Here is a 120,649-nt window from a genome sequence, read left to right on the forward strand (position 1 = left end):
TTAAGTGAAGCCTTAGATAAAGTGTTAAGAAAGACAACTGTTGGTAAGCTGCCATCAGAGCTCGTTGCATTCAGAAATTCATGAAAGCACAAAGAAATTTCTAATTCAGTAGGTGTGAGAGGAGAAAAGGGGAAGGAAAAGTAGTCTTCAGAGATGTAAGAAAAACATCCTATGATAGAGACAGCTGAAAAATAATGAAAAACGTGCTTTTGGGGTCAGGCTTTCTGTGTCTGCAACTCTGTTCCACCATGGCCAGTTCTGAACTCGAGCAAGTTAACTTCTATAAGCCTCAGGTTCTTCCTCTGTAAAATAGGTTTTATGGTAGTCTGTCTTATAAGATTGCTGTGAAGATTAAATCAGTTAATGCATGTAGAGCACCTAGCTCAATCCCTTGCTTATAGAGAGAGCCCAATAAATGTTAGCTTTATTATTAATTATTATTCTAAACAACAGAAAGCTTGCACAGGGCTTCCACATTGCCAAAAATTCTTTGCTTCAGCAGTTAAATTCCAATTTATTGGAGTTATTATATGATACATAATTTCAGGATAAGACCCCAAGCAAAATGTTTCTGTATGCAAGTAAATTGGATTGTCATTCCAGCCTTTGGTCATGAAATTTGGGGATCTAATTTTACACTCAGGGAAAAAGCTTGGAAGACCCATGGAGTAGTTATTACACCATGAACACTGAGGAAGAGCCACCTAAGTAAAAATGGGGTGGTCAAAATGGCAGAAAATGAATCCTACAAATTCAGTGAATCAGTAGGAAGAAGCAAGACCCCTAAATTCTAGCCCAACTCTGACAATAGGTGAGAAAGACCACTTACTTGGGATTTCATCAGATGATCATTAAAATCAACTCCAAACAAAAAGTCCCATGGTTACAATTTCAAAATGATTGTGTCCATTCATTTATTTTCAATTGAATGCAACACTGTACCAGAAAAGAACATTTTCAAGATTATCACTTAGAGTGAGAGTACATATAATCATATTAGCACAGAATTTTTAACTTCCTTTTTAAGTTATCTATTTGATTTTTTGAATAGGTAATACATCAACGTGACTCAAACGAGAAAGCGTACAAAAGGGTATACTGTAAAAAGCCTTCATTCATCCCAGTTCCGAATCTCTTGGTGATTCCCAAAACAGGTACACACCAGTAGCCATGATTTCACTTTCTTACTACCCTTCTGGACACTGTTTATAAATTTATATGTGCAAGGTAACAAAACAGATCTCTTTTTCCTCCTCTTCTACACACTGATACTATACAACACACTTTCTGCCCCCTGCTTTTTTCAAATGTTGCATCTTGGAGAGCTTTCCACATCAATAACAAAGATTTTCCTCATTCTCGTCCTTATAAGGATATAACATTTCATTGTGTGTGTGTAACATCATTTGTATAATTAGTCCCACTGATGACTAGACGGGTTTCCAGTCCTTCTTTATTACATGCAATACTGCAGTGAAAAATCGTGTGCGTACTCCCATTGGCAAGTGTATCTACTGCGTAAAATTCATGAGACAGTATTGTGGAATCAAAGGTATGTGTATTTGTAGTGTTGATACCTAATGCCAAACTGCTTTTCATACCATACTAATTTACACTTTCTTCAGCAGGGAAGGATTGACAACCCATTGTGTTTTTAACTTTTTAAAATTTTTGCTATTCTGATAGGCGAAAAATCATTTATAGAGTAAACCGTATATTCCCCATGGGTTTGAAATGCCCCTTCATTCATAAACAAAATTTACGTAAATGTATTTTAGTTTTTTATAGTTAGCCCTTCCCCCATTATTCATTCCTGACAGAAATCCTCTGGCTATTTTTACTTACATACTTTTCCACGTAAACATTAGAAAAAAAATTCCTACATAGGAAAACAAAACAATTGGTATTATCATTGGGACAATATTAAATGCACAGGTTAATTTAAGGAGGATTGACACCGGTATGAGGTTGTACCTTCCAGACCCAAAATGTGGCGTGTCTTTTTATATATTTCAGTCTTATGTTGTCTTCCTCAGAATTTATAAGTTTTTCTCACATTTGGCTTGCATATTACTTGTTAAATTTACCCATAGGTAATTTATCTTTTTAGACGCTATTTTAAATGGTATCTTTTCTATCATACTTTCATACTGGTTTCGAATATCTATAAAAAGGCTATTGATTCTCCTAATATAGTTATGTTACATATGTTATAATCTTATACATAACATTTAATGATATCTTTTCATCTTTACTGGAATTCTTCCAGTGTTTCTCCACTAGGCATAATGATGGCCTGTGTGGTATGGATGTGGTGTGTGTGTGGGGGGTGTGTGTGTGTGTGTGTGTGTATGTGGTGGAGTGTGTGTGTGGTGGTATGTGGTGTGTGTATGTGGGGTGTGTGTGTGTGATGTGTGGTGGTGTGTGTGGGTATAGGAGGAGTGGGTTGTGTGTGTGTGTGTGTGTTGTGTGGTGTGTGTATGTGGGGTGTGTTGTGTGGTGTATGTGGTGTGTGTGTGTGTGTTGGGGTGTGTGTGGTGGGGTGTGTGTGGTGTGTGTGTGTATGTGGAGTGTGTGTGTGTTGTGTGGTGTGTGGTGGTGTGTGTGGTGTGTGGTGGTGTGTGTGGTGTGTGGTGGTATGGGAGGAGTGGGTTGTGTGTGTGGTGTGTGTGTGTGGTGGTGTGTCTGTGGTGGTGCATGGTGTGTATGTGGGATGTATGTGTGGTGGTGTGTGGGTGTGGGGGGTGTGTGTGTGTGTTTGGGTGAGGATGTGGTGTGTACGGGTGTTGGGGGGTAGGTTGTGTATGTGGTGGTATGTGCATGTGGGGTGTGTGTGTGTGTGTTTGGGTGAGGGTGTGGTGTGTACGGGTGTGGGGGGGTGGGTTGTGTATGTGGTGGTATGTGCATGTGGGGTGTGTGTGTGTTTGGGTGAGGGTGTGGTGTGTACGGGTGTGGGAGGGTGGGTTATGGGAGTGTGTATGTGGTGGTGTGTGTGGTATGTGTGTGATGTGTGTATATGGCGTGTGTGTGCATGTGTGGTGTGTGTGGGGTGTGTGTGTGTGGTGTGTGTATGTGGTGTGTGGTATGTGTGTGTGGTGGGGTGTGTGTGTTGTGTGTGTGTATGTGGTGGAATATGTGTGTGTGTATGTGCGGTGTGTGTGGTGTGTGGTGTGTGGTGGTGTGTGTGGTGTGTGTGGGTATGGGAGGAGTGGTGTGTGTCTGTGGTGGTGTGTGGGTGTGGGGGGTGGGTTGTAAGTGTGTGTGGTGGTATGTGTGTGGTGGTGTGTGTGGTGGTGTGTCTGTGGTGGTGCATGGTGTGTATGTGGGATGTGTGTGTGGTGGTGTGTGGGTGTGGGGGGGGTGGGTTGTGTGTGTGGTGGTATGTGTATGTGGGGGGTGTGTGTGTATGTGGTGTGTATGGGTGTGGGAGGGTGGGTTATAGGAGTGTGTATGTGGTAGTGTGTGTGGTATGTGTGTGATGTGTGTATATGGCATGTGTGTGCGTGTGTGGTGTGTGTATGTGGGGTGTGTGTGTGTTGTGTGCTGATGTGTGTATGGTGTGTGTGTGGGAGTGTGGGTTTGGTGGTGTGTGTATGGGGTGTGTATGGTGTGTGTGTGTGTGTGTGTGTGTGAAGCTCCTATTTCTATGTTACTAAAGGATCTTTTTCATTTAAAAAACGCATGTTGAATATTATCGAAAATATTTTCTGTGTGTATTTGGACAAATGACCTTCCTAGTTTCAGCTACTGGTTTGCTAAATTATGTTAAACTTCTTGATTTTAAATTATGCTTATGTTTCTAAAAGAAACTCCACTTGATCATGGTGAATTATTCTTTTATGTGTTACTGGAGCCTATTTGCCAATATTTTATATAGGATTTTTGCATTGATAGCCATGTAATATTGTTTATGGGCACTCTCTTTCTGCTCTGTCAGGTTTTGAAGTCAGTATTATCCTGGCCTCATAAAAAATCATTTAGGAGCTTTCCCTTACTCTGCCGTAACACAACCTGGGTAACACTGGAGTTATCTGTCCTGTGAGGGTTTGGGAGAACTTTATGAAACCAGGGCCAGGGGCTTTCCAAGGTTTCATTTTCACAAACTTGTATTTTGTTTATAGAATTGGGCCTGTTTTTATTTTAGTTTAGTTTTGTTTTTTAAGCCTCGGGTACAGAAGGTTGGGTTTGTCATACATGCCCCTTAATTCATGACACAGTATTACTATTCATTTCACAAGGCTCCATGTTTTTACTTTTAAAAACACATATTTTTTTACCTTCTTTTCCCTTCCATTCTCTTTCCCTCTTATATAGGCAACCATTCTAATATGTGTAATGTATATTTAAAAAAAAATCTCTGCAACCTGCAAAGTGCATTCATTCTTTTATTTACACAAATGACACTGTTATAAACATCATTCTGTTACCTTTTCCCTCATGCACTATGGTTTAAGATTCATCCAAGTCACTTTGTGAATATCTAATCCATAGCTTCTCATTGGTGCAGTCAACTCGAAGGAGTGGATCCACTTGATTTGACATCACTATTCTTCCTGTGATGGGCGACCTTGCCACAAGTGGTTATGCAATTAATACCACTGCACATGGTTCCTTAGGAACCCATGTGAGACTTCATCCGGTGGAACTGCTAGATCATAGCCTAGGTGTCTATTTAATCTGACCCCTGTCCACGACTCCTAAGGAACATATGTGAGAATTCATTTGGTGGAATTGCTAGATTATAGCCTATGTGTCTATTTAATCTGACCAAGTAGTGCCAGATTGTACTCCAGAATAGCTGACCAATCTACACTCCCAACAGCAGCATGTAAGGATTTTTATTCCCCAAAATCCACTGATTATTTAGTTTTCTAATTATTGTCAGTCCAGCAGGAGCACACTGATATGCCACTGTTATTTCAATTTTGAATTTTCTTCAGCTACTGGTTAGTTTTGGGGGCATCCTCACAGGTATTATATCTTTTCATATCCTTTGCCCACTTTTCTAATGAACTTGCTGTGTTTTTCTTTATTTTCAAGGATTTCTTGATTAATCCAGGTATTAATCTTTAGCTTTAGATTTTGCAAAGATATCTCATTCTGTCATTATTCTATCCACTTTAGTCATAATGATCTTTGCTGAACAGGAATCCTTAATTTTGTTTTAATCAAATTTCACAGATTTTTTAAATTTATGATCATGCTTTTGAAGTTTTATTTTAAAAATCTTTCCCTGCTCTAGGTAACAAAGGTATTTTTCTATATTTTTTTCTATTAACTTAAGAGTTTTTTCTTAGATTTAATTTTCTAATTAAATCTATTTAGAATCCACCTTTATTTGAGATATCAGGGAAGGATCCAGTTGTATTTTTATCCAAGTTTTCTTACTACCACCTTAATTGGATATGTAGTTATAATATTAGGTTAACTTTACATGTCAACTTGGCTGGGCCATTGAGTCCAAATATATGATCAAACATTATTCTGGATACTTCTGTGGTGGTGTTTTGGATGAGATTAACATTGAAATTGGTGGCCTTGATTAAAACAGGTTGCCCTCCATAATGTAGGTAGGCCTTATCCAATCAGTTGATGGTCTGCATAGAACAAAAGGATCACCTCCCATAAGCAAGAGAGAATTCTTGCTTATGGACTTGAACTGCAATATTGGTGGCTCTTCTGTGAGTCCTCAGCCTGCAGTCCCATCCTGCAGATTTTAGGTTTACCAACCTCCATAATCTCATGAGCCAATTCCTTAAAATAAATCTCTTTCTATATAAACACACATCCTGTTGGTTCTGTTTCTCTAGAGAACTCTGACTAATACAGGAACTTCATCTTTAAATATAATTTATTAAGGACCATACATTCAAGGCTTTGGCCTTGAGCTCTTTATTCGTGTCATTGTTCTATTGGTATGACTGGTATTAATATTTCTTTTTTATTACTGTCTGTGTGGTATGTAATAATACTTTATAGGACAAGCCTTACTTCTAGTCCCCTTTTTTAAACTGACTTAATAATTTATAAGTTATATAATTTTATTCCTCCATGTACATTTTAGGATAAGTTTATTAAGCTTCTTTTTAAAAATATAAATGTATGGCTATGGCGAGGCATAATAGCACATGCCTGTAATCCAAGCACTTTGGGAGGTCGAGGCAGGCAGATTACTTGAGATCAGGAGTTCAAGACCAGCCTGGCCAACATGGTAAAACCTCATCTCGACTAAAAATACAAAACTTAGCTGGGTATGGTTGTGCATGCTTGTAGTCCCAGCTACTTGGGAGGCTAAGGCAGGAGAATCACCTGAATCCAGGAGGTGGAGGTTGCAGTGAGCCGAGATCGCACCACTGCACTCTAGCCTGGGCAACAGAGTGAGACTCTATCTCAGAAAAATAAAATAATAAAATAAAATAAAATAAAATAAAATAAAATAAAATAAAAATGTACTTTTGATTAGGTTTGCACTGAAATTATAGGGAAATTTGTCACAACCAAGAGCATAGGTATTTCTCCATTTTTCTTAATATCTTTCATGTCTTTTATTAATATTTTCTCCATAAAGATCTTGTGATTCTTGGTTAAGCTAGCTCCTAGAAATTTTATACTTTTGTTCTCATTGTGAATGGGGTGTTTTTTTAATTACATTTTCTAGTTGGATATTGTTGTGAAATGCTATTGATTTTTAGAGAATGATTTTGTATCCAGCAGTCTTATTAAACTCTCTTATTCGTTCTAAAATTTTTTCCAGTTTTTAATTTTTTCAGATTTGTGATCATACCATCAACAAATAATAACAATTTAACTCTTCTTTTCCACTGTATACACCTTTGGTTTTGTTTTGTGTTTTGCTCCTTAAGGCATTGGTGAGAACTACAATTTAAAAAAATTCTTTCTAATCCTGTAGGACTACTACTCTTTTCAGAATGTTTTAGTCTGTTTTCACACTGCTATAAAGAATACCTGAGACTGGGTAATTTATAAACAAAAGAGGTTTAATTGATTCACAGTTCCACATGGCAAGGAAGACACAAGAAACTTACAATCATGGCAGAAGGTGAAAGGGAAGCAGGCTCTTTCTTCACAAGGCGGCAGGAGAGAGAGTGCACAGGGGAATCTGCCACTTTTAAACCACCAAGATTTTGTGAGAGCTTCCTCACTATTGTGAGAACAGCATGGAGGAAACTGTCCCCATGATCTAATCACCTCCCACCAAGTCTCTCCCGCAACATGTGGGGATTACAATTCTCCATGGGATTTTGGTGGGGACACAGAGCCAAACCATACCACATAGTAAATGGCTATTAACACATACAGGAAGTTTTATTTGCATCTCTTGAGATAAACACCTGACTTTTCTTCTTTAGTCTATTAAAGTAACAAATTACATTTATAAACGTTACAGTGGCAAACCCTCCTTGTTTTCCTAGGATAAAAATCAGGAAAGGAGATAATTTCCACGCCCAGCTAATTTTTGTATTATTAGTAGAGACGAGGTTTTACCATGTTGGCCAGGCTGGTCTTGAACTCCTGACCTCAAGGAATCTTAGGAGATTGCACCACTGCATTCCAGCCTGGGCGACAGAGAGAAAGTATGTGTCTCCTGCCCCCCCACCCCCCAAAAAAAATAAAAAGAAAGCAGGGTATAAGTCCGACTGATTTGCATAGGTAGGGACATTGAATCACTAAAACTTGGATTTAAGTGGTAGTGTGGTCCATGGGAGCCCCCAGGCTGGACAGGCTTAGGAACATTTAGACTACATCTGAAATTAAAATGTGACTCAATGGGAAAATGCATTTTTGTATATTAATAATAAGGTCGCTTGAACAGAAACGTGAGATTGTGGATGTGTATATGAAGCTCTTACTCTAACACATACAGATGTGCGCTTTTGTTTTTAAATAAGAATCCAAGTTAGGACTGTACACAATAAGAAAATACTTCCTACTACAACTACTACGTTTGAATAGAATTTAAATTCACTTTGTCTTTCTCTCTACTATACCATCCTCTACTATAATGACAGACACATACAACATGAGAGCCTTCTGGCCTTTTCTATTAACATGCATTGGGATTTCACATTCCCCCTCCAACAGTCCAGATCCCCTCACCATAGTTCAGAAAAATAAAATCACCTTGTCACGAACCCTCGTCCAGAGGCCACTTCTTCCTCCTTTGAATTCTCATAATGTTTTATCTGTACCTCTCATGAGGCTTATCTCTTTCTGTCTTATATTATAGTTGTTTACGTGTGGTACATGTCACGGTCAAGAGGGAAAAAACTCTACTGGCTTTAGAGTCAGACCTATCTGAGGACAGATCCCAGTTCCATCCCTCACTAAGTGGGTGGCCTTAGGAAAATATCAACTCTTGGGAGCCTCTATTTTTTGTTTTGGCAAAATATAAAATTATCCTCTCTCTCATAATTGTTTTGAGGACAGTGCTTAGTAAACAACAAAAAGAAAAAACTCAATCATTTTTATTGCTATCATTACCAGTGATGTTATTTTTGTTATTTCTTATGCCCCCTGCTAATGTGTTTATTTATCCATTCATTCAACAGGTATTTATTGAGGACAAACTATGTGTCAGGCACTGGTTGATGACATGGAAAAAAAAAAAAAGACAGAGTTTTAGGGGTAAAGGCAGCAAATAAACAGGCAAACACATAAATGCAGGGATAATTTCAGATAAAGATGTCCTGTGAAGAAACGAAAACAAGATATGCAACAGAGAGTGAGAGAGGCCAGGGGAGATAAGGGAAGGCCCCTGGGAAGGGAACTTCTGGGCTGAGACAAGGATAAAAGGGAAGCAACCACCTATGAGAAATTCTACAGCCAGCGCATCCCAGAGGTGGGGGCAGGACGGCAAATGGGAAGCCTCTGAGCGCGGAATGAACTGACAGCAGAGTAAGCAAAGGAAAACATGGTGTGTGGGACACAGAGATATAGGCAGGGCCCAGTTGGCCCTGATAAAGAGCATGGATTTCATCCTCAGTGTGGCTGGAAAGCTCCTTGAAGCATGGTTCACTGGGTCGTTCTCAGAATCATATCTGCCTCCTGGAGAGATGCTACCCAGCAGCCAGCCCACAGATTTTTGCAAGAGGTAGAGGTGGAGACAGGGAAGGAAGACTGAAAAGAAGAGAGAGAAGGCAGGAGAGCTGGAGGGAGCAAGGAAGGAGGGAGGCAGGGAATATCACCACAGACAGACATCCACGCAGATGAGTCTGATGGTTCTCCCCACTGTCAGGGACTCAAGTCCAGACTGAGGCTGACCTTGGTGTGTGGGGACATTTTCCATCCTCCTGTGAACATTTGGTGTCACACTGGTCTCATTCCTCGGGTGGTCCCAGATGGTGGTGGGGGGCTGGGGAACTGGGAGGTGTTGCAGGGGGACAACTCCTCACTGCCTCTGGCACTCATCGCTGGCAGTTCTGTCTCTCAGGTCGCAGATAACAACTGTCAGATGGTCTCACTGTGAAGCTAAATAAGCTTCCCCAAAACACGGAGGCAGGCCAAGCCCCAGAAAGCTGCAGTCTGGACAAAACACACAGCCTGGAAAGAATTAAAAGTTCATGTGCAATGAACAAAGCACCTCGGGGAAATGTAAGGGGTTAAATATAAGCGCACAATGTTCCCAACGCCCTTGAACACACAAGAAGGAAAATCGTCACACATCCTTGGTAAAGGGAAAGAGAAGCAAGGAGAGAAACGAGTTGATGTTGCCATATGACAACTAAAAATACTGCTGTGGAAGGTTGGCCCCGCCTAAAAATGGAGGGAGAGAGAAATAAAAGACAGTAGGGGAAGGTAAGAAACAAGACAGGAGGAAGAGGCAGAGGGCAAGGCCTGCCCAGTGCAGCCCTGCTCAAGGCTCCAGGCTCCTTCCTCATGCTCAGGGCGCTCCCTTCATCTGGGTAACAGAGCCTGGATTGGCAGGGTTTCTCAGGACACCCTCCCTGCCGATCTCCCTTCTTTAAAGACACTGTGGTGAGGGGAACCCAACCCACCAATGAAAGAGAAACAACAGGCTCTTCTTAAATATTTTTTTTCTTACATTTTGATCTGAAATATAAAAAGAACTGAACTCAAACCTGGCCAACCCCAGTGGCAAAATGGTGTATGAGGTATTTTCTAATGGACCAGCATCTCCAAAAGAACACTCCTGGTTCAGAACAACACAGTAGCACTTAAATGAGCAAGAAGTGTGAGAGTGACAGAATCTGGAATCATATATGAACGTGCCTTAAAAGTTAGCAAGCCTGGATTAATGGGAGTTTCTAGATGCAGCTCCTGTCTGGAGGAAGCAATGCAGGAGTTAGAATTAAAGATAGAACTAGCTGGTTTGTTCCTTATTCCTAACTTCCCGTTTCCTTATCAGGATCAGTTTGGTGCTCAGACAACTGTATGAGTGCGGTTCTGAGAAGCAGTGCCATGATCACAAAAATCCCATCTTGGCTTCATCCTGAACTTTCCTTGAACACCTTTTTTTTTTTTCTTTTTTATGAGAAAGATAGGATAAGGACTACAAGCAAGGAATTTCTCCTCCTGTCTAAGGCCTTTTAAACTTCACAGTTACAAAAAGGTAGAGCAAACTGGAATGAAGGAAGAGATTTTGTCCAAAAGTTGTAAAGTTGTTTAGAATTAAAATTATTATGTAATGCCTACAACGTACTGAGGGCCAGCTGTGGATGAAGCATTTTCAAAATGCTTTGCCTATGGCGGGGTACCTTTCATAACTTCCCAGACCTCTGCAGGGTATCATCATCCCCACGCTGCAGATGGTAAAACTATGGCATGGAGAGGTTAAGCCATTTTCCCATGGCCTCTTCGTGAGTTAGTGGAATTTCCAGGTTGGCCTAGGGCTGCCTCATTTCAATGCCAAAGCCCATTTTGAGAATATAAACTCATCTCTCCATAACTGATAAAAAAAATTAAATGGCAGATTTCAATGGCATGGTCATCATTGGTGAAAATCTTTAACGGTTGATTATGGTTTCATTGGCGGCTCAACATTTTTATGGAACAAGCACACAGTGCGCAGGCTTCTTACCTGACATGCTGTAGTGTAGGTTCTCAGAGAAGATATTTTGAGCTCATAATCTCCAACGAGTAATGTACTTTTTTTCCCCCCGAGAAAGAATCTCACTCTGTCGCCCAGGCTGGAGTGCAGTGGCGCGATCTCAGCTCACTGCAACCTCCACCCCCTGGGTTCAAGCGATTCTCCTGCCTCAGCCTCCTAAGCAGCTGGGATTACAGTCACCTCCCACCATGCCCGGCTAATTTTGTATTTTTTTAATAGAGATGGAGTGTCAGCATTTTGCTCAGGCTGGTCTCGAAGTCCTGACCTCAAGTGATACACCCGCCTTGGCCTCCCAAAGTGCTGGGATTACAGGCATGAGCCACCACACCCGGCCTGTACTTTTAAAATTTTTGGCTGAGGGTTTCTTTGTGTCATGAAGATCAACTCCATCGCTGGGGTACGGAAGAGTAAAAATAGATTTCCCATTAGTAGCAACAAGGAGTTGTTTGTCAGCCAGAAGGAAATTCTTTAGTTCTTTTCCTGTTTCAGTTCTTTTTCTGCCAACATAATTAAGCAAGGTTCATGTTGGGGTAGGTCAGAACCAGCTTCATGTACTGGTGGAATAGGGGGTTGTCTATAGCAGATGACTTCAGAGATGTGAGAAAAAGGGTGTTGAACTCAGACAGGACTTGAGAGCACCAGTCAAGCAGGGACCCCCCGTCTCCAAAAACAAAGGAGATTAAAAGTATATCCATGGTGAATTTATCCAGAATTAAAATTACTCCAAAAATTTAGAAAGCAGCTTTTCTCATTTAGCAAACATGCAAGTTCTATATCATTTTAAAGTGTTATTTATTTATTTATTTACTTATTTTTGAAACAAGAGTCTCACTCTGTCACCCATGCTGGAGCAATCATAGCCCACTGCAGTTTTGACCTCCCAGGTTCAAGTGATCCTCCCACCTCAGCCTCCCAAGTAGCTGAGACCACAAGCACACACCACCACATACGGCTAACTTTTTTTTTTTACTTTTTGTAGAAGTGGAGTCTCACTATGTGACCCAAGCTGGTCTCGAACTCCTGGGCTCAAGCGATCCTCCCACTTTGGCCTCCCAAAGTATTGGGATTACAGATGTGAGCCACTGAACTGGGCTCAAAGTACAGTTTTTTTTGTTGTTGTTGTTTGTTTGTTTTAATGACATGGAAGGGAAAGGGACCACTTCATCATAATAGTTTGCAAGGCTCACTGTCTATAACATGCTAAATGTGTCTCAACTCTCCCCCTAAAATATGTCCCCACACTGATACCTAAAATGCCACCATTAGCAATCAGTCCCCTTTTGCTAAAGTGTTCTCTTTCTTCCCTCAGGGTAGGTTTTCTTTTTGAGGCAAATACCTGGGAGCTAATCCATTAATTTCATACACCTCTGGGAAAAAATAATAAGCTTATCAGATATGTATTTTCCATTCCAGAAAGAGTCTGGGTCCCATGAAGACATTTGGTAAGGGGGAGTACCCACTCTCAGCCAAGGTGTAGCAATGAGGGAAGAAAGAATAGGGAGAAATTTCACTGACCTAATATTCTTGTTCTAGGGCAGTCCCTAATTCTATAAAACTTGCTAGGGAATCACAAAAATCATGATTCTTTTAAACTCAAACACAGAATTTCATTACAACTACAAACTACAAAACCCAACCACAGCCTTTTTTCTCTAATAAACCTGTCTGAGGAGCTAATACCAACAACCTAAAGAAACGGCTAAACTAACACGTCTCCTGCTTGAACCTGTGGCCTCTCTCTGCCTGTCCCTGTAATGTGCTGTTGACTGTAGAGTTGGAAGGGATGCTGGCTCACAGCCTGCTGTCCTAAGGAGGATAACTTCTTTCTTCACTTGGTGTCTCAGTTGACCCCCTCAGGAGGCGTAGCTGAAAGTTTAGCATCAAATGTCAAAATCATGAAGTGTTATGCTTTTAAAAACCATTTCTCTGCAATCACAGAATCCTTGGTGAATTCACTGGAAGTCACAATCCCTTTTCCCCAGGAATCAAAAATGGACACAGCTACACTCACAAAAAAAAAATTGCATTCAATTTGAGAGCGTTGAGAAAATTCTGAACCCCAGGTTAAGATCAGACGTCCCTCCTATTTTATAAACAAAGAGCTGGAGAGCCAGAGAAGAGAAGTGCTTTGCTTGAAGTCACAGTTAGTTAGTGGCAAGACAAAACTAAGATCTAAAGTTTTCACACGGTCATTAAAAGAAATGCTCGCCGTCAGATTTCCATCTGTCAAACATTTCGGCAAACAGAAATGGGAGGGTTAGTCTATTCAGGAAGAAGTTTGTTTAGCTCAGCCAAACTTACTTTATTTTTCAACAGATGAAGTAAACCAGACTCAGAACTCTACATCTTTTTTTTTCACATATGGGGGATGGGACTCTCCTAACTGGAATAGTTGGTGTGTGGCGGGGAGGAGAGGAGGATGTATAATTAAATGAAACCTTTGAATTTAAACCAGAAACACCCTGCTGATGAAAAAAAAAACAAACACAAAAGTGGCTGTTTTAGACAAATCATTAACATTTCCTCCTTGAACTGTGTATGTGTATGAATGGGGTGTGTTTGTGGGTGTGTGTGTATGGGTGGAATGTGTATGTGTGTGTGGCTGGCTGTATGTGTGTGTGGGTGGGGTGAGGGTGTGTGTGTGTGTGTGTTTGTGTGTGTGTGTGTGTATTTGGCTTCTGTTTTTTGTGAAAAGCAAATGAGAAGCAGCGTGTACCCCATTAGGGTAGGGAAAAACTTTTAATTAAGAGTTGAGTGTTAAGAGGTTAATACGGGACAGCCAAGGAGCACTTCCATCCTGACTCAACCAGAAGCCTTTAGAAGCGCTGGAGAAGGAAGTTGGATTGAAGAGCGGGACCTGGGGAGGGGCACAAGTTGTTCCTGGAGCATCAAAACTGAAAATCAAGAGATTCTCCATGGTATTTTTTGACAACCAAGTGATGTAAATGTATACCAGGATTTTAAAGGACGTGGTTTCTTTTTCAGTTTCCATGTGTTTGGATTATTAATGAAACTAAGTTGGAATCCTACTTTCCAACTGGGTGACCTTGGACAAGTCCCCTTCTAGACCTTAGGGTGTGATGAATGGATATTGGGATTTTATGATGAAAATGCCAAGGAAATACCTTCCTATTTTATCTATGACTCAGTTTAGAACAATGGTCCTTTTTTTCAAATCCGATAATCCCCAAATTTTTTATCCTCCTCTGATAGGTTACCGTGCACTGTCTTCCTGGACAGAATTCATGTTCCTGGGACTCATCGCTATTCTCAGCACTGCAGCTGATCATAAGCTAGAAAAAGAGAATGGAAAATACCTGCCTGTTTATGGTCCCTCGTATGGGGTGAGGTCCTGCTACTCTGGGTGCCACAATTTGCTCTGAACTTCCTGTGGACCCTTGAGGAAACCCAATGTCTATTTGAAAAGGACCACTCTAACTGATTTCTACTTTTTTTTTATCTGGAAAAATTGAGACATCAACAAAAAAAATCATCCTAGCTCTACTCTAATTCAGCTCAACTGTATTTACTTGCCCAGCTGTAAAATAGTGTTCTGGTGTTTGTAGATAAACACTTTTAAGAAGTCCTATTAGCACCTCAATAATCAATTGCATAAGGAGTCAGAGGGGATCATAAACTCTGTCCGACAGCACCTGGAATTGCAGCAACAAAGCTCCAACATCTTCCAGGATAGCTTTTTTAGCAGGTCCAGGAGAGTTTCAGAAGCCCAGGGCAAAGGGGTTTGCCTCAGATCCCAATTCTTTCTTGAAAACATCTATGGCAGGGGCCAGCAAACATTTTCTGTGAAGGGCCAAATAGTATTTTACTTTTCAGGCCATTCAGTCTTTGTTGCAACTACTCAATTCTGCTGTCGTAGTGCCACAGGCAATATGTAAATGAATGAGTGCAGTTATGTTTCAATAAAACTTTATTTACAAAAACAGGCAGCAGCCTCCATTTGGCCTCTGGTTCATAGCAGGGAATTGATCTTTGATTTATAGACTATGGAGTAGCAAGTTTAAATGTGGGGATTCACTAAGATTCTCATCCAACCCCTTTTGTATTTTTAAATAATATTTTATTATTTTCTTTCTCCAGATAAAAAGATATTATCATAAACATTCACAGAAAAATAGAAAAGAAAAATTATCCACAATGCCATCACACATACCACTTCTTAATATTTTGGAACAGAGTCTTCCATTTACATATATATATATATATGCATATATATATATGCTTATTTTATAGAATTAGGAAAATTCTGTATGATGATGTATATAAAAATTTACCTAATATCCTTATTTTCATGCTACTTCCTACATAAGTTTAGACAAATTTTGCTAATTTTTACTTTACAGGTTGTTTGGTTTTCAGGAGCAATGAGGAACTCCAGCTGTATCATTTCTTCTCTCACATTTACAATTATGGGACTTTAGTCCTTGAGATTTGGGGCAACTAACATAGAAATGGAAGCAGATAGGATATTGCCTAATGAACTCCAATAACGTGTTCCTCCAAGGTCAGGTGTAGAACGACCTCAGAGAGAAGGGGTGTGTGTGTGCGTGTGTGTGTGTGTGTGTGTTATTGGGGAACCATTTATTAATATAGTTTCCTGTAGCCCTTGTTAAAATCTGTATTGTTTTAAGCCCTTTAGAAACTCTGATATAGGTGGTCTGCAGCTAAAGCTCTGAAAAACACTGAGTGTATATCAGAGAAGAGCTTCAGTCATTCATTCACTTCAGGTGAGGACTCATTCTTCAATTCAGATGATACCCAAGCATCCGCCTCCCATTTTTCCCATTGCCAATCTTGGCCATTTTTCTAATCATTGATATCCCTAACAGATAATAGTAGAAGTTCTCATTTAAAAGGGTTTACAGGAGGTAATACATAAATCCTAATGCCTAAAACAACAGCTATTAGGATTTCATATGGGTTTCACATTTAAACTACTGTCCTGTGTGTTCCTAAAATAAAGCCAGATATTTCAATCCTGTTGCTGAAAGAGGTGCACTTATTGGGAAAACCAATAGGGAACCAGAAAATGACTTTTGACAAAAATGATCTAAGCTAGACACCAAGACAAAGAATGGAAATAAATAGAATAAGGCCCTGTTACCTCGTAGGGTGAAAGTTATCAGTTGGACAGAGCTTTACTTTCAGGTTTATGTGAGATGATGTTTGCTCAGCGAATTTGTTACATAAGGCAGCTGGAGTAACAATGTTTTTAATTAATGGAAAATTATTTTTTAAGTACTTGGAAACCAGAAATTTGCAGCGGTGTCAATGAGAATATAAACCATCAAGAAGTCCTCAGGCTAAGCACAGTGGCTCACGCCTGTAATCCCAGCACTTTGGGAGGCTGGGGTCCTGCCCTCGAGTGGACTACTTAAGATCAGGAGTTCGAAACCAGCCTGGCCAACATGGTGAAACCCTGTCTCTATTAAAAATACAAAAATTAGCTGGCATGTTGGCATGCGCCTATAATCCCAGCTACTTGGGAGACTGAGGCAGGAGAATCTCTTGAACCCAGGAGGCAGAGGTTGCAGCAAGCCAAGATCCCATCACTGTACTTTAGCCTAGGCGACAGAGTGAGACTCCGTCTAAAAAAAAAAAAAAAAAGAAGTCCTCAGTATGGAAAGCAGCTCCTCCCCTCAGCAGCCTGTGACCACAGACTTATTCCTTATCTACCTCTGTGTTGCTGGGAAAATAAAATAATTGATATAAATCCTAGTGGCTAGCCTACAATGAATGTAGAATAAATGTTGCTATTGTTTATAATAGAATCAGTGAGGTAATTACAGATTCTCCTTGACCATTAATTCTCGAAGGCCTTTCATTGACATTTTACTTGCTATTTTGTTTCTGTATATGTGTAAAGGTAATAAGACAATTATGCTATAAATTGCACTATTAATTCATTCCAACTAAACTTCCCTCAAATTAATACTAATTATTGATGTTTACATATAATTTCAAAGGGATTAGAGTGATGTTTGCTTTGCAATACCACTGGGGGGGAAAAATCAGTGTTTAAGTATAAATGGAGGAAGATAATATAAAGTGAAGATCAAATAATGACTTTAAGCATTTACTAAATTATGTTGTGTGCTGCTTCTTAACAATAAAAATATCGCTTACACTGGTAAAAAGAAAAGATCCCTCTAGCCTGGTGCACCAAATAAGGGTGGAAAACTCAATCTTTATACTCTCAGTGGAGCATCATGCTCATAAAAATTTTTGTAATAATATTAAATGTTTTTAATTAATATTTTTTTGAGATGGGATCTTGCTCTGTGGCCCAGGTTGGAGTGTGGTGGTGTAATCATAGTTTGCTGCAGCTTCAACCTCAGAGGCTCAAGCAACCCTCCCACCTCAGCCTCCCAAATGTCTGGAACTACAGGTGCACACCACCACATCTGGCTAAATTTTTAAATTTTTTTTACAGATGGGGTCTCACATTTTTCTGCAGGCTGGTCCTGAACTCCTAGCCTCAAGAGATCCTCCTGTCTCAGCCTCCCAAAGCACTGAGATTATAGGTGTGAACCACCATGTCCAGCCTTAAATACTAAAGTGTCCAATAATGTGAGTTTGCCCTAAAACATAGGACACATCAATCATCTTCTATTTTAAGTTGTTTAAGCAAGATAGCTCACAGAAGCAGGGGAGGGCTTGACTGCTTCAATATTGGCAACATGATTTATTATTTTCAAAAATTATAGGTGTTATTATCCTTTCTAGTGGTGAAATGACCCACAAAGCTCCAGTTGTACAGAAATCAGTAGTTCCCAAACTTTCCAAGCAGAAGAGGCACCTGCTTAAAAACACACATTCCTAGACCACTCCAGGGAATCAGGATTTCTAATAGCAGCTCTAGTAATCAGACAAGTTTGGATAAGTCTTTCCAGCACTGGTTCTTAGCACTGACCACTTGCTAGAATCTGCTGGGAAGCATGAAAAACAGCAGCAGTAACAACAATGATAACAGATGTCCAGGCCCCACCTCCAACCAATTTAATCAATATGCATCTCCTGAGTTGGCCTGGCCATGGATGTGTTTTCTAAAGCCACTCAGATCATACTAATATGCGCCAGGCCTGAGAAACACCAACTGCTTTGCCTCGGTACTCAGTGTCATCAGAACTAGCAGGACTGGCCCCTTCTGGGAGCTGGTTAGAAGTGCAGGATCTCAGGCCTGGCCCCAGGTCCTGAGATGACGATCTGCATTTTTTTTTTTTTCCGAGATGGAGTCTCATTCTTTCACCCAGGCTGGAGTGCAGTGGTGTGATCTTGGCTCACTGCAACCTCCACCTCCCAGGTTCAAGCAATTCTCTGCCTCAGCCTCCCGAGTAGCTGGGATTACAGGTGCCTGCCACCAGGCCCGGCTAATTTTTTTTGTATTTTTAGTAGAGAGAGGGTTTCACCATCTTGGCTAGGCTGGTCTTGAACTCCTGACCTCATGATCCACCCGCCTCAGCCTCCCAAAGTTCTGGGATTACAGGCGTGAGCCACTGCACCCGGCCGAACAAACTCTTTAGGAGATCTGTGTGCACACTAAAGATTCAAGTATGCATATCAAGGGAACAGAAACCTTTCCAGCAAGAGGATGGATTTTTGCTCCCCTCTCCCCCCTGCCTTTACCAGCACCACCATCAAAAGCAGCTTAAAACCTTGACTGAGGTCTTTTTCTTTATACACTTGGCCATTGAAAGCCAACTGAAGGGTGATAGGATAAGGCCGACCTATCTGTTCCAAAATCATTTAGGAAAGCATGTTAAACAGCATACACTGCTCTTACCCAATCAAATGTCCCCACAAAATTTAATTGGCAGTTTGTTTCATGTCCAGCAATCAAAGACATTAAGGACCACTAACGTTTACATCCATGAATTCAATTAGACAGTTTTAATTGATGATGAAGACACTACAATTCTAAGTACCAGAGAGAATCAGGAAAAAAAAAACTGAAAATAAGCATAACACTATAAAGAAAACTTGGAAAAGTGAAACACTTCTAAATAAAAAATATATACCTGGCCTGGCACCCATTACATATATACATAATACATGTTATAAACATATATACAGTAAATGTTTTGGTAGCAATACAGACCATGCATTGGTCTTTGTGTACACAGATGAAGTAGCACCGGGGCAGCACCACCATCTTAAGATGATAAACCAAACTGCACATACATTAAATGAAAATACATATATGTTTAATTTGGCTCACCCTGTAGCCAAGAGGTGTAAGGAAAGTACTTTGCAAGAAAAACTTGTTTTGGGAACTACATTCTTAAGCCAATGGCGAAGTTCTAAAAAGAAAAAGAAAAAAAACCCTACAAATGTCTATGCAAATATGGACAAGTTTTCCTGTTTACTGAATTTGTCCTATCCTATGGCATACTGGTTAACAGCATAAGCAGAGAGAGATTTAAATGCCAGGTGGATGGCAGAAGTCTAAAACACCAGATCTTTTGGTGTATACGTCACAAATGGCAAGTCATTGACAAACTAGAAAAGAAAGCTAACTCTCCACCTAAGTCATGTGTTTTCTAATCATATTAGCTAATTATAAGCTCTTTATTCATAATAAATTCCTCGAGTGGGTTAAGCACCTCCAATATCATTCCACCTCCTCCCTGCACCTAATGTGATGCTGTTTGCAAGTAGTGGGAGACACACAACAAGCTACACATTCTCTACCCATACTTAGGGGACAGACTTACAGAACTATGGAAGGACCACAAAGATCTTCTGTGGCACTGCCTCAGAAATGACCCACGGCACCAGTGTTTATCCTCGGTGTACTACTGACTATGAGGCTGTTTCTGTTCTCCATAACTGAGCTCACAGTCTGGAGGTCTTTTAGTCTTGGCAAGGTCATATTTCCTCACATTCCTAGAAGAGTATGCTTCTTCCTCTCAAGTTTCTCACAAGCCTATACATCTATATATATATACACACACACACACCTATATATATATCTATATATATGTGTATATATATCTATATATGTGTATATATATCTATATATATGTGTACATATTAATCTATATATACACACACACCCCACACACACGTCACATATATATATATACACACACACACAAAGACACATACACGTCACATATATATATACACACACACATATATATATATATACACACACAAACACACATATATAGCATTACCTCCAACTAACATTCATCATTCATGGCATCCTAGGAACATTAACTCCCCTGTCAAGTCATTGCAAAGAAGAAATTTCATATTGGCTTCCACCCATTCTTCTTCCCATTCCTACCAAAAGGGTCATGTCTCTCCCCAGTCAAGGTCTTAATTCACAGTGTCTGGATTCATGGCCTCCTTATGTGATGGACTGACCTACAGAGTTCTCTGCAAAAGCAGCATGAGACCAAATATGGGGTCATTGTCACCAGCAGTTGGAAGACTGCACATGGATACTATTTTTCATGGCTCTCATTGTCAGTGGATGGTGAAACCCTTTTCCCCCTTTTTTTTAACCACCTGCAGTAAATAAAATTAAAGTTTCTGACTTTGTGGTATATTGCATTCAAGATGCAAGATTGAATAAAACAGGGCTTCAGTATTGTAAAATACTGTTTCTTACTATACAGAAAAATTGTTTCTTAATACTTCAAATGTCTCAAATTTAAATGATAGCTAGAAGACAAAAGCCAGAGAAAGAAAGGTTAAAAATCTCTACTTCTGGCTAGATGATTTTTAGTAGATCCATTTTTGCAGTCACTGGATTAGTCAAGAGAGTCCTTGACCTTTGAAAGTCAGCAAGAAATACCCACAAATGTAACATCAGTGCTGATTTGTCATTATTGACTCAGGTGGTTGATCATTAATGGATTCTCTTCACTTCTAGCTGGTTCTAGGGCCATTCTTTTGCCCAGAATGAAGATATCATCAAAGTCATGAAAGATATTTGTTCTTTTCACAAAAGAGGATTTTAAAACTCTGCCTAAGTCTCTAAGGAAGAACGCTGTGAGAGGTTGGTGTCATGAAGAAAAACCCACTAACTTCTAGGTTAACCAGAGGCCACTAAAAGCCTTAAAAATGAAAGCCCTTGGCTGGCCTACAAATCCTTTGAAATGGATAAAAGCCAACTCTCCTCAATGGGAACTGAACACAAGGACTTAGCAGCTGATGTTGCTCAGAGGAAACCCTTCATGTCGCCACAGCATGAATTTTTGGTTTGAGTACCAGCAACTTCCAGTTTTAAATCGGTAGTTTGATGCCACCATCAAAACCAGCTCAGGCACCACTAGAAGCAGCTTAAATAAGAATTTCTACCTTTATGCTATTTGACTCAAAAAGTCAGAGAAATAGAAACCAAGAGATAGATTTTTCCAGTCTGTTCATTTCTGCTCTCATCCAAAACATGTTGATAATTCCACATGCAGAGGTATCTCGGTAACACATATTCAAAGTGTAGGTTCCTTGAGAAATAATAACCAGCTTTACAGGAAAATGGTTGGGAGTGACTTTGTTCATTGATTTCTCTTTAACTATTTCAGTCCTCAAAGGAAAAGAGCAGGGCAGCTTGCTCTCTTCTTCCACTAGCAAGAGTATGAATCAGAATACTTGAAAATATGAAAAGTCAGTTTGACTAAGAAAGTCTTTTTTACAAAAGAGTAAAAAACAACTTTCATATCAGGTTTTCAAAATGGGTAGTGCTCTCTACTAATAGGAAATGATGTAATTCTACAAGTTCCTTGAAAACAATGGATTCTTATGACTCTAGACCCTATTTATCTTAGAAATTGATGAGCATGCAAATGATTAAAATCTGCAACAACGAACATTGCACAACAGTCTGTGAGGTACATGCCATCTGGCTGAATGTACAGTAACACGGGCCTCAGCACTGTGAGGGGTTCCATTTATCTCCGCTCCCTTTTGAGTAGAGCTGGGGTCCCCAAACAGTTCATCAGGAGGCAGCAGCCACTACAATGCCCTCCAACCCCGGCCCCTACCTTGTAGTCCCCACTCCCACCCAGGGAGCTTAGGCGTTTAGAGAAATAAAATGTTCCTCCTTCCAATAGTAGGGATGCAAATTCCTGATAGAGAGGTAGAGGCTCCCACAGACTCAGAGGGAGCCTGATATTTGCATTAATTCATTTAACCTTTAGGAAGTTCCCTGGTAAAAAGATTTAAAAATCTGTCAGCAATATCTTTAAATGCATTCATTGCCATTTCTTTTTCATGTGGAAAAGATTCCGAGACATGTGTATACTTTCCAAACAAGAAATGAGTTAACATTTTCACTGCTGGCTAGGTGTTTCAGTAGCAGGTCATTAAGCTTTTCTGTGCTCTCTGTACCCTGTGTTTTGTTAACTAATCACTAATAGGCTAACACCCACCAAGGCAAATGGGCCAATTACATTCAGTTAAATAATGTAACACTGGAAGTTCTCAAAAAATATGAGATAAGATAAGGGTCTTAGGGAAGGTGACACATAGCCCTGGTCATAATGAAAAACGCATACTGGAATTTTAATTTCTGGTTAGCAAGAGCTCACTTGTCTTATCATCTTTCTCAAGACAATGCAGGAAATGAAATACATCATAATGTGTGCACAGAAAAAAATGGTGGGAATAGAGCAGGAAACTTACAGAAGTGGTGGGGGGAGGGGACAGAAGAAAAGATCAACAGTATCTAGTTTATTATGAATAGAAAGACATTTCCAGAATTTACAAACACCCACATTGTTCATTCCAAGGAGAGTTTTTGATTTGAAGGAATCACCCATCTCCTTCTGTTTACAATATATGCAATGGAAGACTTTGATTTCCTCTTCTTTGCTTCCATTCAATTACCAATTTTAAGCTGACACTTGAAAACACCCAGTCAAATATATCCTTCTTCAGTTTAATTAACATGGCCTATTGTCTTACAGGAAAAAATACAAAATTAAGATTAATTCTTATAAGGAACTCAGCTCAACATCAGGTTTATATTACAAGAGATAGTATCAGCAAATATAACTATACAATTGAGAACCATCTATGGCACTATGATTCTTATATTATGTTTTCTGAATTACAATCTTAAAACAAGGATCATACCCTATTCTACTCTTTTAAGCCTTGTTTTAAGCATTCGCTCCACTCTTTACAACAGAACATTGTATACCTCCGTCCCACATCCAAAAAAAAGATGTGCTGTAAGAAAAGTTACATTTTCATTTAAAAAATTACACATATAAATCAAAACCTATGTTAAATATTTAATACTCTCTCTACCCAACCTGACCAGTTTTGTATGAAATAATTTACAATGATGCTTTGTCATACACAGTTTCAGCAGCAGATGAAATGTATCTTGTAAATGCATTGAGAGTAAACCCATTCTCTCATGACATGGTGGTGGGCACATCAGCTCACTGTGGCCAGCTAAGTCCTTAAGGTTGAAGATGAAGTTTATGCAGACTCATTATTCTGGTGTCACAGTGCTTTTTTTTTTTTTTTTTTTGTCGCTTGGCACAATATAGAACGTGCAGTTCAGTCAATGAAATCCTGAGGATTGGATAAAGTAAACAAACTGAAATGGATGCATCGTACCATCTACTGATAAGGAAGATATGAGGTCCTAGTTGTGAATCATGAAATATTTAGAGTCTGGGTACCCATGAGTTAGAGGAGGATTTGCTGAGGTCATTTAGGTCTTCATTCTGAAAAGAAAAATGAAAGAATTCATCACCACAGGCATCTCAACTGCACAATCACTATTTTAGAACCTTTCTTTTACAAGGGGCAGTGTCACATAAACTGAAGTTACAGGCACAAATAGTACTGTCCACCTAAATACGATCAACAAACTGTATTTAGCTTTTTATTTATTTCAAAATGCAAGAGTCTAAAGAAATCACTAACCAAAAGTCGTCAACGTGGAATCTGTAAACAAATCAACATGATCTGGATGTTTCAGAGGTTTAACAAAGGAAAAATACAAAATTCTTTGGTGTTGTGATTGAAGCAAAAACATACATCATTAGTTGCTATGTAAAATGACCATCCAATATGAGCGGGTTGTAGTCAGTCTGTGTTCCATCTCCTTCTGGTTGAAAGTCAGCTGCAGATTTTAGAATTGAAGTTGCAGAGCTTCACATGACAAAATCGGAAATCAATTTTTAATGTGCACAAACATTGTTGGACATGAGAATTTTAGATGCAAAGGGAGACCCAAGCAAAACAGACCTACTTAGTCATTAAATAAGAAAACAAAAGGATTCAGATTTACGTCTAATAGAAATAAGTTATTTCAGCAGAAGCACAGCATTTCTTTTTTGCAAGTCAAGAAGGTAAATTTTAAAAGGGCACTATCCATGATTCCCCTTCAGAGTGAAGACTCTTTTTCAACCTCATAAAGCATCTTTTACTCAAGTATTACACTACATAGTCTTCCACAGGTCCTTGTTTTTCATGCATTCAAAACTTACCTATAATTATCAGTATCTATAGAGTGCACCAAAGGGTATTTAGCAGAGAGTAGATCAGAAATACTTGTTGAATGAGTACATGGTTGCACTAAATACTAGGAAGTGTAGAGAGTTGGATTCTGTTGGAAACCTTGCCTTCTAGCAATTCTAGAAAGGAAGGCAAGTTCTGTTCATAAATACATGGCATGTGAAGTAGACATCAGTACATGCCATGATACATGCATGTGGGCAATAGCTCTAGACGCATGGAGGATGGAAAGAATCCTCCCAGCTAGGGGTGTAAGGGAAGTGCCTCACTGACACACCTGGCTTGGTTTTGGAAGAAAAAGAATAATTTGGGGATGTGGAAACTGGGGTTGTGTCTATGTTGCTTTGGTGTTGCAGTCCCAGAACATAACACAAGGCTTGCCACATAGTGGTACTTAATAAATAGGAGTTAAATAAATAGAAAAGGACACTTCCCATCGAGAACATATGACAAGGTCCTACGGGGTGAGATGGCAGCCGTAAGCAGGCTCAAGTAGAGGATGTGGCTTCACTGGACCCCAAGATATCTACGGAGGGATAGAAGGAATTAAGCCTATGAATGTAGGTTGAGGTAGATGGTGAAGAACCTTGAATGACAAGCTAAGAGGTCTTTATCTAATTATTGAGACAACAAGGACATGCTACATTGACATAAGGTCAAGATGTAGCAGTAATAATCTACATCACCTACAAGGATAGTGACAGCTTCCAAAATACACGCAACATAAGTGTGGACCAATATATTAGGGTAGTGCAAAAGCAATTGCGGTTTTTGCCATAAAAGAAATTGCAAAAACCACAATTACTTTTGGACCAACCTCACGTCTTTTTCCCTCTGTCTCCTCTTGAAGAGAATGATCATGGTGGCTGGGATCAGTCATCATTCATTACGCAATGGTTTTCTGATAAGTCAAAGTTTACCAAATGATGACTCTAGTTTTAGGAGATTTCTATTTATTTTTAAATATTAACTCTGCCTCTAAAAGACAGATAAACAAACTGGTTTTTTAACTGACTAATGAAGACTTGGCATGATGATCCCAATATAAAAACAAACAAAAAAGGAAGCATCCCAAGTTTGCCCCTTTAATTGCCAGAGAAACAGGATTTACTCTGTGTGTCTACAACTGTGGTGTCTACAAATGAAAGGAAAGCCCATCCCTTCACAAGCCATTGGTATGCTAGGAAACTCCCCACAATAAGCTCCAGATCTCTTATTTACTGTCAAGCTTCTCCTGAATGCATATAGGAATGTTCCCACCAGAATTTCTAGATTGGCGCTTAACAGAGCTTCACAGCTCTGGGCCCCTAATTAGGCAGGAAGGCCACACTTTATTAAAGGACTTGTGACAAACAAACAAACTGCCGAACATAAAATGGGGGAAAAGCAAAGGGCATATGGTATGTTTTTCATTTCATATCTGGCTCTTCTCCAGAAGGGGTGGGTGAACAGCTTAGTACAGGAACACACCGTACCCTCTTTTATCATCACACGTACCAACCTGCACGGATGCATAAGGACAGAGACCCAGGGCCCTGTGAGGAGAGGGAAAAAAATGTGGCTTCACTGGGTGCTGAAATCTATTGCTTTGGGCCACTTGGAAATGATCCCTGTCATTATCCACAAGTATGTTCAAAGAGCAGGGAATACAAGGACGTCTCAAGTCCATTGATACCTTCCTTCCAAAGTCTTACTTAGCACACTACTTTTCAAAGCCCCTTATCTGAAGTCCTGATCAACACTTGTCTCAAAAGGGAAAGTCTGAAGTTCACACCTGTTTGTCTTTGTACAGGGTATGTGTATCTGTGTAGGCACATAAAGTTTAGCTACCAAACAATGACATGGACATCCTTCAGTGAGAACTGTCCTTCACAACAGCCACCTTGGGGGCTGCATACTTATTCCAGTCATGCAGCCATTGTTTGCAGCATTTTTGGAATGCCTGCTCAGCCTTGGGCATATTCTTTTGAATAGTCTCTATAGCAGCCAGTCTTAGCCCTCTGAGGACACGTTTGATCTTTGGAGACAGCCAAAAAGCTTTGAGAGCCAAATATGGTGAATAATGGGACTGATTAAGCTGGGTAGTAGTTCCCAGCGAGGTATTATCTAAAGCCAAAGAGCTCCGAAACCGAAGTTCCAAAATCAGACTTGTGCACAACACTTGCTCTGATGAGTTTGTTGGAAAGGAAGTCTCCTCACTTTAGAGACAGACCTCAACATATGCTTAATGAGCCTAAAGTTCATCTGTCTGTGTCTCCCTAGCTCCGCGTACTCACAATCAAGCAAGGCTGAACTTGAATAAAGCAATTCACTCAAAAAAGGCAAACATTTGCGTAACTTAATATATTTTTTAAAAAAGAAAAAAAGCAATGCCCATACTAGGGTCTTGCAGTCAGTCATTCAATGCAATAAGCATAAATACAATGATAAAGACTGGAATAAGCAGGGGAAAAGCCCGCATAGGCATACATATGTTTAGTACACTTTATATATACACCACTTCAATTGACTGAAGGGAGATAATTGACAGACCAGAGGTAGCAAATATTGCTACAAAGTTTTACAAATGCAAAAATTCATTTGTAACAGGCAGAAACTGGAAACAAAAAAACAAAACATTTCCTTAAGAGAAGACACTGTGCAAATATCAAGTGGTGATGTTCCTACAGTACATTCTCTCTGGTTACATCATTGGGGAATAACTTCTGAAGGCAGAAATACAATGCACCTGTCACGAGATTTAGTAGCAGGAAATTACATTTTGACAAAATTTCATCACCACATCAGTATCTACTATGCCCTTCTGTGTGTATATTCTCGTAAGATAAAACCCACCTAATCCTGTTGCCAGTAATGAAAAATGTAATTTTTAAAGCATTATCAAATAAGTCAACACTTGAGCAATGCTACTTGAGACCTATGGATTATTGCATTATTGCATCAAGTAGGAATTTATATCTTCTGGGTTCTACCCACTTAAACTATGCCTACAATAGCTGAAAAACAAATAAAGACTTTGCGTCCTTTCACATTGTCTCAGCTTACTGATCGTTTTTACTGGGAAAGCAGCTGGAAACAGCACAAGAGTATAAGTATGATGGAAAGATCTGTACACTTTCAGCAATGCATTCTTGGTCAGAACAATTGACAAATGTTTTTATCCTGTATTTATATGTTTTGAAACTTCTTGCCAATATGTTAAATCAAGGGCAATATAGTAATAAAAATCTAGTTGGAGCATTGCTAGTCGTTTCTACTTTTACTAGGGAAATAAGAGTAAAATATTTTAAGTTGCTTGGCCACTGTCATATACTAAATTCTTAGAAAGTAACTCTTCCTTATCCAACTATGCTTTAAAAAAATGACTGTAGTGATGACTTTTTTTCAATAGAGGTCATTGTTTGAAATCTTATATTGTAGATGGAACTAGAAAATTAATATAAATTAATTTCCTCCACTTAAAGAAATGAATCAAAATAGCATATTTCTCTTTCAGTTAACATAAACAGTATCTTTTTTTTAAAAAAAAAAGTATCTTGAATATAATACAGAAAATGTATAAAATACAGGAAGATGTAAAGAAGGAATAAACATGACTTATATTCCCCGCCAGCAGAAAAACCAGTACTCAGCTGTGGTTGTAATTTCACAATCTACTTAAAGGATTTGAACTTTTAAAATGCTGCATTTAATGTCCCCCCAAAAAGTCTAAGTAGGAGAGGAAAATACTGTTTTAATCATACTTAGATCTTTCCCATTCTTAAAAATCCATGATGAGAAAAATTTTTGAAATGTTACCCAACTTTTTAAAGACTCTGGTATTCCATCCCTTTCCCATCATCCCAATGCATTGTATAATATGGGGAGAGTGGGAATTTGAAAGTAGGAAAATCTTCTGGCTCCCTGGCTTTAGTTTCCAAAAGCCTCAGTATTTAAAGGAATGGCACAGGCAAAATATTTGGAAGAGCCAGGAGAACAGAAGGATTTCTCTCAGGTTAGAAAAGATTCCCTTCATGAGAGCAGAGGGGTCAGTGGGTAGGTCTGTACCTTGCAAGATTCTGACAATGATGCCTGTAACCTCTCTCTATTCTGTCTTCCCACATCTGTGGATTTCTTATTTCACACAATTACATTAAACTGCATACCCTGTCCTCCTACCACAATTCTTCAGTTATCTCACTGCTGATACACTTAATTTACAGTACCACTAACTGGAAGCAAATCATGTCTTCTAGAATGCTTATTAATAAAGCACCTTACAACACACACATTCAACATACCTGAATCTGGTAAATGAGCCCAGTAAACACACACACACACACAAACACACACACACACATAACACACACACACATATTATCATCAGTCTCAAATACCTTTATAGTTCTGGTAATAGATGGGTGTTCTTCATTAAAATTCATACCTCAATAAAATCCCACTATAAAATCTCAGATGAATAAAAACGACCACTGACCTATGGATAGACTGTGAAGCACTTATTAAAAGAAGTTCCCAGATTAAAGCCTTGGTTCTAGCATTTGAGTTAGTAGCACAGAAGGAGGAAGCTGCATTCTCCTGCTGCAGCGCTATTAGCTATGGTCATATTGCTGATACAAAAAGAAGAGCTAAATCCAGAGAGCCTCTAAAGTCTGGGACATGGTATAATCTCCCCGTTCTTTACAAGGGACAGCTGGGAAGTATGGGGGCAAGCTGAAGCTTGGAAAAGGAGAAAACTAACCAGTGAATTCTCAATTCTCAACTCTAAAGCCTTCAGATCATAATCACACACATCAAGTGAAGATTGAGCTAAAGTTAGAGGTAAGACCAACATGTTTGCTTCTTGGATGTTGAAAGGAGAAAGCCACTTTAGCTAAAGAAAGGAAACCAACTTCTTTTAAAACAAGCCAGGATTGAGCTGGAAAGACTTGGTTTTGTGGTCTTAAATGGCAAAGGGTAAGCCAACCAGCCAAGCCAGTGCTTTAATGGAGCTGCTTAAATAGCACTTTTGCCTGGTGCAAGTCACATGGGAGAGGGCTGGTGAAAATAACAAGGTTGCTGGCCAGACCTTCCAGTGCGCAGTGTTGCCAAGGAAGAAAATTCAGGGAGAGTTGCCAACATGTGAGAGGCCATCTCGCTCCAGTTCCCCTTTTGTCCCAGTGAAAGAGCTTGTGGCAGGGCTGGTGACTTCAGGAGACCACCAATGAAGAAAGGCACACGCATTATGAAAAAAAAAAAAAAAAGAAGAAGAAGACCGAAAGGCGACCATCAAGCCTGTCAGCTCTGGCTGAGGCTACTGGGCTGAATTCTGTCAGTCTCGTGAATTTCTCCTTACCCAGCTACCAAAGGCAGAAGGAGCTTCTGGAAACTTTTCAGGATGGTTAGGAATCTGTGGAGAAGACAGACTAAAACAACATTTAGTACTCAGTAATTAAAAGTATTCTGTCAATGATATATTAAAGAAATCTGAATAAATATTAATACATCTTTTAAGCCAAAGAATATCCACTTCTGTTATTTCCCATTCTTTTTATTAACAGGAAGCATGCTGATAAAGAAAATGAGGTCAAGACTATAACAGCTCTTCCCCTCAAATGTAAATCAAAATGTTTCCAATCTCCCTTTTACCAATACTATAGTTTGTCCTATGTACATGACAGATTCAAGGTAAAAGGACTTAGGAAAAAAAAAACAAAAAAAAAGTCCCTCTTCATTTCAAGTCAGACCACATGTACTCTCAGGCAGGAAGATTTAATTTTTTTTTTTTTTTTTTGGAGAGAGTCTTACTCTGTCACCCAGGCAGGAGTGCAATGGTGCCATTTCGGCTCACTGCAACCTGCCCCTCCTGGGTTCAAGCAATTCTCCTGCCTCAGCCTCCCAAGTAGCTGGGATTACAGGTGTACACCACCACACCCGGCTAATTTTTGTATCTTTAATAAAGACGGGGTTTCACCATGTTGGCCAGGCTGGTCTCGAACTCCCAACCTCAGGTGATCCACCTGCCTTGGCCTCTCAAAGTGCTGGGATTACAGGTGTAGGCCATCGCACCCAGCCAGGAAGCTTTAATTTTAACAGAGCTCAACCAACATAAACCTGTTACAAAAAGACATGAAGGTAATATGACAGAATATTCCCTACCAAGTGAGAATGTCATACAAATGTCTTTCTTCTGCTTTCACAGGCACTATTTCTGCAGTGTCCTTTCCCTCACAGAAATTACATTTCAGTTCTGAGATTTCTATTGTAATTTCACATCACTTTTGGGTTTGGGGTTTTGTTTGTAATGGTCAGATTACAGGATACAGGTTTTATAGGTCTGGCTTTGATACAAACCAGTAGACTTGCATTACAATCACAATTTCATTTAGTGTATGGATGGTGAAAATTGTGTGCAATATTGTTTCTATAATTAGACAAAAGGGAATCAGGCAGACCCTATTTTCACTGCCTTTGCCTTTTGTTAAAAACTAATAGATTTCTCATTCTTTGCCCCCTCCCTGGAGTCAAATTGCTTCAAGAAAGCAAGCGTCTGATTTTACATTTGAGTAACTGTCTGACTACCCAATTGTTTCTCAAGCATCATCAGTTTTTCCATAATAGCCCAGGAATCAGGCACTGAACAAGCATTTGCATAGACAGCCCTGGTCTGCAGCGGACTGAGGTAAGAATCATTAACACCACTGACATCACTTTTGGCAGCTGGAGAAGTGGGAAAACCGGTGTTTAATCTATTTCCTACTCACCGCAAGTTTTAGCTGGAGTCCCCGATAATATGGGTTGTGGTTGACTTTATGGAAGAACTTGGTCACGTAAGAAAAATTTACTGAATTGAACAAGCATCTTCCAAAACAACCAGGAGGTACCTCAGCTGTGGGGCCATGATCTTCCCATAGGTTTTTCTGATCCTTAAACAGGCCTAACGGGGACAATGCCACTCCCAATAGTTCCTAATAGGGGCAAGCTCAAGCTCAGTAGAAGATTCTCCCTACAACATACATCTAAGGCAGAGGTCCTCAACGCCCAGGCTGTGGACCAGTAGAGATCTATGGCCTGTTAGGAACTGGGCTCCACAGCAAGAGGTGAATGGTGGATCAGCATAACCACCTGAACTCTGCTTCCTGTCAGATCAGCAGCGGCATGAGATTCTCACAGGAGTATGAGCCCTATCATGAACCGTGTATGCAAGGGATCTAGGTTGCACATGCTCCTTATGAGAAAATAATGCCTGATGAAACCATTCATCCCCCCACCCCCAGCCATGGAAAAATTGTCTTCCATGAAACCTGTCCCTGGTGCCAAAAAGGTTGGAGACCCCTGATCTAAGGAACCTCTCCAGGAAGCCATCATCTTACAGAAGCAAAAAAGGTTTATTTAGCCTTTGTTTTCCTTTTTGCGTTGAGGAGAATATCAGGGGGAAAATGTTAAGAAGAATTTGATCTGCGATTCTTTGAAGCGAACTGTTATTTAAAAAAAAACAAAGTGGTCTAACTATGGAAGAAACACTCCCTCTCTGAAACCAGTTGAAACTGATTATAATACAGTATATGGCAGCATATTTCAAATGTATTTGACCCACAATTCTCATTTGCTTTACCTGAAGAACATTTGTTATGGAAATGCAAGTCATAAAGATTTCTGGGCTACGATAGTAATTCTTCAACAAAAGTCAATGTAAAAGGAGCAAGGAAAAGTATACTATTCATCTTAGATTTCAGAAGGCCATACATAGACAGGAACCATATTAATTAGCTCATGATAAAGAGAAAGCTATTAACTATTGCTTACAGTAAAGCAATAATGCAATAAATGTGTGTTTCCCTTGACTTGCCTCTTTCTGAGTGACAAGTGAGTAACCTGTATGCAATTTTGAATTAAAAAATGTACTTTAGGGAATTCAACCCCAAAAAAGGTTATTTTCAGAATGAAGATGGAGCTATTACATGGCTGTCACGCTTTTTAAAGACTGATAATTTTGTTTAAGTCAAAACTCATTTCTGAATTAAAATTTGAAAGGAAACTAAGACAAGTTCCATTATCCCATCTCTCAATGTTCTTTTCTCTGTGATTTCAGGCAAGTTGCTCACCCTCCAAAATCCCACATGTTTTCATCTGTAACACAGGAGAGCATTGCCCATTTCACAGGGTTATCGTTGAGATTAAATGAGATAATACATGACATTATCTTATCATTGTGCCTGACACATAATAAGCCCTCAATCATTAGCTCTTAGTGTAACTACTGCTATGAAGAACTAGAAACCCTTGGATCCCACATCTTTTCCTGATACCTGAAAACACATCAGCCAAAGACACTGTGGTGGAACTAGCAAGCAAGGATGAATCCACCAACCAAATGCCAGGCAAGGACTGAATCAGAAGCCAAAATGAGGATGCATCTTGCAAAGAGAGGACAAAGTTATTTCAGAAAGGAGAAAGGGGAAAATGCCAGAACAAAAAGAAAAAGTAAAAGCAGCAGTAGTAGTAAGGCTAAAGATATGATACGTAATACAATGTTATACAAGGACCTGTCTACCTACACAGGAAAGAGTACAAATTCAATATTGAGACAGTAGCATTCATGTACAAAGGGGAAGATCTCAAATGAATGCTATCTACAGAAACATCAGAAAGGCCACTTTTATTGCTTGAAAAAAATCAGAAGCTTGAAGCCCTCCCCTCTTTCTAAGTCTGCTAATGAAAGACTTCTAATACTACTGAAAGTATTCACAAAGAAATCACATGAATATGCTTAAATGGGTGTTCAGTGAGATTCTTATGCATTATTTCTAGGTTCTAAAGAATGTTTATGATTGTTGGAGGTGGAGGCAGGGAATTGGGTGGCTTTTGTTTCCAAATTCTTTTCCCCAATCTCATCTGAAGGAACTGAACAGGAGTGTGATCTAGCCAGTCAATGCTGCTTGAGTAACTTGATGAAAAACTGAAATTGCTGCCAGATGCACATCTAATCGTTGGCAGCTGGAAGAGGAGGGAGGGAAATCTCAGAAAGATAATCTAAAATAATTGATAATGCATCCACTGCTTGCAGCTCTAAGGTCACTGAGGCAGACAATGGTGCAAATTTCTAACTGACTGCCTTGTGTAAAGAGGCAAAATTTTTCCAGTTGACAACGAGGGGTCGACCTTTCACCTACTGACCCCAAAGCTCCTGTTCTTTTGCTTTCATCTTTCAAGTCTTACTTCCACTTTGTTCCTGCCCCTCTCTATTTTCTCCATTATCTGACATTTCAGCCTCTTTCTTTATAATGTGGAAAAGCCACTTGCTTAAAAGTTCCCTAACGGCATTCTTTTTTGAGACAGAGTCTTGCTCTGTCACCCAGGCTGGAGTGCAGTGGCTTGATCTCAGCTTACTGCAACTTCTGCCTCCCAGGTTGGAGTGATTCTCTTGCCTCAGCCTCCCAAGTAGCTGGGACTATAGGCACGCACCACCACTCCTGGCTAATTTTTGTACTTTTAGTAGAGACGGGGTTTCACCATGTTAGGTAGGTTGGTCTCGAACTCCTGACCTCAGGTGATCCACCTGCCTCTGCCTCCCAAAGTGCTGGGATTGCAGGTGTGGGCCACCATGCCCAGCCCCTAACAGCATTCTTAAACGAAACTGCATATCACGTTATTGCAGGGTTGAGCTGCCTGGCTGGCTGAGCTAAAAGCACCTCGTGGACAGTTGTGCCCCATTCTTAATAAACAGGTAGTGACAACTTTTAGCTAAGGAACCGTCATTAAGAAATATTTATAGTGACTGTTACGGACTGAAACATGTCTTTCCTTGCAATTTATATGTTGAGATCCTAACCCTCAACATGATGGTGTTAGGAGGTGGGGCCTTTGGCAGGTAATTAAGTCATGAGGGTGGAGCCCTTATGGGTGGGATAAGTGCCCTTATGATGAAACATGAGAGCTTGCTTTCTGCTCTCTACCACAAGAGGCTATGAAGAGGAGATAGCCATCGCAAACTAGGAAGAGGACACACCAAACCACGGTCTGTGGTGCCTCGTTCTTGGACTCCCCCGCCTCCAGAACTGTGAGAAATAAATGTATGTTGTTTAAGCCACCATCAACTCAATTTTGTAATAACAGCCCAAACTAAGACGAGACTCTGAGGGGACTGCAATCCCAAGGGAGATAAATGGGGTCACCTGCAGACCCATGGAAGGGCCAGACAGAAACCATCCATCTGGCCTTTGGCAGAAACATGCTCCTAAGGCGCAACCGACTTCTCTTTGCAGATACCCTCAAGTCTCCAAGCATTTCACTAAATCCCTAGGGTAATGGTTCTCAATTTGTGTGGGTGAAAAAACTTTGCCCCACAGGGGACATCTGGCAATGTCTGCAGATATTTCTGGTTGTCACAAACGGGATAGGGGTTGGGGAGGAGAGATGCTACTGGCTTCTAATGGGTAAGGGCCTGGAATACTACTAGACACCTTACAACACAGTGGACAGCCTACTGCAACAAATTAACAGTTTAATAAAATGGAGAAAATACCTGGTTTCACGATCATTTGCAAAGATCAGGGAGATAATGAGATAAGGCTGCAGTGAACAAGGAGACACATTACTTACACGACCCATTCATCATGCCCATTGCTCTGAAATCTCTGAGAGTCAAAGAAAGAAAGAAAGAAAGAAAGAAAGAAAGAAAGAAAGAAAGAAAGAAAGAAAGAAAGAAAGAATCAATCCTCAAGGGCTGGGCATGGTGGCTCACACCTGTAATACCAGCACTTTGAGAGGCCACGGAGGGCAGATCACATGAGATCTCAGGAGTTCAAGACCAGCTTGGCCAAATGATGAAACCCCATATCTACTAAAAATACAAAAATGTGTCAGGCATGGTGGTGCACATCTGTATGTAATCCCAGCTACTCGGGAGGCTGAGGCAGAAGAATCACTTGAACCCAGGAAGTGGAGGTTGCAGCAAGCTGAGATCTAGCCACTGAACTCCAGCCTAGGAAACAGAGCGAGACTCTGTCTCAAAAAAAAAAAAAAAAAAAAAAAAAAAAAAAAAAAACACCAAACCAAGACCTTAAATATTAGATTCCTTCTCTTCCAGAATTAGTAGACTTTAAAAAATAAATTCACTTTAAAAAATAAATCCACTAACTTTATTCTCTAAGAGGCTGTTCCTAAATCAGAACACTGTTTCATAGAGGTTTTCTCCACTTTATAAGATAAATATCCACACCTCGGAAGATAATTTATGATCAAAAAACAAACAAACAAACAAAACAAAACCCAGTAGTGAAATGCAAGACTGAAATACAAATTGTAGTTGCTGTTTCTTTGTTTAAAATGTCTTCCCAGGAAGACGCTTTTAGGTCTGCTTTCCTAAAATTTAATATTGACAAAAAACAGCAAAGCGGGGATGCTCAGGGCAAATACATCATCATCCGTGAGTACACAGGGTTCCAGATTCTAAAAATTAGACAATGAACAGAACAAGTTGATTTCCAGGTGGTTAAATACCAGGGTTTTCAGATTGAACCCTAAGGCAGTGGTAAGAAGAACAGATCCTCCTTAAATATAGCAACAGGAGCTGCTGCAGGTCCCAGAGTACACCAAGAAAACAACAGCTTCTATTATTTCTAGACCATAGCCTGAGATGCTGACAAAATGCTTACAAAATAAAAGGGAGCCACACAGTTTCACCTTACTATCAAACATCAACAGGCTATAATTAACACTTCATTCACAGCATTATGGTGAAATCTGCTTATTCTCCTCAAAAACTGCCTGAAGCTTTTTTTCCCCATAAAATTATTATATGTCACAAGTGGGCCATGGCCTACCTGTTCATTTGGTTTCTCCACCCTTTCCTTCTGTAACAATGTAAGTAAGAGTTGTGGCCAGGCAAACGTCCTTGGAAAGCCTTACACTTTACAGATAGTTTTCTTCCTTCCTGAATTCTCTTCACTCCCAACCATCAGCAATACTCACCAGGGCCCCTAAACACAGCCACTGACTTGCCCCACATCATTTCTTCTGGGATTCTCTTTGTGGGAATTTCCAGTAGAAACAAAGACCTTCCCAGGGACTCTTGAGCAGAGATGGGAGGATTGCTAAGTCCTTGCTAATTTCCCACCTCTCTAATGCATAGTTAGAAAAAGTCAATAGGAAGTTGACTTGAGAACCATTTGCCATAAGTCAATAAGCTGGGACCCTTCCCCATGGTGGCCTCCTCTGTCTGCCTTTGACCATTTAGTGGTTTTCTTGCACATGACCAAGTCACCATATAAAAAGCTCATGAATTAACATGGACAGAGCAATAAAAAAGTCCCAGGCCTGGTATTATGAGGGTTTCCTTGATTGTGTGGTATTGTTGACTTAGAATCATTAAATGAGTGGCCAGGCGTCGTGGCTCACGCCCGTAATCTCAGCACTTTGGGAGGCCGAGGCGGTTGGATCACCTGAGGTCAGGAATTCGAGACCAGCCTGACCAACATGGTGAAATCTTGTCTCTACTAAAAATACAAAATTAGCTGGGTGCAGTGGCACTTGCCTGTAATCCAAGCTACTTGGGAGGCTGAGGCAGGAGAATCACTTGAACCCAGGAGGCAGAGGTTGCAGTGAGCCAAGGTCGTGCCATTGCACTCCAGCCCCCATGGGTAACAAGAGCGAAACTCAGTCTAAAAAAAAAAAAAAAAAAAAAGAATCATTAAGTGAGTTGTCTGAGTTCATGCAACTGGTTAGTTGCATCTTTATCATGGTCTATGACACCTTCAACTTTGAAATATCAAAAGTACTGATATTAAGACATGCTCGCTCCCATTTTCTGCTGAGCATTAATTTATCCTCAGAATCTTTCTTAAGAACAAGAAGGATTCCTTGTGCAGGTAGCTCATTCCCAGAACCGTAGATGCTTACAGAGAAAGATCCCGAAGCAACAAGAAGGATTCCTTGTGCAGGTAGCTCATTCCCAGAACCGTAGATGCTTACAGAGAAAGATCCCGAAGCAGCACATTTTCTAATATCGGGGGAGCACAGAGGCATAATGACTCAAAGGTACCAACATTTAGAAAAGACTAAAAAATAAAAATGAAAGGATGGTCTGTGTGTGCTAATAACTTCCACTGTGGCCAGCAGACAGTAGCAAACTGGTCCCCAATTCCTATAGGAAGGCAAACAGGCCCTGAATCAACAGCACACACTTCAGCTCTACTTATTAGGAAGTCAGCCACAGATTCGCTTTTCCAGTCAATGAAGTTTTATGGCAGTCAACAGGCCTTAATTATTACATGGCAATTTCATTCACCAGGCCTAACTCTGGTCTCTAACCCCAAGGTGCAGCTTTACCACTGGTGTGCAAGCATAGGCTACTAACGATTTTAGGAAATGATAGGAAATGATGAAGTGGCCAGAGATACTTCCCAAGAGCTAATTTCCAAACCACTGCTGGGCAGTGCAATTCACATATCGTGTAATTCACACAGAGTTGTTTTCCTAACCAGTTGAGACAGAGCAAGAATACATTTTACCAAGGCAGATGGGATACAACGAGAATGTAATATGTAACCTTTAAAACAGTATCCAGTATATAATCCTGCCTGTAAGGCACTCACTGCTGGACCCATGCGACCACTGGACAGCAGGAAGACCCCAGCTCCACTTACTGGCGTGGGACCTCAGGCACTTGATCAGCCTCACTGAGCTGCGGTTTCATGGTAAAACAGTGATAAAATTACCTAACTCGCTGTGTTGTTGTGAGGATTAAATGAAATGGTGACTGTAAAGCATGTGGTACAGATCCTAACAACTAAGAAGTTACAGGACCATCAATTCATTCTATCCAGTAGCAAGAAGCCACCAGAAACCAAAATGGCCCCGAGGGGGTGGCAAAAAGAGGAGCTGAAAAGGGATGGAAGGGACTTGACACTGAAGCTCTGCCTCTTTGCAGTTTTATCTAAGTGTTTGCAGAGAAAAGAACCTCAAAAACTCATGCCATTAAAACCCAGACAATTACGTTAATCATGTGATATGACAGGCCTTCAATAAGGAATATTGCCAAATTACCACTGTTTTATCACTGGGTATAAAGGTACTTCCTATTTTGCTTTAAACTTATAATTTTAATCATTGACTCATTATTTAAAATGGATTGCCCTTAACTAAAAGGGCAATTCAAAAGCACCCTAAACTTTTGTAACCTGCATTATTACACTTCATTAGCTGAAAGGTAAAATTATGTCTAGGCAGAGTAGAATCATACCATATTCTAAATGTGCCATGAAATGTAATTTTCTGAGACTGTGAATAAACTTACATTTGATTACAATCCTTTACTAAACTGTTTAAGAGGTTTCTTATCTCTAAATTTCTACCTGATCCATTATAGTGTTTTATATATAACTGGAACTCAATTAATAAATGTCAATTAAAAATGTGTATACCAAGAAAGGATCTATAAGAAAATCATAGGTACTCATAAATATAGTCTAAGGTCCACATGACTTGATTAAGGATAAGTAATTTCAGCCAAATCAAAGATAATGGACTCTGAAGTCTTTGTAACGAGATCCTCATAGTTGGCAGTGTTCTAAAGGGGTTTGCTAACCTTTTGAAAGTGTTATTTTCTTTTGATAATATATTTTTAAAAACTCAGCACTGATTGATTGATTAATTAATTGATTAAGACAGGGTCTTGCTCTGTCGCCCAGGCTGGAATGCAGTGGTGTGATCACGGCTCACTGCAGCCTAAACCTGCCCGGCTCAAGCAATCCTCCCACCTCAGCCTCCTGAGTAGCTGGGACTACAAGCACATGCCACCATGCCTGCCTAATTATTTTTATTTTTTGTAGACATGGGGTCTCAGCATGTTGGCTAGGCAGGTCTCAAACTCCTGGGCTCAAGTGATCCTCTTCCCAAAGTGCCAAGATTACAGGCACAAGCCACCACCCTTGGCTTCAGCCTACCTTTTAATGCCACAAATTAAATATCTCTACTAAGAAAATAAAGCAATTTTAATATTGATGATAATTGTCCTCAGATTACACTAGTATCCTCCTCCCTCCCAGTATATTTTAGTAAACCATTCCTGGAGTGAGGGTGGGTATGTAAACTAACCCAACCCACAAACACATACATAGTAATTTAGAATCTCCAAAAACAATATAGCCATCATTTGTTACATGTCAGGCACTACGTGAACAGCGTTAATATGCATTATTTCACTTCATTCCCACCACGGTCCTGAGACTGCATTATCATTCCTATTTTAAACACAAGAAAACTGAGGTTTAGAAAAGATGAGTAAATAAATTCATCAAGATCTCAAACTAGTAAAAGGGCAATTAGGATTCAAAATCCATGCTATTAACCAAAAAAAACAGACAATGCTATAAAAAGCATGGGTGGAAGTACTGTCAAACCTTTCATCTAAATAGAGTTCACTGGGATATACAAAGTTATTTTTATAAAAGGAAACAGGGTAAGCTCTGTGTTTACAAAGGTAATGAGAAATTACATACTGAAATGCCATTCTGTTAAATCTAAACTAAATCAGCTAAAACAACATTTCACTTAATAGGCACTTGGATATCAGAAATACCTTCACTTCTAGAAAACAGCTTGCAAAAGACATTGTCATTATAAAAGCACGTTTTTATCTCTTATTATATGTCCTCCTATAAAAACACTAAATATGAAATCTCATTTCCAGAAAAGTCTAGACAGTGGTAGACACAACAAACTGGGTGTGACTAATAGATTTTGACAAACACAAACAGCCAAAAGGTAAAGCATGAGGCCTGACATTTATTGATCCCATAAAATAGAAACCCTTTTAGCTCTCCTGCCACAGTGCATGACCTGGTAGGCATGGGGATATTTTTATTCAACTACTTTTCTTCGGTCCTTCCGTCCTTTTTTAGAAAGCCAAAATAAAAACCAGAAAACGCATACTTATAAAGTCATAAGCCATATGCTATAATAGGTAAATAAAAGTCCTTTGACATTAGAAGCCACGAAAGAACAGAAGATTAAAAAGTAAATCATAAACAGCTGCATCTCGCCTCCCAGTGTTTACATTCTTAGACATCCACTTTTTAAAAATATTCCCTCTGTAGATCAAAACATGCTGTACTTTGAGAAGGGGAAAACAATGACGTTAATGTTAAAATATTGTACAGTTTACATATAAACAGAGCTAAGTTTATGCACATCATTCTAGTTGGCAGCAACTCATCTGAATGGCTCAAACTGAGAGCTATAATTAAGTGTGTTAATTATCTGTCTACACAAAAATCTAAAATATATATGTTCCTTATTATAGAGCATAGAATACAACTGGTTTAACAAATCAAAATAATCCAAAAAGCTTTTTCAAGTTAAACTTGGGGGCTCTGAAGCTGGATGAAACTAGGTTCAATTATTGGGGGAAGTCTGTTTCTTCATCCCGTCCTTCCCCTCCCCACAATTTTGTATTCCTTTCCCTCAGTACCTTTTCCCTTTCAACTAGTGCCACCCACAAATACTGCTCAGCTCATTACTGACACTCAGGCTTTAAAAACTGGGTGGCCCCATACCAAGAACCATTTTTAAAATTACTGCCTTCAAGCATTAAAATGCTAATCCAACAGAAAGCTAAGCTTAAGAGCATGGAGCTTCTCCTCCCAAAAACATACATGTATGTGGGAGAGAAGCACGGATGAGCCACATGTTTAAAATTCTAGTTTGTAACATATTCAAGAGATAAGCAGTTGGCAGAAAGTTTTCAAAACACAATGCCCATTCACAGACTTTATGCACTCACTTTCAATCAGCCTTATAAAGGGAAATACTTCATTCTAAGAAGGATCTAAGTTTTAACATAATACAGGCCAACTTCCATCAGAAGCAGCAAATTAATATCAATGGTAAGAAGGCTAATAAGTTCAGGCAGACACAAGATTTGGGTGCCCTGAATTATCATTAAGAAAGCATTTATCTTATACCTACATGTCTAAGGTACAAGCCAAGGTGAGTCACCAACTCATCTGACTGAGAAAGTTCTGTTGCTAAAATCTGGTATCGCTGACCTCACTGAATCAAAACATATATGCTCCTTTGAAGGTGGTGAAACATCCCTAGTCAGTGAATCACCGTCTCTCAACAATCTCCAGGGATTATAGGTAAACATGAGCCCTGCCACTACAAGTCAAAGTCTTGATATCCAAAGAATTGGCTCTGGTGTTAATGCATGCCCAAGGTTTAATGAGGATGAAGAAAAGAAAAAAAAAAACCAAACATATTTTCCCTTTAGAAGACAAGTAGGACACACAGTTTTTTAAATCAGATGACTTATTGATCAATTATAATATGTTTATTGATGCAGAACAATAGCAACGTGACCTAAGGCTCAGGGATTCAATCCACAACTGGGATAGGTTATAAGGAAGAACAGAGTTGTCTCCTTTAAAATACAATGGCTCCAGCCGGGCGCGGTGGCTCACGCCTATAATCCCAGAACTCTGGGAGGCCCAGGTGGGTGGATCACGAGGTCAAGATATACAGACCATCCTGGCCAACATGATGAAACCCTGTCTCTACTAAAAATACAAAAATTACCTGGGCGTGATGGCGTGCACCTGTGGTCCCAGCTACTCAGAAGGCTGAGACAGGAGAATGACGTGAACCCAGGAGGTGGAGGTTGCAGTGAGCTGAAATCGTGCCACTGCACTCCAGCCTGGTGACAGAGCGAGACTTCGTCTCATAAATAAATAAATAAATAAATAAATAAATAAATAAATAAAATACAATGGCTGCTTTCCCTAACAGGCCGTATGTAGCCAAAGAGAGGCCTAACTGCTTATGTACTTGCTTCCAATGACAATGTGCATGTGTAAGATGCACAGATATACTTGACTGTTTATAAACTACAGCAATTAATAATTTATGACAATGACTGCAAGTCATACAACATCTGAGGGTACCTACAATACCCTCAGATATAATATTATTTTGAGCAAGAAGCTTTCACTACTAGCTTTCACTAGTAGCTTTCACTACTAGAGGATGGTATGGTTTGAACTCTCCTGGAGCCCTGGTCCTGGCCATTCAGTAGGCCAGCAGCTCCTAAACATGTTCTACAGAACATCAGCTCCATGAGAAACAGAGTCTTGTGAGGCCGAGGCACGGTGGCTCACACCTGTGATCTTGGCACTTTGGGAGGCTGGGTGGGCAGATAGCCTGAGGTGAGGGGTTCGAGACCAGCCTGGCCAACATGGCAAAAACCAGTCTCTACTAAAAAATACAAAAATTAGCCAGGCATGGTGGGGTGTGCCTGTAGTCCCAGTTACTCAGGAGGCTGAGGGAAGAAAATCGCTTGAACCCAAAAGTGGAGGTTGCAGTGAGCCAAGGAAAGAAATAGAGTCTTGTGTCTAAAGACATTTAGGAAATATCTCCCTCCTGACATCTCTCATCTCATATTGGAGCTTTGACATCTTGTTTAACCATGCGTTTCCCATACTTATAATCAGAAAATATGTAGTTTTCATTTCCTATCTGTGCTAACTACTCTAACATCTTGTAAAATACATTTTGAGAAATACAGCATTAAAATTTTCCCTCAAAAAGCCTTTTCCCTTGAACTTTGCTATTCACAAAGCATTCTGATAAAATATTCAACAAAAGATACATAGGCATAAGCAAAAGAAATATGTTTTAGAATAGAAAAGTTGATTTAAAAATTAACAAAACGTTTTATTTAAGAATATCACATTTGTGTTTTTAGCCATAAATGTCTAATATGGTTTGTAGTCAATAAGAAAGATACTAACATATCAATAATTTACAATTTGCCAAAACATTCATGTGTCAAAAGAATTCTTCGCTTCTCTGATTTTGAAGGAAAAGAAAATGAGAGAGGCAGAGACAAAAAAATGGATTAAAAAGTGGAGAGAGAGCTTCTTCCCCTAATTATTCACAGATTCCATTTGAATTCAGAAAACGATTCTTCACATTTCAGGACTCATGTACGAAGGTTTTTTTATTTTTACTTCATGGAATTGGTGGATGAATGTTATATAAATTATTACTGCACAAATAATTTTAAATAATACTTGAAGAATGAGACAAAAATAATATTTTACATTTCTAGAACACCAGCTATATCATTAGTCTACTACCATGACCACTACCATGACCGAACACATGATGAGTACGTCTAAAATCATAAAAACACCATAAATGAAAACCAAATACCTTTGTTTTCTAAAACGTTAAGCAGAATGTCATATTACCTTTTAGCCTAAATACTTTCCCAATATACAGTTGAATATCAGGAAAATGTAAAATTTGAATGCCTAAATATAAATATTTAGACTTGGGTAGAAATTTTCCTCTTATTAGAGGGTTAAACTTTGATATAATATAGAAATAATTATAATGAATCAGACAATTACTTTGATCCCCTTCTTGGTTTCCAAGAGGCTGTGATGATACACAATATTTTCTAAGATATCTCTATGTGCCTAAAGTATGTACTGCTAGAAATGTGGAAACAAAACATAAAAGGCATCATGTTTACAGGGAGTTTAAAAAAAAAAGGTGTCAGTGAAGGGATGAGTTTAAATGATTGGATGCAAATGGAAACAACCTGCAAATTAGCCAGACAGGACAGACCCAATCTACCCTTCCTAAAATATCCAAAGAAGTGAAATTTGTGATGCTGTACAGATAGATATGGGGATTGTCTTTCAAGACCTTCTTGTAAATTCCTTTAGCAAAGATGCTCATTGCACATTACAAACTATTTTGCCCAGTAACTGTGGAATAAGTGGTTGTATTATTATACATTCACTTCTATTTGTGTCCAGAGTATGACTCATAGAGGCCCAATGGGGGATAATGAAAAAATCGGCTCTAATATCCAAAACTGCCTGTGTCCGGGGCTGGTGCAAGGGATTATACAAGGCTCAAAACACAAATAAAAGTCACAACTAGCAAGTAATATTCATTAGGCACCCATGTGGCTTTGAAAGACAATTCCAAATGCTTACTTACATAAATGTGAGATATGGTTGCTACATTTTTACAATGCCATGCTGGAAAATGGAAAAATTCTTTCTACAAAGGAAAACGTTTAGTCTAGAGAAAACGTTTACAGAGGTTTGCAGCAAATAAACTTCTAAATATAGTACCAGCACTTAATAAAGGGACAAATAAGCTCTGCGTTCTTGAGCCTGAAGTTTTCAAGGATTTTGACACAGCCCCAATGAACCATGGCAGAACCATGGCAGCTGGCAAATGCCCTGAACCATTAGCCACCAAACAGCTGCTGAAGCAAGTCACATTCCACAATACTGTAGCACTTCCTATCATATAGTAAAAGTTGGTATATGCCCAAATTTATTTTCTCACTAAAGCTGAATGAAGATCATGTGAGCAGAGGCACGCTTTTATGATTAAAGCAGATATACATTTTCAGATGTATTTTTTAAATGAATGGAAAACAACAGAAACTTTTTCAAAATTCATGCGAAGACAAATAAACACCCTTTTCTGATATAACTTAAAACTACATAGTTTCTTCATAGCAGAGAAAATACAAGAGAATCAGAAGTCACAATAAAATGCAAATATGCCATGAAAAACAAAGCCAGGAAAATCCACTGAAACGTTTTGTCTCCTAGCACTCTGTTGGAAGTTGCACATAGGCTTAGCTGAGAAAGAAGAGTTATGCGCTGGGTGCTGTGGCTCACACTTGTAATCCCAACATTTTGGGAGTCCGAGGCAGGCATATCGCTTGAGCTCAGGCGTTTGAGACCAGCCTGGCCAACGTGGCAAAACCCCACCTCTATTTTTAAAAGTACAAAACAGCCAGGTGTGGTGGTGCATGCCTGTAGTCCCAGCTACTTGAGGGGCTGGGGCTGGAGGATCACTTAAGCCCAGGAGGTTGGGGCTGCAGTGAACCGTGATTGTGCTACTGCACTCCAGGCTGGGTATCAAAGTGAGACCCTGTCTCAGGAAAAAAAAAAAAAGAGAGAGAAATACATATAGAATAAGTCCACCATCCAAATGAGTCATTTATGTGCACAAATTAAATTCTTTCATTTTTTTGTCTTATTGCAAGATTAAAAATTAATTTTAAAACGACAATTCAATAAGTGGCTTTACTAAAATGTTCCTTGAAATATTATTTTAACAAAAGCCAGCATTAAGAATCGCCTTCTTACTCCTCGGACAGAGTTGAAAATACCCAATTACTTTATAAAATGTCAATACAAGAGGATCTCACAGATAGCAAGTCTAATAGTATCCGGTCCACACTTCCCTACAAATACATGCAGTCATACTTTTTTTTTACCCTCTTAATCTGCTGTGGCTCCATTAGTAAGCCCCTAAAAATGCAACCTGGCATTTACACTCTTGTCCATCTGGAATGTCTCTGCATCAGAGGAAAACCCTCAACCCCACCCCCCTCCATAAAAGATGAACAAGTGCACAGCTGGGAGAAATCTGGGCACGTATGAGGGCAACAACTTGCATGCATGCATACACAAGGCTAAATGTTTAATCCCTCGAGCACCCTCTTCTACCCATTCTCAGATGATGCCAGGAAGGATATGATTTGCTTTTTTAAAAAATTGAAGTATGTACTTTTATTAGACACCAAACAGTTCCTTATTGAAAAGATATTGCAAGAACAAAGCTTGAAAACTTGCCATCAAAGCTGTCTGAAGTCCAAAGTGCTGTCTTTTCCTGTCACCAGAAGACTTGGAACCAAATAGGCAGAATGCTAAGGTCAATTTTGTGAAAGTATCATTGTGAAACCTAACCCTAGACCTCTGTCCTCCTCAGAGCAGCAGATTCACATATGTGCATTTCAGCAGAGATGCAGGAATTGCTGAGGTTTTCTATGCTGCTTCCAGGAAAATCAACACTTGTAGGGTTCACTGCCAGCTCATGATGTGAAGCTAAACTTAGAAATCAAGCTGGGTTCTATATCAAGCTACACCACCTAAGTAGCTGTGGGCACGAATATGACTATACAGACAACTCCAATTCTTAACTATTGGTTTTTAACGAGCAGAGTAGACCAATAAAATTCAGCTCTCTAAAACAACAACATAATTGCTTTGGAATGCATTTTGGTAATAAATTTGGCTGCTGTAACTGAGGTTTTGAGAGGACAACTACAGGGGGCACTATTTACACCATTCTGGGTGTGAAAACAGTTCCATGGAATTGTGCTGTACACAGCCCATTTGACTGCCGGTTTTATTGTCATTCTATACCAACTTCCAAGATCTCTATCCCAGGTGAAAAAAAGTATCCATTGTATCTCTGATACTTTCCTATTTTGCTATATTCCTCTATTTATTTCTGGCCCCCTTCTCCTCTCTGGTCAACTGTCACTTACAGTGACAGTTTTGTTTCTTATCAAACTTTAAATTGAATAAAAGCTATTTGAGCTTCCAAAGAGCTTTTCTCTTCCCACAAAGAATCCTAAGTTGTAGATGATTCAGATATTAAAATTTCAACAGAACTAGAATTTTATAGGTACCTCAATAAACCTGAAATTCCCCAAATCCGAAACTCTGGAAGAGTTCCCTAACATAATTAAGCCACAAATTTTAAATCTTGAAACTTAAGTGACTGTTTCATGAATGCAGTTTGGAAATCATGACAGAGCCGTAAGTACAGACATGGATAACAGAGGTTGCTAGGTGGCATTATGTTCCATCGTAAACTACAGAAAAATTAAAGTGTTTCATTATTTTTAGCCAAGACCTCTGGTTATTGGATTGCATGGGCGCACTGCATTCCAGTTATCCAAAAAGCAAGTCAGAGAGAACTAAAATGGCAGCAGAGAGGCTGAGCTGTTGTCCTACAACAACATAGCCCTTGCTCATTACAGAAGCACTAGGCACCCTAAGGTTCATTTTGTTCCAACAACTGGCAATCATTATTTTCCAGAAAAACTGAGATGTGAGTTTGGTTTGATTTATTAATTTAGTTATTCAAAATTTTTCCCTTAGCGACTATAAATATGCTCTATCACCATACAAGGGTGGCATCCTCACTTGGAATCTCTGGCCAGAATTCTTTGGGAAGTTGCACTGACAATTAATAGATAGCTCATACCTCCTGAGATATTACTATCTAAAATGCCATCAGAACATAAAACTGAAAAAAAAAAAAAAAAAGAGCAAATCTTTATCTAAACATAAGCTTTACCTACCACAGGTAACACTAGTGAAGCATCTGTATAATTTACTCATTGCACTAAAAGTTTTAGCCAGTGAAGCACTGGCAAACTTTCTAATAGGGTCAGATTGCAAATATCTTGGGCTTTGTGGACCATGTATAGTCTCTATCGCAACAACTCAACTCTGCCATTGTAGCTCAAAAGCACCCAGACAATACACAAAGAAATGGGTGTTCCAATAAGCTTTACAGAAACAGGTGGCAGCTGGATTTGGCCCTAGTTTGCTGGCTGCTGGTCTACTGTAAAGTCAGTAGAACTATAGGTTGGTGCAAATGTAATTGCAGTTTTTGCCATTACTTTTAAAATGCCAAAACCTGTAATTACATTTGCACCAGCCGAAAACATATTTCACTGTAAATCAGGAATAAAAATCCAAAAGGGGTCGATCATAAGCACAAAATCAGCTCAAAGTGACAAGCCTACAAACATAAAACACCTTTCCAATGGAAGCAATCGGGTAAAAATATTAGCTAACAAGTGGTCTGCCAGAGCGTTAACAGGCGTGCATTTGTTATTCTTACAAAATAGTATAATACTCTTGTGATCATCCAGAAGAGAAAACTCATTTGGGAACATTTATATCATCATCTTCCTTTAAATGTTTTTACAACAAGGAATGTACAGTAACTTTCTGAATAGAAAGATAAAGGGGGAAAAATGAGGAGACAGTACCTCCAAAGGCAAGAAAGGGAAGACTGTTGGTTTCAGGAAAAAAGAAACTGAAGAGAATGTGTTGCTGAAGGCCTTGTACTGCTGGAGGCTCGTCTTAGTTTTAATTCACCATTCCCTAAACACTTCCCATACCATCCTATTTTTGGTTTCTTTTTATTCAAATTACTACATTTTTGGGGTTTTTCTTTTTATACCATGTTGCGGTTTCTACAGTCTTGAATTACACAAGATTCTCAGAGTCCTGCATTAAGGTTCACTTGGAAGACTACTGTCCACGTTTATGACAAAAATACTACAACAAAATCCACAAAAACTGCCATTCATGCCACATCTCAGATCCTGGTGGTTACCCCCTTTGAATGCCAACGTGAAAATGAAACGAGCAATCCAGGGAGCTTCAATTTCAAGGATATTTTTTAAAAGATGCCATCTGCTTTCCAAAAGCAACACAGACACAGAAATAGTTCCCTCCTTGACTAGCTACACTCCAAAATATTAGATCATGGTGAGTGCATCCCATCGCCAATGGCCCAGGTATCCATGTTTTCTGGCCTTTCTCTCTTGGTTTCTGTGATACTAGTCAAGTTTTATTTCATCTGTAATTATTCACTATCCTCCCAGTAATTCCAAATCAACTTTAATTGCCATTAAAAAGAGACCCTACATAAGTCTTCCATTCAAACAAACAAACAAAAACTGACTTTTGAATCAAATTTATCTTTAGCAATACCCAAGCTACTCTTAATTCTTCATTGTGGAAACCTACAGTGAATCTCAGGGTACTAATCTATCCTATGATAATCTTTGGGCCAATCACTTAGCAATCAGAGCTTCCAAACTCATTTGTATGACTGTTGCATAGTAAATGAACTTCAAATCCAAATAAAATGAAAATCCCTATACACAACTCTGTAGTTCATGCCAAATGATGAAAAATGGATCATGGATAAATTTCGGCAGAACACACTCCAAGAATCATTTCCATTCAGTCTGAAAGTAAGTTTTATGATTTCTCCCCATGCTAGATTTCCTAAATATTTCCTTTTGCTTTTTCTGCACTGCTAAGAGATATGTTCCTTTAGAAAAATCGAAGGATCACTAATGGAATGTGGCAAGAATCAGAGCTAAAAATATAGCTTTTTGGCCAGGAACAGTGGCTCATATCTGTAATTCCAGTACTTTGGGAGGTCGAGGTGGGAGAATTGCTTGAGGCCAGAAGTTTGAGACCAGCCTGGACAACATGGCAAGACCCCTTCTCCAAAAAAAATATAAAAAGTTAGCTGAACATGATGGTGCTCATCGTAGTCCCAGCTGCATGGGAGGATAAGGCAAGAGGATCGCTCAAGTCGAGGAGTACGAGGCTGCAGGGAGCCATGATCACTTTACCACATTCCAGCCTGGGCAACAGAACAAGACCCTGTTTCAAAAAAAGAAAATCTATTTACCTATAGAGAGACTTTTAAAATTGTCACGAAAAGTATCTCAAAGCCTGAAACATACATCATCAGTCTCAATGAAGACCAGAAAAAGGAGAGAGAATTAAAGAGGGTGACATTAGCAGTCCTAGAAAAGGGAGTTAAAACAGATCACAGTGAGGGTGCGCCACAGCATAACCTCTGTGAATCCTCACGCAATTCACCTCTTGGGTTGCTGTCGTCAAGGTTTGATTGCTCATCTATATTCGAGCAGATCAGAAGTGGACCAGCTGCCTAGCTTGTTGTTCTACAAGATGTACCATAAGACACTAATCAACTACTCCTTAAAGACAACAGTGCACATGTATATTTAAGCGGTGATTATAGAAATGCTGTCGATAGTGTACTTAGAAGTCTATCGCACAAACTTTGTTTCCTGTTAATTTTCCTCAAAGCCAAGAAAATCTACTTATACTTCTATTTCACTCCTTTTGAATTATATCCTTAGCTCTCCCAAGCTTACACTATAGCTTCACCAATTCATATTCTTTTTATAAATATTATTCATTCATTCATTCATTCATTTGAGATGGGGTCTTGCTATGTTGCTCAGGTTGACTCAAACTCCTGGGCTCAACCAATCCTCTGGTCTTAGCCTTACGAGTAGTTGGGGCTATAAGCATGTGCCACTATGCCCAGATCACCAATTCGTATTCTTTTCTTAGAAAAAATCTGCTTAGACTTACCTCCCTCGGGAAATACACAGTTGAGCTGAAATGGAAATTAGAGACAAGATAAGGCCTTTAAATTTTTATTGACTAACAAGTAGCAAAAACTCTTACTGAATCATTATTTGTTGTCATATAAACTTCTTTGAAGGGTACTCTGTGCATCCTACTCCAGGACTGGTCCACATAAGGGCCAGGAAGACTTTTTATCGGGGCCCTGTGGGGAACTGCCAACTTATTTGGGTTTCCTACAAAGTCCACTAATACTGCTCTCTGTGAGTTCTCTAAAACAACCCCATGAGCACTAATGGCCTTTCCTAGGCTCACAGGAATAAAGTATCCATGGAGCTTTTCCACCTGCCTACTCAACAGCTGGCCTCATAGCTTTGGAGCAATGAGAAAACTCCAGTTCCTACTTTGCAAAAATTGGGGAGGAATAGGAAAGGCCTTCCCACATTTCTCCTCTGCCACTTCCATAAAAGAACTATGCAGGATGTCTTCATCGGCTGAACGTAACAGGAACCAAAGAGAAGCCACTTTAAAAGGTAAGTCTGTCGAAAACATGGACCTAATTTTTACTGTAAATGGATTTAACTGAAATTTTACACTAGGGAATAAAACTGAAATATATGAAAAAACTATCTTACCTTATGTTTAACAAAGCATGTTTTAATTGAATCTACTAGAAAATTCTTATAATGAACAAAGTTTGAGCAAGTGTTCATGTTTTTGGATTACTTTTCCTTCATGTTTCAACTTCGACTTCTTGTTGGTCTTCATGGAACAATCATAAAAAAAACCATTTCTGTAGAAATATTCAAAGATTTTATCAATTTTCCCAAGGTCCTCTCTTAATCCTATATATATATATATATATATATATATATATTTTTTTTTTTTTTTTTTTTTTTGAGACACGGTCTCACTCTGTTGCCCAAGCTGGAGTGCAATGGCATGATCTCGGCTCACTGCAATCTCTGCCTCCAAGGTTCAAGCAATTCTTGTGCCTCAGCCTCCTGAGTAGCTGGGATTACAGGCGTGTACCACCAACCCCAGCTAATTTTTGTATTTTTAGTAGAGATGGGGTTTTGCCATGTTGTCCAGGCTGATCTTGAACTCCTGGCCTCAAGTGATCCACTTGCCTTGGCCTCCCAAAGTGCTGGGATTACAGGCGTGAGCCACCACGCCCAGACAATCCTCTACTATTTTTATCATGCATTTTAGAAGTACTAAAGTAGTCATTATCTTTGATTTGTTTCTTCAACAGTTGACTCATCTAATTCTGCTAGATCTTTACTGGTCATTGACTACTTTTGAAACCCAGCAATCCACCAGCATTACTTTCATTGACTTTATGAAATGCTGCATCTTTCACAAAAGGTGTATTTCCACACTGAATAAAATTGGATGAAGGATCACTAGTATTAAGTATAAAGAGGTAATAAGCAAGGGGAGAGTTTAGAAGTGCTTAGTTCATTAGTGAATATTTTTGTATCTTCTACTTCCCTACTAAAACCTTATAATTGCAGGAACTCAAATAATGAAGATCACTCTCTTGCCACCATTCCATATAGTAGGATTTGGTTTCATCAACCTACTAGCATGCCTTCAGGAAACCATAGAGCCAGCTGTCGAGAGCAGCTCAAAACAAGAATGATCACAGAATTAACACCTAAAAGCAAATGGTATAATAAAAAACATCATTAAAAGTTTACTCAGCCAACATAATTTTCCAGGAAGTTAGTAAAATCAAGTTTAAAAAAAAAAAGGCAATGAAGGTCAAAGCTAACTCACAGTTACCTGATTAGTGCCAAATGCTTCTACTACAGGTTTTGAATGTCACCAAAAAAAGGCCTGATATGTAGGTGTTTGAGCAGAATAGTATCTAGCCTACAGGAAGATTAAAGGATTAAAATGAACTAATACTCTGCTTCCTAAAACATACAGACTTCTACATGGTGCCAGTCAAATGGCAGCCAAGTGTTATCAGCAAGGCTAAATTTGGATCACATAACCTAAAAACCACTTAAGATAAAAAGAGTACTGAAATAAGTGCAAGTCATAATAAGGGCCAATGAGAGAACGGGTCACGTCAGGTGACATGGTTTCAAAAATAAAAAAAGGCCAACTCAAGATACAAAAGAACTGGGATAAATTCTTGATAACTGGAATGTTTGGTGGAGGCTTAAAATGAGCACCTTACACCCCACCCCCAACAAAAGGGCCCTTAGCCATTCTTTATACAATTGAGATCCTGCTTTAAAGAAACCAGAGCACACATGTCTTGCAAGGAATGTATTAATGATCATAACCTGGGTGGCCAAGCATCCAGACAGGCCTGGAACTAGGACTCAACTCTGGTGGCAATACGCAAAGGGCCTGGTTTGACCAATGGGTATCTCAGAAGCTAGTGCAGCCTGCCGCTGTGGCAAGACTAAAAAAGAAACCTTTTGGAGCCACCCCTAAAAATAAGCCTGGGTGATGCTGGTAATTAATGTATGAAAATCTAGAGTAGAGGTGGCTTTAGTTCATATCTAAGAGGTCTCAGCTGATTGGCACTATCAAACTCAAAGGCATGAGGAGTAACAGGTCACAAAGAAGAAGTCCATGTCCCTCTAGAATAAAACTTAGTAACATGGTGAGTGGTCCAGGCACACACGCTGACATTCCCGGGCTTTCATCATACTTTGAATGAAATTCAAGCAACTTCCTACGGCCTATGAAGCCCTGTGAGACCCTAGGTTACTACCCCAATCACACCTTCTACCCCATCCCTGCTGCTCCAGATGCACCGGAACATAGGATCGTTTCCAGCATAGGATTCTGCATCTGCTGCTTCTACTGGGACACTCTTCACCAGCACACAGCCTCACCCCATAAGTCTCTCCCTCACCTCACTCAGATGTTTGCTCAGTCACTGCCTCCTTTCTGGCTACCCTTATCAAAAATGGCCCACCCTACCCATTCTTCTCTATCCCTTTACACTATTTCATTGGTTATCATTTGTTTCTTCCCTTGGAATAATATAAACTCCACGAACACAGAAACCTACTATCTGTCTGATTCACCACATAGTCTCCGTTTTCCAAAAATGTGTCTGGGCACACAGCAAATCTCAACAAGGAATGAGATTTGGAATAAATGAATGGACATATACTCATTGCATTGATACAAATATATTTTATAAAGTAATGAAATATTAAACAAAATAGTAAGCAAATAATCATCAATAAGACTAAAATAAACCAAACCAAAGCCAAAGGGCTAATCAAAAATTTGAATGTTTGTGTGCTAAATATTGTACCAACAGCGGCTTAGTAAACCACCCTGAACTCTCCTCTGTACCTGTTGACCTTAAAATTCATGTGAAACTAGGTTCTGGCTGTTACTAAACCAATCTAAATGCCATCAGACGTTCTCCAAAATCTTGTAGTGGCGCAATCTCGGCTCACTGCAACCTCCACCTCCTGGGCTCAAGCAATTCTCCTGCCTCAGCCTCTGGAGTAGCTGGGACTACAGGCACCTGCCACCATGCCAGGCTAATTTTTGTATTTTTAGTAGAAATAGGGTTTCACCATGTTGGTCAGGATGGTCTCGAACTCCTGACCTCGTGATCCACCCGCCTCAGCCTCCCAAAGTGCTGGGATTACAGGCATGAGCCACTACGCCCGGTGGATCCTTCTTTAAAGTAACCAGAGCTCACTGAGGCAAGACAGATGGTGCCTTCGGTGACCCATTCTCTAACAACAATGTTTTAACACTTGTTTGCAAAATAGGAACTCATGTTCAATATGTTTTATGTAACTATATTTAATATATTATAATATTGTTTATGCAACTGAAGAGACCATCAGAACCTAGAAACTAGTAATAGGATTCTCCTAACTCAATACTCCCACTATCACCAAATCACTCTGTGACCATAAGTATATTCTTAAAGCATGGAATACATGCCAAAGATGAAAGTCCACTAAGCAGAGTCAAAAAAGAGTTATGAACAGATGATGAAAATGAAGACAACTAAGGCCATCAGCCTTGCCCTGCCAAAGATGGTCACTGGCAGTGCAGTACACATGGATACTGAACTCAGGACAGTCCAGGTTCAAATAATCAGTGACCAGCAAGGAAATGGAAGCTGCTGCAAGACTGCCCGGAGTGTCTTCAGGAAGCAATTAGGTCTATGGAAGACTAGACCAAGGCAATGCAGGCCTGCAGCACCCCACGGAAACACAGAGCCATTTTGAGGCTGTCCTTCCAGCCAACCAGACATAGATGGAAGATCTAGACATGCAGATGTTGTTTTATGCTTCCTATGCGTTTCATGGGCGGCTTAGAAACTTAACTTTCACTTGAAAAGCAACAACTTATCAACCCATCATTATAACCTCAAAGTCATTTAACAAAACTATTGTTTTAGTAGGAATGAGGCAGATAATAGGGAAGGACTACTCTTGTCATTATCTCTAGAAAACTCTCTATTCATGACTCCAGAAAAACAGATGCATATAAAAATTAGTCATAAGCCAATGGAATGGAGTCTTCCAACTTTTCTGAATGTATCGGTCCATTCACTGATCACAAGTATACATTCATCTTAGTGAGACATATCAACCATTGATTGCCTTACTGCCATATAAGTTATGGCCGTTCAAGTCTTACAAAATGCAGCCTCCCAGTTTCACTCTTCTCCCGTCTGGTAAGCAGTGGAGGCACTAAGAAATCTACTCCTCTCCCAGAAGGCAAATAGGAGGTTGAAAAAAAAGAGCACTAAAAAAGTCCTAGCAGTCATGAATGCATTTTGAAAACTTTATGACTAGGGTTGACTATGTCATAGCTACAGGCAATTGATTACCAGTGTTCAGAAAGTATTTTCAAGCAGGGCTAATAGTCAAACACTCTACATATGAAAGAGAAAACTTCATTTAACAAGCTACCTTTTAAAGCCTTTAATTATTCTAATAAATTATGATTTTCCCCTCAAACATGTATGAATCTCTGAATGGCATCTTGCCCAATAGAATTTTTCAAAAGAAACTTCAAAAACAATAAGACTAAATATGAGTGTGGTCTACTTAGCTTCTTTGATAAATTTAGGATGATACATTGTTCATAAACTCCTCTACCCTGCCTGATTTTTCCTACGAGTACTTACCACTATCTCAATTAACTTGATCTGTTTAGTGCCTATTTCTCCCACTAGAACATAAGCTCAGAAGTGTGGAAACCAAGTCTTATTCCTAGCCCTATTCCTAGCACCCAAAATAGTGAATGGCTTTACAAATATTTGAGGATCAAATGAACGAACAATGACATCTATAACATACAGTCTTTGGACACATATATATGTGAATATGCAACATATATGTACAACATGTTGTATATATAGATACAAAACAGACAAAGCATTTTACACATGTACAACCTGATGTAGCATGGGATGGGAGAAAACATTAATCTGGAGATAGAATATCAGGGCTTTTATTTTTGTTTTTGTTTGCTAACTCTACCATGTAACAGCTGTATCATCTTAACCAAGTTACTTATACTGTATGGTCCTGAGTCTATTTGTCTGTAGAAAGAACATTCTGAGCTTTATGATCTTTAGGGATACTTTTAACTCAAATATTTTTCTCAATAAACTCAAGACTCTTTGGAAGGCTGAGGTGGGAGGATCTCTTGAGCACAAGAGTTTGGGGTAAGCTATGATGACACACCACAGCACTCCAGCCTGGGCATCAGAGTGAGACCCTCTCTCTTTAAAGTTTATATGTATATATAAAACTTTTGGAGCATGAGAACTAGCTAGATCCTGTCACTGTCAGTGACGGAAGAACGTTGGTAGTGTGGGCTGTGTTGTTTGTGATTTTAAAGGTTATCCTATTTTTATGGGAGGGAGTGGTGTATGTAAATATGAGCTCATTCTTGGTCCTGACTGTGTTTATCAAGTTCAGAAGGTGTTGGGGAAGGATGATGGTGATGGGGCACGGCATGGCTGCTGAGGAGTTTATAGCTGGGGCCCTTTTCCTGTGCCCAAGCACATGGTATCAGCCAGCTGTCCAGTGGCTCAGTAGGCTCATTTGTGTTCCAAAATTACTTCAGAGCATTCGGCTCCACCACTCAAGGAAAAGCAAAATAGAAAATGAGGAGAGGAACAAAGGAGTAGGTTGGAGGAGGGGTGAAATTCATAGGACAGTTTTATAGAGAGCCATGAACCACAGTTAGTTACTGATTTATAATTACCCAGAGGCCAGGAGTTAGAATTTTAGTAGTTTCATTATTTTGCTTTCCTTACAGCATGGATTATGCAAATTGTTGTATATATGTCTCTTGAATATATATAATACATATTTAAACATACATATAATATATTTAAACATCTATATATATGTTTATATACATATGTAAACCCATCTCTTTAAGATGCTCATGCCTTCTGCCTGGCACAGCACACAGCACTGGATCTCTCTGTCAAAGAGTGCTGAGACTCAAGAGTAGAGTCAAGAATTCTGCAGAAGAAACATTCAGCATTCCCCAGTCATACTTTTATTTTCAATTTTTATATATAATTAAATCCATAAGAACTATAACATGCATGCACCTAGCTCCTTTTAAAGTTTAATAAATATATTTCAGCCTTTAATTCTGATTTATACTTACAGCTTATAACATAATTTAGCCCACGTGTAGAACTTTGCTTTTTCTATGCCAAGCTAATAAATGCAACCCAGTTTCCTTTCCTAGAATTTAACAGTACGCCATACTCATACTTCATAAAATAAATATCTGAACAAGAGAGTCAACACTATTGTATCTTTTCAGGCACTCAATCATCATATACTGTTACAGCCAAGAAATCTAGGAAGCTGGCTGAGTTCGAAAAATATTTTTAATAAGGAAGGAACAAAAACCAAAAGCACCCCTATGTTCTAAGGGCGAAAGGGGCGTTGGTGGGATATAACTCAAACCACGACAAACTCTATGTACGAGAGGCAATTCACAGTTTACAATTTTACTTTCATACATTATTTCATTTGATCCACAAAACAACATTATAAGACAGACTGGGGCAACATTACTATCTCCAATTTTGTGAACCAGAAAATCAGGTCAAAGAATGACAGTTCCCAGGAGGTGGCAGAATTGGGAATAAAATTCACATCTCCTCTTTTCTTGTCCATGATGGTTCTATACTTTCATTTGATCTTTCACTTATAATAGTCAACCTAGTCTTGCACTAAAACAAATACAGGATCAATACTATCCACACACAATAGATATAGCTAATGAATGAGTGAACAGTAGCGTATAATTTGTCTCTTAGCCAAGCAAATACTATGAGTGGCAGGAAATGAAAGGATCTTATCAAGACAGGAAAAATGATGCTGGTAAATTCTTTCTCTTCCCCCTACATGGACATTAAAAAAAAATTCTAAGTCCTCTTATAGAAGATGATTACAAGAAAATAAATCTTGGGATCAGGAAAGCAGAACTGAAACCTAAAGCTTGCCATGCTGATAAGGATATTTACACAGGAAGCAGTAAGTTACCACTGCTTCCTGTTTTAAGTATCTTATCTGTAAGACACTAAATTTTTTTCACCACAGAACCTCACATTTAGGACACTTCCCAAAATAGCATCTTCTGATCTTCAGCTGTCAGCTGAAGTTGTTTCATAAATAGCCCAGCATATGTACTCCAGAGAACTGGTCACACTCTAAATGCAAATACAGTCCAGTAATACCAATTCCTTTTAGGCTTTGGTGACAACATGAAACATGCAAAATCAAACAGCCCCAGAACTTCTGAAGAGAATACCATAGAGGTCTGTAGCTAATGACCTATGTAACTCTAGCTGGACTATTTCTGGAAACTTTGAAACAAAGGCCATTAGCAGATATATATTCCTGTTTTTTAGTATCGGTTTATAAAGGAACATAAGGTTTGTTTCAGGTTAGTTAATACTTAAACAATTAAAAACAACTTTTTTGCAAAGATTCATTTTGGTGAGTAGGATGTATATATAGAAACAGCTGGGTTCTCTATTTGAAATAACTCTTCTGGGGGCCCTTCATAGTCAACAAGTACAGACAGCAAAACTGATTATAAGGGAACGTGTTTGAAATATTACACATGTAACTCTAAATATATGGAGAAAACACATACATACACACTAGTATAAAAGAAGCCTCGCTGTAATCTGTATGATCTAGCATGTCAGGAATTCTACTCCCAAAATTATACAACAAGCTGAGACATTTTTGGTGAGAGAGAAAGAAAAATCAATGTCTGTGTTTTTAAAAGAAAAAAGAAAAGATTGTGTAGAACGGGACTGTATAACTTGTTAGCTTGCAAGCTAAAAAAAAAAAAAAAAATGGGACTGTGGAGCATACCTGGGATTTTATTTTCTTTTGCATCTCGGTCCTTAAACAAAACGTGTGCTTTTGTGATCTCCTTCCCACACCATCGCCTGCCCCTTTACCCAGCAGCCTCTCCCCATCACATCTCCCCCAGGAAGGCAGAGAAGGGGTTTTGCCTTGGTTAACTGTAGCCACTCCAGGAGAGTAGTCTTAAGGTTGATTCCATGCTGTACGTAGTAAAGGTTCACAAGTATTTGTTGAATGTTGAAAGACTGTATAAATATGATCCTCAAGCCCTTTTAGCTAATTGGATAGTAGCTGCCTTTTTTCACATAAAGGTGATAGGTGATAGACAGTGAGGCACGGCAGAGTGGCCCTCTTTATGATCCCAGAGATAGTTCCCTATAGTCCAACAGAGAAAGCCCTGTTCCTACACTACAAATCCAGACAGGGATGCTCAGACCAGGCAGTCCAGGCAGTTCCAGATTCCCACTGCATGTCCGGAAAGCACCACAGCCAAGCTTCAATGAATTTCATTAACCTGATTCCCTGAGACTTGAGAGTCCATTATAGTAAGAAAGAATAAAAATGTTATAAATGTCTATACTGAATCAAAATCACAAAATACTTGTTTAAAAAGACTACTGGTAGATAGGTTCAAATAAATCTGTTTTTAAAAATGCAAATAACTGTTCTTCAAGGAAGAGAGCTTAAAAAGGCTCTGATGATCACAGTGGCTCCAAAGCGGTACATAACCTATAAAGCTTTGTCGTTGAAAAAGTAAAACACTAACACGGGGCAAATTAAAATGGAGAGAACATGGGGAAATCAGGAAGCAAATGTCTAACTATGTCCAGTCCGGGGTTGGTTTGAAACACTGTACTACAGAATGTTGGACAATTTGGGAGAGGAAAATGATGTAAAAAAACCAAGCAAAGAAACAAACAAACAAAAATTCAAGGTTTGGAAAAGAGCCACAAAATTAATTCAAGATTTAAAAAATAGGAATGATGAGTAAAACCTAAAAATGTTTAGTATTAAAGGAAAGCTGAGACCTGACTTCACAAATGTCTTCAAACACATGTAGAGAAATATTGCGTAATAGGTCGGTGGTCTAGGTAAATAAACTATGTTTCATCCATACAAGAGTATTAACCAGCAATAAAAAGAAATGAGCTATCAAGCCACAGATGAATCTTAACTGCATATTGCTAAGTAAATGAAGCCAGCCTGATAAAAATACATACTATAATGATTCCAATTTTATGACATTCTGGAAAAGGCAAAACTATAGAGACAATAAACAGATCAGAGATTGCCAGGGGTTGGGGAGAGAGAGCAAGGGTTGAATAACTGAAGCACAGAGCATTTTTTAGGGCCTTGATACTATTCTGCATGATACTGTAATGGTGAATATAAGTAATTAAGCATTTGTCAAAACCCACAGAATTTATAGCAGAAACAGTAAACTTTAATGTATGCAAATAAATAAATGCACCTAGGAAGTCACTGATCCCAGGATGGAATGTAGAATGTGACAAAATAATCTAAATGTGTTACAAATTCATGAAAAGACTTCAGTAAAAGAGGTAGGAGAATAAGGTGCTGACCGAAGTAACTCTGGAAATGAGGGGAACCTATAAGACTAAAGGCAAAAGAAACTTGACAGAAGCATTGTACTCTAGTTGATAAAGTTGTTTCCCATAGGGCTAGAGTTAACAGTCCTGAACTGCTATGTATACATATGTAGTGAAATTGAACAAACAATTAAATGGATCAAGGATAGTAGCAGCCAGACTTCACACTGTTGAGGTGGGTGGTGACAGATAAACAAGGAGGTTAGAATGGTCCACGTGGACATGGATTGGAGTTAGAGACAGCAATGGGAACTCATGTATGGCTTAGTACAGGTACAGATGGTTACATATAGAAATATTTATAGATATGTGTATATGTATGGGTTAGTACACACATATATTTCCATGCTCTATCAGCTGAGAAGGCAAAAAAGAAATGACATACCAGTAGCAACAAACACTGCTAGTTCCCAGATCTTAGTTTCCAGTGTAATTGTCCCTCAGGTATCTGTTGGGGGTTGGTTTCAGGATTCCTGTGCCTACCAAAATCCATGGATGCTCAAGTCCCTTGTATAAAATGGTGTAGTGTTTGCATATAACCTATGCACACCCTCCGGCATACTTTAAATCATCTTTAGATTACTTATGATACATAATATAATGTAGCTGCTACATATAACTGTTATACTGTATTGTTTAGGGAATAATGACAAGGAAAATGTCTGTATATATTTAGTAAAGATGCACTATCCTTTTTTTTTCCTTGAATAGTTTTGATTTGTGCTTGGTGAAATCTATGAATGCAGAACCCAAGGTTACAGAGGGCAGACTGTACATTCTCCAATAAAAGGAAGCAGCTCCTTAGAGAAATGGATGATTTTAGAACTGGGGCAGGAAATAAACAAGGTGATCCTGTAGTATATTGGAGTGTCAAAAAGTAAAGGAATGCTCAAAAAAAATACAAAAGCAAGAACCCACAATGATGGGAGTATGTCAAAGGGACACAGGCGCCAACTGAAAGGGCTAAAGCTAGAACAATTTGAGCAACAAAATAAAGTGTTACTGGATTATAACCTGAGGTATAAAATAAGCAGCCATGAGTCCATACTAATATAAATAGAATTGACTAAATAAATAAGAAACAAATCTCCTGTGCAGAAGAATCGTGTGTGAGTATGGGATGGGGCAGGTGGGGGGTAGATAACTGCCCACTCCTTAATTGTGGGTTGTGTATTGTGACTTTCTGCCAAAGAGCACAATATGGAAAGCGGGGAAAAGGCTAAATTTATAGTAGAAAAACCTGACAAACACTCCTTCAGCCGAGTTATCAAGGTCAACATCAACCTTGAGAAATCCTGTTGATAACAGGTACACTTGATAGGTGATGAAATGGCACTTCATCTTTGTGGTCTTCATCCCTAAAACACATTACTCAGTCTAATCACGAGAAAAACATCAGACAAATCCCAATTGAGGGACATTCTATTCCTCAAAACTGTCAAGGTCATAAAAAACAAGAAAAATCTGGGAAACCGATACAGCCTAAGGAGACACATAATGTAACGACTAAATGCCATGTGGTATCCTGGATGAGACCCTAGAACAGAAAAATAAGGACATTAGGGGAAAACTGAGGAACTCTGAATAAAGTACGGACTTTAGTTAATAATAATGTGTCACATTAGTTCATTGTGATAAATGTATCATACTAATGTAAGATGTTAATAAAGGCAGAAACTAGGTGTAGGGTACATAGTAAATCTCTGTACTGTCTTTGCGATAATTCTGTAAATCTGTAACTGTCCTGAAATAAAAAAGTGTATTTTAAAAATGCTATTGAGTTAAAAATGAATAATAAAACAAGCTTAGGTGACTATATAAATATTCAGGTATTTTGTTTTCCAAGGGATTTTCAAACCTATTTAAAGTTCCTGGCCACTTATAGAACCCCAAATTGTAAACTGTATTTGATGAATTATTGTTCTTCATATAATAGTTGGATGATGCAAAATTTCTTTCAGAGGAAACTCACTGATATGGTTTGGCTCTGTGTCCCCACCCAAATCTCATCTTGTAGCTCCCATAATTCCCATGTGTTATGAGAGGGACCCTGTGGGAGATGATTGAATCATGGGGCGGGTCTTTCCTGTGCTGTTCTCATGATAGTAAATGAGTCTCATGAGATCTGATAGTTTTAAAAACGGGGGTTTCTCTGCACAAGCGCTCTTTTTGCCTGCTTCCATCCATATAAGACGTGACTTGCTCCTCTTTACCTTGCCCCATGATTGTGAGGCCTCCCCAGCCAGGTGGAACTGTAAGTCCAATTAAACCTCTTTCTCATGTAAATTGCCCAGTCTCAGGTATGTCTTTTTCAGCAGCGTGAAAATGGACTAATCCACTGACCCTATTATTAAATTTCAGCAAATAAATATATGTTGTATTTGAAACCCAGAAAAGTCATAGTCAGTTTAATTAGAATTGTCTGATCAATTATAAAATATTTTCTATTTATAAATATTTTTTCTAAGAATTTCTTAGAAAATTCATTTCCTGTCTTATTTCCTCTTTTAGCAAACTGATTAGTTGCAGTGCCAAGGTTATGATTTTTCCATTTATTATTCTGCATATTTAAATATGGTCATCATGTTTTATTTTAAATTTGTTTTTAGAACTTAATAGTACTTTACAGTATATTTCTATAATTTAAATCTTCTGATAAAAATATAATTTATAGCCTCATGATTTTTAAAAAAGGCCATTTGTCACCACTACTAAAATCAGAATGACGGAAATTCTCTCACATGTAAATGAAGGATTTAAGTTAGCAATAAAGGAATTTCCTCACCATAAAAGCTGTATCAAATAGAAAAAGCAACCTTAAAATTGTGAGATTTCTTCTTGTGATGTATGGATTTAACAGGAATATGCCTGAAGATCTTTACTTGTAAAATACACAGCAATACCAAAGTAAAAGCTTTTTATATAAGAGCAGTTTCAAGATAGTCTTTCCTCCCAAACATTAAATACTTTTCTAACAGAATTTAAAAAAAAAAAACTTTCGGAAAAGAAAGATTAGAGTATACACATTATCACTTTTGCATAATAGTCTTAAAAAGAAAATTCTTAATAATACCCAGTGAAAATTACTACCATCCAAAGCTGCAACATAAGCTATGGTTCATGACATTCCTGTTCCCTCCAACACCCAATACCCAGTACACATAGGTGGCCACACTTGTGGCCAGCCCCAGTCTTCTCTAGGGCTTCCCAGATGTACCACATACTCCTAACATCCTTCTCTCAATATGTCACCTGTTCCAGATCTTGACTTTCATGTTAGACAATCTCTCTCAAGCACATATACATCAACTTAAACTCTTACTTCCTTCTCTTTTATAAATTGCCCTATTACATCACAAAAATGTGCCCTGGGGAAGTTGGTCCTCTACAACCTTCTCATTCACATGGCTCTCAAGAAAGGAAGTTCTAAGGAAGCTTGAATTTTTGTCTGTTTTCTTCACAGTTGTAATTCAAGAACTTAGGAGTATGCCTGGTACTCAGTAGAAATTCACTAACTCCTTACTGTACTACTTAACCAGAACGCTCTCTTACGACGGGTCTACAAACATTTGAGTCTTCAACGACTCCCTACCAAGAGCTTCATGACTGGTTATGATTTCTTTTAAGTTTCAGGTTCAGCAATTACAACAGCTTACTTCTGCAAAAAAATCCAAGAAAATATTCAATACCCATCAAGTGTTAGCAGTAGTAATGTAGTTAAGAAAAACTTTATTTTCCTGAATAGAATATGATTCTGGTCTACAGATAAATGAGGTGCTGGTATATTTCCATATTGTGCTTTAAAACCCTATGGTCCAACATTCATTCATTATTTAGATACAACAAACAGTATCTACCAAATGCCAGACTCATTCCACTGAGCATTCAAATCTACTCAGCCATCCTGGTGAAAAGAGAAATAGCCTAGCTCAATACCAGACACAAACCTATAAGGACACACATCTTGAAGTTTTACAAAGCAGCAAAAATGTGAAACAACTGTGAAGGGCCAATAAATAACTCAAGTCTTATTTAAAATAAAATAGAACTAATTTATATTACAGATCTTGTGGAGTTGTGGGTTTCATACCCAAATGTGACAAATGTTCTGCTATAAGTATTATAAAAGTGCTTGGATCCTAAGTTTTAGCTCAATACTTCAAATGTCCTACAATATTTAAAAACAATTGCTACAGTAGCTGACACACCAGTTTAGAATACACATTCCATTACTTTGGTCATCACACCAGTCCAGCCTCAATGAAGTGTGGAAACAAAAGTCAGGGAATGCAGTGGAAAAGGCTCAAAGCAATTAGGTTCAATTTTTCCAGACCAGGTAACATCTTAGCAGAGTAGCTACCAAGGGCTACACTGGCAAAATGGACTCATTTAAATTTAATTCCTTTTCCTAAACCTTATCCATATTTTAGTAGAGGGGCTAATTAGCAACAAAGAGGAAGAAAAAGGAGGAGCAATGGGACACACCAGGAGGGAAATCTATGAATCTTAAACTTTCTAACTGGCATCTTTTTAAAAATAGAGATAGCGGCCGGGTGCAGTGGCTCATGGCCTGTAATCCCAGCACTTTGGGAGGCCAAGGCGGGTGAATCATGAGGTCAGGAGTTCAAGACCAGCCTGGCCAACATGGTGAAACCCCATCTCTACTAAAAATACAAAAAATTAGCTGGGCATGGTGGCAGGCACCCGTAATCCCAGCTACTTGGGAGGCTGAGGCAGGAGAATCACTTGAACCCGGGAAGCGGAAGTTGCAGTGAGCTGAGATCGCACCACTGTACTCCAGCCCCGGCAACAGCTCAAGATTCCGTGTCAAATAAATTAATTAATTAAATTAAATTAAATTAAAATAGAGGTAGCTGTGATATAATGCTTATTTTTCAAATAATTTTCTCATTGCTTTTGATATCTGAAACGTCAGTGAAAATGGTATGCTATGACCTAGATCAGTAAGCTACAATTAACATCAGAAGAACTATATTAGTAGAATAAAAGTTGATGAGCTACTGTTGGAAGCACAAAAATAAATCTTGTCAAAACAAAGCAAAGTTCCTGTCAATCTTTAAAAGAATGGTTTGGGGGAATGGAGGAAGTGTCCAAGATTTAAGATACATAGGAAGTTGCAATTAATTTTATCGAAGTTTTTATATCCAGTCATACCAGATTACAAATGCTCTTGTAATTTTGATTGACTTTTTAATATATCTGATATTGTTAAATCTGAATTTTTAAAATATTTGACAAATGAAATGGTTTGAGATACTAAAAAAATATCCACATTATTGTTCTTGCTTGAAACTTTTCTAAAGCCATCCTCTCCCTTGATCCAAGACTCTTCCCTGAACTGTTGATAAATATGTTTTCAATGTGGTGTTTTGTGAGCACCAACTTGGATAATGGAGTCATGAAATGAAGAGTGAGCCTACTCTCAAATAGCTCACAATTTTTAGTAGGAAGGAGTGCCATAAAACCAGTAACTGGAGCAAGGACAGGTGGTGTTACCACTTCCATCATCCTTCATGAAGGGGTAAATTTTCTGAACTAAAAGGAAAGGCAGGGGGTGGTTGGCACACTTGAACCCAGCTAATAAAAGATTTGGGCATTTTCTTTGGTCAAAGCATTTAAATGCATTGATTTTACATTGCAAATGCAGTTTTACTTACTTTCCCTGGAAATCCATTCAGAACTCTTCTTAGCTAAGTAAGTTGTTCCTAAACACCTTCTGCCATTATTTTTAAAAATAATATTTCCCACCCACAAAAAAGGAAAAGAAAAGAAAAATGCTGAAGGTTCCTAAAGTGGTGAGTAACAGTAAATCCTGAGTCGGGGTAGGGAGGGAGCCGTGGAATGGGGCTCTCTATTCATAGAGAAGAGACACATTAATTAAAAATCCACCTAAAAGGAGCCAGTGAATTAGATCGAATTGGGTGGTATGGGTTTTTGTTGTGTACTTGATAATGCAAAGACGCTTTCCATGAGCCCATCTAACTAATACAGCGTGGTGGGAAGCAGGCTTTGAAGACACAATAACATTCCTCCAGCGAGCTTCAAGCTGGAGGCTAAAGCACCAGCCATTCATTTTTCCATCTTGAGACACATTCTTCACCCAGTTCAAAGGCCCAAGAAACAACAAGCCTGTACACTTTCTGAAGGTCGGCCTTTGTAGGGACTTGTGAGGGACTAAAGGCTCAGGCTGCAAAATATTTTTAAAGACCAAGTTTTAGGAATGTAACCTTTTTTATTGGACTGCAGTTTCCACTCCCTAGCCCTCCTCCTCACCCCTAAATACACACACACACACACACACACACACACACGGGCAAAAGGGAGTTTTAATTCTTGGTAACTTCCAGGGTACTCTACAAGTGGAACTAAAATATTTTTAGAAATTAATTTATTACCCATTCTTTTAAAAATGTAATATTAATATTCCTTAACCTAACCAGAAGGAATGGGATTCGCTTTGAAAGGAAGTTATTGTTTAGCTGTGGTTCAAAGGGTATGCTGGAATTGGGAAGGGGGGCAGAGGGAGCTAGTAAGGGGTGGGTTGGGGGGTGGACTAGAGCTGCCAAGATCACTATATAAATACCACCATGGTCAACTTTCAGTCTCTCCCTCTCGGCTCCCCTCCATGACATATTTTATACAGTGTCTTGTTTTGTTTTATTCTGTAACCTCAGGAACATTTAAGGTATTTGAGATTCTGGTAAAAGAAAAATGTAAATAGTAGCTGATGGGAGAGCTGGGTGAAGAGTTAACTAATACTGCCTTTGCTTTGAGTGCGATGTGGCAAACCATTTGCATTTGCTTTCCAATAATCAGCAACTTTGCGTTACCCAAATCTAGATTTATGCTCAGGCAGCGAAAGCCCTTTCAAACCATTTCAAAGTCTCTGACTCCATTTAGGCCCTTGCTCTCCACCTCTCCCCACAAAATGTCTAGCGCCCTGCACCAGTTCTCATGTGGCTCAGCTTGTTGTGTAAGTGGGGACAAGCAGTCAGTCATTGGTGAAGGGACAGTGGGAAGATATCCCCTGGCTCTGGGTTCCCTTCCAGTACCATATTCGCTTTCAAGTCCTATGTGAGCCACCTGAGGACTGTTACAAAGTGTAATCCTTGGTTGGGTGCTGTGGCTCATGCCTGCAATCCCAGCATTTTGGGAGGCCAAGGTGGGCAGATCACTTGAGGTCAGGAGTTCATGGCCAGCCTGGCCAACATGGTGAAACCCCATCTCTACTAAAAATACAAAAATTAGCCTGGCATGGTGGCACACACTCATAATCCCAGCTACTCAGGTGCTGAGGTAGGAGAATCGCTGGAATCCAGGAGGCGGAGGCTGCAGCAAGCCAAGATCACACCACTGCACTCCAGCCTGGGCAACACAGTGAGGCTCTGTCCCAAAACAAAACAAAACAAAGTGTAATCCTCTAACCTAGTTCATAGTAGACATCTAGAACAAATAGTATATTTTCACCATCCACCAATGGCACTAAAAATAGAGACAACCACATCTACTACTAGAAACCTCAATAGTCATTTTTCAATGTTTTACTTAGAGGTGAGCTTTCAGCCTTCACTCAACTAATAAGAGGTATTCCTTAAGGAGATCTAACTCTTAAAAATATGCCATCAAGACCTGAATCTGCACTTGGCCCACAAAGCATGTAATATAAAAATATGGGTTTCTCCTTTACAAACCTGAATAATAGAAGTACATTATGTATTTTCTGAAATCATTTCCTGCCCCTACATTTACAGTAGTGCCCATTATTCTACTTCATAACACTCTGCCCTTCCTCTTCGTCATGCCACATTTTGCAGTAGCATATTTCTTTATTTACTTGTTTATTCTTTGCCCCCTGTAAAGTGCCACAAAGGCAGGGACACACCTATTTCAGTCTCCACTGCCTGCCTCACAGAAAAAAACTCAATGAATATTTATTTAAGGGAATATAAGTGTTTGTGTTTTTCCAAACAAATTAGTATGAAGGAGATCACTGATATTTCACCCAAAGGTAGAACTGTTCACTATAAACATCTAAGAATAATTTTATTCTAAATGTTCAACATGCAGTTGATAAACATTTACTAATGACAACAAAATAACTGCATTTAGTATACTATGGTATCATAGTAAGTCAGAAAATATGGATTTTCTAACAGTATCTCTGTTTTATCCCCTTGATACTGGGTGTGGCCATGTGACTGGCTTTAGGCAATGGGATAGTAGCAAATGTGATATAAGCGGAGGCTTGAAAAGTACTTATGCATTCATTGCCTCCCTGCTCTTGCTGCTGGGAACCTGTTCAATACCACATGAGGACTGGGTCAGCCTGCTGGGGACACGTGGACCAGTCAATAGCAAGCACCAACTGACAGCCAGCATCATCTACTAGATATGTGAGGAAGAGCATCCTAGAAAACCAGCCCCCAGTCAATCCTCCAACTGACTGAACCACATGCATTTACCCTGATGAGACAAGCAGAAGAACTGCCCTGCTGAACTCAGCCTAAATTACCAACACACAGAATTGTGACCTACTAAATGACTGATGTTTTAAAGCACTTTATTTGGTTGTGGTTTGTTACATATTGAAAGCTAAATGATATATACACCTGAGAAACTAGATAGCTTCATATATAAAACTCTTTAACAGCTTTTTAAAAATTTCCTTCATATGAATGAATTTCATTCCTCCTTACTTTAATCTGGAAGAAAACAAATACTACTGCTATTAGTATACTCTTATTGGTAAGTCACCAAAAAAACGATCAAACACTGATGATTCTAATTCAAATGTTTTTTATTTATTTATTTAAATATTTTTTATTTTTTAGATATTCACTCTTGTCTTTCAGGCTAGAGTGCAATGGTGTGATCTCGGCTCACTGCAATCTCTGCCTCTCAGGTTCAAGTGATTCTCCCGCCTCAGCCTCCCGAGTAGCTGGGATTACTGGCGCCTGACACCACGTCCAGATAATTTTTGTATTTTTAGTAGAGATGGGGTTTTGCCATGATGGCCAGGCTGGTCTCAAACTCATGACCTCAGGTGATCCACCCGCCTCAGCCTCCCAAAATGCTGGGATTACAGGCATGAGCCACCATGCCCAGCCTCTAATTCAAATGTTACCTGTTACCACATTCTCGAAAGTTTCGATTTTGTAACAAGAGCTACTCCATTCTATTCATTCTCTTCCTGGGCCACAATTAGCAAGAATAGCAGGGTATCAGTCATAAATGTTTTTGACCACTAGAGAAACTCCTCTTTGCTTCAAGGTAGAAATTATCTCAGCAATACACACCTTCCTTAGGAGACAGGGTAGATTCTCCTTATTCCATTCCTGTCCAGTGTTAATAACTTTGGAGAAAATAAGTGAGAGGACATCACTACTGTGAATAAATTTCATTAATTAGTTGTATGTAGTCTTATGTATAAAATAAATTGCTCCCAGAATTTGAAATGTTTTGAAAGACTATTCCAATAAGAAGCATTAATTCTTTTGAGCACTGAAAAATATGAGACATTGGTATCCAGAAACTCTTCAAAAAGATCCTTAACCTTAATACTTAATCCCATTATACTATGTTAAGAACTAGTTATTCACTCAGTCTTGGGGGAATGAATGCCTAAGTACCACGAAAGTGAACAGGAAAAGAAAATAAAGTAGTAAAGATTTAAATTGGTGGTGTTTAAAAACTTAGACACTTTTCTGGCCAGGTGTGGTGGCTCACATCTGTAATCCCGGTACTTTGGGAGGCTGAGGTGGGTGGATCACTTGAGGTCAGGAGTCTGAGACCAGTTTGGCCAACATGGTGAAACCCCATCTCTACTAAAAAATACAAAAATTAGCCAGGCGTGGTGGCGCACGCCTGTAATCCCAGCTACTCAGGAGGATGATGCTGGAGAATGGCTTGAACCTGGGAGGTGAAGGTTGCAGTGAGCCAAGATTGTGTCACTGCACTCCAGTCTGGGTGACAGAGTGAGACTCGGTCTCAAAAAGCAAACAAAAATAAATAAATAAACAAATAAATAAATAAGACACATTTCTTAATTTGCACATTTCCAACTTGAAAAACCAGATAATTTTTTAACCTATGCTTTTCCCCTTTTACTGTTATGTTAGATTAATCACTAGAAACTTCTTGAAACTGAGGATTGAAAAGAGACATGGAAAGTAGTGTGTCCTTTTTTTTCCTTTTAAGAGTAACAACAACAACAACAAAAAAAAAAAAAACAGTAAGTCTGTTGTACAAGGTGTATTATCTGCTGTGCCCCTTTAAGTGCTGAAATTTGGGATCTGAGCATATTCTTCCATAGAAGACTTGGAGCAGTTGGGCATTTAACCAACTTTCTATTACAAAGCTTCAAAATGTATAAGCAGTCTATCTCTGGAAAGATAAACAAAACCCAGCAGTGATGGTGGCCTATGAGAAACTGGGGACAAAGGTGGGAGGAAGCCTTATTTTTCACTCTCTACCTTAAAAAAAAAAAAAAAAACTGGAAACTTATAGCATGTACATGTATCACCTATACAAAAATATAGAGAAAAAAATAGTGTGAAGGGACCCAGCAAGCTATTATAAAACTTGGTAGTCTAAAAAAAAAAAAAAAGCTTGTTAAAAATGTTTCTGTAAGAGACTACCACAAATTTAAAAGTAAATATGACTGCATATCATCAAAACAGAGGGAGAGAAATCTCAAAAGCAATTCTACTTCCAGCCAGAAGCAAGCAAGGAACCACAGTTCAAAGTGTTAGACCTTTTCTTTATTAAAAATAAAAACCACCCACCCAAAGGAAAAAAAAGAAAAAAGTCCTTGAATAACAAAGCTAAGATAGCAAGAAAAGACTTTAAAATTTCTTTTGTAGCCCCCACTTTCCCCCCACGTTTCCTAACACTGACCACCCCATAACAAGTCCATATTCAACCCCTCTTCATTTAACAGCTGGATGCCTCTTCTTCTGGTTGCTTTCACTGGGACTAAAGATCCAAAGCAAAGATATCTTTTTCCTGCTTTTTGTCAATATTATGTTTGCAAGCTTAATATCCAAAAATGGGCCATTCTTCCAAATGAGAGTTCCTTCCTGATTATGTAGTATGCTGATGGTATTGTCAGAGAGGAAGGCATGGTTAGAAAGATTCAGAAAAATACAAACCTTTAAGGTAGATGGGCACTTTTGCCCTTTAGGTTTATGAAAAATGCCAACTTTTGTGAACTACATAATCGGAATCTTGATTTGTTTTTCCCAGATAACTTATGTCATAAGAAATCTGGTAACTACTTTGGTGATCTCCTCTCAGTACCATTTTTTTCCCTCCATTTCCATGAATCTACCTTCATCCCCTTTCAATAAAAGGTGTACTATTTGGAACATGATAGGTGCTCAATAGTGCTTACTGAATAAAAGAAGAAGAGGGGAAGAAAAAGAAAAAATGGCTTAGGGCCTATTTGACCAAAAGCAGATAATTTATGTTAGGGTTGAGAAATGGGTGGTGGGCTTGAATAGTATTAAAGACAATTAAAGATCTTCTGATCTTCTGATTGTCCCCACAACCCCTAAAACTCAAGGGTAAATATAATTATTTTTCATATCCATAGAGCCCTCCAAATAATTTTTAAGTGAATAGGGACATGATGATTGGAGAAGATTAGATAAATTATAGTTGACTACTTAGCAATTACTGAATATTCCAGTGGCCTTTAATTAACTGCTAAATGTTTATAAATGTCTTTTAATATTTTGCTAGCTCACTTAGATCATATCCTTCCTAAAAGTAAAAATCATGACTTTCTGTGCAAAACATAATTTGTTTGCCACATTACATATATTTGAAAAAAAAAAGTCTGATCATTTCAACAAACATGAGAAAACTTCTCAAGATTAAGTGATATTGTTCAGCAACATGACCTAAATATGTCAGGGAGGATCACAGAACACACATCAAAGTATTCTTTGGCCAACAATAAAAGCGGAGTGCAAGGATACATATGTAATATGCAATATTTGTAAAACTTGGGACGGTAAAAGGAATACAATGAATGCAATCCAACTCAGCTTACTCAGTAAAACATTCCTGGTAGAGTAATAAAATCACAAAATCTCTACTCTGCTTTAAGATAACTGCAACTAGAATCATAGTCTGACCCATGTATTCAACTCTACTGCCATTATCAATGGAAAATACAGAAAAAGGGTGAAAAAGCCTTTTCAACATAAACACATCTTTTTCAAAGCTCTATTATTCAAAGATCACTGACTCACTGAATAAGCACAAATAACATTTATCCAACCAAATTTATTTCAACAAATAGATTATAGCACAGCCTGCTGCAAGAATACTATTAAAATGGAAAGTGTTCCTTTTATCATACATGACAGTACCTTATACTTATCTAATCCATCTTCTCCCTTTTTCTGTGAATTAAGAATGGGAGAGATACTACCATTTCCAAAGTATAAGATGAAAACAGAAGCAAATAGATGATACTTACTAACCTATCCTCTTAAAAAGCTTTACAATAAATTTTTGTAACTATGTCATATTAGTTTGAAATTAGTATACAATTATTATATCATACTAACATTAAAATGTAATTTTAAGTTAAAATTCAATATGATTACACTTTCTGAACATGTTTCAATAACATTTTAAAAAGAGCTTTCAAAGTCTGCTGCATAGCTATGGACTAATAAGGTAACGAAAGAATAAATCAGTTACATAATTATAAATGTGGTAGAGGCAGGATCTATTACTTTACATGCAAAAAAAATACTAGTATAAAAAAAGTTACAGGATCTTTAGTGTGAAACTGGCTTCAAGCATGATTCATAAGAAGCTATTTTCCTTGAATACAATTTCCAGTAACTTTGTAACATGAGGAAATAATTGAGGAAATGGCTTTCTTTAAAACAAAACAAAACCTTAAAACTGTGAAATGTTCCAATATACTAAATTACCAACCCATCAAAATAAAAGGAGCCATTTATATACTATTGAGCTAAGACACATATCTGATTATAGTGAAAGGATTGGAAAAGAATAAGTCCATGGAGTTTCTTAAGAGGCAACAGACTATTTTAATGACTTGTGAAATCCACATGGAGGGACAAAAAAGGTCGGAGCTTCTGAATATACTGGCAACTCAACAGCCAAGATATCACAGTGTTGGAAAAGCAGTGTTGGCTCAACTAACTAATCAAAAACCCTAAAGCACAAAAAATCTGGACAATACTAATTTTGCCAGCAAGAGAAATATTGAGTTGTTTCATACACCTAAGAGAGAAAAATAAAGCTAAACAAAAAATTGTGGAAGACCTCCTATAGTCCCCAGTTGGCTTCTCAAATTTCCTTTCCATTCACTTAAATGGCTATCTCACTGAAGAACACTGATGGTACAAATGAGAAACATTATCCACAAACACACCACCCCTGAAAAAGAGGTGATTTCCAACAGGATGCATGTGCTAATTTCCGCAGTGTGCACTGGTTAAAGCTTACTCTATAGTGTGGGGAGGGGTGGGATGTTTCTGAGCGCTGACCTTAGGATGTAGGAACTAGCAGGTGCCTTGCATTCCCACACACATTTTATTTTTAAAAAGGCGGAAGGAAGAGGAGCATAATCCAGTCTAGAGATGGTTCCAAAAACTTAGGCTGGTCAGCAAGGAGGGTTTGTCTTAGGGTTTGTTAAAACTTGAAAATGCTCCCTTGAAGCAAGAAAAGTTAATGTCAGGCCTGAATCAAACAATGTTTTCCTTCCAGGCCCCAGTCTGTCCATAAAGAATGTCTGATCCAAAGGCTAGAAATGGACAGAACAGGCTATTCCAATGCTTTATCATGACCCTGTCAACAGCTTCTTCGGAAAGAATCCTCATTGCAACTGACCCATTAAAGAGTATCAGTCATTTTCTCCATAACATTCCTATGTTTAGAGCTGCAAAGGAGGTTAGAATAATTTAGAACAAAATCCTCAAGTTACTGATGAAGAAATAGGTCCAGAGAAATTAAGTGACTTGCCCAAGGTCACTCAGCTAGAGAAGGGCACAGGCTGTGTTGGAGCCCAAGATCTCTGGCTCCCAAGAACTGCTTTTTCCATTGCATCATTTAAGATAGCACAAAGGTGTTTTCCTGGAATTCTGATTTAAGAAAAAAAAAAAGGTGGCATGCCCTTTGGATCCCAAGTCTCTTCCTGTAAGGCAATGCTGGAGATAGTGTTTATTGAGGGGGAACTCAGAGAAATGACTACAATATATGCAACTTTTATGGATTTATTTTTAAAATAAAAAGCTACCTAAACAATTGCAAACATTAAGCAAATTATTAGCTGCTCAAACTTTTCTGGAACAACAGAGAAACTCTCTCCCACTGCTCAGTAGCAGTTTTGGGGCACAACATTTGCACTTGCTTGGTACGTTTCCACCTGTGATGTTTCACTTGGCCCCTCAGAAAAAGCGCTGCCCTGGGATCTTATGATTCAGTGACGCAAGAGGGACGCTGGCTGGTGAGAAATGCTTATTTGAGAGGGAAGGAGGAGGAGGAGAAAATACTCCCATAGCATTTTTCTTTCTTATTTTCCTTATTTTAGAAAGGCCAAATCTGAACACATTTTCCATCCCATATAGTAATATATCTCACATAATTTTGGTTACTGGAGGGTACACAACACAAATCTAGCAAGCTTTCAAAATCGATGTGCCCAGCCTAAATTGACGGGCTGTCACTGGGACTGTCAATGACGGAAAAATGAATCTGTGTCTGAGAACGCGACAGCATTTCCTCCAAGCCTTTAAGGAACACACTACCCAAACCCTTGTCACACCGGGTTCTCAGAATCTGCAAGCTGCAGTCCCGTCTTTCATTTCGCTGTGAGCTCCCTCACAGCCCAGGAGGATGCGTTTTCCCAGCTCTTACCTAGCTCAGGTGCTTTGCAGTAAAGTGTATGGAGCCTAGGGCACTTTCAAGCCAAAGGAATTCCCCCTCCCCCCATGACCCAAAAGGATGGCAGCCGCAGCACTCGCAGGTCTCTCTCCCTCCCTTTGTTGAGGGGGGCGGGCAGGAATCGCGGGCCGACTCCACCCGGCCCGCAGGCCCGCAGCCACGTGCGGGACTCCCTCCTGCTCGCGGATCTCGAGATGGGAAAACGAAGGAACGTGGCCTCGTAGTAAACCGTAGTAAAGACAGGAGGGAAACAAAATGGGGCTCGTCACATGGTTACGGCCTGGATTTTTCTCAATTAAAAATAAAAGGAAGTGTGTGTTTCCGGCCCCCGTCCGTGGGCTGGTTGGACTTTTTCATTCTTAGAAGTCTGATCGAAATGCAAGAATACGGCTGAGGGCACAACGTCCTCAGTCGGCGGGCGCGGTGCGGAGGGGGCCTGTGGCCCAGCTTGTGGGCACCCGCGGGAAAGAAGTGCCAGGCGGGGTGGCAGAAAGCTGCCCAGAGACGCCCGCTCGCCACCACCGCCAGGGAACCCGCGGAGAGCCCCGCCCCGCGCCCACCGCGGCTCAGCCGTTTCACACGCTGATTGGCTGTGGTGGGGGCCAATCAGCGCCCAGCCGCCCCGCCCGCCCGGGACCCGGAGCCGCGCTGCTGTGCCCGAGGGCGGGGCCTCGCCCGCCAGCGCCGACCACGCGGCCCGGGAAGGGGCTCGGCTGCCCGGGATGACCCGAGACGGGCGGGGGCGGGAGACCCGAGGGCGGTCTGGCTGCAGATTCCCCCACCCCGGGCGAAAGGGGGCTCGGAGGAGGGAGGAGAAGGAATGCAGGAAGCGGAGGTGACCCGGAAAAGGGAAAGTGCCAGGGCCGAGAACCGGGTTTGCGCCAGCCAAAAAGGCCACACGGCTGGGGAAAGGGGAGGGAGGGGAGGCAACCTTGGAGGTACGGAATCCTTGACATCACAAAAAAGGAAACAGAATGAAAAAGAAATGGAAAGAGTCTTTTTCTGTTTGTTTTTTTCTTTTTTTTTTTCTTTTAAAGGGGGAGGGCATAACAAAGAATGACAAAAACAAAACAACTGAACCCAAAAGGCATGGCTGGGGTCTGTGTCTTTGTCAGCTGCAGTTTCAAAACTAAAAGACAAATTTGATGCCGGGTAAAGGTGGCAGGGCTGCTATGACCGAGTCTGAGAGGCTCTTTTTGCCCTGCTTCTTGGGCTCTCAATTTACTCTCTGCAGAGAGTGGGCCACAAGTACTGCGAAATTCTGAAAAGGAGCAAAAGAAAAAAAGGACAATGTCAGGAACATGAAATAAGAGGTGGAAACAAAGGGATGGCAGGGATAGTACTAGAAAACGAGCAGGCCAGAACTAAGAGGCTATGCAAGAGAAAGGGCAGGCAGAAAAGGTCACTGGACTACAGGTAAAGCAGAAAGGCTTCCAACAAGTCGAGCTCCTGAGCTCAGCGCTTCACAAGTGTTCTCCTCTAACAGACAATGAAAAATTTTAAACAAGCCGAGATGTTTCAACAGAGCGCACGCCTCATCATACCTCTATTCCTTTCACCGAGTCTCAGGTTTTGCCTGAGAAATGAGGAAAAGAAGCAAAGACAGCAATTCCTGAGGAAGTGAGGAAAATAATGTTTGCACACACATACTCATTCGGAGAAGAAGCTGTTTGCCACTCACAGGTCTGACTTCTGTCTGTTTCAGATAACTATGGAATAACATCTTTGGACTCAACAGGGCACAGGCAAGCAAGCAGAATTGAGGATGTGAATGTGCCAGGTAGCATTTGGTGCCTCACTTGAAACACCGACACAAACATCTCAAATACGCATTGTAGAATTTTCCTGGCACGGTGCAAAGCATGGTCTATTGTTACTCCAGAATTATTAGAAATAGGATTATATGATTATTCCAGAATATTTTATTTTCCCAAAGAAGGTTAAGGATAGAAGTTTGTAGAGTTTTTGTTTTTTTAATGCATCCAACACATAGGAGAATTTTATTTTAAAGCCCTTTTTAAAAATGAAAATTCTAGTTGGTCATCAATTTTCTTCAGAGCAAACATCATTTATTCTACTCTGTAGAAAGAAACCTAAACAAATTAAGATGACAAGTAAGAAAAACTTACTCTCTTCATCTCCTTTAAAACCAAAATTTTAGTTCTGCTGGGCTGGTTTCCTTCAAATTCTCATTATTTTACCAGTGAGGCACTTTATAATACAAATGCTTAAAGTGTTGAGGGATTCTGACTCCCCAAAACATCATTTGATATAACAAGATTTGTACTGTTGACGTTGATATACACAATTAAATCTTTCTTCTAGTGAATGATGAAAATAAATGTTGAAGTAAATACCGATCAAATAAATGCTTTTTGTAACATATCACCTAAAATCTTCATTTGGGTGTTCATATACCTTTTTATTGTTCTACAAAATAGAGAATTATATGGATCAAATATTGGAAACAGAATTAAGAAGACTATGAACACATGATAAATAAATACCTATCAATAGGAAACCAGGGCACAGATTAATTTCTTATGAATGGATACAAATTTAAAAAAATCAGTGCTTTTAAAAGCTCATTCTGTGGAGCATAGATAAAATTCACAAGATAATCAGTTTGTCAGAGTAAAGTGTTTCCAAATGCTGGAAACTTCTGCATTGCCAGCTCATCACATTATTTGCAAACTGTACTCCTCTCTTCTACCCACAATTATGACCACCAGAAAACAGGATCAACAGAACGAAGGGCAGGCTAATTTCCTATTACAAATGTTTTTCATTTTCAATACGGCATTAGCCACAGAAGACCTAAAGCCAACTTTCAGCATTTACTGCGGTGTCTACTCTTGAACTTAAAGGCACACAACAAATACCCTAAAAGTGGAGGGTATACAGTTTAGCCCTTCTATTCAATGCAAAACAAAACAAAACATATTAAGGCATGTTCCTGACTTAGTATGCATTCTTCTCAACAAATAAAAGTAATTTTACAGAAGATATATGGTAGCCCCCAAATGATATCTGTAATGTCTCAGTGCAAGAAGAGATAACTGTAAGGCAGACATCCTAGGATGAACTCGCATAACTCTTAATAATGGGTCCCAGACACATACAGTTTCCTGCATATCCTGTACGAGGGAGGCCAGGCCCGTGGGATGGTGGGTCGGCGTGTGAATAATATTTCACAAATCCTGGTACATGAACAAAAGGACAACGTCACCCATAATTACTTTCTTGAGAGATCATAAAATAGATAGGTACTTCTCTCTAAATACGTATTTCTAAAAAGCTCCTACTCCTGATGTTTTTAGGGCAGGATAAATAGAAATCAACGCTTCCCGCTGCTGTTTATGTTACCCTGGTATTATGAAATCACAGAACAAAAGTACAGAGAACAACTCGATAAGATCACCCTTAAGGGCTCCCAGAAACTATTAAGATAGTTTAAGATAAGGAAGGGTTTAGCCCCTGTGTTAACAAATATTTTCTGTAGAACTGTCCCTTCCGGGGGCTGATCTAAATATATAGTGAAAAGAAAACTTCAACAACAAATCAAGCTTCTTACGTAGGAACTCTACAAACCTCAGAACTGGCATAGGATATACGTTTTAAAAATACTGCAGTAACTACTTCACTTGGGAATTCTCGAACGAAAAAGCCCTCCTGTGGCTGCTCCTACATGTTTGTTTGACTCTCTGCCAGATGTCAGTGTGGGGTAAGCATCTTGTGTGCCCTGAGAATGTAAGTGCATTCTCCCTGAGGAAGCAGTGGGAAAGAACAGGAAGGGGCAGAGGCGAAGAACAGAATTCAAGCACAAGGTTAAAAGCAGTTTTGTCTTCTGACTTTGTCACCATGAAACGCACCTGCTGTGATGTCCAGTTGAGCTACTGACGGTCCTCTGGCTGCTTCTGGAAACTGATGCTGGCATAGGCGCTTAAATCCTCACTTGAGCGGCGGGTGGAGCTGCTCTCACCGCTGCCCAGGGGTTGATGAGGGGGTGGGGGTGGGGGAGGCTGCGGTTCAGGGGTGCACTCCTGAGGGCGCTGTTTGAAGTCCTTGACCAAATCCAGGTCTATGTAGTTAAGACCATTCTCCAAACCCCCAGCAGCCCCACACAGTTGGGCTGGCTCCTTGGGGGCTCCCCCAAGCTCCCCAGGCCTCAGCCACACATTCTCAAAGGAAGCAGAGCTGTGGCGTTTCACATCCTCGCTGCTGCTGCTGCTGCTACCGCCACCGCCCCCTACTGCTGCCCCTGCTCCAAAGGGCACTGTGTTGCTCACCCGGGTGGCACTGGGTGTTGAGGAGAAGGTCTCAGAGCTATGCCTCCGCCGGCACCCTTGTGGGTCTGCACGGATCACTTTGGCACTCTGGTTGCGGTTAGGACTGAGGTTCACCCGGGTGAAGGCGCTCATGCCCCCAGGTCCTTGTGGGCCCCCCAGCAGGGACGAGTGGGCAGCCAGCTCTGCTGCCCCTTGAGGCCCAGTCGGGGAAGCAGAGGCTGCTGAGGATGAGGAGGCAGCAGCCATGGTGGCCCTGGGCAGGCTCACCTCCTCGGCAGCAATGCCTGTCCGCATGTCAGCATAGCTTACAGGGGCAGCTGGCGAGGTGTCCACGTAGCTCTGACGGGGACAACTCATCTGCATGGTCATGTAGTCACCCTGGCTGCTGGGCACTGCCCGGGTAGGCCTGCAAATGCTAGCAGCCCCGGGAGGTGCGGGGCCCAGTCTGCCCATCTCGACCCCAGTGCTCTCCTGCCAGGCTGCCCTCCGGCCCGGCCCCAGGTCCATCTTCATGTACTCCTCAGTGCCAGTCTCTTCCTCTCTGGGAGCTGGCTGGAGCTGGGATGGACACCTGACAGAAGGTGAGCTGTGGGAAGCCACCGGGCCAGACAAGTAGCCAGGCTGATCACTCCCAAATTCAATATTGACATATTCCCCTGGGCTCTTGGGTTCTGGAGGGTGCAGCAGGGGCTGCTGCTGCTGCTGCTGCTGCTCTCGGGCCCGAGGTAAGGTGCTGGCCTTGGGATCCCCCAGGGACAGCCTCGTTGGCCGGGCCAGGCGGCTATTGGTCTGAGCAGCTGTGTCCACCTTTCGAGGCAGATGGGGCTGCAGAACCTGATGGTGGGGATGTGGAAGGCTGGGCTCCAGCCTAGCCCCACAGTATCCCCCACCCAGGCTGTCACTGCTGGTGGAGGAGGAAGAATCATCCGCTGTTGCAGCATAGAGAAGGCGACCAGAGCTAGTGGAAAGACGGAGGTGCTGATGCCGGGCACCCTCCTCCGGCTCTCCAGGGCGCTGGGTGTGCTTAAAGGATCTTGGCAATGAGTAGTAGGAGAGGACTGGCTTGTGCTGGGGGTCCTCAGGGCCATAGTAGCAGTCGGAGGGGCTGCTGGTGTTGGAGTCCCCCACTGGTGACATGTTCATGTAGTCACCTGTGCAAGGTAAGAGCTTACCACCACTGCTCTCCACTGGGGGTTTGGGGTGAGGCAAGATATGAGAGTGGTGGCCCCCTACCCCGTTTGTCCACAGCTTTCCATAGCTGCTCCCGGAAGGGACGGCATTGCTGCTGCTGCTGCTGGGGCCACCTCCAATGTCAGGAGAGCAGCCTCCGCTGGGAGACATCATCATGTAGCCATTGGGGTCCACTCTCTGGGGATGGCGTCTGATGGGATTGATGATCTGCTGTGGGGCAGACACACTCTTGGGGCTCATGGGCATATAGTCTCCACTGCCCTTTCGGCTGCTGGGCACTGGGGCAACCCCTGGGGACATAGGCATGTAGCCATCATCACTGTGGAGGGTGGAGCTGTCTGGGCGGTGGTGGCCCCCCCGACGCTCCAAGGGGTGCATTTCCAGACCCTCCTCTGGGTAGGAGTGGGTGGGCACGAAGGCGGAGTGCCTGTGTCCCGGCAGTCGGCCTCCACTGCCACCTCCTGGTGGGTAGGCAGGCATCATCTCTGTATACTCCTCAATGGAAGCCACTGAGGACTGGGACGGGGTCTTCTGGTGGGTAATGGTAGGGGATGTGCCTGCCGAGTGAGTTCTCTTTCGGAACCGATTATCCAGATCTGCAGCACTGGCTGCTTCATCCCCAGCCAAGGCTGGACTCGTGCCCAAGCCTGTTCCTGGGGCGTAGCGGTGGCCATTGCCACCCCGAGACAAAATATAGTGACCGTTGGGGGCGGTCAGGGTGGAGGGCCCCTTGCCACCCATGCAGATATAGTTGCTTAGCTCCTCCTCACCGCGGGCTGGTGGGGTGTGGCCCAGGGAATCCGGAGTGACACTGCGGAAGGAACTCCGGAAATCACAGGGACTGGAGCCATACTCATCCGAGGAGATGAAACCGCCATCGCTGGGGGAACCAGACACCGAAGCACTAGATCGCCGTGGGAAGAGACAATCCGAGGTGGAGCCATGGCCACTGGTGCTGCTGGACGACAGACTGACCGGGCTGGTGGCCGAAGGCGAGCAGCGGGAAGCCGGCATGGGGATGGAGCGGCTGTGGTTGAGCGGGGGATGCAGCCGGGCGCTGCCCCGATGCCGGTGGGCGTGGGTTCTGTTGGTGCTGGGACTCACAGGGCTACCGTCCACCGAGGCTGGGCGGGACATGGTGCCTTCGCCGTCACTGGAGGCGCGGACACGGAAGGAGCCTGGCTTCCCGCCCACCATGCTGGCCGGGGAGGTGGCGGTGATGCTCTCAGTGCGCGATCTGCGCGTCAGCCCCACCTGGCTGGGCGGCGGGTTGTTGAGATGGTGCCGGCGCAGGGGCACGCTGATGGGGTTAGAGCAGTTGGACGAGGACTGGCTCTTGCTGCGAGGGCGGAACTCATCACTCATGGCCCGCATGGCCTCCAGGATGGTCTCATGCATGTTCTGGGCCACCACGGAGTCATCCACCTGCATCCAGAACTCCCCGGGCCCCGTCACGGCAGAACGGCCCACCTCGATGAAGAAGAAGTTCTCCGAGTGGCCACAGCGCCTGATGTTCATCAGCTGCAGCACCACGGCGGCTGCCTCCGAGTTCAGCTTCACGAAGCTGATGGTCTTGCTGGTCAGGCAGAGGCGGTAGATACCAATCAGGTTCTTTGTCTGACCCAGGCCCTTGGGCTTCAGGATCACCTGCCAGACCTCTTTGAATGCGGGTCCTGGGGGCACGTCACCGTAGCTCAAGTCCTCCCCAGCCTCACCAAGGCCGGAGCTGCCGCTGCAGCTGCCCCCGCCACCTCCCGCCCCGAGGGCCCCAGCTCCGTCGTGGTGGCCCTTAGCACGGTTGTGCAGCTGTAGGAGAGCCTGGTACCAGCTGTCTTGCTCGGCCTCGCTGTCCGCCGCGATGGCAAAGTGCTCGTCCCGGGTGTAGAGAGCCACCAGGTGCTTGTTCTTGGAGTCAGCCCGCTTGTTGATGTTGAAGCAGCTCTCAAGGGGGATCGAGCGTTTGGGGGCGCTCGACTTGTGCCGCCACTTCTTCTCGTTCTCGTAGTACTCGAGGCGCGCCGGGCCCCCAGCCTCGCTGGCCGCGCGCAGTACGAAGAAGCGTTTGTGCATGCTCTTGGGTTTGCGCAGGTAGCCCACCTTGCGCACGTCCGAGAAGCCATCGCTCTCCGGAGGGCTCGCCATGCTGCCACCGCCACCACCGCCGCTGAGCAGAGGGAGGCGCCGAAAAACAACCGGGTGGGGGGCGGAGGCTCCTCGCCGCGGCCCCGCACATGCAAACAGGGCTGGAGGCAGCAGAAACCCCGACTCCGAAATCCACGCCGCCCCCCGCGCCGGGGAGGGGCAGCTGAAGGAGGACGCAGCTGCTGAGCCAAGGAGAGAGCCCGACCGGAGTTTTTGGGCGCTTCACGCCCGGCAGGGAGGCAGTGCGTCCGGGGTGAGGGCAGCCCCGATTCTCCGAGAGCCAAGTCTCCTCTCAGCCGCCGCCACCACCAGGAAGGAACGAAGATGCATCTCTCGTAGCCCCGGCTGGAGTCCGGCTCAGGGAGGCGACAGTCGGGGGTCCCTGCGGTGCCCCTCCAGGAGCGCGCGCGCGCGCGCCTTCCCTCCTGAGTTCCCCTCTGGAAGTAGCGATTCCCGAGGCAAATTAAATATCCTTGGGCAGGGGGAGGCGGGTTGCCAAGTCCCAACGTTGCACAGGGTTCTCCCTCCTCCTCCTCCTTCGCCTCCTCCCACCCCCCAACCGTCCCAGCCGCCACCAGCCGCCCAAATACCAGCTCAATCGCAGAGACCGCGGCGCTGCGGCTGTTGCTGTTGCTGCTGCTGCTGCTGCCGCCGCCCGCGGGCGCGTCCTCTGCAGCCCCCATCCGGGCCCATCTCGGCGGGCGGAGAAAGTGGCTTTTCCATGCGAAACGCTACTGGGCAGCCAGTGCAGCTGGGGACCGGCCGGAGGGACAGGCTCATCCCTGCCCCTCGCTCCAGGCGGCTGGGGAGGAGGGGAGGGAACAAGGGCGAGAGGCGATGGGGGCGGTTTGGGAAGGGTTCGGGGAAGACGCCTGTTCCTCGGGAGGCGCTGCCGCTGCAGTTACTTCTCTCCTCCTCCCTCCTCCTCCTCCTCCTCGGAGAGTTGCCGAGAGCCCCAACCAAAACAAGCGGCGGCGTCTGGCTCTGCGCGCCGGCCCCCTCCGACCGCGCCGCCGTCTCACTCGGAGGAGAAAAACACGTGACGGAGCCTCCGCGCTCGGCAGCCCGGCAGCCGCCGCCGGGAGGCTCCCACCCGGGTCTCTACATTCCGGGCCGAGCCCGCCCCGCGCCCGCCCCTCTCCGCCCCCCGGCCGTGCTGCAGCGGCGCCCGCGCCGACCCCGGCGCAGCGCTAGGACAGCGCCCCTGCGCGGCCGCCAGCTCCGGCGCAGCGCCTCCCTCCCCGCGCGCCACCCAGGGCGCCCCCGGCCCGCAGGAATCCCCGCGGCGGGCGCGGGCGGGGGTGTTTGGGTGGCTACCCGAAAGCACGAGGGGAGTCTGGGAAAACGGGAGGGGGCGAGCTCGGGAAGACGCAGGAGTGAGGGTGGGGGGCGACGGGGGGGGCACTGCGGCTACAGAGCCCCGAGTGGGAAGCCGGGGGGAGGCGGGGTCGCCGGAGCTGGGCTGCCTCTTACCTATCAGGTAAGACTGACCCACGGGAGGGAGGTTTCTAGTCAAGGCTGTTTCCCCCACGAAATTTAAAAGCTAGATTTCGGCTTCAGGGCGATAGGCCATGGTGAGGGGATCTGTATTTTTGTAAGATTTTCTAAAGGACTTCTGGGCCAGCCTTCCACCTTGGGATCCCCAGATTTGTTGGCGTGAGGTACTTGGAAAGAACAGAGGGACGCCCAAAGGCAGTGACTGGGGGCAGTTATGGTCACTGCAAAAGGAGAACAGGGATCCCCAGGAAGTGTCTCACGTCCGGCGCTGTGGAATTAGCTGCTGATCAAGTAGGGAGAAAATGTAACTATCACCTTTTCTCCTGCTCCCCTTGCCCATCCGAGTGACGGGGGGATTCACACCTAAGGCTGAGGGCATGGGGGAGGGGAAATGAGAGGTCCGTTATCATATTCCGAAGTCTATCCGTGACTTTAAAAAGCTGTTAGGGACCTTCAGAGGGTTCATAAGGCCAGAACCCTATTGTGCAAATATTGGCTGAAATGTTTGTTTCACACACAGCTCCCACACCCATTGAACCACCCTATAAATTTTTAACCTTGACCACAAGGATAATAGGGAGAAAACAAGGATGGTGCCAGCTCAACTGTACAGGAAAATGGGTACTTCATGAGTGGGCCAGATCAGCAGACTGGGTCTACTTGAAGCGCCCCTTTCAGGGTCACCTTGCGGTATCAGTCTCCCCACAAGCAAACGCTCCCCAAAGTTTTTTTTATTTTTTAAGCTGACCTATAAGCAAGCAGTTTGTCCCTCCTTGCTCGCCTGGCACTAAGGACCCACAGAGATGTCACTCGGTTTAATGCTGTCTCTTTTGATGCCTGGCCCGTTTGGGGTTGCCGCACCTTTACTACGCCGGGACCCTCCTCGGCCTCAGGCTCCCAGGCACTGCAGGATGCTGGCGGGGCACTCAGCAGTCGAGGCGCTGGGCATGCTCAGTGGCCGGGACCCGCGGGGCCGCGGGGGAGCGCGCCTCGGCCCAATGCGGGCTGAGAGGCGGGGCGAGTTTCCCGGGGAGGCCTGCTGATTGGTGGGATGGCCTGTTTTTCAAGCCTTGCACTGCAGAAGGAAGGTGGGGGAGAAGGGTTGAGGGTACCAAGGTAGGTTGCAAAGCGTAGTAAAAAAAAGAAAAAGAAAAAGAAGATGATGATGAAGGAGAAAAAGAACCATAGGCGCCATTCACAGGCGTGCGATACGTAAATTAGGGGGATTGGGCATCTGCAGAGGGGCTCCTCCCCACCCAAGCCTTGGAGCCTCTCGTTTCTCCTCTCCCCTTCCTGTTCCCGGTCGTCATGCAGCCTCATCTAAACCTGGTTAATCTATAATTTGAGTACACATGTTGAATTGAAAGCCCTCCCTTCTTTTCGTCTGACAGCTTGGTGATGTGGGCACACGTGCCCACTACAGCAAGGCTATTAATAGCAGATATTTGGAAATGGAAGCGAGGAGGCACTCACAGTGACCGAAATTCTGGAGGTATAGAGTGCCTTATAGGGGGTGGGGCAGGGAGGTACAGAATAAAGAAGTCTGAAGTTGGTGGAAAAGTGTAACTGTGTGCCCGGTTTTACCCTAGACAAGAAAAAAGAGAGATTATAAAAGGGTTGTTTACTAGTAACAATGTAATCCAGATAAGGCCAAAGGGCTTTTTACAGGTTTGATGTTTAGCGCTGGGATAGGGGTAGTGGAGTACTTAAATTTTGTAAGACAACAAATGAAATCCATAGACATTTACTTTTCAAATGGCCCTGTCCCTACCTCAGTCCCTCCAACCCCCCCCCAAAAAAAAGCTAAATAAAGGTACTGTACCTCTGTGGGGGAAAAAATACTCTTTTCTGGAAGGAGGGGAGGGTTGGAAAATTTATTTGCACGTATTTTACAATTATCTTCATAGGAAGGATTTTGATCATAAAAAGCTAATTATGATAATAAACCTTTTTAAAAATATATCTCTCAGTGTTAAAGCATTTCTGCTTTAAAAAACACAATTTCAGTTGCTAAATATTCGATAAAAATTATGAAATAAACCTCACTGCTGTGACAAATTATGTTCAGACCAATGGATTTCCTATGGAAGATAATCACTGATCATAGGATATTAGTGCCATTTTTTCTATTTGCTGATGTTTTACTACCAATTTAAAGGTGGTTAATATTTGTTATAATTATACTACAGTAAATTCAATTGTTCTCTACTTTTTTTTATTAATGGGCTAACTGGAAATGCATTTACACTTGGTTCATGTAATATATAAAATAGAAAGAGACGCGTTTGTGGGAACTCATTGAAGTAATGCTGAGCAGGTAACAGTATTATTCTGTCACCTAAGCTAAATTAGTCTTTTGGCATATTGCAATGAAATACACTCTATGAAAAATTGACTCCCCACTGAAAATTCACGGAACAGAAGAGCAAGCTATTACCAAAATCTGTTGCTCAATGCTGCCATCTATAGGAGAGTTACAGCCGATTTGTGCAATATGCTAAGGTTCATTTTAAAAGAGGGCTAAAATAGTGATTCATCACAATATTGCGACAGCTATGTTGATGTCACTAATACAGTCCTAATTCAAGGAGTTAAGAGTTTACATGCTATGGATGCACTTTGGGGCAATAGGTCTACAACTAGCTTTAAAATTGAATTATTGGTTTATGTATGATACTATAGGAAAATAATGCAAAATTTATAGATTATTACATATACCTGTAAAGTGCTTGAGTTGGGTGGATGTAAAACTAAACATTTCAAAATTATAAAACACTTCTTGTATCAAAACGTATGTTTTCCTTAAGATGTATGGGTCATAACTGGAGGAGCTATTTAAATACTGGCATCTCTTAGAATTAATTTTGGCAATTTAGAACAGTGCTTGAAGGACAATTGAATGGATTTTCTCACTTTAAGATCTGTTTTTATTTAAAGATGGCTCAATAGTAATAAGCATTTGAATGCCTACACTGGCAAGGCAATATGAAATATATAAAAAGACAGCTTCTTACAGCTTTGATGGGGTAATAAGAGAGTACAAAATAACAATAGTTGATGACTAAAATGTGTGTGGGGGGGGCAGGAGAGAGAGAGATGTCAAATAACAAATAAGTGGTATTTACTTTCATGATGGATGAAATAACTACTTAATTTTTACAGAAGAGAGGAGCCTTAAGCTTGAACTTGAAATGGGCTATCGCTCAGATAAATGGCAATTATTTTTTCCCACTCAAGTTTTTTGGAACACCTACTTGTGTTAGGCACTAGGCTGGACACTGAGGATTTAGATATCAAAGACATGCTGCCCACAGGAAACTTACATTGAAAATGGCAGATGAACACAATTGCAGAGCACCATGGTCTCTTTTGTGGAAAAAATAGGCACAGGGCAAATGAGATCACATAACAACTTGCCTTCTAACATAAACATTATCAGTTACAGACAGTGCAATTTGAGAATCTGAAAGGTGCCTCTTCCCTTAAAAATTTTGTTTTCTCATGTAATTAAAATCTTTCATCTGTTTTATTTAAAAAATATAAATAGGCCAAGTAAAAGTGAGCTGAAAAGTCACACTTGGCTTGTAAATCAGCTAGATGAGGGCTTCTCAAACCCGAGGATCTTGTTAAAATGCAGGTTCTGGTTAAATGCAGAAGGTCGAGGGCAGTCTGAGGCATTGCATTTTTAACATACTCTAGGTGATGCTGAGTCTGCTGGGTAAGTAGCATAGTTCTAATGACTGATGATTAATTGAAAGGCAAAAATTTGGTGCTGTGATATGCAAGCAAGGCACTTATACTTTAGTATTATATACATATACAAAGAGAACAACAGCAAGAAAAATTCTACTTAACTAAGGCTTCATTGTATTTGGGCTTCTCTCTTTTCAATCACAGGCATCAAATCTTTCTGGTAAGCAGGAAGAGTTATTACCAAACAGTTGTGTTAGTGTTTTCCAAGGTGTAATTAAAAATGGAGATTTCTTACCTCATCCCAGTCCTACTGAACCAAAATCTCTTAGGGAAGGATGGGCGCCCCAGCATTCACAGTTTAAGCAGCATTACAAGAGATTATTATTTACATTAAAATTTAAGAATCATTGGCTTAAACACAAAGAAAAAAATGTAATTATATTCTTCCAGAATTGGCAAATGCACAGCCTTAACCAGTCAACAAAGATCTTCACCTGTGGGCTGTTTACTACAGCTGGGTGGAGCAGGAAATGACTCAAACCTGCATGAGTCTCCCAATATGAATTGATTTTCCTTTGAAGAAAATCAATTACTGGCAATCAGCTAGTGAGAATCTAGTTCTGCTCACATCTTGATTTCATCCCTCATCTCTTCTAGAGAACTGAGGGAAAATAAATGCACCAAGAACTAACATGGGATTTTTGGAAAGACAGTAATGCTCTCAACAGATGATTTCAAAACATTTGCTGTTTGGGGAGCAAATAAACCATGAAATAAACAGATGGATGAGGTTGGAAGAAAGGAGGGAGGTGAAAACTCCATGCAACTGTTTAATTCTTTCACTTCAGAATTCTACTGATTGATTGGTGATTTGGGGGATGGCGGGGAGAATCCATAACCGATATTTATCTAAAAAACTTGGTCCTGGTCCAGGCATAGTAGCTCATGTTTGTAATCCCCACAGTTTGGGAGGCAGAAGCAGAAAGATACTTCAGCCCAGGAGTTCAAGGTTGCAGTGAGCTATGATCATGCCACTGCACTGTATAGCCTGGGTGACAGAGTGAGACTTTGTCTCTAAAAATAAAAAGATGACTAGCTTTTTCTTTTTTAATTTTCTCGATTTACTTAACTATTGTATTCTCACTTTCTTGTTTGATAAGAATCGGGGGTCTCCCAGGCAATTTGTTATCTTAGACAATGCCACTAACATTTTCAGTCGTTTAATCCAGAGAAAGAACCCCCAGGTGTTTCTTTTTTCTTTTTCTTTTTTTTGAGGCAGAGTCTTACTCTGTCACCCAGGCTGGAGTGCAGTGGCACGATCTCGGCTCACTGCAACCCCCACCTCCCAGGTTGAAGCAATTCTCCTGCCTCCGTCTCCTGAGTAGCTAGGATTACAGGCATGCCCTACCACACCCAGCTAATTTTTGTATTTTTAGTAGATACGGGGTTTCACCATGTTGGCCAGGCTAGTCTTGAACCCCTGAACTCAGGTAATCCACCCCCCTTGGCCTCCCAAAGTGCTGGGATTACAGGCGTGAGCCACCACACCCAACCACTGTTTCTTATATTTGAAGAGCCAAGTGTTATATCTAGATAAGCATATGCTTAGAAAGATTTGCAGACTTTACAACACCTTTTGCTGGTTTTGCCCCCTTCTTTATCTTAAATTTGTCGTTTTGATGCAGTGCATTCTAAACTTTCTAAATTTAAATTTATATTTAAAGTCTAAAATTTGATAGCCCAAAAATGTCTTCACAGTAATCTCTCAACTTCATTTGTTTATTTTTTAATGTGAATTTCAGTAATGATGAATGTCCCATGCCCCCTATTCAGTGAGCAGGATCTAGAGGTAGAGCTAGTTGGTTTTACTGTTGGTCATATTAACAAATAATTGCTGGGTCACCATGGCCCCCTCATTCTTCTCACATCCCCTCCTTAATTGCAAGGCAAATCATCATAACTTTTTCTCAATAATGATGGATATTCCATGCTCTCTATTCACTTGGCAGGGTCTGGTGGTAGAACTAGTTGGTTTCACTAACAAAGAATTGCTGGGTCACCATGGCCTCCTCATTCTTCCCACATCCTCTCCTCAGCTGCAAGGTTAACGACCATCGCTCTCTCTCTCTGTCTCTCTCTCTCTCCCTCTTTCTTCTTCTTTTTACTGGGCCTCATCACTGCAAGGTTCTTCATTTTAAGAAAGAAAAAGAAACTGACTAGAAGCTTAAGGACATTAGCTTTCTGGGGATTGGGAAGATACAAGTTAATTTGAACTTAAGAAATTTGTAATTACATCACTTGACCTGTGGTGTTGTCTGGTGTGACTCTACAAGTGGGCAGAGGGTTACTCATATCAGAATCGCCTGTGGAATTGTTCAAATCAAAGCTTCCTGCATCCCACCTCTGATCCTTCCAAATCAGATCCTTTGTAGGTCAATGTGTAGTTCCCCCATTTCCCATTCCCACCTCCATGAGTTTTATGTATGCTAAGATTTGAAAGCCACTGATCAGACTAGCTCTAAAATCCTGGATTACAAATGAAGATATTAGGAAATATATGCAATATTGACCTCCAGCAACTGTCACAAGTTTGGTCAATAGTTTTTCTGAAATATTTTACTGCAGTGACTTTAAAACTTTTGACCATGACCTGCAGTAAAAATACATTTATAAACACATTGAACATCAGTGCACACACACACATTCAGATTCACTCATGACTAAATACAACTTACCCTTACTACCTGCAATGCACTCAGATCTTTTTACTCTTTCTTTTTCTCTCTCTTTCTCTGAATCTCACACTTTCTCTTTTTCTTTTAATGCTTTCTAAAACCCACTAAATTAATTTCCCAGCACACTAAGGTGTCATGACCTAGTCTGAAAACACCAACTTTCTATATGAATATTTCTGAATTCAAAAACTGAACAGAACAATGATCATCTCTAGATCCTTGGATACACCACCAATAGAACTCCTAAGGAGGAAATTCGCAATGCTTCCAATGGATTTGAGTTTACTTAATATTATTTTTGGTACTAACCAAGAATGATTTTTTCACTGCTTTTTTTTCCTAAGTGGTTGGGCACCAGTCTGTTCCTACTAAGCAATGAAATTTGATGCACTTAAAGTTTTCATACAGTGGAAATCTGAAGACAGGCAAAAAGCAAATTAAGAACACTGAATGTTATTCAGTTACTATTTTAAAAAATAGACATTTATCATCACTTCCCAATATTATTTCATTGTGATAATTGAGCTAATGTTGTTTGCTATATAAAGTACTGGAGGAAAAGAAGTTAGAGATTATAAATGTATTTAAAATATATTCTTGTAAATTTGTATTTTATTTTTGCATCAGTTTTGGATTGGGGTTAAAGGAGAAAATAGCTGTTTTCTTTTATAAAGAAGAAAAATTTTAAAAAACTGCTTACCAGGAATTTAAATTATTAGTTTTATTAATAATATTGTTTCATAAAAACTGGATAAAATGTTGCTATTTTGTATTTCTTAATTTACCAAATGTAAATGTCTTTGATTCCTAGGAAATTAAAATTTTAAGGGCTAATTCCCCTTCATTCAACAAATATTTACTATGATGAAGACATGTTCCATGCAGAGGAAATGGCCAATGCAAACAGCCCCTGACTGGAGGGCATGTGGCACATTCTAGGAAAGTGAGGAGGTAAGTGCAGTGTGAGCAGAGTGAGGGAGGGGAGAATAAGAGGAAGCACGCTTAGTGAGATAACAGTGGACACAATCGTAAGAGATCATGCAGGCCTTTGTAAGGACTTTGGTTTTCACTCTGGGAGGGGAAACCACTGGAGGGTGTATAATATAGCAGTGACGTAATCTGACATATTTTAAAGACACTCTGGGCTGGGCACCGTGACTCAGGCCTGTAATCCCAGCACTTTGGGAGGCTGAGGTGGGCATGGTGGCAGGCACCTGTAGTCCCAGCTACTCCAGGGGGCTGAGTCAGTAGAATCACATGAACTAGGCAGGTAGAAATTGCAGTGAGCCAACATCGCGCCACTGCACTCTAGCCTGGGTAACAGAGCGAGACCCTGTCTCAAAAAAAAAAAAAAAAAAAAAAAAGACACTCTAGAAGTTCTGTTGGAATAGACTGTTGGGAGGAGGACAGGGGTAATGGCAGAAGCAGACCTCATAAAAGGCTACTGCAGAAATATGGTCAAGAGATGACAGTCATTCATAAAGATGGTGAGAAGTAGTAAAGTTCTGAATATATTTTGAGGGCAGCATCAGCAAAATTTGCAGGTGGTTTGGATGTGACATGGAGGAAAAAGAATGTAGGATGACTCCAAGATTTTTTTCACTTGTACAACTGAAAAGATAAAATCACCATCAACTGAGATGGTGTATCAGTTTTCTATGGCTGGGTTATGAAACTACTCTAAAGGAATAATTATGAAACATCAACTCTTTTATTATGCTCTAGAATTCTATGGGCCAGGAATTCAGACAGGGCACTGTGTTGATGGCTTGTCTGTGTCCCGGCTGGGATGGCTCAAATGGTTGTGGGACTATTTGACTTGAAAGGCTGGGGCCTGGAATCATTTGAAACATTGTTCACTCATGTGTCTGGCACCTGGGTTAGAATGACTGAAGGCTACATCAACTAGAGTACTTACATCTGGTCTCGCCATGTGACTTGGACTTTTCACAGCATGGAGGCTGGATTTCAAAGGTGAGTGTCTGAAGAGAGACCATCTCAAGAGTTAACATACCAAGAGGGAGCTTCTAGAGAGGGGGTGTTCCAAGAGAATCAGACAGAAGTTGTATAGCTTTTTATGACCTTACCTCAGAAGTCAGAGCTTCATTTCTACTCTATGTATCGTGTTGATCAAAGTAGACACAAGCCCACCCAGATAAAAGGGCAGGGAACTGTAGACCACAGTTCTTGATGGAAGTAGTGTCAGGAAAAAAAAAAAAAAAAAAAACTTGTAGTCATTGTTTTAAACTACCACAGATTGAAATACTGTGGCTGAACAGGAATGGGGAAGATGGGGGAAGGTCAGGCGTTTGGTTCTAGACATGCTGAGTTTCAGGTGCTTATTGATCCCCCGAGTGGAGATATCAAGTAGGCATTTGTATATATAAACTAGATTTGAAAAGATGAGTCTGGGCTCAGGTATAAATGTAAGGATTGTCAGCCTATGAGTAGGATTTAAAGCCCATGATACTGGATAAAATCATCAAGAGAGAGAAAGTAGACAGAGAAAAGAAGAGGACAAAGATGCCAGCAAGGGAGACAGAAGAACAACCAGTAAAGTTGCTCTCTTTTAGGCAAAGGGAAGACACCATATCAGGAAAAAGAGAGTGAACAACTGAGTCAATTGCTGCTGATGGTCAAGTCAGAAGAAGACTTGGAATTAACATAAGATCTAGCATCATGTTTGTGTTATGTGTAAGATATTAACATTGATCGCAGATGCACACAATGTTTATGATCTGACTGAATTCTTTAGTGGAATCACAAAAGTTCAACACACTCAGATGTGTACAGTTGGTTAGTAGAGTTTGTAGGGATAATTATGGCAACATATTTTATATTTCCTAAATAACTTTAACTTGAAAAATTCCTGTGAGGATAGAGATACTAAAGTACAGTGGATGCTATATTGAGTCTCACTATGCAATTTAGTCGTCTTGTCTCTAAGATTAGACTTCTAAACATTCTTAAGATTTTGAGAAAGAGAGGGAGAGAGAGATACTCATATTAATAGGAAAAATTACCAAGATATGTCCTAATTTTTCAACCAAATATTTTAAAATATTTTAGACAAAAGTTTATATCTAGGAATCTACTTCTAGATTAGTCTTTACTGATTTAAAACTACAAAATAACAAATAATAGCTTTCACCTTTTTAAAAATTATTTTAAAAGATTAATGTAAGGTAATTTAGTGCAAAAGACAAATATCAATACCAACACCTAGTTTTAAGTTGGAAAATGTGAAATAAAATCTTATGTAAAATACATCAATACCCAACAATATAATAATAATGTAACATAAAATTACCATGTCATTGGTGGGACACACAATTTACTAAAGTGTAAAAACCATAACATAACTCTTGGAATCTCTATAGAACTACAAAATATAGTTGATGCTTGAACAATGCAGGCATTAGGAGTGGCAACTCCACAAAGTTGAAAATCTGCATATAACTTTAGACTCTCCAAAAACTTAACTTCTAATAGCCTACCATTGACCAGAAACTTTACTGATAATGCAGTAGATTAGCACATATTTTGTATCTGCATTATATACTATATTTTTAAAATAAAATAAGCTAGAGAAAAGTGAATGTCGACCGGGTGCGGTGGCTCATGCCTGTAATCCTAGCACTTTGGAAGGCCAAGGTGGGTGGAACACCTGAGGTCAAGAGTTCTAAATCAGCCTGGCCAACATGACAAAACCCCATCTCTACTAAAAATACAAAAATTAGCTAGGTGTGGTGGCAGGCACCTATAATCTCAGCTACTCATGAGGCTGAGGCAGGAGAATTGCTTGAACCTGGGGAGGGGGGAAGTTGCAGTGAGCCGAGATCACACCACTTCACTCCGGCGTGGGCTAAAGAGCAAGACTCTGTCTCACAAAAAAAAAAAAAAAGTGAATGTTAAGAGAATCATAAGGAAAAGAAAATATATTTACTACTCATTAAGTGAAAGTGGAGCATCCTAAAGACCTTCATCCTCATCATCTTCAGATTGAATAGGCTGAGGATGGGGAAGAAGAAGAGGGATTCATCTTGCTGTCTCAGTGGTGGCAGAGGCAGAAGAAAATCGTGGATAAATGGATCCATGCAGTTCAAACCCCTGTTGTTCAAGGGCCACCTGTATGCTTAAACACATCCCTGGGGGTTGTAAACCTAATGTTACTGTTGTTTTCATTTTGCAATTTTTCCATTTTGATATAAAAGCAAAAGTAAAGCTAATCCATGTACAATTTATTCTAGGTCAATTGAGAATGGCAGAGGACTCATCCCACCTTTGCCACATGGTGACTTGCCCCACTCCCCCAGGTGACCTTGCTCGTGCATGTGGATATTTGCTCAGATTAACAATGTTTCCCACAAAATTGCTTGTTCTCTTTCATTCTGTCCGTGGTTGGTTGTGGTTTATTTGTTGATGACTGAGAGTATTTAAAAATTGCCAAAACAAAATCCATTTCTTTTCTCCCCGAATAGCCTCATTTTTTCTATTCCCTGTTTCCCCTCCTATTACATTTCCGGGGACTCTAAAACAGAGCTCAAGATGGTTCAGGACCACGGAGAGCGCAAGGAAGGGGAACTACCAAAGCATTTTAGTCATGCAGGTGGGGCAAGAGATGATCCTAAAATTGTTTTTATTTTTTTGTTTTTTTGAGAGGGAGTCTCGCTTTGTCACCCAGGCTGGAGTACAGTATCACGATCTCGGCTTACTGCAACCTCCGCCTCCCGGATCCAAGCGATTCTAGCGCCTCAGCCTCCTGAGTAGCTGGGATTACAGGTGTGCACCACCATGCCCAGCTTATTTTTTGTATTTTTAGTAGAGACAGGGTTTTGCCATGTTGGCCAGGCTGGTCTCCCAATTCCTGACCTCCAGTGATCCACCCGCCTTGGTCTCCCAAAGTGCTGGGATTACAGGCGTGAGCCACCACGCCCAGCCAATCCTGGAATTGTTGCTGGACAATATTTATTTAAAAGACATTATTGTAAAGAGTAACAGTGGAATTCTGGCTCCTTGAAATCTGAGGGGAATGATTTTTCTGGACATTTGGCCAGTGCTTTCTAAACTTCTCCACTGAATTCTATCTAATGACAGATGAGAGGACACTGAAAGTAGGAGTAGCAGTAAGTCACCAGTACAAAATGTCTTTTGAAGTTTGCATTTATTGATTGCTACCATTTATGTAAAGTTTTACAGTTTTGACAGTTATAGGGTGGACCAATCCACCACAGAAGAGAATTAAGTCATGCAGACACAGCAGGGTTTAGAATGGATGAGTAGAGGAGTGTGTGCAGGCTCCAGTCCCCAAAGTCTCTAGGACTGTCCTAGAACCTGCAGCTCATCTGTCAATTCTGTCAACTACCCAGGATCTTCTCAAGAATTATCCCCCCACACCCACCTTTTAAATTTCCTCGAGCTAGTTTCATTTGAGTTTTGTCACTTGCAACTGAATGAGCCCTACTAATGCAGATAGATTCCATTGAGAAGGGGAATTCTAGACTAGGAGTACAACAAGGTTACAGGCAAGGAGACAGGAACATAGCTTGGGATTTCCTGAGGCAGTGAGAAAACAGACTTTAAAAAAATTGAATGGTTTCTAAAATGTCTGTACAACTTCTCTATATGGCAATGGGGTAGGAGTATAAATTCTTTCAGCTTCTTCTGAGGGCAGTTGAACAAGAAGTCTAAAATTTTGAATGATGATAGCATTTGACCTAGCAATTCCACCTCTAGAAATAAATTTTACAGTAGTAATCATAAAAATATATTCACTGAAATGTTATTTTCTCATGGAAAATGTCAAAACAACATACATGTCCATCAATAGAGAACTTGCTAAATGATTTATACTACCTTTACATATTGAAATACTGCATAGCCGTGGAAGATAATTTAGTAGATCTATGTGTCCCATTATGGAACAGTCCCCATGGGGGGAAAAAAGTAAGGTGCAGAACTGTATCATAGATATTCTCTCTCTCTCTCTTTTTTTTTTTTTTGGAAAGCACACATATGCTTTTATATACACAGAAAAATTCTAGAATGGCAAACAAGATACCTTTGCAATAGTTTTTTTCTGGGAGGGGATTCATTTAAAAAAATTCTCCCATATGGCTTGTTTTGTTTTGTTAAACACATCCATGTATTCCTACTTTGGTTAAGCCATGATAACTAAATATGATTAAAGTACAGAACAATAAAAACCTTAGAGATGTATACGTAAATATCACTTGCTTAGGAATTTCTAGGTAGGTACTATTTTAAGCCCTCTACATATATTATTTCATTCAATCCTGGGAGCAACTCTAGGAGGGAGGTGTTATCCTCTAATTGCAGATGAGGTTGATGAAGCTTAAAGAGTAATGATGCCTTGAGTCCATCCTCTGGCTCCAAAGCCCTTGTATTTAACTGTTCTCCCTTTTGCATCCCTGTGCTAAAGTGACCTTGCTATAATATCCACAAGGAAGAATTTCTGTGTAAAAACTAGACTCCCTTGCAGTCTATCAGTGATATCCAATAAAGACTCAACAATGGCTAACAATACAAACCACACACACAAGAAAAACTTCTCCTTTTGTACCAGGTACTTAGATTAGGTGTAGTGGTTTTCTTAAACTGATTGTCAAGGTAAACACCACCTCATACATTTCAGCAGAGAGCAGTGGTTTCTCTCTCCAGCAGTGGGAGCCACTGAATCAGGACAATGCCACACAGTTGGGCTTTCATGTTAGATAGATCACTCTTGTAACCACAAGAGTGGTTGGGGGATGGCATTATAAGAGAGGAGATTGGAGGCAGGGAGGCTATTGTCATGCAGATTTGTCGGATGTCCACCCAGCATTCATTTTTTCCATCTTTCGCCAGGGGTACACTACAATATCACCAGTCATTTCATAGAATGGCAATTAGATTAGGCTTAGGTCTGGACTGCCTTCCTTCACTCAGCTCTGCCACTTGCCGTCATTGTAAATGCTGACAACTTGATGCCTTTCATACTTCAAGTATCCATAAGATAGGGATAGTAATAGTATCACATTGAATTATTGTGGAGTTTTGAACAGATGATACTTGTATTATCAGTGCTCAATAAATATTAGCTGCCCTCCTCCTTATTGTTGTTGTCCTCAACCATTTATTTTAAATGGGATTAGTCACACCACTCCTCATGTCCGCCACCCATTAATACCTGACTCCTTTGCAAAACAAAGCTTAGCATATAGTGGTGGGGATTACAAAATTGTTACTGAAATTTCATATGTAAAGAAGGGGCAAGAGTTGGCCAGTTTGACACTTCCTTAACCTATTTTATTTTTCTTAAATATTACAATATCACCAGATATACTTTCTATTTATTTCTTCTCTGAGAGTATGCAATTTGTCTGATTTGTTGCCTACTGTTTTTGGATGAGTGATAAATACGAGTTCAATAAAGGGGGTGAAGAAAGCATTCCATGAGTGGGACTGTATGAACAACGGAGAAAAGTCATGAAGGAGATGGCATTCCATGTAGACTGGAGTAAAGTGAACATGATGTCTTATCTATAAGACAGATCATACATTTAAAGTATTCAGCAACCTGTAACCAACACAACAGTCATTCCAAGAAGAAGAGAGTATGAGCTTTTAGAGGGGAAGAAAAGTATCCTCTTCCCTTGAGAAGCATTCAGAGCATCTAGTATCACAGTTGGGATATAGCAGGCATTCGGTACTCAAAGAATAGAATGTGATTAAATAACTTTGAGGGCCCACATGGATGACTTTGAATGCAGATCAAAAGTTTGGACTTATCTTTTCAGTAATGAGGAGCCTTTGGTATGATCAACAGGAGAAGTAACATAAGCAGATCTGAGATACAGAGTAAAATGGAAACCTTGAGCAAAGGTAGGCTAGTTAGGAGTCTGTTTCAATAGACCAAAGGAGATGGAGAGCATGAGGGGCTCAGTTAGTCTTGTGGTGGTGGAAATAAAGAGGAAAAAGCAGGTGCAGAAAAAATTCAGAGGCGGAAACAATGGGCTGTTGAAACAAATTGGATATTTGGGACAATAGCAAGAGAAAAGTCAAAGATAACTCGGATTTTAATCCTGAGCAACTGGTAGGCTAGTGAGACGTCTAATCACTCTCCCCGTCTCCTTCCCCAGAAAATTAATTACTCACAGAAAAAGCATTAGCCAGAAGTCAGCATGTTTACATCAGTTCCTTAACCCTGCAAGTCCACATTGGTGATGCAAGTGGCCAAGACAGGTGCTGCACACACTGGATTACAGCATGGAAGATGAGCCCAGGGTCATGGAGGCACCCAGCAAGTGGCAAAATATGGGCACCTTGACCTACTGGGTTGCCTACGTGACCAGCTGCAGAAGCTGCTCAGTATCAGGAGCTGGAGCTGCTTGCAATCTGGCCACTCAGCAAGAATTTTCAGAGACTGTTTCTATCCCATAGTGGATGCTCCTTCCAACACCATTCTTTTAAAGTGCGCACATCTGATCACTTTCCAAGTATAAATGGCCTGAATTTATTTTCCTTTCTTTACCAAAATCCAACCTAAGTAATTTTTTTCTTTCCATACTCCTTATTCATGAACTCTAATTGTTGGTAACTTTGAGAGCATTGGTCATCTTAATTTCTTACCACTAATGACATGACAAGTTAATTTCTGTAATAAGTACAGCTGAAATTATTCTTCTATCTTCCAACATAATATTTTGTCATGAATACTTTCCTAGAATCTTCCTTCTGGAATCCCGCTTTTTATGTAGTTTGGAGATTCTCTTTTCTAAAATAAAGATTAGCATGTAAGATAATAAAGTTCTTATATATTTCATCCAAACTGTAAAAATACATTGAATATTTTACTTCTTAATTCTTCTAGGTAATATAAAAGTATTTTAGACAGTTTTATATTGTATTAATTGAAGCATATCAAAGTTGATTGATTTCTAAAGACTGTCAACTTAACCCACATAAGAGGAAGCAAAAGTAAAGATTAGAACTTGCCATTTCTGTTCCAGTCCATTAATTCTAGCTTAAGCTATTTCTGGTAAGTGTGTACTCTGGAGAAAAAAATGTTATTTGAAGAGTGGCCACTATATTTGTTTCTAGCAAAACTAAAGTTTTAAAATTCCAGTTCCTCAACAATGGAAGATGGAATTTTCCAGTTCTTCAAAGTGCGATTTTTAGGACTTGCTACTAAAGGTTAAATTTTCTCTCTCTGTTATAACATATTCATGGATCCTTTAGACATTAAAGGTGGAGTGGAAGAGTAGAAAATAACAGAATCTATTTATAGCTTTAGGTTTTCCTATGAATTGCCCCCTGCTCTGTCTCTAGTTTATGACATGATGCTGACAGCATGTCTATTAGTGTGTAGGTGATGCTGCCTTCAGCTAGAAGCTGGATGCAACAACATTAGGCTGACTTGCAGGCTACAAAGCCTCTGACTAAGGTCATCACATCCTGATTTGATGTCAGGAATTGATGTTCTTTTCCCCTTCTTCCCCCATGAACTTCTTAACTTAGTATTTCTAAGGATTTTATACAGTGGCATCATGCTGACTTAGGCTAGGCAGTGACAAATTTAATGTTACTTCACCTCTGCCAGGGTGAATTCAAGACCCATCACCATGCCCAGAAACCCAATAGCATATTTGAATATTCTGAACTGCAAACCTGGTTGCATTAACAAGAATAGTATGGGAATGGTGGGAAAAAAAAAAGTTGTGCAATAAATTATCAGTTTATTTTCTGGAGAAGGTAACTTTGAAGGTCACAAATTTCTTCTGTCTAAGGATCCTTGGAATGGTTTAAGAAACAGCCTACTTATGGTCAAAGTTAAGAAATGAATAATCTCTTAAACTATGCCACATATCCAAGACTCTGTTGTTTACAGATTATACAAAGAAAATATAAAACACAGGTCTAGGCCAGGCACAGTGGCTCACGCTTGTAATCCCAGCACTTTGGCAGGCCAAGGTGAGTGGATCACCTGAGGTTAGGAGTTCGAGACAGGCCTGACCAACATGGTAAAACCCTGTCTCTACTAAAAATACAAAAATTAGCTGGGCATGGTGGCAGGCGCTTGTAATTCCAGCTACTCCGGAGGCTGAGGCAGGAGAATCGTTCGAGTCCAGGAGGCAAAGGTTGCAGTGGGCTAAGATCGCACCATTGTGCCAGCCTTGGAGACAGCGCAAGACGCCATCTCAAAAAAACCACACACACACACACACACACACCCACACACACACACACACACACACACGTCTAATACCTTTTTCTGAGGGACAACTTGCATTTTAGTTCATTTCTCACTGAAGCAAAATAACAATTTACATTTAAATTGTGGTTTTCCTTAAACATAAGAAAATGTATAGTTCTTGAACACACCAGTCTATTGGCATTTTCTACAGCTAATGCTTCTAGTGTCTAAAGTGGTGTGACATCATCTATACCACCTTCATTATACAATTTTTGTCCTGTGTAGGTGTGCATAGTGAGCTACATACTCCTAGTAATATGTTTATTCCTGTGTTTAAGAGCAGGCAAGGTCAGAAGTTATACTAATTCTTTGGGGATGAGTTCATTGGTCAATGTCATCAAATAACTTTTCTGAGAGCTAAAAATTAGTCCAGTTATTGGCTTAACTAAAATGACTAGAGTGTTACAGTAAATGATTGTTCAGTTCAGTTACAGACAGTTCATCTGGTAGGCCTAGTTGATGGTGTTCTAATTAATGCCTTGTAGTAGTCAATCAAAAATTACTGGACACCGATCAGGTACATTACACTGATACTCAGCAGGTAACCAAGAGGAAATAACCCACTAAGGCATTAGCTAAATGAAGAGCAACCATAAACTGGAAGCTAATGAGGTAGACATTTGTCATTATGAAGTATCAACCTGAAACTGTAATTGAACAACCCAAATGCACAGATGAGTTCTGAATCACCCAACCAAGCAGGGATCCAAAGGATCCCAAATTTTCCCTGTTTAAATGGAGCTGTCTCTGCCTGGAAGAATAGGGAAGACAATAGAAGTTAAGGCTGGCAGTTAAATGACATTGAAGCCAGTATATTCTCAAAGGGAGAAACTCCACTCATGTTTATGTGTGAATCATTTGGGGATTGGGGTGCTCACGCAAAGTTAGATTCCTAGGAGCTGCATGAGACCTAATAAATAAAAAATCCAGCATGAACCTTTTTAACAAGCTCTTCAGTGAATTCCACAGTGGGTGGTTTACAGTTCACATGTTGAGATACCCTTTATGGTTTCACATAGATCCCTAGGTCTTTCCTGTTTGTATTGGTAAAGTCTAACTTAACTGCATTGTTAAGGTTATACAAAGGCTAGTTTAGAGGTATAAGAATTCAGAATGATATGATAATTTGGAGGGCATTATTTCTCCTATTACTTGTTTGAATCAGGAGTTGCAAACTTCTGGCCTGCTGGCCCGATGTGTTTGGTCCATAGATAGTCTTTTAAGTGGTCCAAATAGTATTTTTTTTTTTTTTTTTTTTTGAGATGGAGTCTCACTCTGTTGCCCAGGCTGGAGTGCAGTGGCGCGGTCTCGGCTCACTGCAACCTCCGCCTCCCGTGTTCACGCCATTCTCCTGCCTCAGCCTCCCGAGTAGCTGGGACTACAGGCGCCCACCACCACGCCCGGCTAATTTTTGTTGTTGTTGTTGTTGTTATTTTTTTAGTAGAGACGGGGTTACACCATGTTAGCCAGGATGGTCTCGATCTCCTGACCTCGTGATCCACCCATCTTGGCCTCCCAAAGTGCTGGGATTACAGGTGTGAGCCACCGTACCCCGCTCAGTATTTTTTAAATTATTTGCCAACATTAAACATTAGAAAATGATACACCAAAATCTGAAATTCTAGTTTCTCTTTAAAAATCAGATGACCTGGCCAGGTGTGGTGGCTCACGCCTGTAATCCCAGCACTTTGTGAGGCCAAGGTGGGTGGATCAGAAGGTCAGGAGTTTGAAACCAGCCTGGCCAACATGGTGAAACCCCGTCTCTCCTAAAAATACAAAAGTTAGCCAGGCGTGGTGGCGGGTGCCTGTAATCAGCTACTTGGGAGGCTGAGGCAGGAGAATCGCTTGAACCCAGGAGGTGGAGGTTGCAGTGAGACGAGATCGCACCATTGCACTCCAGCCTGGGCAACAAGAGTGAGAATCCATCTCAAAACAAAAACAAAAACAAAAACAAAAAACAGATGACCTGAAAGCACTGAGCCATGATTTCTACAAGACCTCAGTCAGCTAGAAGTGAAAAGCAGCTGCCCCTTTCAATGGGTAGTTTTCCGTAGTCCCATGACTCCAGATCATTTCCCTGACACTATGGCCAAATGTCAGGTGCCATTTGTCACCATGATGCTTCAGATGCTCTCTTCCACCTGGCCCACTTGACTCGTTTATAACACCTGCCTATATCCTCTAGGCACTTGAGTTTATGACCCCTGTCTTAAGGGTACTTCAAAACCAATTGCTTTTGAACAGTATTTGATGATGAAGACAGATATTCCACATTCAGACTTATTCTGATGCAATCCCCTGGGATCCACATACTATGCTCCTGGGCAGAATCTGGGCTAATTCATTTAAAGAATGCTCATTAATCAAAAGAAAGTCCAATCTAACTCAAGTCTTTCTAGGAGACTACACAATTTGCCATGTCTAATTGATGTACATATTTTATTTTCTATTTTCTACAGCGAAAGGAAAGATACTGCTTAAGAGGCTGTTGTTTTACAGAAAACACAGCTGTTTACAGTCGTTTACAAAAATTTAACCATTTTATAAACCACTCTAAAATACTCATCCTTGTGTAATTCTGATGTGTCAATGTAGGTTCATCAATTGTAACAAATATACCCTCTGATGGGAAGGCTGATAATGTAGGAGGCTATGCAGGGGGTGTATGGGGAATCTCTGTACTTTCTGTTTAATTTTGCTGTGAACCTAAAACTGCTCTTTTAAAAAAAAGTCTCAAAAAAATTTCATCTGAAATCAATCCCAGGAGCTTAACAGCCCAAGAATATTCAATGATCAACATTCCTTTGTTTTTTCTACTTCATAAAAAATATAGTTTAAAATATTTCACATTATTGCTTAGTAGAACCTTGAAAATTGAACATGCTATCTTTTTTCCTAGGTCAAATATGACACGGCTTTGCAAAATAAGCCTTTCCCCTCATTACTTTCACTCCCTTGATTATGTGCACTAAAAACAAGTCTCAAGAAAATCCAAGGTAAAAACCTGTTGGTAAAATATTAAGTTCAGGTTTAAATGTGAAAACTACATATTATGGTTTTTTGTTTTTGTTTTGCTGAAAAAATTCAAGTCTCTCTTTTAGCTAGGGCAGCTGAAGATCTGTGGGTGAATTCATGGTAATTTAGGTTTGGGTTTCAAGTCTCTCCCGTTTTGGCACTGTGAATTTGAACTAGTTACTTTGTTTCTGTAAAATGAGATAATAATCCTACCTCATAGACTCATTAAAAGGATAAAAGTAGTTTGATGAATAAAATACATGGCACACACTCAATTATAGCCCTTATTTTAGTTAGTGACAGTGAATTTCTTTCTGTACTGACCAAACAGTATTTCCATAGGACCTAAGAAAAATGCTTTAAAAAGGAAGTCATAAACCTTTTTTTCGACTTTTCTTTTAAGCAGCTTTATTCACCCAACAAAAGGAAAGGTAAGTGAATTTCTTTTCCATGACAGCATTGTTTAGGCTAATAGCCAGTTATCACTCCTACCTAAGACTCCCTCTTGCTCAGTCTTATATTTCTCAGGTAAACACTCCAAAGAATTCCACAGAGAAGTAACTTTCTTTTAAAAATTAACTTTTACTGGCCAGGTGCGGTGGCTCATGCCTGTAATCCCAACACTTTGGGAGGCTAAGGCGGAAGAATCACTTGAGGCCAGGAGTTCAAGACCAGCTTGGGCAACACAGCGAGACTCCATCTCCACTAAAAAAAAAAAAAAAAAAAAAAAAAAAAAAAAAATAGCCAGCCATGGTGGCATGCACCTGTAGTCCCAGCTACTCGGGTGGTAGGATTGCTTGAGCCCTGGAGTTTGCGCCACTGCACTCCAGCCTGAGAGACAGAACAAGACCCTGTCACTAAAAAAATTTAAAAATTGACTTTTACTTTTGAAAGTCATATCAGAAAAGCTATTAACACAGATCAAAAAGGAGTTGCCAGAAAGTTAGCTGGTGTGTCAAAGAATAATGATGAAGAAATGGGGCCTGTAACTGGGCCAGGAAGATGAGCAAACAGCATCCCTGGCATCAGTCAAACCTTCCCTCTGTTCCTCCAGGCTTCTGGTACCCCCATCCTCTCCTGTGTCTGCCGCTCAGCCTCTTCCTTTTTTCCACCCAAAGCAGAAAATTGAATATGAATGATGGCAAGGTTGATATTACAGTTGACATTTTTTGAGCCCCCTACTATGTTCCAGTCACTGAGCTATATGCTTTATTCACCTTAATTAATCTTAACAAAAAGCCACAAAGAGAAGAACTATTGCCCCATTTCAGAAGTTGGTCATACCACCCAGTCCTTAGGCTAGAGCTGGGACTGAAGCTTGGGTTTATCTGATTTCAAGCTACTTCTAAATGCAATAGTGACTAGTACTTATTTTTTTTTAAGCAGTGAATGAACTCTTAATGTTTTTCACATTAAATTAAAAATAACTAATTGGTTCTTTGCTTGAGTTAGTGTCCACAGTCATTGACTTTGTTGTATTTTTTTCTCCCCTGCCCCCTGTCCCATGACTTACTGGCTCTCAATAGCTGGAAATGTGTTTAAGTTTTGCTCTAATTTTTTTTATTTTAATAATTATTTGTTATTCTATAATTTAGGAGTTGTATTTGTTCAGAGCTGTCATTACCTCTTATAGACATCATAACATGAAATATATTTATTAAGTAATTGTGAGTTATATTTAGCTTCTGACTACTTCTTTGTTCTGCTTCTTCATTCCAAAATATAGCAAAGGTGTATATTTCATTCCTCTCATTTTCTACACTATAAAAGTTTTAATAAAATCTATATGAATTTTTTAACTATGAAAAATTATGGTGATTCTTATTTATATCTCAAAATTTTACCTTTCCTTTGGCTCAGCAACTCTTACTTCTAGTCATATTTTAATCTTTTTGTCATCTTTGATTTTTTTCTAATATGCTATTTACATTTTACTCTAGATCTTAGAATCTTAAAATAATCTGGAGGAGATCCTTCTTAGAAAAAATTTCATGTTATTATGTCATCGTATAGTTGAGAAAATTAAGTTTCAGGGGGTTTGGAATGACTTAGCTAGTGGTAGAGCTGAAAATCATATTCTGTGAACTTTCTAATTTTCTATGCTTTCTTTCTCATTGTAAAGGCATTAGGAAAAAAAGAAAAACCTTCCGTTAGCTTTATAGCTTTATGTAACAATTTTTACCATAGCCTGTTAGACCTATACCTCCCCTGAGTCTTCTAGTCCCACTCTGTAATAGCTTGTTTCTTTTGGCTTATATTATATTCATTCGAGCAATTAATTTTAAAGCTCTGGGCTATTATTTAGTCAAATGAATTTAATTTTGTTGGGATGCTTGCTCTTTTGTGTACATTAAGAAAGAAATGTGGCCAGGCACAGTGGCTCACTCCTGTAATCCCAGCACTGTGGGAGGCCAGGGCGGGTGGATCACCTGAGGTCAGGAGTTTGAGACCAGCCTGGCCAACATGGTGAAACCCTGTCTGTACTAAAAATACAAAAATTAGCCGGGTGTGGTGGTGGGCACCTGTAATCCTAGCTATACAGGAGGCTGAGGCACGAGAATCGCGTGAACTGGGGGGCTGAGGTTGCAATGAGCCGAGATCGTGCCACTGCACTCCAGCTTAGGCGACATAGTAATACTTTGTCTCAAAAAAAAAAAAAAAAGAAATGTTTGAGTCATATTGGTAGTTCAACTCAAAGAGTGACAATGTTTGTGTCCCTCCAAAATTCATACATTGAAATTTAATCCTCAATGTGTTGTTTTTAAGAGATGAGGCCTTAGGGAAGTGACTAAGGCATGAGGATGGAGCCTTGTGAAGGAGTTAGTGCCCTTTTAAAGAGGCCTGAGGGGCCAGGTGCAGAGGCTTACATCTATAATTGCAGCATTTTGGGAGGTTGGGACGGGTAGATCACCTGAGGTCAGGAGTTTGAGATCAGCCTGGTCAACATGGCAAAACCCCGTATCTACGAAAAACACAAAAATTAGCTGGGCATGGTGGTGTGTGCCTGTTGTCCCAGCTACCTGGACGGCTGAAGCAGAAGAATCACTTGAACCCAGGAGGCAGAGGTTGCAGTGAGCCAAGAAGACTGCACCACTGCACTCCAGCCTGGGTGATGGTGAGATTACATCTCAAAATAAAAGAGCCCTGAGGGAGCTTGTTTGCCTCTTTTTGCCCTGCTGCTTTGTCAGGATGCAGGAAGGAGTCACCATCTGTAATGCAGAGAGCCCTTGCCAGATACCAAATCTGTCAGTCTCTTGATCTTGGACTTCTCAGCTTCCAGAACCATGAGCAATCAATTTCTGTTGTTTATAAACCACCTAGTCTAATGCATTTTGTTATAGAAGTCCAAATGGATTAAGACACAGTCAATTTGCATTCTGTTTCTTAAAAATCTAGTTTGTATTCTGCATAATATTTGGATGTATAGTCTAGATTAGCTGTCAGCATTTCCTAATAACTGAGTCCCATGGCACTTGAATACTGCCAACTTAAAATGGACAAAATGGTGCACTAGACTTACCCTGGAAATTTATGAATAATGTATTTTTCTTAAAGGAAATCCATTTTATAAGGAAATGCATACTGCAGCAAAGGGGCATCTTATCTGCAATGTACATGAAAAAGATTCAGAAAAAAATGTGGATAGATAGATACACCTATCTAGTCCAATTTATGCTGCTATAACAGAATACCACATACTGGGTAATTTATGATCAACAGATATTTGGGCAATTTATAATGAACTGACATTTATTTGACTCATGGTTCTGGAGGCTGGGAAGGCCAAGTTCGAGGGACTAAATCTTCTGATGGCCTTCGTGCTGGATCATAAATCGTGGAAGACATCATATGGGCAAGAGACGGCAAGATGGGGCTGAGCTCGATTCTGTAACAAACCCATTCCCACAATAACCACATTAATCTATTCATGAAGGCAGACAGCCCCTCATGATTGAATCACACCCCAGTAGGCCCCACCTCCCAACACTGTTGCATTGGGAATTAAGGTTCCAACACAAGACCTTTGGGGAAAACATACAAACCACAGTAATATTTATCAGAATTATAATTGATATACCTACATACACATTTTTTCTCTCTCTATATATCCATATACACACATTATATACATATAAACTACATAAACATTTTATATATACTATATATACACATATATGAGAGAGAATATGATAAAGCAAATGTTAACATCTAGGACATTTGAAGAATACACAAGAATTCTCTGTACTATTTTTGCAACTTTTCTATACATCTGCATTTATTTCTAAGTAAATTTGAAGAAACAACTGGCAGCATTAAAACTTGTAAGATTGGACATCCACTTAAAGACTAGCATCCTCAAAACTTAAGAAAAATAAATTAAATTGTAAAAAAATATTTTCCACTTATATATATTTAACATTCTCAGATAAAAGACAGCCTTTACTTAATTAGCTCTCAAAGAACAAATTCCCTGGGAAAGAAAGGATTGAGTTAAGTCAGGTGTGTTAAATTAAAACAGAAAAAGAAGAAATCTAAATTATGTAAAGTGGAACTATCTGTGATTGTATGGGATGTCAAAAATTGCCCCCACTCCTTGCTTCACCCCACGGCTTCTATCTTCCAAGCCCTGAGGTAGTAATTTGGCTAGAATCTTAGCAATACTTCCACAAATTTTTCAACTGTGTCTTTTGTCCCAGGCTCCCTTCACTCAAGATTTTCTGCCTCCGGCTCCCTCCAGTCACTATCAGGGCTGAACAGATTGACCTTTAACTGAAATTCATCCTGCCTTGTATACATGGTATGTCTAATTGTGGATGTAAAGGCCTTTTTGAAGCGAATTTTAATCATTAGTAAGCAGTGGCAGAGATACAGCTGTGTTTATGAGGTTATGGATGTGCATACATGTGCACAAAGGAGGTCCTAAAACCACTTTCAGACTACAGGCACACTAGAAAGCTAAGCCAAAATGCCTAAGAGTCATCTGCTACTGTTGATTTCGCACATTTTTATGCAAGTTCATTTTTGGACATTTATTTCCTAGCAGAACATTCATGGCTTCTCTCTTTCTAAAAGTTCATTATCTACATTAGTTTTTCATCAAGCACATACACAGCATTCATGAAATATTTTGCCAGAATTTAGGAGGGGTGGTTTAGAAAGTCTCCTATGAGGTCTCCAATGGCACACAGAGAATGTGATTTGACAGCTGTGGTGACATTTTTCATTATAATCATGGAAGCATCAGAATTTTAGTTGATTTTAAAAAAACAGAAGTGGCAGTTGCAGATGTAAAAAAAAATTAAAAGCAATGCTTATTAAAATAAACTGCTTAAGATTTATTATTTGAAGGAAACAAGAACTCTCAATATTCTACTCTTATCCTGTGACCATAAGAACAACTGGACAGCTGTAAGCCAAATTTAATTTTTAGAAAATACTCATAATGAGTTAAAATAAGATTAAGAAAGATTTATCTAAAACACTCAATAGATAAATACTTCCTAAAATAGAAAAATGTAGAAAACTGGAAAGGAACACATCATTCAAAATAATTCTGAAATAGTAAATGGTTATTTTCATTTTGATAGTTTAGATAATTAGTAAAACAATGGAAACTTAATGCAAACATGCAAGAGTAAAAACAAAATTAGCTTTTATATGGACCAACGATGCATCCAACGACACCCAGTACTAGACATTTAATATTCAGAAGTAGAAATAACGTATTAGAAAGAAAGGTGGAATCATGAATCCGTTTGTCCACTAGCTACATGAGCTTTGGCAAATTACTTGGACTTTCTGATGCTCCGTCTCCTCATTTGTAAAATGGAGACGAAGTGCCTCACATGCAGCAGACACTCGAAAAATGGTCACTAATATTACTAAGAAAATAACAGTTATCGGGTATCGAGAGTTTATTGTGTGCCAGGCACTTTGATAAAAGCTCTAAATGGATTATCATTTTTAGCTAGTAGGGGTTACGCTGCTGGTTCAGAGTGAGCTCTTATAGGATGTTAGAGGAGTGATAAAATTTTAAAATCTAAAATAATAATGAGTTGTAACAAAATCAAGGAGATCTGGCTTATTTATCTACTTCTTAGGAAAACATGTAGATGACGCATGAGTAGGTTTCATTGGTTTAACACCCCAAAATGGGAAATAAAATGATCTATTTATGGTGAGATTGGAAATCAGGGAATGGCTGATCTAGAGGCAGGAGTTTAAGCATTAAAATTTTAAGTATTAAAACACTTGCAGTGTAACACAAATTATTTTATTGTTATCTCAGCTCTTCTCAGTTTTGTTAGATTAATTGAGAGTTGATTAGTGAAAACTGATATGCAATTATAATAATGGCCATAAATATGTCAGGATAATTAACCTTGGCATGTCTACTTGCAAATGCATTGCTCTTATTTGTAGTTTTGGTAACAACTTATTACTGACAGGATTCCCTGGCTGTAGAACAATCATGATAGATTTTTTTTTTTTTTTTTTTTGAGACAGAATCTCACTCTGTTGCCCAGGCTGGAGTGCAGTGGCACAATCTCGGCTCACTGCAACCTCCACCTCCTGGGTTCAAGCAGTTCTCCTGCCTCAGCCTCCTAAGTAGCTGGGACTACAGGCAGGTGTCACCACACCCAGCTAATTTTTTGTACTTTTAGTAGAGATGGGGTTTCACCATGTGAGCCAGGATGATCTCGATCTCCTGATCTCATGAGCTGCCTGCCTCGGCCTCCCAAAGTGCTGGGATTACAGGCGTAAGCCACCGCGCCCGGCCTGATAGATTCTTAATTGTACATTCTTCTTTTACATCAATGAAAAACCATTTGAGTTCTAAAGCACACATTTCTGTATAAAGGCTCAAAGAAAAGATCATTATAAGAATTTCTTAGACACGTTAATAGATTACATTTTTAAAATTTTTTATTATTATTTCTTAAGACAGTGTCGCTATTGCCCAGGATGGAGTGCAGTGGAGTGATCATGGCTCACTGTGGCCTCGACCTCCTCGGCTCAAGCAATTCTCCCACCTCAGCCTCTCGAGTAGCTGGAACCACATGTGCGTACCACCATGTCAGGCTAATTTTTGTATATATATATATATATATTTTTTTTTTTTTTTTGTAGAGACAGGGTTTTGCCATATTTTCCAGGCTGGTCTCAAACTCCTGAGCTCAAACGATCCACCTGCCTTGGCCTCCCAAAGTGCTGAGATGACAGGCATGAGCAACTGTGCTCAGCCTAGTGGTGTTTTTAAAAGCAAGATTTAATATTCTCCATATTTTACACCCATAATCTACAGATAACCTTTCCATTATCCCAAATAAATTATCTACTCCATGTAGTCCAGTGTCCACATTGTAATGCTCACACACCAAGAATATTGCACATGATGGCATACTTATGCCTCTTATTCCTTACTGTTGATCAAAATGATACCCTGCTAAAATACTACATAAAACATACATTACCATAATGATTCCTCAAAATATTGTTCTCACTTCGCCTTTTTGTTTTGTTTTTTTTTTGACCTGGAATGCTCTTCCATTTCACTCAGTAAGTCCAATCCCACCCATTTACACATTAAGTATTGAAATGCCAGCTCTACAAAGTATTCTCCCATCTCTCCAGCTCTAGTCAATGTCTTCATCCCAGAAACTCCCAAGTTAATTTCAACTTCACTTAAAGCAGATAGCTCTTTCTATCTGGCTTCATTGATAGTAATGTAGATCCCTTGGTTTCTTTACAAGGCTAGAAGCTCTTAGAGTATGAGATCCACATGTGATGGTTATCCTTTATCACAAGAATAATTTCCTGAGCATAGCGTGTGGATGGGTAGGGCCTGGGTAGAACTTCCATGGTCAGTCTTTACCAGGCCTTTGACATAAGTGACCATACGTGTACAGACTGGTTATCTTCTTTAAATAGCTTTGTTAAGGTGGAATTTACATAGCAAAAAATTCATGCATTATCTATGTATAGTTTGTGATTTTTAATAAATTTATAGTGTTAATAAATTTATAGGCAACCATCATCACTATCCAGTTTTAGAACATTTCCATCATTCCAAAAAGTTTTCTCATGCTCATTTAGAGCTAACCTGCTCCCACTCCTGGTCCTAAGCAACTATGGATGTTTTCTGTTTCTGTAGATTTGCCTTTTCCAGACATTTCATGCAAATAGAATCACACTATATGTAGACTTTTGGGTTTGATTTCTCTCAACTAACATAATGTTTTTGAGGCTCATCCGTGTTATAGGATGAATCAGTAGTTTGTTTTTTGTTCCTTAATCATTAACAGTTGATGAGCATTTGGATTGTTTATAGTTTTGCCTATTATGAATAATGCTGTCATAAAATTAGCATGCAAGTCTTTTGTGGACATATGTTTCCTTTCTCTTGGGTAGATTCCTAAGAGTGAAATTGCTGGGTTGTATAGTAAGTGTATGTTTAACTTTCTAAAAAACTGCATAACTATTTTCCAAAGTGGCCACACCACTTTATAATCCCATCAACAATGTATGAGCACACAGTTTCTCCACATTCTTGCCATAATTCTGTCTTTTTTATTATAGTGACTTAAGGGAATGTGGAGTGGTTTCTCACTGTGGTGTTTTCATTTTCCAAATGACTAATGATGCTTAGAATATTTTCATATGTTTATTACTCATATATCTTCTTTGGTGAAGAATATATTCAAATCTTTTGCCTACTTTTTAACTGAATTGTTTTCTACTTGACTGGTAAGAGTAATTTAAATATTCCAGAGGAAAATCCTCTATTAGATATATTTGCAAATATTTTCTTCCAGTCTCTATCATGATTTTCATTTTCTTAATGATGTCTATTAAGTATTTTTTTTAATTTTGAGAAGGTCCAATTTATCAATTTTTTCTTTTGTGGATTGTACTTTCCCTGTCACATGTAGAAGTCTTTGCCTAATCTGACAAAGATTTTCTTTTGTGATTTCTTCTAGAAATTTTATAGTTTTAGCTGTTACATTTAAGCCTATGATCCCTTTTGGAGTTAATTTTTGTGTATTGTGTGGGCCCAAGTTCATCGTTTTTTTCATATAGACATCCAACTCTGCCAGCATTCTTTGTTGAAAAGACCATCCTTTCCCCATTAAATTGCCTTAGCAATTTTGTTGAAAATCAGCTGACCACATAGGGGGTTATTTCAATTCCGTTCTGTTGATCTCTATGCCTATTCTTACACCAATAGCACACTGTCACGATTACTGTAACTTTATAACAGATTTTGAAATTAAGTAGTATAATTCCTCCAACTTTATTCTTCTTTTTCAAAATTGTTTTGGCCATTCTAGGTCTTTTATTCTAGATTATAGGGACCAGCTTGTCAAGTGTGTACCCCAAAAAAGCCTGCTGAAATTTTGAGAGGGATTATGTATTGAATTTATAGGTTAATTTAAGGAGTGTCATTTTAACAATATTGAGGCTTCCGTTCCATGAATGTGAAATGTCGACTTATCTCAGCCCTGTTAAGTATTTTTCAGTGTACAAGCCTTACACTTTTTTTATTAATTTGTTTCTAATATTCCTAAGTATTTTATTCTTTCAATGCTACCTGGAATGAAATTGTTTTCTCAATTTTATTTTCAGACTGCTAATTTGTGGTATAGAGAGATATGTTTTTTAAAAAATTTTGTATCCTGAGACTGTGCTAAATTTACTAATTTTAGTAGTTTTATCTGTGTGCGTGTGTGTGTGTGCGTATTTTCCTTAAGATTTTCTACATATCAGGTCATCTGTGAATAAAGAGTTTCACTTTTTCCTATTCAATTTGATGTCTTTTATTTCTTTTGTTTCCTTTATTACACTAGCTGAAACCTCCAGTACAACACAAGTGATGAGAGCAGACATTCTTGTTTCTAATCTTAGGGGAAAAGCTTTTGGTGTTTTGTGTTAACTATGATATTGACTGTAGGTTTTTTTTAATAGATGCCCTTTATTATTACTAGATTGAGGGAGTTCCCTTCCATTCCTACTTCCTAGAGAGCTTTTATCATAAATACGTGTTGGATTTAGAACAGTGCTTTTCTACATCTATGGAGATGATGGTCTGAATGTTTGTGTTGCTCCAAAATTCTTTTTTTTTTTTTTTTTTTTTTTTTGAGACGGAGTCTTGCTCTGTCCCCCAGGCTGGAGTGCAGTGGCGCAATCTCGGCTCACTGCAAGCTCTGCCTCCCGGGTTCACGCCATTCTCCTGCCTCAGCCTCCTGAGTAGCTGGGACTACAGGCGCCCGCCAACACGCCCGGCTAATTTTTTTTTTGTATTTTTAGTAGAGACGGGGTTTCACCGTGTTAGCCAGGATGGTCTCGATCTCCTGACCTCGTGATCCGCCCGCCTCGGCCTCCCAAAGTGCTGGGATTACAGGCTTGAGCCACCGCGCCCGGCCGTGTTGCTCCAAAATTCTTATGTTCAATTCTTATGTTCAAATTCTAATCTCCAAGGTGATGTTATTAGGATGTGGAGCCTTTGGGAGGGGATTAGGTCATGAGGACAAAACTCTCATGAATGAGATCGTGCCCTTATAAGAGACCCCAGAGAGCTAGTTCTCCTTTCCACCATGTAAGGACACAGCAAGAGGGTGCTGTCTATGAGGAAGCAGGCACTCATCAGACACAATCTGCCCATGATGCTTCGTTTGTCAACTTTCCAGCCTCCAGAACTGAGACATAAATTTCTGTTGCTTACATGCCACTCTATTTATGGAACTTTTGTTATAGAAGCTCAAATAGACTAAGACAGATGATCATGTGGATTTTGTCCTCTAGCTTATTAATATGGTGTTTTATATTTTTTGCTAAGAGGGTCTTGCTATGTGGCCCAGTCTGGAGTGCAGTGGCTATTCAAAGATGCAATCATAGCCCACTAGACTCTCAGACTCTTGGGCTCATGTGATCCTCCTGCTTCAGCATCCTGAGTAGCTGGACCTACAGGTGCATACCACAGTGTCCAGATATGAATTTTTTTTTTATTTTTCAAGAGATGGGGTCTCCCTTTGTTACTTAGGCTGGACTGCAGTGGCACAATCACAGCTCGCTATTCCTTGAACTACTGAGCTCAAGTGATCCCCCCACCTCAGCCTCCTGAGTAGCTGGGACTACAGGTGTGTGCCACTGTGCCTGGCTTATTTAATTTGTTGTATAGATAGGATCTCACCATCTTGCCCAAGCTGGTCTCAAATTCCTGGGCTCAAGGACTTTCTTACCTCGGCCTCCCAAAGTGCTGGGATTATGGGTGTGAGCCACTGCACATGGCCTTTTTCGATGGAAAGCCAAACTTGCATTCATGGTATATGATCTATCCTTCATACATATTGCCATATTTGGTTTGCTAATACTTTATTGGGAATTTTTGTATGTTCACAAGGGATGCTGATCTTGTAATGTGTTTGTCTGAATTTGTTATCAGGGTAATAACATCCTCACAGAGTAAGTGGAGAACTGTTCTATTTTCAGAAAGTTTGTGTATGATGGTATAATTTCTTCCTTAAATATTTGATGGATTGACATCAGTGAATCCATCTAGACCTGGGCTTCTCTTTGTGGGAAGATTTTCTTTGTGGAAAGTATTAAATTTTTATACTTGTTACATGTCTGTTATGGGTTGAACTGTGTCATCCAAAAAGATGTGTTGAAGTCCTAATCCCCAGTACCTCAGAATATGTTATTTCAAAAGAGGGTCATTGCAGATGTAATTCGTTAAGATGAGGTCAGAATGGAGTAGATTAAGCACTTCAGTTTCTAGGAGACAGGCACGTGAGCGAACAGCACATGTGGAGATGCAGGCAGAGACTGAAGTGCTGCAGTTGCAAAACTAAGGAGCACCAAGAAAAGCCAAGGATTGCTGAAAACATCAGCAGTGGGAAAGAGACAAGAATTCTCTCCTCCAGGTTTCAGAGGGAGCAGAGCCCTGCCAACACTTTGATCTTGAGCTTCATGTCTCTAGAACTGTGAGATAATAAATTCCTGTTGTCTTAACCCACCTAGTTTGTAATACTTTTTTTTTTTTTACAACAACCATAGAAAATGATTTTTGGATTTTCTATTGAGTCAGTTTTGGCAATTTGCGTCTGTCTAGGAATTTGTCCCATTCATCTGCATTGTTTAATTTATTGGCACAACGTTATTTACAGTCTCTCACAATCCTTTTAATTTGTGTTGGTAGAGATGTACCTGTTTTGATTCCTAATTTTGGTCTTTTTAATTTTTTGGCCAGTTTAATATTGGCTCATTAATTTTACTGGTTTTCCAAAAAAAAACTTTTGATTTTCATTTTCTCTATTTTTGTTACTTATTTCATTGATTTGCAATATGATCATTATTTCCTCCCTTTGCTAAAGGTTTACGTTCCTCCTCTTTTTCTAGTTTTCAAGGTGGAAATGTAGATTTGAGACTCTTTTTCTTGGTGTTTAAAGGACGAAATACCCTTTTGATCACTGTTTTAGCTGCAGTGCATAACTTCAATGTTTTCACTTTCATTCATTTCAAAATACTTTCTAATTTCCAACCGGGCGCGGTGGCTCACGCCTGTAATCCCAGCACTTTGGGAGGCTGAGGCGGGCGGATCACGAGGTCAGGAGATTGACACCATGGTGAAACCCCGTCTCTACTAAAAATACAAAAAAAAAATTAGCTGGGCGCAGTGGCGGGCGCCTGTAGTCCCAGCTACTCGGGAGGCTGAGGCGGGAGAATGGCGTGAACCTGGGAGGCGGAGCTTGTAGTGAGCCCAGATTGCGCCACTGCACTCCAGCCTGGGGGACAGAGCAAGACTCCGTCTCAAAAAAAACAAAAAACAAAAAAAACCAAAAAAACAAAATACTTTCTAATTTCCTTTAGTACTTCTTCCTTGTCCCATGAGTAATCTAATTTCCAAACATCTGGGGATTTTCCAAATTTCTATTGTCAATCCCTAATTTAATTCCATTGTAACTAGAGAATGTACTTTGTATGATCCCAATTCTTTTAAATTTACTGAGAGTTATTTATGGCCTACCATAGGGATATCCTGGAGAGTATACTTTTTAAAAAGAACATAAATTCAGCTGTCATTAAGTACAGTGGTCTGTACATATTAGTTAGGTTGAGAGTCTTGTTCAAGGCTTCTATATACTTAGTGATTTTCTGCCTGGTTGTTCTACACATCATTGTGAGTAGGATACTGAAATATCAAACTACTATTGTTTGTATACTTCTCTATTCAATTCAATCATTTTTGCTTCATGAATTTAGGGCTCTGTTACTGGGTGCACACACATTTATAACTGTTGTATCTTCTCAATGTATTGACCCTCTTATCAGTATGCAATTTCTGTCTCTAGAAATATTTCTTGTTGGCCAGGCACGCTGGCCTGTAATCCCATTTGGGAGGCCGAGACCGGTGGATCACATGAAGTCAGGAGTTTGAGACCAGCCTGGCTGACATGGTGAAACCCCATCTCTACTAAAAAAAAATACAAAATTAGCCAGGCGTGGTGGTGGGCACCTGTAATCCCCGCTACTTGGGAAGCTGAGGCAGGAGAATTGCTTGAACCCGGGAGGCGGAGGTTGAAGTGAGCCGAGATTGTGCCACTGCACTTCAAAAAAAAGAAAAAAGAAAAAAAAATCTTTCTTAAAGTCTATTTCATCTGATATTAGTATAGCCACTACAAATCTCTTATGGTTAGTGTCTGCATAGTCTACTGTTAAGTATTGTTGGTATTATTATCATTATGGTACAGGAACCAATTTCTCACTTTTACAGTTCTTAAATTGAGATTTGAATTATTTAATTTGCAAGCTTTTCTATAACAAGAAAGCTATAAATTATTTGATCAGTTATACAATATTTTGGTACAGTTTTGGGTAAAACAGTAATCAATACTTGGTTCATTAAAAGCAATTAGAAACCCAAACAAGCTTCTCTCTTAAAAAGATAATCCAGTTGTGTATTTGTTGCATGCTGTTGTTGCATGGTAGTTGCCTGACGTCCTCTCACTTTCAGGCTGGGTTCTGAAATCTGAGAATGACACTTGTCTACCTTCCTGCCAGTTCCAGTCCTGGATTTGTGAACTGTACAAGAGTTGTTACCACCACTCCTCTGCTTATGTGCAAGCACCACATCTTAAAAACACCCATTTAAGTCAGGTGGCTTAATCATAGGTATTGCTGCTTTTCCTGTAAGCCTTAGATAAAAGTTAAAATTTATTTCATACCATTCAATGTCTCACATATTACGCACAATGTGCATAGTGCTGCCTCGTCTCATGTAAGATACATACTTTTGAGCATTTAGAAATCATTGTTTTATATGGTAATGTAGTCATTACATATATTTTAAGTTAAAGAATTTCTTCTGGCATTGATTCTTTGGTATTTTTAAGCCTTGCTCAGCGAAAAGATGCTGCTGCTGATTGCTTCATATGTTAATATTTAAGATATACAATTATTATCCAAGTGATGTTTGTCAATTGAAATGGGATGTGAGCATGTTACAACATGCTCATTTCAAAAGAAACTTCTAAAAATCCCAGTCTGCTCAACAAATCACGTAGGACAAAAGAGAAGGTCATTTTTAATAAGGCAGATTTTTTTTTCTATCTGTTAAATCTTTTACCTCTTAAATGTCTATGAAAATTTTCACTGATATTTGAAACAGAACATAATTACCTAAGAATATTCTTAATCCCTATACATTGCTACATTTTAATGAAATTATTGAATTGAGACTTCTTGATTTGTGGCTCCCTTAAAATCACCTTTGCATTTGATGTATTATACAGACAAGAAAATGATGCAATTATAGAAAGATGTAGAGAGTGATGGAGAATAGAAGATAGGATTAATATTAATTGAATGGATTCACATGATTGTGGTTCAGAAGGATAAATGAGGCCTTCTTCCTTTTGAGAAATTACATATTTCCCCCTCTAGGGAAATACAGAAAATACCTCTATAGGCAATTTACTTTTCCCCGCATTCATTTGACTTTTCATTTCCAGAAATGCAGTTTCTCATTGTCAGCTGAGTTTCTGGGGGAGTATATTGTTTTTCTAGGAAAGGGGTAACTTATAAGTCTTAAGCAACACATACAATTTGCTAAGAATCTTCTTTGTCACTTGAAAGTCATATATACACCCACACCTATGCATAAGCCACATTTTCACTTAAATTTCAAACTCCAAAATAATTATTTCTATGAAGAATTTTAATACACAATGGCAAAAGATAAACTCTTCTGGTTTAGGCAGTTTTTGTTTTAGCAGACTATCTAAACACAGCTGCTACAACTTCCAATAAACAAAGAGCAACACTAAACCACCTGTATTCGGCTATTTGGATTCCTTCTTGGAAAAACAGCATCTTTACCCTAGCTATCAGAAAATTCCACACCAAATAGAATTTTTTTTTTTTTTTTTTGAGATGGAGTCCCACTCTGTCGCCCAGGCTGGAGTGCAGGGGCGTGATCTCGGCTCATTGCAACCTCTGCCTCCCGGGTTCAAGGATTCGCCTGCCTCAGCCTCCCGAGTAGCTGGGATTACAGGTGCCTGCAACCATGCCTGGCTAATTTTTGTATTTTTAGTAGAGACCGGGTTTCGCCATGTTGGCCAGGCTGGTTTTGACTCCTGACCTCAGGTGACCCGCCCGCCTCAGCCTCCCAAAGTGCTGGGATTACAGGCGTGAGCCACCACGCCAGGCCTGTTATTGTTTTTTAAATAAGAGACAAGGTCTCACTATGTTGTCCAGGCTGGTCTCAAACTCCTGAGCTCAAGTGATCCTCCTGCCTCGACCTCCCAAAGTGCAGGGATTACAGGCGTGAGTTACCGTGCCCGGCTGTAAGATAGTTTTTTCATATCATATTAAATAAATATAGCATTGCAACATTTAACTTAGCCTGACTCCTACAGCTGAACATAAAACTTGCTCCCGAGTCGCAAACAATTAAAATGGTATCAAATCATCTATTAATCGAAATTCTATTAAGTGAAATACGAAACACCTAAAGCCCTCAAAATGGGCAAACATTGCGTGGTGCAGTCCCAGACCCAAGCCTCTGGGAGTGAAAGGTGCACCCGCGACCTTGCCTTGCTGGCTGGCTCTGGGACTCTGCGATAAGCCGCCCTCCCGCTTTCTGCAGATAGCTCCTGAAGCGGGAGAGTGTCTTTCCCACCCTCCGCCTAACGGGAGGTATCTGACCCTTCCAGGCAGCAGCTCCCCAGCCTGTGGCTGCGCTGGGCCCCGAAAGGACGAAGCTTCCCGGCAGAGAACC

General features: G+C 40.3%; 1 protein-coding gene across 1 annotated transcript; it reads right to left on the reverse strand.

Annotated features, from left to right (window-relative positions):
- Positions 1-22,768: 22,768 nt before the first annotated feature.
- IRS1 (insulin receptor substrate 1) lies at positions 22,769-84,292 on the reverse strand. The gene is made up of 2 exons (XM_055290812.2): positions 79,426-84,292; positions 22,769-23,799 (listed from the first exon to the last, which is right to left on the reverse strand). The coding sequence occupies exon 1, from the start codon at positions 83,173-83,175 to the stop codon at positions 79,447-79,449; it is 3,729 nt and encodes a 1,242-aa protein (XP_055146787.1). The 5' UTR covers positions 83,176-84,292; the 3' UTR covers positions 22,769-23,799; positions 79,426-79,446.
- Positions 84,293-120,649: the final 36,357 nt, after the last annotated feature.

This window comes from Symphalangus syndactylus, chromosome 8 (assembly GCF_028878055.3).
Source record: "Symphalangus syndactylus isolate Jambi chromosome 8, NHGRI_mSymSyn1-v2.1_pri, whole genome shotgun sequence".
Lineage (NCBI taxonomy): Eukaryota > Metazoa > Chordata > Mammalia > Primates > Hylobatidae > Symphalangus > Symphalangus syndactylus.

What these genes read in the sequence shown, in the direction of transcription:
- IRS1 (XM_055290812.2), bottom strand. Translation starts at nt 83,175, where the DNA reads ATGGCGAGCCCTCCGGAGAGCGATGGCTTCTCGGACGTGCGCAAGGTG.